A 118,561-nucleotide genomic window follows, 5' to 3' on the forward strand; every position below is an offset into this window, starting at 1 on the left:
ATGGGAAATCGATGCAGTTACTCTCGGCTTCTTCCAGTTCAGAGTGAGACGTCTGCTTATGTAGGTCGGGCTATTTTTTCCTGGTTCAATCTGTATGTAAGATTTGGGGCCACTATATTTAAAACAATTGATATTACCTTTTAGAAGCTGAAAATATCAATACGTCCTTCGAGTAAAAGGTGAGAACCTTTTCTCTAAACATTCTTTTTTATCTTGGTTTTATCTTATCTTAGAGAAGGTCAAAGAAAATATGTTTTTAAAGTATTTGAGCTTTCAATTGAAGATCATTCCAGAGAGAATGGAGTTACAGTTCGGCTTCATACTACTGGTCAGCGTAGGTTAGCTTTTTTAAGTCGATCTTATTAATTGTGTTGTTTCGTAAGTAAGTATTGGGTTCCTAGTTCGATGATTTTAAATTCTACCCGGTACCACATTATCATTCCTCTGAAATTTGGCTTCAGAATTTCTTTAGACAAAAAAAATATTACATCGTAGCAACCTAGCACAAGCATCCAGGAAGACCGGACGGTATTGAGGCAGGCGGGGTTCTAACTGCCAAATGATGCAGTATTTTCACATGCATTAAACACATTCAACATTAGGCACTGTGGCTGAGCCGTTAAAGCGCTTGGCATCCAAACCGAGGAATTCAGGGTTCGAATCCTGGTGAAGATTGATATTTGTAATTACAGTATCTTTAGTCCACCCAGCTCTAAAGGGTACCCGACGTTATTTGGATCGATTGGTCGTTATGCTGGCCAAATAACACTCTAGTTAACCGTCGACCTATCCGTCATCTGTGCTATAGGCTATATCACAAGGTCTGTAAGGGGAACTTAAAGCACATTTAATTGGGCTACATGAATACGAATTTAATAAATCTATATATTTACAAGAATTATTAATGACAGATGTATTAAAGGAAATAGCAAATTTGGTATCAAAATAATGCTGACGCTTTTGTATTTTTAGGCCATGGTGGCTTATTGATAAAGCTCTGGGTTTTAGGTGGGTTTCAGGCATAATCTTGATAATTTTGAATTTCGAAATTTCTTGGAAGCCCCCGAATCCACCCAAATCTAATGAGTACCTGACATTAGTTTTGGAAATTAACTGCTGGCCACATGACATCGTCTTTAACCATCGGCAGCATAGATATCAAGGTCTGAGAGAGGTACTTTCCCTTTTGTAGATTATCATTACCTCATGGTAATCATATAAAACGTTAATTTAAAACAAAACCTGAGTTAACCTATCGAAGACATCTTTGTACAATACCTCTATTCAAGTCAGAACTTCATGGAACCTGCAAACGCTAATCTGAAAAGCGGCTCTAACTATTTTCCTGTAAATTTAACAGTTGTTGTGGTGTTTTAATAGTAAATGTTAAAATGTAGATTACTTGATATAAAATCACTCACAGTCTGGATGGCGGTTCATTTACCCAACATATATTCGAGTCCAGAAATAATTTGATAAACGATTCTTCAACATTAAAGGGAAACTCCGATAGTTTTGACAATTTTTGAAATGTGTTTTGATCTACAGATAATGGTTATATTATTATTTTGTTTTTATTTGCAATAATAACTTAGTAATTGATATTTTTCGGACGCAATTTTCCTGCGCCTCCAACACGGTCAGACTTTCACCGGGTTTATATGTGACGTCACACATGCCTATTAATTTAATCTATTGACTTATTGTATAACGGAAAACCATTAGAGTAACGTTTACATTCTCGTAAAAGAAATATATTTTCGTCTAAGCAGTTAGATCTAGGATCTTGTAAGCAAAGAAAAAAATGCGTGTTAAAGTAGATTTACATGCTTGACTAACCACGACAGTATGTATCCTCTAGTCTGACCACTCAACACACAAGAAACACTATCGCTTGGTTGTCTTGTCATGACCGACTACACGTAGTCTAGACTAGCCTTACACTGACCAGTTTGTTCGAATCAGTCAGACACAGGATCTATTTACTTTTTTTCTCGAGTTGGTTGTCCTAGTGCTTTTAAATCTATCTATCTATCTATAACTGTACCATAGTTCTGGACCAGGCCGTCACTAAACCTAACAGCTATTGTAGATCTAGACTAGATTTTAACAGTTCTACGTTTAATAGACATACCAATAAATTATAAATATCTTATACAAAATATGCCGCTGACCTAATTTGGAAAGTCGTTTAAACAAGAAGCTGACGAGTCTGATAAAGCTATTAGAGCTAGTTGTTGTTTTTATACTTTTTAAAAATATTTTTTTGAAAGTTGCAGAATGGAGGTATTGTATTTAAAAATGTATTTTTTAAAAATCTTTTCCTTGTTAATTTGATTTGGATCTAGGATTGACCTATGGTGTGGCGCCCTACCATGACCCCCACTGTGGTGGTAAACAGGTCATCGTGCACCTGTTTGAATGGAAGTGGACAGACATTGCCAAGGAATGTGAGAGATTCCTGGGACCCAAAGGTTTCTGTGGTGTACAGGTACTGGAAACGTGTATACGTCCATGCTAGATCTATAGGTCTATAGATCGCTCTGTTTCTATGGTCTCTTATGGGAGATATTATTTATTGATATCTACATAAAGTGGAAGGCTTGTTTAGATTGTGACAAACAAAAATTTGTCGTACTACTAAAAGCAAATATATAAAATGGGAGATGTTGTATGTCATCCACTGGCGGATCCAGGGGGGGGGGGGGGCGGTAGGGGCGATCGCCCCCCCCCCCCCCACTAGGCCGACCCCCCCCCCGAAGGGGGGGACGGACGAATTTTAGTATAGAATTCACACAATTTGTATACAAATTTATTACTTATGTTAATAATATATACTAATTATTTATATTTCAACCTATTTTTTTATTATTTCGCCCCCTCCTCTAGTATGTTGACCGATTTGGTGGTGTCGGGAGGGGGCAATGGTATCAATCCCGCCCCCCCCCCCCATACACTTTCGAGTGGGGGGGCGGTCCAATTTATTTGTAGAAATCACAGCTTGCTAACAGAATCAATTAAATATCTATATGATTAAAACTTGTTATTGATATTTTAACCGATCTTTATATTATGTCGTTCCCTGTTTACCGTTTGGGGGGGGGGGGCGAATACCTCTACTGCCCTTCCCACCTAAACCATTTGAGTGGGGGGGGCGGTCCTACTTTTATGGAGAAATCATAGTTTGTGAACAAAATTAGTTGAATTAATCTATAAATTGTATATTATGTCGCTCCCTTTCTGGTATCTTGGTCGATTCGGTGGGGTTGGGGGGAGGGCGATTGCATGTACTGCCCTTCCCACTCTAGCCCTCTGAGAGGGGGGGGCGGTCCTATTTTTATGGAGAATCATAGTTTGTGAACAAAATTAGTTGAATATCTATATAATATAAACTACGTATTGATATGTGAACCAATTGTATATTATGTCGTACCATACTCTAATCTCAAATTTTATCATTAGTAAATTTAAATGAAAAAAAGGTTGCATCAGGTGGGAAGGGCGATATATGCAATTACATTTCCCCTATCGGACAAACCAATACTTTTTCTTTTAGTATTATAGTTTAGAAATCACAAAATGTAAAAAATCTCCCACTAATATAATTTATATATACTATAAATTAAATTCTTATATCGAGTCGCCCTACTTTTTTTTCAAATTCTTTAATGCCAAATGCAATCTTTAGCAGAAATTATTAAAGGAGCGAGGATTAATCGTTTTCATTCTACCGCCCCTCCCATTTCCAGAGTTTATGTAATTTCACATGAGATGAGTTCTAAACCGAAAATGATACATTTATAGTCGCCTTTTCCAAACCTTTACTCAATCGGATATTTTTCTAGTTTAATAAATTTGGGACTATAACTCACAACTTATACTACAATGTTATTGAATATTATTTATCGAATAATTTTTTTTCGGCGGCGATCCTCAAAGCAAAAATCTAAATATGTGGGGTATCTTATCTTTTCAAGGAACAAATCGGTTTTATTTGCAATGTATTAAGGGCCTATAAATTCATATTAGAATATCTTTCAAGTACAATATTATTCAAATGGTCCTTTTTTTTAATAGTATGAATAATGAGCTTTAGGTCAGGAGAATGCGTTTCTGCAGTGAAAAATGCCAGAAAACGCTTTTGGCGTCGGGGCTTCGCCCCGATCTCCATTGATGAATAATGAGCTGTAGATGTCAGGAAAATGCGTTTCTGCAGTGAAGAATGTAAGAAAACGCTTTTGTCCTTTCGGGCTTCGCCCCGAACTCCATTGATGAATAATGAGCTGTAGATGTCAGGAAAATGCGTTTCTGTAGTGAAGAATAGAAGAAAATGCTTTTGTCGTTGGGGCTTCGCCCCGAACTCCATTGATGAATAGTAAGCTTAAGATGTCAGGAGAATGCATTTCTGCAGTGAAGAATTCAAGAAAACGCTTTTGTCGTCGGGGCTTCGCCCCGAACTCCATTGATGAATAATAAGCTTTAGATGTCAGGAGAATGCGTTTCTGTAGTGAAGAATGCAAGAAAACGCTTTTGTCGTCGTGGCTTCGCCCCGAACTCCATTGATGAATAATAAGCTTTAGATGTCATGTGAATACAAGAAAATGCCTTTGTCGTCGGGGCTTCGCCCCGAACTCCATTGATGAATAATAAGCTTTAGATGTCAGGAGAATGCGTTTCTGTAGTGAAGAATGCAAGAAAACGCTTTTGTCGTCGTGGCTTCGCCCCGAACTCCATTGATGAATAATAAGCTTTAGATGTCAGGAGAATGCGTTTCTGTAGTGAAGAATGCAAGAAAACGCTTTTGTCGTCGTGGCTTCGCCCCGAACTCCATTGATGAATAATAAGCTTTAGATGTCAGGGGAATGCGTTTCTGTAGTGAAGAATGCAAGAAAACGCTTTTGTCGTCGTGGCTTCGCCCCGAACTCCATTGATGAATAATAAGCTTTAGATGTCATGTGAATACAAGAAAATGCCTTTGTCGTCGGGGCTTCGCCCCGAACTCCATTGATGAATAATAAGCTTTAGATGTCAGGAGAATGCGTTTCTGTAGTGAAGAATGCAAGAAAACGCTTTTGTCGTCGTGGCTTCGCCCCGAACTCCATTGATGAATAATAAGCTTTAGATGTCATGTGAATACAAGAAAATGCCTTTGTCTTCGGGGCTTCGCCCCGAACTCCATTGATGAATAATAAGCTTTAGATGTCAGGAGAATGCGTTTCTGTAGTGAAGAATGCAAGAAAACGCTTTTGTCGTCGTGGCTTCGCCCGGAACTCCATTGATGAATAATAAGCTTTAGATGTCAGGAGAATGCGTTTCTGTAGTGAAGAATGCAAGAAAACGCTTTTGTCGTCGTGGCTTCGCCCCGAACTCCATTGATGAATAATAAGCTTTAGATGTCATGTGAATACAAGAAAATGCTTTTGTCGTCGGGGCTTCGCCCCGAACTTCATTGATGAAGAATGCAAGAAAACGCTTTTGTCGTCGGGGCTTTGCCCCAAACCCCACTAGGGAACCTTTTAGCGTTGCCCCACTTTTTCGCCGAAGGTTGAGAAAGGCTGCTTTTTAAAATTCTCATATATATATATATATATGTGTGTGTGTATGTGTGTGTGTATGTGTGTGTGTGTTCTGTACACACGTTTATGCATAGGGTTAGGGTTTACTGGGCGTTAGGGTTAGGGTTTGGAAAAAAATCGCCCCCCCCCCACTCCAAAGTTCTGGATCCGCTAGTGATGTCATCTCTATTTTATTAGCCAACTTTCAACTCTGACTTAGGGCAAACAATTGGCATATATTTTCTTTGATCACATTCACTTTGTAGGTGTCGCCGCCCATGGAGCACGCCATGATAACAACAGACGGAGACCGCCCCTGGTGGGAGCGCTACCAGCCCATCAGTTATAAGCTGACCAGTCGTAGCGGAAACGAGGCACAGTTAAAGGACATGGTCCAGAGATGCAAGGCTGTAGGAGTTAGGTAGGAGGTTTATTTCTTTAACAGCCTTAATAGTCAGCTGTATATTTTGAGCTTTGTTTTAAACCTGGTCCTGTAAGATTTAAGACTGTTTGAAGACTGCACGTTATTATTGCTGGAACGACACTTCTGCTGCATACATACATCTTGTTTGTGTTTTATTAGTTTAAAAAAAATGCGCTATAAGTCACTAAAGTCATAATTTAATGTTGAAAATTTATTACGGATAACAAATTAATTGTATTCTCTTATCATTTCACTTCTCTCACACATTGTGGATTTGTGGTTGACATAAATGATGTTTACCATAAATGGTGTTTACCAAAAATGATGTTTACCATAAATGATGTTTACCATAAATGATATTTACCATAAATGATGTTTACCGTTACAGTAAATGATATTTACCGTAAATAATGTTTACCGTAAATGAACGTAAATGATAATTACCGTAAATTATATTTACCGTAAATTATGCGAAAATTTTAATAAACACTATCACACTTCTGTGTGTAAACCGGAAGAGAAAGAGCGGGATAGTCAAATGTTATTGGGTCATAGAGAGTGTGCGTGGGAAAATAAAGCAGACCCTTCTGGATGACCTTGATTTGCATTAACATGATATGGGGTTATGGTAGAAGCCTCTAGAACTTACTATCAGTGACGTAAACGGTCAACAATTATCTTTATATTGTAATCGTTTAGGAGTGTCGAGCCGATTACCAGAATTGATAATTAGTGTTTACGATTGATTTGTCACAGTTAGTGGCGTAGCAAGGGATTGGGCTTTTTAAGGCCCCCCCCCCCTTTCCCCTGCAATTTGACACTAGACATCATGAAATAATATAATGTACTTAATAAATATATAAGTCTAATGTGTGGAATACATGCAACATGGTCTCTGGTCTACAAAACAATAAGAACAGAAAGATAACATGGCATTGGCTTAATATTTAAGTTAAAAAAATTTGTGGACACTCATGGTGGGGGGGGGGGTCTTTTATTTTATTACAAATAAATGCATTAGCATGGTTGTCCTCCATTTCATTTAATTAAAACGAATTAAACTTTGATATTCTATATTAATGTCATCTTCATATACTGTAACGCAAACACTGCACCGCAAGACACTGTCAACTAAAAGAACTCGAAAACGCAGGCTTCCAATAACGAAACTCTAAGGATATAACAAAATCAACAGCCAATACAGCACAGTTGACAACTCGATAAACTTTACAAATGTCTCGCCGTGGGTAACCGTAATGCCTTATAAACTCTGCACTACAGTACCAAACCCTACTGGTCTCTCCGCCTCGTGCTGGACACGTACTGGACACGTAGTAGACTCTATTTTTCCCGAACCGACATCACTCTGGGCTCATTTTACCGAACTGAATCTTGAATCGTAAATCGTCATGACTCTGACAACCTCACTCTTTATATAGGGTCCCCGAATGCCTAATCAAAAATGATCGAACTTTGCCTGTTCCTTCTTGATTATCACATGACCATATCACGTGTGAATAGCCTGAGTAGTGTTCAGACTACAGTAGTATCCTGAAGTGTCACTCGTCAAGTGTAAGCTGAATACACACAAGATTGCCCCTACTCTCGTCGCTTCCATAGTTATAACACCTTATTTACATAAACTTTGCTAAATATATGCTAATTAAAGTATCTATTCACCCTAGAGTGTACGTTGACGCTGTGGTCAACCACATGGCTGGCCTTGGCAGGAAAGGAGTGGGAACTGCAGGTAGCACTTTTGATTCAGACGCTCGAGATTTCCCTGGAGTTCCTTACACCAAGGACAACTTCAATGACAGGAGTGACTGCCCTTCACATGACGGTAATGTTAACAAGTAAGTTATGCCTTGGTATATTCTTTATCTTTTAATTGGATTTCGTAGCTGTAATAGACTTATGTGGACTATTGATTTATATACATATTTATAGATTTTGATTTTTTTTTATAACGAGAATCGTGATGGTTAAACAAAATGTTAAATGTTCGTCACTACAGTCTAGACATAGTTGACTGATTACAAAAAGCAATGGCGTCGCAAGTAGGGTACTGAATCAGTCGTGCCACAGGAAAAACACTAACTGGGGTGTAGGAAATCGCACCTTTTTAGAAAAAAATAAAAATACAATTTTTCAATAACCAGATACCAGAACATGTGTGTGGGTGCATGTTTCCTAGGTTATATAGAATAATAAATAAAGAAATGTTTTATGAGTTCTACATTCTACACATTTACATGGTACTAAAACACTTCTAGTTGAAAACTTTGAAATATTGATACAAACTCTAATCTCATTCTACTTCCATCATTTAACAGTAAATAGATCGAACATTTTTCTCGTCTTCAAATAGTGAAGTCAGTAATCAGTGCATCTATTTCTAAATTTTTGGCTGTTTCTCGCTCTTTGGAAAGAACACAAAGTGAAGAAAACTAAATTTTGAAAATGACGCTAAACTAGACGAATAGATACAGACAAAAGTGAGAAATAAGATGCATGCTGTGAAAATGTTTGGAAAACTTTATGATCAAATGTAATTGTCTATGTTAAAAACAGACAAATTGTAGCTGTTTATGATTAAAAAAAAAAAAACAGCAAATCTCGGACAGACTTGATGTGTTGTTATGAATAGCTTCTTTAAAGGATTGCATCCCTGAACAATATCCTATGGCAATATCATCTGGGTCAAATACGACTAGGAGAATGGTGGCATCATATATTATTTGTTTTTTGTTTTTGTTTTTTTGTGTCATTATTTGTGGTTTGCACTTGAAATGAAACTTGCCATTAACGACTCAAACATGATGACAATTTTTTCATGTCCATGAAATCTGTCAAGTAATTGTGAAACAATGACAATACGTTGATTTTGAAAGTTGATTTTGAAAGTCTTCTCTTAAATCTTGAATTTGAATTATTTAATCACAGTAATTAACTGTAGGCTCATCCAATTCCCTTATAACTTTCCGCAATGGTGTAGAGCAAAACAAAAACTGTATCAATACCCCAAGATCGAGCTACTTCAGCAGCCTCCTTTATTACTCTCTAAAAGTCATTTCTCCAATAATTTACTTCAATCTAGATCTTCTTCAGTTGACTTTCTGCTTTATGTTTAGGTCTTGCTGTTCACTTTCAAACATTTTAGACACAACTCTGACTGCGCTCACCACTAAACCATAAGCACAATTTCATTATCGAATGCTTTTAATTTTCTTCTAAGTGCTGCAGTTTCCAGGCATTCTTTTTTCATTTGTGGAATACAAAGTCATCTATGTTAACAGGTTTAGGACATCAAACTATCTGAATCTCATTGGTGTTAGAGAATCATTCCTTGAGGACCAGCTTATGGGCTACAGTTTTTGAGTGTCCAAGGCTCTCCCTATTGTATTCAAGACGCGCCTTTCTTGAGATGTTGTGAGCAAAAAAAAAAAAACATACACATTTCGAACCAAGTCTTAGAAATCTGTAACGTATTTAACACAGCTGACGGAATCAGTTCAGACCAAGTTTATGTTGTGGTTAGCACAGTGAGCAATACCTGAGGGCCAATGTACCATCCACTCTTACTGGAGACACCAGTATAGCTTTAGACTCGCAGTTTATTTAAGAATAAATGGGGATCATTCATTACTTAGGGCTTTTGTTCAGCCAATTCTGCAAACGTCTGGTTCTCACAAATATAAAAACCTAGAAATGACTCTCTAATTGCTATTTCTTTGGGTATTCCCACATCGGAGATCACACAACAAAAAGATCATGCTAATTTGATCCACTTTTGGTATGTCTTGAGTCCTCTCACTTATGAAGAGAAAAATGGCGCGAATTGCACCTCATGACATACAGTAACGGTATTTGTGTCAGATCTGCATCGCCCACCAGGTCTATTATCTCGTTTTCAATCTGTGGGGCTTTGTTTTCCTGTCAAATTTCAATATTCGTAGCAATTTTAAATAAAGCCTGGTTAGAAGTTTTTGTATAAATATAATGGTGTTAACTTTCTTTAAGAACTATGAACCAAATACTAAGCATTGGTCAGAGAATGACACTATTCCATGATCAATGTAGACATCTCTCTAGCTTCTATATCCTCGTTGTAAACCTGATCCCCAATTCGGTTTCACCATTCATTGTAATAACACAAGCAAGATACCTATGGAACATACTATGTTTCTTTAAAAGGTAAAGTAAAGTTCCCCTTTCAGATCTTGTGATCTAAGGGGGCAGATGATGTGAAGGTCATCTGTTTGAAAGGCCTACGGTTAACGAGGGTGTTATGTGGCCAGCATAACGACCAACCGCCTTTACTTTTCCCCAACTAATGTCAGGTACCCATCAGGGGCGCCCAAATATCCCGAAGTTAAAAATCCCAGTCTTCACCAGGATTCGAACCTTTGACCTCGGTTCGGAAGCCAAGCGCTTTACCGCTCAGCCGCCTTTTGCTTGCTTAATATTTAATGTTCTTTGTTTGTTTGTTTAAATTTCATCACCTTTTTTTTTATTCTTTTGTAAAATTTTAACACAATACAGAAGACAAAACGATGTGATGAGGGTTTACACTATGTCACAAGATCTACTTTGTCGAATCGGATAAAATGTTTTTAAAATGACAATTGTTTAGTTAGCTTAGATCTCCAACTCTTTTTGTGTTCTAATTCGGATTTTACTTCCATTTACAAGAACACAAATGACAAAGAAGTTAACATTAAAGACTTTTTTGTTAAAACATTCAAGCTTGTATTACACTAGAAACACCTATTTAATGTTAATTTGTATGATTTAAGGCTTGTTGAAACACTGTTACATGTAAAAAATTGATGTACTCAAAACAAGACACGCTGAAATTAAGTATTTTTAATACGCAAAATAAAAGAAACAAATACAGCTTTGAGAAAATTGAATAATTAGCAGATGTGTTGAAATATCAATTCGTGACCACCGGGGCTATCCTTATAGACCTTGTAGTATGTTACTTCGCCCCTTTACTTATTTTCTGTACAACACATTAATATTTTCTAAACCAAACTCTCTCTCTCTCTCTCTCTCTCTCTCTCTCTCTCTCTCCCCTTCCCCCTCCTACTAATAATAATATTATCAGTCAAAAGTACAGTAAGGGCTAGCCACCTTTACAATAAACCTGATGGAGAGCAGATATTTACATTCAAGTAATCCATGACTTTGGTTCTGTAACTCTAGCTTAAAACACGAGTTATTGTTTTTAAACTAATATAAAGTTTCGTGCAGCGTTTAAGATATTTTGAAGGAGCTTTTCAGATGTATATATCCCAACCATATTTTTCCATTAGTGTCATCCCTAAGTTCTTGCGTGGGCCTCAACTGGTCAAGAGTCATGGGCCCTAGTGCAATCAATTCCTTTGCGCCATTGCTGCTACGCCACAGGCTGTGAGCTCCCCTAATGGTCTTGGGCCCGGGTTCATTGAACCTCCTTCGTGCTACGCCACTATTAGTAGTGGAGAGTAAGAGCATTTATCTAATGTTAGTCTTGTAGTGTGATGCAAGTTAAGTTGCGCTGTCGTAAGCTGTGTTACGTACGTCAAATGAATCCAGGATGCCAGAGTGTAAAGACGTGTTTTTATAGAGGGTTAAATTTGTTTAAAATATAATTTCATTTCATCTCAAGTTAAATTTGTCTACATTGTAATAAAAGTTTTATTTACTCAATAATATGCAGGTTAAATGTATGCCTACGATGTCTTTCTATATATATAAATCGCTGCATTTAATTGTGGTTGAAACTCCATCAAAGTGTCCCTAACATTACACTTAACTTTCTATTAAAATTATTTATATGCCGCTGGGAGCTAAACAAACCTCTCAGTAAGTCTTCAACTGTTTATTACAATTTGCTTGTCTGTAGCGTCATATAAAATTGGAGCTAATTAAAGAACTATTTCCGATCGACACTGGGACACGATAACCTGGATCAGATGTCCGAATGGTTTGAGGCAAGCAAGCCCCTTTTATGAACCATGTGACCCGAGAAAGGCTTTTATCTCGTGGCCAGGATGAGAAATTGGCTCTTCACCGATCTCTCTGTCTGGAGGCCCCCGTCGACTAAGTGATTCATTTATTCACACCCGTCTTGTGGCTCTTCACCGATCTCTCTGTCTGGAGGCCCCCGTCGACTACGTGATTCATTTATTCACACCCGTCTTGTGGCTCTTCACCGATCTCTATGTCAGGAGGCCCCCGTCGACTAAGTGATTCATTTCTTCACACCCGTCTTGGCATGTTGCACGTTCTTCCGAACCTCTGCATGAATTCCTCCTTTCATGTGTGGCTGGAAGCTCAAGCCCCACGTGGGGGCCATCCTTATGCCTATGCTGTCCCATCGTACCCGTGGGGGGACCATCACCACTTGTATGTGCCTCTTTGGTAAACGGGCTGATGGGGGTATCGGACTGGTTTAGCCTTTTTTTTCCATCCCTACCACGTGTAATGTACCCTCGCTAGAGGATACTTGTGGTAGCTCACTGAGAGCTATGTTTGCTACCGTACTTCGCCTATCCACTTTCCCGGGCGGACGTTTCCACCGGAGGGCCAACACTGAGGCGACGGGAGCATTCCTCCGGGGGACAAGATAACCTGAGAGAGAGATGAACTCCAATTGGTGACAAGGCAGGGAGACCTAGGTCTCCCGTAGTGCCCTGGTAAGGAACTCTGCTGTTTGGCGTAGTGCCTCATAGCTTCCATACAAACATAGTGAACCACTGGATACGTCTTCCCGCAGCTCGCGGAGCTGGGGACACGATAACTAGAGCTGGCGATCAATTCTGTCTTTAAATGTCGGTGAAGTATGATTTTTTCCCCTGTATTTTAATATTTTCATCTCAACTTTGAAGTGATAGGACTTCTAGAAGCTCTAGGTTCCAAGCTGAAAAATCTTCTAACATTGTTGGTAATAGTTTTAGTTTCAGTTTCCGTTTCATCTAATTTTCAGTTACGGAGATCCCAAAAATGTGAGAAACTGTTACCTTGTGGGCCTGACAGATCTGGACGCGAGCCAGGAATATGTCCAGGACAAGATCAGCGGCTACTTCAATCACTTGATCTCACTTGGTGTGGCTGGATTCCGAGTGGACGCTGCTAAACACATGTGGCCAAAAGACTTAGAGGGTATACTAGCTAAGGTGACAAACTAGATTGTGTTTTTGTTTTTATACAAAACAGGTGTTGAAACATTGTATTTTTTTGTGTGCTTCAGTTTTAGTGGAAACATTAAAGTTTGTAGGGTTTCATTTTAGTTGTAACATCGAAGTTTGTAGGGTTTCATTTTAGTTGTAACATCGAAGTTTGTAGGGTTTCATTTTAGTTGTAACATCGAAGTTTGTAGTGTTTCGTTTTTAGTTGTAACATCAAAGTTTGTAGTGTTTCATTTGTAGTTGTAACATCGAAGTTTGTAGTGTTTCATTTGTAGTTGTAACGTTAAAGCTTCTTTTGGAGTTTTCATTGTTACGTTTGACTAATCAAACTACTGACCAGTGGCTCTAACGTTGTTTTACCTGATTAGAATTGACCCACATTCAAAATCAACATTTTATGATCTTACGCCAACTTATATTTCTATGAATGTTTGTCTTGAGCCCGTAAACAACTAAATGTATCTTTAGATTTCAATTGAGAACCACCAAGTAATATAGTCTGACATCTTCAACCATTGAATATCTATATATATTCAGAATTTTTATATTTATCTTATCTTATCTTATAAGACACATGACCTACCAGAAGGAGGTCGACCTTTCTTCTACCACGAGGTGATTGACAGGAATGATGGCGCCATCAAGGTCAACGAATATTTCCACCTGGGTTACGTCACTGGTGAGCTGATCGTTAAGCGACTAATTAAGCATGCCCATTATAAATTCACCTTTAAAAACATGTTGTCAACTTAAGTTTGTATCATGGTTTTATCCAGAATTCCGCTACATGCAAAAGGTTAGAGAAGGAGCCAGTGACCTAGGGCGCCTGGGCGCTGTCTACGACCCTGGATGGGGAATGGCTCCACCAGACCAGGCCTTTGTCTTTGTAGACAACCACGATACTCAGAGAGGCAACGAGGCCTTGACCTACAAGGTTTGTCTGCCTCTTTTTTCTTTTTTACCAAACTTATATCAACTCACTCTATTAAAAATCTTGTAAACGTTATTTCTCCCATTCGAGGACCAATGGAAACTTTACACACTTATACATAGTCGATGACAATACCTGAATCAATTTAGAAATTACCAAATTATTTAATAAAATAGAGAAAAGTAGCTAAGTAATTTTGTTTTTTACAAAGGGACTTAAGCCTTGCAGCTTTGAAAGATATGGTGGAAGTAGAGCGGTTCTTTCCCTTATTGTTGTTAACTTGTTCTTGTTTTTTTATAACTGTAATGGGCTCATTTTGAATAGGAAAATTAGGATTTATCGTTGGGAATAAATATGTATTTATAAAACTTTTCAAATAGTGAATATATTGTGAAGAATTTTATAACCTAGGCCTATTTTATTTTTAGAACGGCGCTGAATACAAGAGAGCTGTGGCCTTCACCTTGGCCTACAACTACGGCTTCACCAGAGTGATGAGCAGTTACTACTTCACTGACAACAGCGCCGGGCCACCTCGTAACGCGGACATGTCCGCTAAAGATGTCATCATCAAGTCGGACGGCACCTGTGACAACGGATGGGTCTGTGAACACAGGTGAGTCGAAACGACGACGACAATCAGACTCCTATGGCACGTTGGCTAAAGAAAGCATCTAGTTTTAGTCTCATTTGCAAATAATAGTTGGCATGCAGATGGCAATGGCGTTTTCAAAGGACAGTAATTTGTCACATTCTTTCTTATTCTTCAGGACCTGAAAACAACAGGTTATGTGTGATTTTTAATGGATTCAACTAGTTAGTTATTAGTACAGGACGATGTGTACGATGTGCCGCGTCCTTTCCGTCTTTCTTTTCTTTTTCTCTTGTGTCTCCATTGCAAGGAATCAGTGGAAGCAAGGTATCCAGTTTCAGGAGCAGTATCCCCAGCTTCAGGAGCATTATTCCCAGCTTCAGGAGCAGTTTTCCCAGCCTCAGAAGCAGTATTCCCAGCTTCAGGAGCAGTATTCCCAGCTTCAGAAGCAGTATTCCCAGCTTCAGGAGTAGTATCCCCAGCTTCAGGAGCATTATTCCCAGCTTCAGGAGCAGTATTCCCAGCTTCAGAAGCATTATTCCCAGCCTCAGAAGCATTATTTCCAGCTTCAGGAGCAGTATTCCCAGCTTCAGGAGCATTATTCCCAGCTTCAGGAGCAGTATTCCCAGCTTCAGGAGCAGTATTCCCAGCCTCAGAAGCATTATTCCCAGCTTCAGGAGCAGTATTCCCAGCTTCAGGAGCAGTATTCCCAGCCTCAGAAGCATTATTCCCAGCTTCAGGAGCAGTATTCCCAGCTTCAGAAGCATTATTCCCAGCTTCAGGAGCAGTATTCCCAGCCTCAGAAGCAGTATTCCCAGCTCCAGTAGCAGTATTCCCAGCTTCAGAATCAGGGCTCATAGCTTTAGGAACAATGCTTCATGAGAAAGGTCCCCGGCATCAGGAGCAGCATCCGCTGCTTAAGAAAAGCGATGCCAGATTCAGGAACAATGGCCTCAACTTCAAGAGCGTGGGCCATCAAAGAGGTTAACCCCCCCAGTCCCCCAAATGATGGCGAATTCCTAGTTTCGCCACTGTTTTTTTCCATGTTTCGCTTCTATGTACAAAAAAAAAGTATCATTGCTCATAGTCCTACGACTACTTGCATATCAAGACTGTTGTTAATTTAATTTGAACGTCTTCAACAAGGACCTGTTTAAGATCTTGAGTTTTAATTTAAAAAGATGTTGGCTAGATGATTCAGTTTTAAATATTGCCTTTATTTTCCTATGTCTGACACTTGTGGTAAGTACTGTGCGAGCAAAGTGTTTTCAGACTCATTACTTGATGGCAATTAGCGCTGAAAAAAATTTGCGACTCACTAATTTGGCAATTGTTGGGGAAAAAATAGATTTCAATTTTGACAGCAAGAAAGCAGCCAAGATTTTTTGTAGTATCTTGTTAAATTGATTTTTTTTTTTCAATATAGCAAAACTTTAACAATAATTAAATACAAGAACATTTGGTCGGAAAAAAAGTCATTTGGCTGTTTTATTTGGTTTTGTTTTTTTAGAAAAAAAAAAAGGAGGGGGGGACATCAGGAGGAGCTGCCGCACTGGGCATCATATACCCTATCTACGCCACTGGTTGACGACCATCAAAAACTCAAATCTCGATTGGAGTCTTTAATCTATACCAATTCTCAAACAACTCACCATCCACCTGCCCTATCACATATGACAACTTTCCCTATTTTGTTAATAAATCGCTTAGATCGACATACTTCTGGTATATATGAAATGAACTAGCTTAGCAGCTTTGATGTTATTTCCAGATGGAAGTCTATCGGTAACATGGCGATGTTCAGAAACGCTGTGGCCGGAACCAGTGTTGACAACTTCAAGTATGAGAACGGAGTTTTGTCCTTCAACAGAGGCAACAAAGGATTCTTTGCCATGGGCTCTAACCCATTTAGCATCTCGGTCAATACAGGTACTTTTTCAATTAGCATACTTTACCGTAGATTAACAATCGTCCATTAATTGCTCCAAGTCTTTGATCGCTTGGGTCATTAATAGAAATATGTGTGGCTGAGGGACGTGTATCTCCTTAACTGAGAGGGGCTAGAGATAGAATCTACAATGATGAACAGGAATAAAAGTAAAAGTTTCCCTTTCAGACCTTGTGGTCTATAGGGCAGATGATGTAAAGGTCATCTGATTATGTGGCCTACGGTTAATGAGGGTGTCATGTGGCCAGCACAACGACCAACCGCCTTTACTTTTCCCCAACTGATTTCAGGTACCCATTAGATCTGGGTAGACTCTTAGGCGCCCAAAGTTCCCGAAATAAAAATCCCAGTCTTCACCAGGATTCGAACCCGTGACCCCCGGTTCAGAAGCCAAGCGCTTTACCGCTGATTGGAAATTCAGCTAAAGGTACATTCTGTTTGACGCCGGCATCTCGAAAACCTTCAGGCCAAAGTCAACTCTTCCAGCCATGATGTCTGACCACAGCGCACTGAGTATGCGAGATAACAAGCAAAAAAAAAAAAAACAATTACAATATAAACAAGCAAAATGTATAAAATTCTATGAAATACAACAACAAAGCTTATCTGAGGTGAAGAACTCCTCATGCCCATATATTATATATATTATAGTTAATTGACTAATTGGTTAATTTTATAATTGATTCATTTCTTGGTGTTAAAATATGAGGAACATTTTTTTTTCAAGTTTCACGTTGATGCGAGAATGGGTGTGAGAGAAATAACATGTACAAACATCCAAGGGGAAAAAACCTAGTTAGTCACATCTGTGAATGCTTAAAAAATTAATGCCCTTGTTGGTATCAAACAAAATAATTTAACTACCTGTAATTAATTGATACATTTGTTTTCGTGTATTGTCTTTGCTCATGAATACTTCTGTAAGGTTTCAACTTGATCAGAGAACGGGTGTGGGAGAAATAACGTGTCCTAAATTATTACCAGACAGTCAGACAGACAGAAAGATTTGATAAAAGCGTTGTAATAACATATCAGACAGCGGAAATCTTTTAGGCCCAGAAACTGTTGTGAACAGTCATAGAACGCTGCAGCTGGTGATATGTCACATTATTGAAACATTTCTCAATGGACACTGTTGAGGGGCTACCAGGAGTTGTTTTTCCCTTTGAAAAAAATTGTCAGAATATGAAAGTTAATCATTCACCAGCTGCAGATAATTAACATGGTGTCTGGCAGCACATGCGTCACCCAGATAGCGACAATCCATGGTGGCGACTGAGGAGGTCAGAGCAGACAATTATTGCGCAGTGTAGGACGGGGCATATCAGAATGAAGAAAAAACAAAAACTGGTGAATTAACCATTATTTATAACATTTAGTTGTACTATAATATAAACCGAATTAAGAATCTAAATGACGGGTCATAGCCCATTTATTTTTTTTTTTTTTTTTTTTTTTTTTTTTTTTTAAAAAAAGGAAACCTCAGAATTTGCGCTATTCAGTTTTAGCTTTATCATCATAGGAATCCTTGGGCTTTATGCCTCTTTTCTTTGCCTCTTTTTTGGGCTTTATATGCCTCTTTTATGGGCCATCTTGCCTCTTTTGTGGGCTTTTTTTTTTTTATTTTTTTTTTAATATGTTTTTATTTGTAAGTTACCATAATTCACAAGTATTAAATCATAAACAATTGAAAAGTGATTAACCTAAAAATATAATGACAGTAATAGAAATATTATTTAATATCAAAGACATACTACCTAACCAATGAACCCCCTAAAGACAGAAAAATGATACAAGTATACTCTACTCCAGAACAATCAACACAATATCAGATATCCCTGACCCCCAACACCCTATTTCTGAAAAACTACATGAGCATTATACAGGTATATGAAAATCAAACTAGATAATTCTCTACCCTAAAGTCCATTATTTTTCTAAACGTTAATTCCAAGTGATTAGGATCAAACACCTTATTTTATGTAGACATTTGAGCCAGGTAGCCCATTTATTAATTAAGTTACAAGACCCATTATGAATTAAAGAAAGATACTTTTTTTTTTTCTTTATACATAATTCTAAACTATGATTTATACTTGGTTAAATTAAAATGAATAATAAGTCTTATTCCTAATTTAACCATTTCTAAATTATTACAATATTACCAATGCATTTTCTTCGTGTCATTTGGAAGTGACGTGAAGAGAAATCATTGGTTACTTTCTTTTTCACCACTAGAAATTTTAAGGATTTTTTTCTTAAAATTTGCCACAATGCAAGGAACGCGGTTACGTATATTTCACGGTTATATACATACATATAATTATAGCGTCCAATCGTTTTTACTATAAGCTAATCAAAAAAGAAAAACTGACTAGGTGCATATGTTTAGGTCTTCCTGCTGGCGAGTACTGCGACCTCATAAGTGAATGCGCCCAGAAGATCAGAGTGGACGGAAGTGGACACGCCCAGGTCAGCCCTAAAGACCCATCAGACCCGTTTGTGGCTATCATAACACGTAAGTGTATTCGTTATGTAGGGTTTGTAGACGTTTTTGAAGTTTCGGCTGATGCCAAACACCAGGCAGGTCAAACTCATTAAGGTGTATATGCCACAAAAACAAAACTTACTATGGCCTGAAGGGCCGCAGCCAAAACTCAGTTGGAAAACATAGCCAACTAGTTTTATTTAAATTAGAAACAATACAATAGATTACAATAATTAAGTTGTCTTCCCCCCCGTGAAACCCCGTCAGGGCCGGCTTTAGGTAATTGGAGGCCCTAGGTAAAGGGAATTTGGTGAGGCCCCAAATGAAAACTAAAAATAAACTACGGAAAACTAAAATCAGGCAATGGATTACAAACATATCTGTATCTATCTCGAAATCATTACATGATTTAGACACGTTCTTTATTGTTAATTTATTGGCAATTAAAAGTGATCATAAGACTAGGTCTTTACAATCGAAGCTGATAAGCTGTCTCTCGTCAGCATCGCCTGAACCTGCAGTACCCATGACGATACTCATGACCTATCCCTCAGCATCGCCTGAACCTGCAGTACCCATGACGATACTCATGACCTATCCCTCAGCATCGCTTGAACCTGCAGTACCCATGACGATGCTCATGACCTATCCCTCAGCATCGCTTGAACCTGCAGTACCCATGACGATACTCATGACCTATCCCTCAGCATCGCTTGAACCTGCAGTACCCATGACGATGCTCATGACCTATCCCTCAGCATCGCTTGAACCTGCAGTACCCATGACGATGCTCATGACCTATCCCTCAGCATCGCTTGAACCTGCAGTACCCATGACGATGCTCATGACCTATCCCTCAGCATCGCTTGAACCTGCAGTACCCATGACGATGCTCATGACCTATCCCTCAGCATCGCTTGAACCTGCAGTACCCATGACGATGCTCATGACCTATCCCTCAGCATCGCTTGAACCTGCAGTACCCATGACGATGCTCATGACCTATCCCTCAGCATCGCTTGAACCTGCAGTACCCATGACGATGCTCATGACCTATCCCTCAGCATCGCTTGAACCTGCAGTACCCATGACGATGCTCATGACCTATCCCTCAGCATCGCTTGAACCTGCAGTACCCATGACGATGCTCATGACCTATCCCTCAGCATCGCTTGAACCTGCAGTACCCATGACGATGCTCATGACCTATCCCTCAGCATCGCTTGAACCTGCAGTACCCATGACGATGCTCATGACCTATCCCTCAGCATCGCTTGAACCTGCAGTACCCATGACGATGCTCATGACCTATATCCCATGTAATGAGCTAATCCGTTTCTTCTGTCCTACCGCTTTTCGTTGACCTTTTAACGCACCAGACTCAAAATTACGTCTCGACGTGTTCACAAAAAGGTCTTATCTTATCTTACTTCGAAAAAGAAGATGATTACGTCCAACGCGTCATGCATTTGGTCATGCATACTAACCAATGACTTAAATTCTGCTAAGTCACTAGTTTTCCTGGCTTGCTCAGGCAACCCATTTTATGCTCTATTAGCACTAGGGAAGAAGGAGTATTTGTACAAATTTGTCCTAGCATATGGGACGAGGAATGTGCCTTTATCTTCTAACATAAAGGCAGTCTATCACTTAACCCTTAAAACGCGTGTGGTAGTTTAGCCTCTAAATATCAGAATTGTGTATGCACTCATTGTAAAACAGTTCAGCACTTGAAGGGTTAAATCTAAACTTTTGATAATAAACTTTGAGTCATTGTCAAAACTTAGAGCAAGTCTAACAGACAGAGAGAAATAGAGCTTTGCTGTGTTTGTGATTTGATCCAAATTTCGCTGTGTTTTTTCCGTAAACATTTTTTATTTGGTTCTATGCGAGGCCCCCACCGATCGAAGCCCCTAAGCGGCTGCCTAGTTTACATATGGCTAAGGCCGGGCCTGTCCTCATGCACCACCAGTTAGTAGCCAATGTTGTAAAAGTGAATTAGGTTCAAAACGAGAATGCAGAAAGACGACCTATCAACGGTGAAGAACCAAACTTTAAATGTACAAGGCGCACTCATAAAATAATGTTTATTTTAATGTTAAATTTTTTTCAAATCTAAGTTGCAATGTTAGAAAAATATACAGTTTGACTCCATAATGTTTTGTTTTGTTGTGATGTTTTTGGTCATCATCACAGAAGGAGGAAACCATATAGCAGTGTCCAACAATCCTGACGTAGGCAACCCAACCACTGGTCACGTGGTGGCCAATACCCTCCCCCCTTACACACCCAGCGGGTCTCAAAACTTCAAGAGGACGGTCATCATGATTGAAAAGCAGACAAACCCCGGACAAGATCTCTTCATCAGGGGTGGTATCGACTACGCCCATAGAGCAGGTACGTTGTGCACGATCCCTTCATCACGGGTAACATCGACTACGCCCACAGAGCAGGTACGTAGTGCAAGATCCCTTCATCAGGGGTGGTATCGACTACGCCCGCAGAGCAGGTACGTAGTGCAAGATCCCTTTATCAGGGGTGGTATCGACTACGCCCACAGAGCAGGTACGTTGTGCAAGATCCCTTCATCAGGGGTGGTATCGACTACGCCCACAGAGCAGGTAAGTAGTGCAAGATCCCTTCATCAGGGGTGGTATCGACTACGCCCATAGAGCAGGTAAGTAGTGCAAGATCCCTTCATTAGAATGGATAATATTTATACTACAAAATTGTGTAGACTTTGAACAAATCTTTGTAATGCTCATACATCCACCAGGTTGTTCTGCCTCAGCTGCTTTATCTTCTAACCCCTGCGCCATTCCAATCAGACACATCAACCCAGGCTCCAGCAATCATTTCGACAAGGTCTGTACAACGTTTTATTCTATGTTATACCAAAGAGGTCTTTTTTTCCATAGTGTGAATTCGAGCTTTGTGAATATAAAAACACTTTAAACAAAAAAAAAATTTAAACAGAGCAGGGGCGTATTTAGACTTGAAAAGGCCCTAAACATTCTGAAATAATTCCAGATATTAAATGTCAGTTCTAAATATTTCTTTAAGGTCCTAAGTTTTAGATTGTGCTGCCGATTGGCAAATTCTCTCTCTCTCTCTCTTTCATCTCTCACTTTTTTGTTCTCTTTTCTTTCATTCTATCTCACTCTCGTGCTCTCTTTTTTTCTCTTTTTCTCTCTCTATTTTATTCTAATATTTTTTTGGCTAATATATGATGGCATGTAAATTTTGCTCACTCCATTTGAAAGCAATAAATGATAAATAATTCTCTGCCAGGAGAGACAGAGGGGATTGGCACTCCTAATCAGTGCAGAGGATATATGTAATATATATGTTGCAGTAAAATATACATTTGAGACCAAATAAAAATCTTTCGCAGAAACTTGAAGACAACAAAAAAAAAAAAAAAATTCAAAAGCAAAAGAAAATTTGTATCTTCGTCATTTATGACAAAATATGTAGGTCATAGTTGGGTCTGCGAAACCAAGAACAAAATATTACAAAAGCCCCAAAATCCCTGTACTCTAAGATATTTATTTTCTTATTATCAAATAGTAATGACACCTTGTTGATACGCCCTCGTACGTCCGTAGCTCCTAACAGTACAATTCAACCGATGTAGGCGTAACACATTCTTAATATACAATTTAAATAACTTTTGAACAAACTTCTTTCAAAGGCAAAATGAACATAACTTTTATTCATGAATGTACTAACATCTTTTAAAACCAAAATGCTAATAACTTTTAGTCATGATTGTACAAACTACTCTGCATTACAGGTAACGCATAGCACAATACAAAAAAAAAGCTAAGCAAAACAAATAGGACATAATGATAAAAAAAAGAAAACAAAGCAAACCAATAAAAAAGCTTAAAAAAAAGGTCACGAAACAAATAAGTACATAAAAAGTTACATCAAAATGTACGCAGATTCAAATGTAGATCTATATATCATACATCATACCAACATGGCTACTATTTTTAATTTACATAAATGATTTACCAAATTGCATTAGTTCAGGAACAAAAGTCAGATTATTTGCAGTCGATTGTATAATATATAGAACAATAAAAACAACACAAGACACAGAAATTTTACAAAGAGAATTAGATGAATTACAGAAATGAGAATCGAATTGGAGCATGTCTTTCCACCCAGAAAAATGTCAGTTGTTAAGAGTAACAAAAAAAACTAAAACAAATAAATTCCACTTATCTTATTCATGGCAAACCAGTGACACAGACTAAAAACGCAAAATACCTAGGTGTTATAATAAATGAAAAACTGTCATGGAATCCACATATTGATGAAACTATTAAAAGATCAAACAATGCATTAGGGTTTATTAAAAGAAATTTCTATAAATCAAATAAGAACATAAAACTAAAATGTTATTTAACCTTGGTTAGGCCAATAATAGAATATGCATCCTCCGTTTGTGACCTCTCATCTCAAGAAAACATTAAGAAACTGGAACAGACACAACATAGAGCAGTGAGATTCATAACAAACGAATATTCACACTTAACCAGAGTAACACCTTTAGTAAAATCACTAAATTTAGAAAGCCTTCAAGACAAAGATTCAAAAGTAAAGTAGCAATTATACATAAAACACGGAACTATAATCTTCAAATACAAAAACAAAATTTAATAAAATACTCTGAAAGACACAAAGATATAAGCACATTGTCCGTCCCATATGCTAGGACAAATTTGTACAAATGCTCCTTCTTCCCTAGTGCTATTAGACCATGGAATGGGTTGCCTGAGGTAGCCAGGAAAACCTGTGACTTGGCAGAATTTAAGTCATTGGTTAATATGCATGACTAAATGCATGACGCGTAGGACGTAATCATCTTCTTTTTTAAAGTATCGTCTGTATCGTATAAGATAAGATCTAGAAACTCATATGAGATGAAAATTAAAACAAAATATAACTCACTCAATATTTACGTCTTTTTTCTGTCTCACGCTTGTCTCCCCCTGTCTTCTGCTTTCACGCCTGTATTTATTTACTAGAACTACCACAGACCAGCTCATGTTTTTTTCTTCAAAATCCATTCAGCGTACACAATTCGCAAATGCACGTGACTATGATTATTTTAGGTGAAGGCCTGGAGTGTCGGTGACAACTTTTTAGACTGGGGAGGGCCCGAGCCTGGACAGGGTTCCTATCAGGGACGACAGCCAGAGGGCACGCCGGCCTACTGGTCAACAAACGACCATTCGAACTCTGGATACAGCACTTTGAACAAGTATGTTTTTGTTTGAAAGGTTTTTATTTATTGATTATGCTTTTGTTTTATTTTCGTTAAATAACAGGATATTGTTAATTAATTAAAGGCGCCAAAATTAAAACACTTTCCTTTATTTATAGTGTTAAAGATATAATCTATTATTTTGGGCACATCTACATCCATCGGTGATATCATTGATGGGGAAGATCTATAATTGTACATACTAGTATTTATCCTTTAAAATACATTTTAATTAAATAATATTTAATTATTAGCATGTATATTAATGTATATTAGATATTAATCACCACAAAGACAAGTTAATGTCTTCGAGAAATTTATATTTTCAAAGTTATTTAAAAGCAAAGGGTGACATTTTTTAATTTGTTTTGCAGCTCTTCATTTATAGGAGCAGATTATACACTTTTGTTTTTCATTTCCATAATTTATTTTAAAGTATGCACATTTTTTTTTTTTTACATTAATTAGTTTAGTGTATTTATTGCTTTCATGGCCAGCCTTTTTCAACAATACGAAATAAGAAATTATTAATAGTTACCCCCCCTGAACATTAAAAAAAAAGTCGAGATTAAAAATAGTTTGGCTCTTGTTAATAAGATGACTCAATTTTCAATCTTCATACTCTCAACTTTTATACAAAAGTTCAGATAAAGAAAATTTTTTATTTCGATGTCACTAAGGGAAAAGGAAAAAAAAGTTGGGAGGTCAGGTGGTTGAGTGGCAAAGCGCTTGGCTTCCGTACCGAAGTGTCCAGGGTTCGAATACTGGTGAAGACTGGGATTTTAGGATCACTATGGCGCCTATGAGTCCATCCAGTTCTACTGGATACCTGACAATACTTGCGCTCGTCATTGTCCTGGCCATATGACATTCTCGTTAATCGTGGGCCACAGAAACATAATCTGCCATATAGATAGCAATGCCTGAAAGGGTACTTTTTATTACATTTGAAACAGTAAAAGATCATGCGTGCTTATAAACAATAAGAAAACACAGAGACTAAAGCCTCCAATGTACAAAGAGTCTTTTTCTTTTGTTCTACCAGCCTAAAACCTTAATACAAACTCCGTCGTGTCTCTCAATGTCCCACAGTTCTTTGGTAGCTCGAAGGACGGCTCTTTAGATCCGGATTCCCATCTCTTTCTAATCACTTCAGCTTTCTCTCCTCGCACATCTGAATAGTCCATCCGGTGTTGAACGGTGTGCTGGTGAGCACCATCAGAGCATTTGGAAGGGCAGCGTTGTTACAGTATTATTAAAGTAATAAACGCCAATGGCGTTCCGCAAGGTTGTCATTGCCGGAAGTGGTAATGGATGTAAGCACTCCACTATCTATAAAATGCTTCCTAATGGCATGCGTCTCAAATAGCCTCTGACAACCAGTCCATCTCCTGGTCTTCACGTGTGACCCAGATATTGAGTCCGGCGGAACTGTTCTCACTACAAAGACAAGGGGCAAAGGCGATTAATTGCGCCTTAACCCATAAGCTTTGGGCAGGAGGGGCTCGTTAGCCATTACTGGCTACCGACCTAGGAGAAGGAAAACTCAATTCAAACCTCTGTTGTCTTGCAGCTATACCCATCATGGGAAAGGCTTCGGGAGTCAACCCTGTTGAAAAATCAGGAGCTGGCGACCCTAAGGCAGTTTACAGCACCCAGTGCTACACCCTGGCAGAACCTGCGACTCCGCTGACCCCAAACTGTATAGGCACTGCCTTTGGATACATCAGCTGCGTGGAGAGAGGAGAACTGATGTGTGGGCGACATCGTTCCGGCCACAGCTAATGCCCAGGCATTCATCTCATTTCCATGAGATGATCCATAGTCGCTTCGCGACTGAAGGAGGCCAAAAAGAGAGAAACGCCTATGGGCTCCGAGACATTACTTTACTTTACAGCTACTACCCAAATGTTATGATAAAGGGCGATAATAAATCGGGGACAATTTTTTTTTTAATAATAGAGATAGATTCTATATTGTCTTTAATAGCAGACTTCTTCGTTTTCATTGTTATGTTGGAGCGTTCAGATGACTAGACCAATACATGAGATGAACTGCGCAATGGTTTTTAAATCAGGCAGCTCTATATATAGTTTTCTTTCTACAGTTTTTTTTTTCGGGGCCATTGTCGATAGAGAATGCAGTTTTGAAGGTCATGGTCAGCATTCTCTGGTGACACTCCACAAGGACAAACTTCACTGGTTCCAATTTTCAGCTTCCGGAACATACATTGTCTCATTCTGTTGTGTCCGGTTCTGAGTCGAAAGATGTCAAATAGCAGAAAAATTCAATTGTTAAAATTTTCTCTGCTGATCGCTCAAAATTTATTTCCAGAATGCATTTAAGATTTTAGTTAGCTTTATTTTTCGGATGGTAATGAAAAGCTATAAGTAATTAATTTGCTAAAAGTGGCGTAGCGAGAGATTTAGTGGGGCCTGACCTTTTTAGAGGCCCATGCATTTTGACATTTGACATAATTTAATGTAAAAAAAACAACAACTTCGGAAATTCATTTGGGGGTCTCCCTCAAGCTAGCGCCCAGGGGGACTTTCGAATTTGGTTTCCCTTCCCCTGTATGCCACTGTTAGCTGAATTTTGCAGTTCCCCTTGCGATATTAACTGTTTAACATCTTTATCATTCGCAGCTACGGCAACCATTACTGGATCGTTGATGTGGAAATGGACTGCTCCAAGACGGAGAACGGCTTCTTCGAGGTCAAGGCCGTCGTCAACGGGGTGTGGGAGAGTGATTCCTCCACATCCGCGCCCTGCTCCGGCCTCGGCTCTCAGAGACTGCCCTACACCACCAAGAATCACTTCGCTAAATGCGGCTATAAGAATGTCTTCCATTTCAACAGCCAAACTTGCCAGATTTCTTCGCTGTAAATTAGGGAATACCAATATCTGTTGATTTCAAACCAAAGTAAATCAAAGTAAATTTTATCAGTAAGAAGATGTTAAATCTTTTTTTTTTCAATATAATCGTGTTCTTCTTCTTATTTTTTTTAATAAATAAAAAATATAAATCTATTTAACTGTGCTCGTTTATTGAGTTTTACTTTATGTAAATATATTTCTGTGCATTCAGAAGTTATAACTGATGACCAGAAAGCAATTGTATAATAGGGATTCTTCACCTCATCTTCGCTTATCTCTTAGTCTATTGAACCGTTGGGGCATCACTCAAGATATGTCGACCGCCTATATCCATTCCTCTCTGTCTTTTGCCTTAGTTAGAGCCTTTTTAAATGTCGGACCGGTTCATTCTTTTATGTTGTCTTCCCATTATTTTCTCTGTCTGCCTCTTCTTTTTTCCTGGTACTGATCCCTGAAGGAAGGTCTTAGCGAGCTCTGAGGACCTTGTGATGTGGCCATAGGGTTGTTTTTTTTTTTACAGTGGTTAGCGAGTCATCGTCGGTTCCAATAGCTGTATATCCTTTATATTTACGCGTCAAGAGGGTTTAAAAAAAAAAAGGTTAAACAGGTGTATAACTATTAATCTCGAACATTGTGACGAAGTCAAAGTATAATGATTTAAGACCTTCACAAAAAATGGAATTTAATACGAATGTCTACAAAAGATTCATTTTATATTCAATACACTACTATTATTTTTGTTAATGATTACTATGCTAACACCAAGGTATTAACCATATTCTCTCAATCAGTAGAGAATAGTGAACTGCTATTAGTTGAGGAATCAAAGATCTTTAACGATGTTTATCAATAATAAACGAATATATGAAGTAAAACAAGTATATCTATTTACGATTAAAAACAAAACAAAGGCTTATGAAACGAACTTTTATTAACGTAGTAGTATCAACAAAGCTTACATAATGCTATAACTGTGGTAGCGGCTCTCCCGTAGGCGTAACCATACGTGTCTCAGTCAAAACAGATGGACCTACGCAAGTGCTATGAGAGAGGTCCACCGTAACGAGGGGAGACCCTTCAAGTATAAAATACTAAGATGCTTAACACTCTGTCAAAGTGGGGGGGGGGGGGGGTTCGTATGTGTGAATGAGGTCAATTTAGTCTCGAAGCCGTTTTCACGGTTCTCCGACAGTCAGGACAGAGGTCAGACTAAATGTAAAACTAGTGACACTTAGGTGTGTAGTTTGCAAGGCGACTCTTTCCACATAGGTCGAGGAAGGCACATAAGATGTATTAGCGTCTAGTTGCTGGGACGGCCCTAACAATTGTGGGGCCCTTTGCGAAACTGATTGTGCTGGGCCCAATCTGTGTATTGATAAGGATAATAAGTGAAAATTAAAATTTTGTGTTCGAAAATAAATTCGTCTTTGCATTTTATTAATTTAGATCTATACTTATAGGCCAGTCACTCTTATAGAAAATAAAGTAATGGAACTTCCGGTTTTGGTTAACATTCGCCATATTGTTGCATTTTTATTAAATGAAAGCTGACTATGCCTTTTTATATCGCGTAGGATTGGCGTTTTCTGTATTGAATGACACCCAAAAACGACAAATTTGTCTATTTTTCTAGAGTTTTCCCGGATATTGGAAAATCAGGTGGCTGCCTGTTATAAGTTATAATGGTAAATTTAATAATTTACAACTAGATTTAGCGCTGGGCATATGAACGTGCGGCCGTATAGGTTGCAGTGGCCTAAAGCCGACCCTGTCTTGTTGTAGTTGTGCCATGCAAGCACTGGGAGCGAATCGTCGTAGTTGGCTTTTAGAGATGTATGTCGTTTGTGAGAAAACAAAATAGTAACATGTAAGAAGTAGTTCTAAGGAGCCAGGCCTAACCAGGGTAAGATAATGTTTCTATTAGTTTTAGTGTTAGAAAGTAGTTGGCTTTTAGATAATTATAAATGTGTTCATTTAGTAGTAGCAAGTTGTTATTGGTATTCTGCTAATGTTTAGATTCACAGTCGGTAGAGATCAGCCGGTAGAGGCATCAGTCGGTAGAGGCATCAGTCGGTAGAGGCATCAGCCGGTAGAGGCATCAGCCACTAGAGAAAGCTTGTAAAGTAATAGCCTGAATCAATTTAGCGTTGGGAGCGTGGTCAAGAGGCCAAGTACGCTTAAACTTGGCTTGGCTACCTTTGAAAGGGACTCAAGTTTCGACACCCGACCCGAGAAGAGTTGTGCTTACTGAGCACTTAAGGGGCGCCTACTCCCAGATACACCCCCCCCCCGGCTGGTCCAGAAATGAGATTCCACCAAAGCTCTCTGAGCATGCTATAAGCATGAAAGTAGCGCTATGTAGAAGCCATAATTTATTTTTAGCGATTATAGCGGCCACATGAACAAATTCAGTAGTTGGCACCAGACGACTTGGACAGCGGTACTGAACTCCAGAGCAGCTTGGGACGCCGGTTTCAGTGCAGGGAGCGGATTTGGTGTTTAAATCAGCATTTCTATTTCATGCGGCCCATAAATTATATATTTACTGATGGACATCCAATTCTAGGTCTACCTGTCCTCGAAATCATTATGTTAAGTTTGATAATGTATCGATAGCTGTACACATGCATAAGAGAATACTGTAAAACCTTTAATATTTAAATTCGTGCGTTAGTGACATTCATGCGGCACTTATCTTATAAAATACAGACGTGATGTCAAATATGAAGATGATTACTGTAGTCCTACCGGCCCATTTGGGTACCGGCCCACCGAGAATTCGCCCGAATGCCCATATAGCCAGTCCGCCCCTGTTACAGTACATAGAGGAGGGTGTAGATGTTGTAAATGTGTTTGAATCGATTAACCCGGTCTTCACAGTAGCTTGGCCCCCATGAAATACTTGACCAATGGGAATGACTTCTTGCATATATCATTAATTAGATGATTATTTAATAACATCTGAACTCAAACTGGACAATATCTTCATAACAAACAGTGCATTGAATAAGTATGAACGTTAGCAATGCACAACTATTAATAATGTCAACCGGTCAGACAATACGACCACGCCTGCAACACCTTTGCCCCGCAGACGTCTATTTGGTCTGGAAGGAAGGTCGTGATAGTTTAAACTTCATGGCTTCTGAAAATTTTGAAAGCTATCTGCTCTCCTTTCCAAACAGATGATCCATGGGAGGGTTTTCGGGGATTGCACAAACTCTCTATGTAATCGTGTGTAATAAATGAAGAAACAAATCATACGCTTGTGAATCACTAATGATCCTACATTTGAACCTAAATCCATTATAAAACCTAGAATCTGACCCTAGGTTTTTAATTTTTATAGTGTATTAACTGTTATCGAAATTGATTTTCGGCTCAAAGCATTTGGCCGATTAATGTGAAATTAGGGAGCATGTTTAGACATTAAAAGATATTATGAGAAAAAAACATAAAAGTGTGTGGTATTAAACTCGAAACGGGTTATGTCTCACGCATAGTGTATAATTAATACACTATAGATCTAGACTTCTGTTTTACAACTCTCAAGATCTAATCTACATCTATATCTACTTCTAGATCTAGATGCAATCTATATTAGATTTACGTAAAAATAATTGCATAATTAACAGTTGCCAACATCTCGTACTATCTCCACCGCAAATAATTATTTTGCTTTTTTTCCTGAACTGATTCCCATGCCAACTGCTCTAGCTGCAGCATCCAATTTTGAGGTAAGATCCTGTACCTGGTCTGCATTTTCTCCAATTTGGTCTTTAACATCTGCAAACCTTAGATTTACGTTCAAGCTAGGAGTAAATCCTTCTAGAGTTTCCATCACACTATGCTCCAGAAATTAGTAAAAAAGAGCTTGAGAGGGAATACACTTCTTGCCACACTCCTAAATATCTAGGCGTCATCATAGATAACGAGCTCTCATGGGAAGACCACCTTGGAACTCTGGCAAAGAAAACAGCCCAGAGACTATTCTTTTCTATACAAACTCAATAGCTTTAAACTAAAAAAAAGGAGATCCTAGATAATTTTTACGGCGCGACTATGCAGAATCTGTCAACATACGGAATAACTTGTTGGCAGGGCAACGCTGCATCTACACTGTTGCTCCGCCTAGAAAACATCATAAAAAGGGCATCAAAAATCACACGCACAGCAATACCATATTTAAATGAACTTTATGATCAAAAATGTCTTAGGAAAATCGGAAAAAATCTTGGAAGAAAACAGCCACCCGCTCCATCATAACTACGTCAAGTCGTCACGAAGTGGGCGACTACTGTCAATCAAGAGCGTTACAAAAACTCGTTCGTACCTCACTCGGTCAGACTATATCAACGCCACTCGGTTGTGTCTGTTCTACTAATGTGTATGTTTATGTTGTGTTGTCTTTATATGAAAGAAGAGTCCTAGTAATGACAACAAATTTCCATAAGGATCAGTAAAGCAGTCTTAGTCTTAGTCTTATGGGAAATAACTACTGTAAACCAACAGTTCAATTTAAACATTATATTATAATAAGAAGATTACATAGAGAGTTTGTGTTATGATAGACAACACACACACACACACACACACAAACACAATATGCAATAATTTGTAACACCTTATTGTACAAATAAATGATCATGCCTAACAAACTGGACAGTATTAAGTATTAACTCCCTCCCCCGCAAAGAGCAACTCAGAACAGGACACACACCTCTTTTAAATCACCATTTTAACAAAATAAATCCCACACATCTACTACTTTGTATGTGCTAACGCATATGCTACGCATAAAACATATCCTCCCTGTATGCCCCTTCCTAATCCACCTTAGGCAGACTACCAGCCCCACTACCACTTCAGCCCAACATAACCAACACCCTGTACGGCAGTGCTGAACAGCTGAAGAAAACAGCACATTATTTTTCCTTGGCACAGTCTGCAAAAGAGATCAGAGCAAATAGCTGGCTAGAAGAAGCAGTAACACCTTATCTGTATTCTGTCATTTCCCATGATACAGAGCTGCCTACAGAGAAGTAGCTTGCCCCCCCCCCCCCTTTTTTTTTATCGATACAGCAAGCGCTTGTAGGATATCAATAGCCAGCCATCCCGTCTGTTGACCGTCTGTTACGACATTTTAGTAGTCAGTAAAGTAAAGCGGGTCACTGGTTCATACTTTAAGGGACAACACTGTTAGAAGGGAGATGATCCCGGCCTTTTCCGATTCAGAGTGAGACATGCTACCTTATCCGTAAACCACATTTTTTTTTAGCATCCACAAAAAGAAAATTGTGATTAGTATTTTGGCCCTAATCTATTTGTTTCTGATCGTCTAGGTACTGAAGAAAAAAAAATTAGGAGTTTTAGGTCTTTTATCTCAATATGACCAAACTCAGACCCAGATTCTTATCTTCGAATCTATTATAGTTTACATAGACTGTGTCTTGAGTTTAGTTTGAAACAACATCATCATGGATGAACTTATTTCTTTTTTCTTAATGCTTCAAATTTGTAAGTATTTGTTTTTCAAAAGAAGAAATAATTAGCCTGAATCTTGTCTCAGACTGATATTAGATGAAGTATAAGATAAATGAGTTAATCATGATTATAAGTATAAACAAAAGAGTGCTACAGGAGTAAAGAAATGTTATACAGTCATTATTGTATTTTTTTTAATTACTGTTATAAAACCGGTTATCAAATTATGCATTACATTGTTTAATGTGTTTAACGAGTGGTTGTTTATATCAGTCATGCCCAACCTAATTCGACCTGCGGACCATTTTAATTTCCGACACTCGAGTCGCTGGCCGAATAACCGAAAATGTACAAAAACGAAATGAAATTGATCTGAAACAATTTAATTAGAAACTTGTGGATCTAGTACATTAATTAATGGGATATTGGAAGTTTATCTATTTTTTACACGTCAGAGAATGGTTTCATTTCTTGTTATACAATGTGAACAACATTGTAGCTAGCTAGCCAACGACTCATTTTCTGGTCTCTTTTTGGTAAACCAAGGATCTTCCCAGGGCTAATCGTTGTTTAACAATCTTGTATTCGCGACTCAAATCAAGAAAGCGTTATATTTGATTTATAATTTGTTTATATGTTTGTTTTTTTTTGTTGTTGTTTTTTTAAACAGCCAGGCTTCACAAAACAAATATGTTGGCTTATTATCATGTTCAGCAAGAAGAGTAAAAATCTATTCACTTTTCCTGATAGATTCTAATTCATAGTCCACTTTTAGTTTCTTCGGGTCTCCCATTTTATAAGACTATACATTTTAAATGTCATTGTACCAATCCATTAAAGAAAAAGTCGGAGCCAAAACATATGTAAAGATACTTTTTCCATTTTTTTATTATTTTTTTTTTAAATTAAAAAAATTAAGATAGGGAATTTTCTACACTTGGTACTAATATTTCGGCGGGCCGGGTAAAACCACATCCCGGGCCGGATCTGAGGGACGTATTTTTGGGCATCAATTGTCTTTACGTATAGCTTAACTCTTTTGCAAAACTCTGCGCCTGAATATCCCAAAGATATGTTGTCATGAAGAGCTGCCGCTAATATTGCTGTCACGGTGGATGTAGGGGTTCATATGTTGTGGTATTTCCAGAACCTAAATCTAATGACCCAGACAGTGTCTGCCGCAGACCTTTGTTTTCCTGAAGAAATATCAGAATATCATTTTATATTTTACGAAATAGCGACAATTTCATCATTCAATTCAAAATCAAAAAAAGTTGAACACACTGCATTAAAACACATTATTAGTTATTTTAATCACATATTTACAAAAGCAGACTGAACATGAAGCTTATTGATTGGTATCATTTATTGTTTTTTTCGTGTATGTTAATTACCTCTTACAACTAGTTTCTCAAAAAGACAATACAGATAGATCTATTAGAAAGATCCTTTTTACACTCTATTGTATATTTTTAGTTCTAACGGAAAATTACTGTTGTTTCTTGAAACGTAAACAGATTGCTCGTTATTAACACAATTAAAACAACCTTGACACTTATTCTTACGTGACAATTGTGTTTCAAGGACATGGGTGAGCGAGATATGCTTTCGAAAGGTCAGAATCTAGAATGTTAAGGCCCTGTGCAGATTGCCAACGGTGTTTTAATTATTATCTTATCTTAAACAACTCTTAAACTTACACAAAGAGAAAATTTCGGACCGGAAGATCAGCATTTCATTGAAGGATCAAGACTGGAGAACTTTCAACCCAACATCCGGTTTGTTTCTATATATTTAAGATTTACTTGTCTATATAATATACTCTATACACACATTTATAAAAATCATCATACACATAATCAAACGCAAATAAACACTTCAGCATCAAACAAAATAGAGACATGGGATCACACGTTTTGCGTGCGTTTTCTTTTTTTCCCTTTGCTGTCTTCAGAAAACGTGACTGTAATTATTTATTTTAACTTTTGTTATATTTTGTTTTCGTGAGTCGGATGCTACTACAGAATTGAACCCTGGCCCAAACATCCAGAAGGACGGCCAGGGATCGAGGCGGTCAGGATTCAAACGAGACGTCAATCCAGAGCGCACACCACAGAACCAGGAAGTCTTTATTTCCGATGACCATAAGTCTCCGTCCGAAAACGCTATAAAGATCTACCCCAATCGCCTTTTCTGGCGTTGAGCAAAGCAGCTGAAATACGATGGTTATAAGAGAGGCAGATGGAGAACTTTCACAAAAACACACATTTGAAGCCTAATGACAAGCCATTGCCGAAGACAGGCGCAGAAAACGTATAAAAACAAACTAATAAGAACCCTATCTGAACCTGAACCCTGTCTGAACCCTGCCTGAACCCTGTCTGAACCATGTCTGAACCATGTCTGAACCCTGTCTGAACCCTGTCTGAACCCTGTCTGAACCCTGTCTGACAACGGCTATGTCTGAATCAAATGGTGCCAAATATTCAGGTCTCACCTGGTTTTGCGTAGACAAGTGAAACACTGCACTCATCCTAAATCCCCAGGATCGACTATAATGCTGAACAGATTAAAGCGTATATAATTCTTTTTTTAAATTTTACCTTGTGTATATTTTAGTGGTAGTTGGTGGTGTGGCGCCCTACCATGACCCTCACTGTGGCGGCAAACAGGTCATCGTCCACCTGTTTGAATGGAAGTGGACAGACATTGCCAAGGAATGTGAGAGATTCCTGGGACCCAAAGGTTACTGTGGTGTACAGGTAAAATACAGAATTTTTTTTTCATAGCTAAGCCCAATGTTCATAGTCATAATAATAATTTATAATTATTTCCTCATTATGGATTCAGGATTTTTTAAAAGAACAAAAAAAAACTGTAATAATAAATGGCTCCAAATCAACACCAATAATATTTAACTCTGGTAGAACTCAAGGAACAGTCTTAGGCCCACTACTGTTTCTAATCTACATAAACGACCTACAAAATTTGCATTGGTTCAGGATCAAGTGTCAGATTATTTGCAGACGATTGCATAATATATAGAACAATTAAAACGAAACAAGATACAGATATTTTACAAAGAGAATCAGAGGAATTACAGAAAAAAAGGGGAATCAAATTGGAGCAAGTCTTTCCACCCTTACAAAATGTCGACTAATAAGAGGAACCCAAAACTAAAACAAATACAATCTACTTCGTTTATTCATGATTAACCAGTCACATAGGCTAAAGACTCAAAATATCTAGGTGTGATAATAAATGAAAAGTTATCATGGAATTCCCACAGTAATGAAATTATTTAAAACAATCAAGCACAACATTAGGGTTTATTGAAAGTTTTATTTTACAAATCAAACAAAAACATAAAATTAACATGCTATTTAACTTTAGTCTGGCCAATATTAGAATTTACATCCTCTGTTTGGGATTCCTCAACTTAAGAAAACATTAGGAAACTAGATTAAAATAGAGCATTGATATTTGTAGTTTTTGAATTTCCACATTCGATTAGACACTTCAGGGCAGAAGAATAAAAAGTAAAGTAACTATAATACATAAAACACTAAACCATAACTTACAAATAGAAAAAAATAAATTTATTAAATACTCAGAAAGATACAAAGATGGCTATATTTCTTCTATCCCATACGCTACAACAAATTCATACAAGCGCTCCTTCTTCCCTAGAGGTCAGGCCCAAAATGAGCTTATAGGTTATTTCCCTAGCGTTGGGCGCAATGATCTTATTATTAAGATATTAGAGAATGGAATGGGTTGCCTGAATCAGCCTAGAAAATTAATAACTTAGCAGAGTTAAAGTCATTGATTAAAACGCATGGCTAGATTAACACATGAATCGCGTATGACGCAATTATCTTCCTTTTTGGAGTAACGTCTGTATATAACGTCTATAACAGGGGTTCTCAAAATGTGGGTCGCGACCCCTTGGAGATCGAATGACTATTTGCCAGGGGTCGCCTAAGACCATCGAAAATTGTCTTCTCTTCTATTGCTGTATGTGTGTGTGTTGGGGGGGGGATGTCGCGGCAGAGTGGGGGATTGTAAAAAGGGGTCGCCGAGCATAAAAGGTTGAGAACCGCTGGTCTATAAGAAGACAGTATTATCAGGGTCTCACGAGACAATCAAAATGAAGGACTATTGGGTATGAAGGGATGACAGTGATAGTTTAGACTCCCTAGTTTCTGAACATTTTGACACTAATCCTTCCACCTGCACTACATTCAAAACAGATAATCCATGGCTGGGACTTTCGGATTCTGAATCTGAACTTGTGTTTTACACGAACTACATACACACTTATGACTAGCACGACAGCTGTAAATACATTCACTCAGATCCTATCTTTCAACCTAAATCAACCTAGATTCTGACCCGGGGCCATTAATGTCGTATGCACCGGACATCGTTTTTTTTTTAAAATTATGTATTAATTGTTAATGGATTTTGTTTATCTCATTAAGCAGAATATATATTATTATTATTGTTTTAATATAATATTCGGGTATATATAATTAATTTTCTTTTTGGGCTTGCCGTTGTTGTTTTTACGTAGTTCAGGATTTCTAAAGTTAAATAAATTGTTATTAAGTCAACATGACACAGTTGTACGTATTTTTTTAAAATAGGAAACCTCAGAATTTGCGCTATTCAATTTTAGCTTTATCATCATAGGAATCCTTGGGCCTTAGGCCTCTTTTTTGCCTCTTTTTGGGGCTTTATATGCTTCTTTTATGGGCCCTCTTGCCTCTTTTGTGGGCTTTTAAAAAAAAAAAATTAATATAGTTTTTTATTTGTAAGTTCTCATAATTCACAAGTATTAAATCATAAAAAATTGAAAAGTGATTAACCTGAAAATGTAATAATAGTAATGATAATAGTATTTAATATCAAAGACTTCAACTATTGATACCACTAAAAATTATATAATTGAAAAGCTAGCCTATGTCAGAATAATAAAAATGACGAAAAAAACATTATGAATGTTTAGTATTAAACTCAAAACAGGTTATCTCTGACACACACACACACACAGAGTCTTAATTAATGATTAATTGAATTCAAAACAAAAAAAAAAAAAAAAGATTTCTTACATGACACGCGAAGCTATGCATCAATAGACTCATTATAGAAATCTAGCGACTTGTTTATGTCCCCTTTCCAGTGAAAGCCAATAAGCTTTCTAGTATTAACTGTTTCAGGTAATATTGATCACATTCTGTTTGTTTTTGTTTTTTTTACACTAAACCATAAATGTGTTATCTAGATCACTTACAAAGGCCGCGGGATAAAAATTTTAGACCTAAAGTAAATCTTCTACTGAGGACAGACGTAGACGCGAAAAAAAAATATCTAAATCGACCGCCGGCGGACAATGATTAAGCATGCGGAAAGTGTGGCAAAATATGTAGGTCACAACTGGGGCTGCGTAGCCGCGGGAACATACTGCGTTCCTCAGCACTCTTCAGACTCGAAGACAAGTCTAATAATGTAAATTCTAGTCTATATATACATAAATGTACAGTTCTTTCGTTTAAACATATCTTTTTTTTTAAGTTTTTGTTTTTCACAGAGCTTAAATCAACTCCCTCTGTTTGTCTGTCTGGTAAAAAGTCAGTACATGTTATTTTTCCCACACGCAATATCGAATTAAGCTCATTATTTGCACACATATTTCTTTTACCTGACAACACAAGAATCAATTAAAAATTAACAATTTAGTTAATTAACTATTGTTAATTAATACTGTTTTTTTTTTTTTTTTTTGGGGGGGGGGGTAAATTAAACAAGGGAAAGAAATAGTACTTGACAGATGTGGTGAGGAATCTTGAGCCCTGAGTGAACATTTTCTTTATGAATTAAAAAAACGAGATACCCCTTTATTCTCTCCCTCTTTCCCAACTGGGTCCAGACAAGTATCAGGATCATTTCACACTGAGAAAGCTAAAATCTAAACAAAAACATTTCTATCATACTGATTATATGTCTAGGTCAGTTTTTCCAAATAATTTTACTTAACGGAACATTTCGCCAATTCTGATTATTTAGCTAAACATTTTTTTTTATTTTTTTTTTTTGTAAAGGTTATTTCACATGGTGGCCTAGGGTTCCGCGAAACACAGTTTGAGAGACACTAGTCTAGGTCAATCATGCATGTAATTATCTGACTAAGCCAAACTAATTGATACAATACACTTAATGTAAGCTATGTTTTTTATAAAAAGTATATTTTATTTTTTTCTTGAAAATAAATAATTTTAAACAATTTTCTTGTTTTATTGTAGAACCATTAAAAGTAAAGTAGCAATTATACATATAACACTGAACCATAATCTTCAAATACAAAATCAAAATTTAATAAAATACTCTGAAAGACACAAAGACAAAGGCACACTCCTCGTCCCATATGCTAGGACAAATGTGTACAAATACTCCTTCTTCCCTAGTGCTATTAGAGCATGGAATGGGTTGCCTGAGCTAGCCAGGAAAACCAGTGACTTGGCAGAAATTAAGTCATTGGTTTATATGCATGACTAAATGCATGACGCGTAGGACGTAATCATCTTCTTTTTTGAAGTAACGTCTGTATTATATAAGATAAGATGTAAGTAAGATTAAATGATAATAAAAAAGCTGTAATATATATAATGATTGCACACAAGCTATACACACTTTCTTTTATTTTCGTAGGTGTCGCCTCCTATGGAGCACGCCATGATTACAACAGACGGAGACCGCCCCTGGTGGGAGCGCTACCAGCCCATCAGTTATAAGCTGACCAGTCGTAGCGGTAACGAGGAACAGTTGAAGGACATGGTCCAGAGATGCAAGGCTGTAGGAGTCAGGTAGGAGGTTGTTTTCTATGATGTATAACTATTCATAAAAATATTCAGAAATATTTATAGTCTTAAGTTCACGACGCAACGTTCCATGAACGCTTCACTGAAGGCAACGAGGCAACTCGAAAGAATCTAATTCACCTGTGTACACCTATAAGTGTTTGCTTACAATACAATTCACATATTCAGAGGAATGTTTGCTTGTTTACCTGACTGACAATCGGCTATTTCTTCCAACTAACTATAATTGCCAGTGGCGTTGCAAGGTACCCGTGGGCGGGGGTTCAAGAATATCATGTTGGACCCCCCTCTCCCAGTAGGGCGAATTCAGTTTGTGAGAAAGCAATGTAGAAACCTGAATGTATCGGTACATTTACCAAAAGACATCCCAATGCAAGTAGTGTGTCTTTTTTCCAAAAAAAAAGTAGTAATGTCATTACATTTGATCCAGTAATAGGGTCGTAAAAGTCAATGTTTTTTACACTTTCAAACAGAATTAGCGACTTCAAGGTATTTCATATGAATAAACAAATTTTTTATTTAGTTCTATTTTTTCATTCTACACATTGACATTAAGAAAACAATTCTAGGTGTAAAACAAATAGTCACCATTACAATAAGGGAGTCGCGGTGATAATTCACCTTGCACCCGAACCGATAGTTCCCTGGCTCGAAATCTGGTGAAGACTGGGATTTTTTTAAATGATGCCTCTGAGTCCATCAAGCCCTAATGTGCACCTGACATTGGTTGGGAAAAAGTGAAGGAGTTTGGCCGTTGTGCTGCCCACGTGTCCTAATCGTTAACCATAATTTTGGAACCATGACAAAGAGGTGAGGGTTAATTTAAAACAAATTCAGATTATGACTGAACATTTTTTATTCTTGTCTGAAAATGTAGAAAAAATAACCTACTAGCACGTGAGAGAGAGAGAGAGTTGTAATTTAGAGGGAGATAATTGTTAATAATTGTTCGTTTAAAATTGACCTGACAAGTCACGGCCCTTTGCATTTTGAGAGAAAAAATAAATTACTATTGAAAATGTTTATACATTAATTTAAGACTAAGACTAAGACTGCTTTAATGATCCTTACGGAAATTTGTTGTGATTACAAGGACTCTTTTGTTATATAAAGACAACACAACAGAAAAATACACATAAATACAACAGACACAACATAAAGAGTTCATACAACTACTACACACAGGCATCTTGGTGCATTTCATGTTCCCTGATCAATGAGTGGCGGTGATAGAGTCTGACCGAGTGAGGTACGAACGAGTTTTTGTACCGCTCCGTTCTTGTTCTGATTGACAGCAGTCGCCCACTTCGCGACGACCTGACATAGTTCTGATGGAGCGGGTGGCCGTTGTCTTCCAAGATTTTTTCGATTTTTCTTAGGCACTTTTGTTCAAAAAGTTCCTTTAAATGTGGTAATGTTGTGAATCTAATTTTTGATGCTTTTTTTAATGATGTTTTCTAGACGTCAAAACATTTTAGACGAGGCGTTGCCTTGCCAACAAGTTATTCCGTATGTTAGCAGATTTTGTATAGTCGCGCCGTAAAAAGTCTCAAGCATCTTCTTGTTTAGTTACCTGTGTCCTCTTGTCTATTATTTGTTTTAATGTAAAATGTCTATGTAAAATAAAGCTCTCGAATTTCTACTAACAGAGTGTACGTTGACGCTGTGGTCAATCACATGGCTGGACTAGGCAGGAAAGGGGTTGGAACAGCAGGAAGCACTTTTGATTCAGACGCCCGAGATTTCCCTGGAGTTCCTTTCACCAAGGACAACTTTAATGACAGGAGTGACTGCCCTTCTGGCGATGGCAATGTTAACAAGTAAGTCATGTCTTTGATAACTGTATTGCTTATCTCTCTGAGACTAGGCTTTCATTTAAGTCATGTGTACATCCATTTTTAAATTGTTTAATTTAATGTCCATGGTGTCAGAAGTGGAATTTAGGAGGTGGCTTTGAGTTGTTCAGTTAAAAATAAGATTTGCTATAGTTACAATTCTGTTTTTGTGGCTTCATGTTGAGATTGACACTGATGATCATATTATTAGATTAAAGTGTTCTTTGTAGTAATATCATATTTAAAAAATATCTAAAAAATGTGTTAACAATCGAAGAATTTTTACAGTTATTTTGTGAAATCAATCCATCTTAACTTCATATAAATCGGCGCTTACAGCAATCTAAAATTTGAGAATCTGATACTTCTGACCCCATGGGATAGTCCCTCTCAATTATCAAGTTTCCCAACACCGCTTCTTAATATAAATCAAATTTCGTTTTTAATTGTTTTTTTATGTGTTGTAATTCACGAGAATATTCTTCATACCCAAATTTCTTTTGTCTATGTCTTTTTGTGTACTCCTTCTTTCCTAGTGCTATTAAAGCATGGAGTGGGTTGCCTGAGTCAGACAGATAAACCAATGACTTGGCAGAATTTAAGTCATTGATTAACATGCATGACTAGATTGACCTAGGAACGCGCGAAGGACGTAATCATCTTTTTTGAAGTAACGCCCGTTTTTCATAAGATATTTCTGGTGTCCATGTTTCTTCTGTCCATGTTTATTCTGTCCATATTTCTTGGGTTCGTGGTTCTCATGTTTTTTACTCTCATGCCCATTTCCTGAAATGCTCATCTTTCAGTTACGGAGATCCCAAGAATGTAAGAAATTGCTACCTTGTTGGCCTGACAGATCTGGACGCGAGCCAGGAATATGTCCAGGACAAGATCAGCGGCTACTTCAATCACTTGATCTCACTTGGTGTGGCTGGATTCCGTGTGGACGCGGCTAAACACATGTGGCCCAAGGATCTGGAGGGTATCCTGGCCAAGGTTTCCTTTTTTTGTTATTTCGTATAAACAAAATAGCACTATTAATACCTAAAGGTAAACATTTTCACTAGTCTACTAAATGACATATAATGGTCCTTATTTTTTATAAATAAACTCGATTTTACAGACTCAATACTTTTTATTTTACAGATTAGAAAATGTATTCTTTTGTATTCTTTGCTAGACCCATGACCTACCAGAAGGAGGTCGACCTTTCTTCTACCACGAGGTGATTGACAGGAATGATGGCGCAATCAAGGTCAACGAATATTTCCACCTGGGCTACGTGACAGGTAAGCTCTATCACCATTATCCAGTATACATCAAGCAACATTTAGAGTATCAGATATCATCTCCTTATTGAAAAAAAAAACGCCAATCAATATTACATTATTTCATTCATTAATCTTGTGTTGGCGTTTATTACAATCAACACACACTATCAACAAACACTGTCAACAAACACTATCAACAAACACTATCAACAGACACTATCAACAAACGCTATTAACAAACACTGTCAACAAACGCTATCAACAAACACTATCAACAAACGCTATCAACAAACGCTATCAACAGACACTATCAACAAACACTATCAACAAACACTATCAACAAACACTATCAACAAACACTATCAACAAACACTATCAACAAACACTATCAACAAAGACTATCAACAAATAGTACTTCAGCAGGAGTGCTTTGATCTTCTATATTTATTCTCTTGCTGTCAAAGTCATTCTTATGCCCATGGCGTCACTCTCCAAGCGGAGTTATTCAGTTACAAGATCCAACATAACAGTTCGAAAGACCTCAAGATTTAACCTCGAATTACTAGGATAGAAAAACATTGAGTTTGTACACATATTAACTCACTCTTTCTGTCTGGCACACAATCTGTACACGTTATTTCCTATTAGCGCATGAAGCTGAAACTTTAAACAACTATTTATTGCTCCTAACAAAATATGGATCTTTTTTAAAAAAATTAAACAACTAGTTAATTAAATAGTACTAATTAATCTTGTATTGAAAAGGTGAAATAAATATTACATCGTTGAGATATATGAATGTAAATATGTTGTTGTTGTTTTTTGAAAGGTTTTTAATTTTTTTTAGTATATTTTATATATTTCTTGTAATTGTATAAACCTGTTGCTTCCATCTCGTTAATTAGAAACAAGAAAAACAAACATCTTGATCTAATTTGTTATCTTCAAATATTCTTAGAGTTTAGATAAACATTCGACATATAAATAAATTATATCTTATATAGCACTACTCTTATATTCATAGCATAGCTCATGATGCCATGGTCCAGTCTCATTTGTGAACCAGTGGGAGGGGGTATCTGGGAGAAGGTTTTTTCGTGCTGCCTTTAGGCGCTCAGTAAACACAACTCTGCTCGAGTCGGGTGCTTCATAGGTAACCAAGCCAAGCGTACTTAGCCTCTCGCCCAAGCATACCACATATGCTATGCGACTGATGCTATAGAACTGATGCATGCAACGTATGATGCATGATCATTTGGATTTTTACAATGAGACTTATACAATGTGACCGATTAAAATTTGAATGATGCAACTGTGACCCGAGAATGCTACTTATACTGGTGTCTCAGTCGTTTCGTGTGTTTTCTAGACAATATATATATATATTACTAACAAGCATGGTTTTATCTATTTTTAAAAATAAACCAAGTTAAGTGTTGTGACACGGTTACTGTGTCTGGTCAACCGTGACACACGGTCAAGTGTTGTGTATCGAGAGTTAGGGGACTTGCGGGAAGTGACGAGTGTGTAAACAAGAAGAGAGGAAGTCATCTAGTGGAGTTGGGTATATGTATGTAACGTTGCCGTGTATATATGTTATGTTGTAATGTTTCACAATTAAAAGGCACTTTAAACGTAAAGGAACTTGTTTCTTCACACTAAGTTACACTTCACATTATTTCACTAAGTATGGCATAACTGTTTATAAAGTCTATTCAACTCATTGAAATCAATTCACAAAATAAATCGATCATTGAAAATGAAGGTATCGTGAAAAAAATAGTTTCATTTTAACACAAGTGTTTTAAAATTGTTCATTATTTTCTTGTAAGTTTTCTTATTTTCTTCTTGAATGTGGAACTTACGCTATTGTTGTGAAATATATTTTTTTCCAGAATTCCGCTACATGCAAAAAGTCAGAGAAGGAGCCAGTGGCGACCTAGGGCGCCTGGGCGCTGTCTACGACCCTGGATGGGGAATGGCTCCACCAGACCAGGCCTTCGTCTTTGTAGACAACCACGACACACAGAGAGGCAACGAGGCCTTGACCTACAAGGTTTGTTTAAAATTAAAACCAGACACGTCATTATTTTAAAACACTATTTTATCCAGTTGTGAAGTGCTGGATTCAATACTAAAATAATCACGTCCGTAATGGAAAGACCCTGGTGAAATACTGAAATAGAATGCGTATTATAGAAAAACCCAGAAAGAATCCAACAAAAGGGAAAACCTCAGATGAAATATTGTAATAGTAGGTGCCTAGGATTGAATGCTTCAAATTTAATGCCCTAGTTGAAATGGAAAGCCCCAGATCAAATATCCCATATGAAATACCTGAAAGAGAAAGCCACGATAGAATGTCCCAGATGGAAATCCAATGGAGTGCAACTGTATCTAGGACAATCTATGACACGCTAAATCCAACCACTCCATCAGTGTAGCTGGGGTGTTTTTTTAGGTGCCGGATTCTTTCCAAAAACTTGGGACCTGAATCTAAAAGCTTAAAGACTTTGTCTAAAAATTTAGGGTCCGTGTCTGAAGTTAGGATATGTGTTTAAAAACCTAGAGTGAGGATCTAAAAACTTAGTGTCTTAGTGTCATTTCCTTAAACGGAAGATTGGAAACTTGCTGACCATTTTCCGAATCACAGACTTTACTAAATTACTACCATCTCGAAGAAAGTAGGTCAAAGATGTTTCTAATTATAGCACGGTGCAGAATACAAGAGAGCTGTGGCCTTCACCTTGGCCTACAACTACGGCTTCACCAGAGTGATGAGCAGTTACTACTTCACGGACAACAGCGCCGGGCCACCTCGTAACGCGGACATGTCCGCTAAAGATGTCATCATCAAGGCGGACGGCACCTGTGACAACGGATGGGTCTGTGAACACAGGTGAACCCGTTCATTAGTCATAAATTAGTCATTCTATGAGTTTTGTCCATCATAGACAGCAAGAATAATAGAATTGGGGGGGGGGGGGGAGCTCTTTCAGTCCATTAACAAGATAAAGAGAAGTTATGGCAGTATTGATTTTTCTTCCTTTTCAAAAGCGTTTTCGTTGGTACTCAACACAAAGTCTACAAACACAAGTCGATCTCTTGTCATTTTACCCACTACTTTTTTAACAAAGCTTACGTCAACTGACACTGTCTGTCTGTCTGTCCGTCTGTCTGTCTGTCTGGTACAACTCTTGTGAACATTATTTCTTCCACTTCCTTTTCTTCGCTAAATTTGACACTTAAAACGATTATAGAGAGACGATTTTGTTGACATTTGTTGCGTTATTCAGATATGCATTGACCAACATTAAGACACACATGTGGAGCACAATTATGACCAAAAAAAAAAGTAATTTGTTATCCGGTATCTTTCATTTGCATGCACCTTTTTAAAAAAAATTTTAATCTTCGCACTTAAGTAATATATTAGGTCTGAATTACAGGTCTACATATGCTCCCATAGTTATGTTATCTCTATCTCAACTCCTTTTGTGTCTGTCTGTCAGGTTAAAAGTTTGTACAGTAATTCCTCCCACACCCATTCTCGGAGCAAGTTGAAACTTTGCACAATTATTCATTGGCGTAGACAAGACATGAATAAATACTAAAATTAAACAATTAATTATTAGTAATTAATTATTTTGTTTAATATTAAATAATTGAAATAACTTTTACTTTATTGAGAGATACAGTTGTAAGTGCGGAGTTCTTACCTTTTGATAAGCTTTATTGTTTTGTTTTTTTAAAAAGGATTTTATGTTCGATTAAAAAAAAACATATTTAATGACTTAGGTTTAAAAATAATAATAATTCCCACCTCCATGCTCACAAACTATCTTCCTATTCTTTGCGTGATCTTGTATTCAGGTGGAAGTCTATCGGTAACATGGCGATGTTCAGGAACGCTGTGGCCGGAACCAGTGTTGACAACTTCAAGTATGAGAACGGGGTATTGTCCTTCAACAGAGGCAACAAAGGATTCTTTGCCATGGGCTCTAACCCATTTAGCATCTCGGTCAATACAGGTAAAGCATTAAGTTATCTTCCCCTGTCTGAATTTAGTTAAACAGTGAGCCCCATGTGTATTTCTCTATCGTATCTAAACAGTTTATACAAGTGAGTTAATTTAATGACAGCCTAACTACTAATATAGTTTTTAAGTCCCAATATAGATCAATTACCCAAAGAGGCAGTGAAAAAAGATTTTTTAAAAAAATATTTGGAGTTTGTATATATTTTCTCCCCCCCCCCCTTTTTTTCTTTCAATCTTTCAATAATGTGGACTTTTCCCCCTAGGCCTTCCGGCTGGAGAGTACTGTGACCTCATTAGTGAATGCGCCCAGAAGATCAGAGTGGACGGAAGTGGACACGCCCAGGTCAGCCCTAAAGATCCAACAGACCCGTTTGTTGCCATCATAACACGTAAGGTTTCATTGTGATTTACTTCTATTTTTTAAACAGTCAAATTATATTCTAGTGTAGCGTGCCGAATAGGAAAGGCAGGGAGCATTTTCCAAAGGCTGCAGCCTATTTGGACAAGCCAAGCCATTGGACTCGAGGCAAAAACACACCTCTCAACACAATCGTCATTCCAACTGCAACATATGCATGTGAGACATGGAAATCATATGTCAAAAATTGTGAAAAGACTAAATGTGGTTAACAAAAATGACCGAGACGGATTTTGGGTGTCAGTTACACAGATCGGGTCTCTAACAAGGAAATCCTTTGCCGAACTGGGAGTCGAACACTTAGTGAGGTTGTGACAGAGCGTCGCATGAGGTTTGCGGGACATGTATTACGACAACATGAACTATGCATACCAAGAGTAGCGATGACAGGAAGGCCAAAACGAGGAAAGCGCAAACAGGGACGTCCTCGTATAACTTGGCGCCACACCTTCATGGAGGAGCTCAGAACAGTGGACACCAGGTGGGAGGAGGCTTCAGACATTGCCAATGACAGATCTTTATGGAGACAGCTTGACGCCCAATGCTCCGAACTGTGTGGGAGGACCTAAGTCTAAGTATTGGCCAAACGTTTTTAAGGAAAAAAAAATGTTAATTACAATTTTATTAATCATTAAGGCTGAAGATATGAAAAGCGTGTGTGTATGAAAGGTGGTGGGGGGGGGGTGAGATGTGTCTAATCCAAGCAAATGTAAATAAAAAGGGTTGCCTGTAGTAAATCCGGCTCTGACTAAACTAACTCTAGACTGTAGAAGCAATATTCTAGTGATATTGATAGATGGGGGGTGACAGTATCACAAAAAGGAAATACCGTTCAGAATTCAAATTAACAATTAAAATATAATCGTTTTGTCCACACACACACACACACACACACACACAAACAGCAACAACCATTTTGATTCGTCAGAGTGCTTAACCCCCCCCTACACCGCCATGTCTATTTGTCTTTTTACTATTACTCAGGGGTGTAGCTAGGGATTGGTGGACCCGGGAAGGGGGGGGGGGCTTGACTTTTTTGGAAGCCCCTGGAATTTGACATTGGACATTATGGCATAAGATAATGACGTGATATTTAATGTCAAAAACACATTTCGGACTCTCATTTGGCCCCCCCCCCCTAAAATGGGGACCGGGTTTTTTTCCAATTTGGTTCCCCCCTTCCCCAACCTAGCTACGCCATTGCTATTACTTGAATGGTTACTTTTTATTATTACATTGTACTATTATTGTTTTACTGTTAATGTTTGACTGTTACAGAAGGGGGAGAGAACATAGTTGTTCCAATCATCCCAGACCAGGGTGTAGACCACAGTGGCGACACCACTGTCCAGACTCAAACCCAGACCAGCCAAGACAATGTTCAGATTACCGTTCCAATCACCACGGCTAAACCTTACGTCCCGACTGGACAGGAAGATTTCCAGAGGACAGTCATCATCATAGAGAGACAGACCAACCCAGGTCAAGATTTGTTCATACGAGGAGGTGTGGACTACGCCAGACGACCAGGTGACCAGCTACCGGTATAGGTGTTATCTTATCTTATAAAATAGAGATGTTACAAAAAAACCGATGATTCTAGGCGTGTTCCTGTGTCAATCCAGTCATGCATGTTAATCAATGCCTTAAATTCTGACAAATTAATTAGTTTTCCTGGCTAACTCAAGCAACCCATTCCATGCTCTAATAGCACTCGTGAAGAAGGAGCTTTTGTGCAAATTTGTTCTAGAATATGGAACGAGGAATGTGCCTTTGTATTCTTTTCACGTCCTCGTATGCAAAGTCAGATTACCAGTTCTTCTACTATTGTTCCGATGCATTTATTTAAACACGATTATCGATTTTCTATCTGCCTCTGCATGAGATTAAATTGATTTAAAGAAATGCATTTTGAAGAAGAGGAAAAAAAAAGACACATTTCCCTTCTAATGATGACCTTAAAGGAATGTCAGAGAACAGAGGAGCAAAGATTGTTCACCGGCAAACTCCAAAAGGCAGGTGCCCCAAAGGCAGACCACGAGCACGGTGGCTTGATGACTTAGGGGCAGATCAAGGAATACTAAAGGTCCAGGCATGGAAACGTATAGCTCGGGATAGATCAGAATGGAGAGATGTGCTAAAGCAGACTATGGGTTGTAGCGCCATTGGGATGGATGGAATGATGACCAATAGTCTCTTATACCAGAGCAATTAAGAAAAAGTTTTCATTTTCATTGTTAAGGATATTCCCATGACCTTATTTGGGATAGGGCAATCAGGGTTACTGCCCCATGACCACCACAAGAGAGGGGGGGGGCTCCAGATTATGCATTTCAGCAAAATCATCAACGAAAAAAGCTCTCAAATTTCTATTTGTTAACGCCTTGTTTTTAATTTATGATTAAATTTAATTTGACTTCTAGAAATTATTTCATTCTTAGTTAAAACATTTTAAATTGTTAGCTATAAATTTTTGAATGACCTGAAGAAAATATTGTTAATTTAATACCGAGTAAAATATAGAAGTTCACATCATATTCCTTTTGTCATTAAATCGAACCTTTAAAATGGACCATAGATATTTCTATTGTTTATAAAATTATAATGGGTGTTAATATTTTTGAATATTACAGTTGTATTCTCCATTAAAGCTAATCAAATTCTATCCATGTCTAATGTGACCAGGTTGTTCAGCAAGTCTTCCAGCAACTTCCAATCCATGCGCCATTCCAATAAAACACATCAACCTCGGGACTACGTCTCATTTCGACAAGGTAACAAGTAGGCCTAGTTCAAACCTTTCAATATATCGTTCTACACATCATGATGTCTGTATATAGGCCTAGTTCAAACCTTTCAATATATTGCTCTATACATCATGATGTCTGTATATAGGCTTAGTTCAAACCTTTCAATATATTGTTGTATACATCATGATGTCTGTATATAGGCCTAGTTCAAAACTTTCAATATATTGTTCTATACATCATGATGTCTGTATATAGGCCTAGTTCAAAACTTTCAATATATTGCTCTATACATCATGATGTCTGTATATAGGCCTAGTTCAAACCTTTCAATATATTGTTCTATACATCATGATTTCTGTATATAGGCCTAGTTCAAAACTTTCAATATATTGCTCTATACATCATGATGTATATAGGCCTAGTTCAAACCTTTCAATATATCGTTCTACACATCATGGTGTCCTAATGTAGGCCTAGTTCAAACCTTTCAATATATGGTTCTTTACATCATGGTGTCTGTATATAGGCCTAGTTCAAACCTTTCAATATATTGCTCTATACATTATGATGTCAGTGTGACTCAGTAGCAAAAGCCACTTAGTTACCTATCAAGGTGCATATAATTCAATAAGTTTAATATCAAAAAACGCTTTTCAGGTCACTGCTTGGTCAGCTGGAGACAATTTCCTGGACTGGAGTGGCCCCGAATCTAGTCAAGGTTCTTATCAAGGCAGGGCCGCTGAAGGCACTCCAGCGGTCTGGTCAACAAACGATAAATCAAATTCAGGCTACAATGATTTGAATACGTAGGTATCAAAGTACAGTTTAACTTAAGCTTTCAATTTGTTTACCATGTAATCTGCAGAGTCTTAACATTAAATATATCAGCATCAAGAGAGACCCGATGTTTTATTTCTTCAGAACATCGATGCACTAGTATTTATATACCGTGATATAAAGGTTGTATAAAATAGTAGAATTTAAATGAGTTTGAGTTTTGAGTTTAGGCACATCGGCACAATTTAGGCCATGTCGTGCCCGTAATCCTTTAAGGATCACTCTCCCTTTATATAACAAGGGCTAAATTCTATTCTAGAAATCTAGAATTTAAATTTCCTTGTGTTAGACATGTGTTAAGTTTGGTAACAATGAAAAAAATTCCAGTAGGCATAATGTTCAATACCACTTTAATTTTAATAAATGTTTTCTAGTGTAGGCTTAGTATATAAAATTTGGCTAAATCCAAACATCAGTACTGTATAGGTGTATTACACTTCAGGAAAAAGGAGAATGCCCTTCTATTCGTAAGCAAGTCCTCCTTACGGCAAGCTTTAGTCATAAAAATGAACATATCCAGATGTTATTCTGTTATTTACAGCAGTGGTATATAAATCAAGGTAGAGAGAGAGAGAGAGAGACCATGCCACATTGGCCACCCATGACCCCTTTATCCCCGGAGATGAAACTCGGGTGTTTCTGCAAAGCGGCTAAAACAACACGGCAGACAACGGTTATGGGCTAACTGTTGCAAACTTTACCGATCCTGAATTAGCTCGACCAGATACTTTCTATTCTGCTTCGGGTCCGGAAGAAATTTAAAAAATTTAAACTAGTAACGGGAGTTATGAATATGTAGTGCTTTCCGAGACAAAATGAGCCCTATACTTATGTATGTATATATAAATGTATATATGTATATATGGCTGTATCGATGAATATTACCAGGAAGAAACAAGTAATAGAAAAAAAGGATACTTAAAAAAAAACAAAGCTTATCAAAGGGAAAGAACCGCAAATTACTGCCATTTATCTGAAAATTACAGGATTTAGCCCCTAATTAATTTAGTTTTAAATGATTAACTACTTGGTTAGTTTTTGGATTGATTAATTTATTGTTATCGACTATGACTAATTGTGTAAAAGTTAAACTTGATCCGAGAACTGGAAATGAGAAAAAAAAAAGATGTCAAAACGCAATAAGGGAATAAATCCATATATAATTTTCCACATCTCTCATTCAGTCCCAGCATTTGTCTCAGAGGTAGAATGTGAGGTAAATGCTTTGTCTAAAATAAAATACGTTAGTGTAATATCAAGTGGGTTGCTTCTTTGGGCGTGTAACCCCAGCGTATATCATGACCTTCTCTGCTTTGACCTAGTAAACTTTGTTTCAGATATGGTCCTCACTACTGGATCATCGACCTTGAGATGGACTGCTCCAGAACGGAGGACAGCTTCTTTGAATTGAAGGCTATCGTCAACGGAGGTTGGGAAAACGACCTCGGGGTGACTCCGGCCTGCACTGGCTTGGGCTCCCAAAGTCCGTCCTTCTCATCCAAGAACCACATTGCAAGATGTGGTTACAAGAATGTGTTTCACTTTAACAACCCAGCCTGTGAGATCACTCCTCTGTAGCCTCTCAATGTTTTGATCTGATTGGAGACTGACTCTGTTTCTTAGACATGTCAATGTCAGACAAGGACACATATGTTAATTCAAACGTATTAAAACAAAATAGATACAACTATTCTGTGTTGTTTTATATACGACGTCAAAATAGATACAACAATTCTTTGTTGTTTTATATACGACGTCATACCATTACTCCTAGAAACTAAGTCGCAATGAGAGTAGCTACATAGATTTCTTCTTCCTTTTCAATTCAACTCCTCTAAAGAAAGTTACAAACTACAAAACGATATATATTAGATTCCGTACAGGTTTTGCATTGACATAGAGAATAAAAGAGGCAATATGAGTGTTTGGAGGAGAGGTCACTGAGTGGTAAAGTGCTTGTCTTCCAAATCGGGGATCCTGGGTTCAATACCTGATGAAGACTTGGCTTCTTTTACTTTCGGAATCTTTCATGAGGCCCCTGAGTTCAGCCACCTTAAATGTTTAGCATTAGTTGAGGAAAAGTAAAGGTGGTTTGGTCGTTGACTTGTTAACCCTGGGACACAGAAACAGATGACTCCTTCACACCATTACTATTATATTATAAATATTACTGTTTGACTAGCACCCCCCTCCCCTCTACAATTTCTTTAGCAATTTATCATCAAGTTTACGATTTTCTTTTATTAAAACTTTATTTTGGTCATTCAAAGAGGGATTCAGCCAGAATGGTTAGTAAATGATTGTTTTTGTGGATTGTTTTCCAGATTATGTTGACCATGTCATTCAAAGCTGCGGACATTATCAATCGATCCAAAACATGATACTGGCCCCAGAACAGCCGTTGAGAATTAAAAAAAAACATATAGAGAGCTGCCTAATAGTGAAACCACGGTGTATTTTATCCTAGATATAGTCTAGGAGGTGTTATCTGAACCCTCCGAAATAACAGAATAATTTAAATTTTGAATAAATTTCGCATCAGATAAAAGCAGCGGTCTAAAATATTCGCCCTTTGATAGATTTAAGACAAATGTAATTATACAGGCTTCGGCATCGGCAAGAATTGGTCAACACATCATCATGTTCGTTAGCCCATTGGTCCTGCTTATTTTTAATGTACTGTGTAGATTACAAACTTAATTTTTTGGGGTCTTAATTCAAACAACTGATACTATTTGTTATACAATCCAAATCCATTACATAAACAAAATATATATCATGGTCACCCTAGAAACGAAATCATAAATACAGAGTACAGCTGAAGTAAAAAAATCTTTATATTTCTTTGTTTCCAACCTAATTCCGATTTTCACCTTCATCTACACCTTAGTCTTTCGGACAGTTGACCTTTCTTCTCCATTCCTCTCTGGCTTTGGCCTTGGACAGGATCTTTCTCAATGGCAGGCCCGTCCATTCCTGTTTGTTTTCTTCCCATTGCTTTCTCTGTCTGCCTCTTCTTTTTCTCCTGGTACTGATCCCTGAAGGAAAGTGTTTGCTAGCCCGTGTAATATGGCCATATAATTTTAGTTTGTGTTTTTGTTTACAGTAGTTGGCAGGTCATCCAATCTGTAATGTATTTAGCGTTGTCCTATCTCTAATTTATTCATTTCTGGTGCGGTCTGTTCCACCTAGGCGCAAGAAAAGAATACATCTTCTTTGCTCTCTAATTGTAAATACCTATATACCAGAAAGCAACTTTGTGTGTTTTCTGTGCTCTAAACCGCCGTCTACCACCAACCATCCCGACAGCTTCCTGTGGGGAGTTTAGGCTAGGATGAAATATCTTCAGTTCTGAAACAACATTCGTTACATGAAGAAACAAACAATACCTTGTCTGTAATAAGTGTCCTGGCTTGAACAAAAGTTATCAAATGTGTACTTCATGAAATATGGCTGGGAAAAAAAAAGTATTTATCGATGTGCTGGTATCCATTTAATTAGCAGGCGAGACTAAGAGGTCATCAGATGTTAACACATGTACAATGACTTAGAAGTGTAATTATTGGATCGATCAGCCCATCAGCAATCAATTTGAACTTTTTCCCCCCTTGACACTGAGAAAGGTATTCTAAGCAGGAATCACAGGTAAGTATATGTCTCTTACACCTGACAATTTGCATCATTTATATTTACCCTTCAATTGAGATTTTGTTTTATGTATTAAAGAAATCATAGCGCATTGATGATCTGCGGTCATGTCATCAACTATTGAGATGCGTGATTCATTCTTTCGATTGGCTTGTCTTCCAATCTTATCTGACGTTTAGTCACAATCTCATTAATTACTCGAGTGCTAGTTCGGCGTAGGATTTCATTGTGTGTTACCCTATATCTGTAATTTACTTTGGCACTTTGGCTAAGACACATTTAGTTTTTTTTCCTCGATCTTAGCTGATGGTCGTGCGGTTTGCGCTCTGGACAGTCATTCGGATTTATCGATGGTCCCGGGCTTAAACCCTGCCCACTCCCGCCCCTAGGAAGTAAATTATCTTTAACTCTGAAGGAACATTCGAAACATATAAAACATTTACAAACAAGCATCGTATACATACGTTTCAGTTTGAGTGACGACAGGTGTTTGTGTGTGTGTGTTTGTGTGTCTCTAGACCAGCGGTTCTCAACCCTTTTTTACAATCCCCCACTCTGCCGCGACCCCCCCCCTCCCCACACACACACATACGGCAATAGAAGAGTAGACAATAACAATCCACATTTTCGATGGTCTTTGGCGACCCCTGGCTAATCGTAAATCGACCCCCAAGGGGGTTGCGACCCACAGGTTGAGAACCCCTGCTCTAGACCAATTGATTGACTTCCCCAAACTAGACGTAATCTTTGGAAAATTCGGCTTGCTATGTTATGATAGGTATCTCTTATTCACTAGGATGCTGCCAAGGTATTTGAAATTATCCATGCGTTCAAGCTTTACCTAGCCAAGTTTTACCAGGGCATCCATTGCCTTATATGCCAATCACGTAATTTTATTTTTTATCCAATTTTATAAGAAAGCCTATTTTGGATGCCTCTTTCTGGCATTTGAAATCCACAGAAATCAATGTGTTTTTTTTGTGTGTGTGTTTTTTTAAACACCTCTCTTGAAGTCAGAACTTCATGGAACCTTCAGAAACTTTGATCCAGGAACCTGGACAGCTTATCTCAAAAACGCATCAAACGATTTTCCAATAAATATAACAATTCATGTATATCGCTGTGCAAAAAAATTACTAGCTCGCTGGCCACACGGGGAAAACTCTAGTTTGACTGTTAGAATGTTTCAAAATAAAAAATAAATGAATGTAAATTTGGCTGTATAACTTATTTCTAAGTCTAGAGCCAACATGACGTAGTCAGCCGTGTTACCATAATTATGCCATTATGCTCCTTTATCGTGTTCATTGCGCTCCAAACAGCCATCTTCCGCCAACATCTCCACAGCTTCCTTATAATTCTAATTATCGAGGTTTTGAATGAGAGATCGTCCCCTTAGAAAACAACAAGATCAATAATATAATCATTCAACAACATCAGTTAGACCAGGTTCACATTTCACTTCACCTTCACCTATCCCTTAGTCTGTTGGACTGGTTGGGGCACCACACAAGATCTGACAACTGTTTATCTCCATTCCTTTCTGTCCTTTTTCTTTGGTAGAATTTTTTTCTCTGACAGGCCTGACCATTCTTAAATGTTGTCTTCCCATCGCTTTCTCTGTCTTCCTCTTCATCATCCTCCTGGTACTGTTCCCTGAATGAATGTCTTTGTGAGCCTTGAGGACCTTGTGATGTGTCCATAGAGTTTGAGTTTACGTTTATTTGACAGTGGTTAGCAGGTCATCGTGTTGTCCTGCTTCTTATCTCTTCATTCGTGATGCGGTCTTTGTAAGTGTCACTTAGGATGTAACTACATCTTCATAACTATCAGTTCATTGAATACACGTGAATATTAACAATATGATAATAATTACGTACATTATAGGCAACACTTTAAACACGAGCACGTCTCTTCTTTTTGTATCGACAAAGATAAGGTTGTAGTAGTTGATAGTTTATAGTTCATAGTTTCTAATATTCTTTCTGGAAATATTTAAACCTGCAAATTTTTACCTTCATTAGCAGACCACTTAGGGGGTCCGATTTTGAGTTTGTGTTTCGACACAAACTTTCTTTGTAACCATGTTTAATTATATGTTTAATATTTGAAGTTTAATAATGGATGTTTTGTCTTTAAAAAAATAGATATTTTTAAAAATGTTTTTCTTGTTTAAATACTATTCCAGTTACAATGCTGTACGTCAGGACGCTGTGTCTGCTGGCTTGTTTACTTCCTTGTGTATCAGGTATTTGACTTTATACGTTGATATGTTTAGTATAGTAGAGACTTTCCTCCATGGAGGTATCAACATTGTTGGTGTATCCGGTGAAAGAGAGGCGGAAGTAGTCAGAGGCAAAGCGTTTGAAATATAAAATATTTTTTGTCAACTTTTCTGGCTATGTAGAATGAAATATAATACAGTTGTTTCCCTTGCATCTCAAAGTAATTTCATTATATGGGTCACTGTTATCTTCTAATAGGGCGTCATTGACATTGCTTTTATCAACTCACTCTGTTTGTCTGTCTATATAACTGTCTGTCTAGTAAAAAGATTTTACATGTTATTTCTCCCACACCCATTATAAGTTGAACATTTGCACAAATATTGAATGTCTAAGCAGCAAAAAGCTGGTTCGAAGAAGAAAGACTTTTATATCATTTTAAGTACACGAACTGAGGGAGAAACATTTGCAGTTTATGTATTATGTTGTTGTAATCTTTAGACAAATTTAAAGAAACTTAATGGATGTTCATATAAGGTTCATTGTTCCATGAATACCTTTTAAGCGTCTAATAGTTATGCTTTGTCAGCACTGGCGGATCCGGGGGGGGGGCGGTAGGGGCGATCGCCCCCCCCCCCCACTCGGCCGACCCCCCCCCCCCCCGAAGGGGGGGGGGGGCGGACGAATTTTAGTATAGAATTCACACAATTTGTATACGAATTTATTACTTATGTTAATAATATATACTAATTATTTATATTTCAACCTATTTTTAGATTATTTCGCCCCCCCCTTTCTAGTATTTTGGCCGATTTGGTAGGGTCGGGAGGGGGCGATGGCATCAATCCGCCCCCCCCCCCACCATAAACTTTCGAGTGGGGGGGGCGGTCCTATTTATCTGTAGATATCACAGCTTGCTAACAGAATCAATTAAATATCTATATGATTAAAACTTTTTATTGGTATTTAACAGGTCTTTATATTATGTCGTTCATCTTTGGCCGATTGGAAGGGGAAGAGCGAATACCTCTACTGCCCTTCCCATCTAAACCCTTTGAGTGGGGGGGGGGCGGTCCTACTTTTATGGAGAAATCATAGTATGTGAACAAAATTAGTCGAATATATATATAATATAAACAGGTGGAAGGGCGATACATGCAATCACCTTCCCCCCCCCCCCCCAATCGGACAAACCAATACTTTTTCTTTTTGTATTATAGTAAGAAATTACAAAATAAAAAAAAATCTGTCACTAATATAATTTATATATGCTATAAAGTAAATTCTTATATCGAGTCGCCCAACCTCTATTCTTTAATGCAATCATTAGCAGAAATTATAAAAAGGAGGGAGGATTAATCATTTTCATTTTACCGCCCTTCCCCTTTCCAGACAGAGTTTGTGTAATTTCACATGAATTTATCATAACTATTTTAAGAAAGACTTTGCTTTGGAAAAGTTATAATTCAAACGAAATTTTTTAATATAACAGTCACGGTTGAGATGAGTTCAAAAGCCAGATAATCTTTTCCTAGTCGACTTTTTCCAACCTTTACTCTATCTCATATTTTTATAGTTAAATAAATCTAGGACTATAACTCACAATTTATGCTTACATTTTATTGAAATATTATTAATCGAATTTTTTTTTTCGGCGGCAATCCTCAAAGCCTTAATCTAAATATGTGGGGTATCTTATCTTTTCAAAGAACAAATCGGTTGTATCTGCAATGTATTAAGGGACTATAAATTCATATTAGAATATTTTTCCACATTATTCAAAAGGTCCTTTATAATAGAATGAATAATGAGCTGTAGGTCAGGAGAATGCGTTACTGCAGTGAAGAATGCCAAAAAACGCTTTTAGCGTTGAGGCTTCGCCCCGAACCCCACTGATAAACAATGAGCTGTAGATGTCAGGAGAATGCGTTTCTGCAGTGAAAAATGCAACAAAACGCTTTTTGCGTCGGGGCTTCGCCCCGAACCCCACTAATAAGTAATGAGCTGTAGATGTCAGGAGAATGCGTTTCTGCGGTGAAAAATGCAAGAAAACGCTTTTTGCGTCGGGGCTTCGCCCCGATCCCCACTAATAAGTAATAAGCTGTAGATGTCAGGAGAATGCGTTTCAGTCGTGAAAAATTGAAGAAAACGCTTTTGGCGTCGGGGCTTCGCCTCGAACCCCACTAATAAATAATGAGCTGTAGATGTCAGGAGAATGCGTTTCAGTCGTGAAAAATTGAAGAAAACGCTTTTGGCGTCGGGGCTTCGCCCCGAACCCCCACTGATAAATAATGAGCTGTAAATGTCAGGAGAATGCGTTTCTGCAGTGAAAAATGCAAGAAAGCCCGAACCCCACCGAGGAAACTTACAGCGCTTTCCCAGACCCCCAAGCGTGCAAGAGAAAGGCCTCAACATGACTGTTTTTTTTCCTGTTTTTTTTTCGCCGAAGATTTGTTTATTCTCATATATCGAATATATATATATATGCTGTACGCACGTTAATGCATAGGGCTAGGATTTACTGGGCGTTAGGGTTAGGGTTTGGAAAAAAATCGCCCCCCCCCCACTCCAAAGCTCTGGATCCGCCAGTGTTTGTCAGGTGGAAGTATGGCGAGAGTGAATGTTAGTTTGATATTTTGGCATGACAATCATATCCCTATATGAATGTGAACAGTCTTGCACGTGTTGTGAACTGAATGGTTAAGTCTTCGTTGAATGTAAGAGAGAGTGTGTTAAGTTAGTGAGGTCTCGTTCCCGGTCCAGGAAGGTTGGACAGTCTCTTCTTGTAAGTAATCAAGTAAACCCCTAAGAAAACCAAGTCAAAGCATATAAATTGAACCCCTGACATGCTTCACTTTGACTCATCTCAATTCCTACTACGAAATCATTTTATGTTAATAGACATGATACTAATAATCGAGTCCAACCGGCAGGAAATACTCCTCCAGACTTCAGAAGAACGGTGATCATGTTTGAAAGCAGGGCATCACCGAAAGAGCCAGTCTTTGTGCGTGGTGGTGTCTTTTATGGAAGGCGAAAAGGTAAGAAATAAAAAAAATTCTAATTACGTACTTAATAATTAAAATGAATGACTAGTTCATTGCCCCCCCTTCCTCCGATTAATTATTGATGAAGTCTATTGTATTTTTAAAAAGAGATTTTCATATATGGCTGATAGCTATGAAGAGCAACACTTTTTTTTTTTTGGTATTTCCTGTGTTCAGGGTCTCCTACGCAATCATTTTTCAACATTCGACATTTTCAATGAGAATATTTTTTTTTTAATTCAAAAAATATTTACTGATATGCATATTTATGTATGTATGTATGTATGTATGTATGTATGTATGCATATCATTTTGAATTTTTGGTTACCACATGTTTATCAAAAAATTAATTAAAAAAATATTTGTTTAGTGTAGTCGAGTTGTTTACAATAGTAGCAGTCGACTAATTTTCATTGGAAACGTTCGAATATTACGTGAAATCATGTTGTTTTTTTTTACCTCCCCCTTCCCATTATAACAAATTGTAACGAAACTAAAAAATACCACCCCCCTTTCCTCGGAGAGAGTAACATAACAAGAAAATTCGAATTTTACAAAAAAAAAACAAAACATTATCATTTTCTTAAATGATATTTTTCATCATGGTATCGATACAAATAGTGGGGAGAGTCGACTTCTATCGGCACTTCGATTTAATCACCCAGTCCTCCCCCCCCCCAAATACTGTACATATACACTGGGAGGCTGCCGGAAAACCCAAAGTGTTAAAAAAAAAAACCGCTGGGTATTTTTTTCCAGTAATATTTTTGAAAACCCGAGGTAATAAAAAGTCGAACCCGACAAAGACCATTGTACATCTTAATGATAATAATTTAAATTTATTACTAAAAATAAGGCTTGTGTTCGTGTCCGAAGATTAATGAGGAATGCAGAATTTTCCGCGTCGAAGCGGCCCCAGCTGTGACCTACATATTTTGCCATAACTACCGCAGGCATAACCATTGTCCGCCGGTGGTCGATTAAGATTTTCTTTTCGCCGTCTGTCATCGGCAGCGGATTTTCTTTTGGTCTTAAATGTCTATCTCGCGGCCTTTGTAAGTGACCTCCAGCGGTCTGAAGCCCACTGCAACTTATAAATCGCTGTTAGCAAACGTTTTGTAGACTCAAGGCGCTATGATAACATAACAAACATAAACACCAGAGCTAACATGACAAAATGATCTAAAACCAACGAGTTAGCAGATTATAAGTCACTGATCAACATGCATTAGTAACACATGAAATGCGTAGGACATAATTATTTACTTTTCTTTAAAAGTAACGTTTGTAATCTATTAGATACTTTTTTGGTGTAGTTACGTAACAATGTTCAAATCCCCTTTCCCCCTTGTAACAAATCGTAATAAATTTTATAGCCCACCCTCCTCTCAAGCCGTTACGCAATATCCGAACGTAGTGACCTGTCATCTCATCCCCGGTCACTTCATCCGCGGTCAAGTAATCCCTAGTCATTTCATCTCCTGGTCACTTTATCCCCTGGTTGTTTCATCTTTGGTCACTTAATCCCCGGTGACTTGATCCCTGGTCATTTCATCTTCTGGTCATTTCATGTCTTGGTCACTTTATCCACTGGTCATTTCATCTTTGGTGACTTAATCCCAGGTAACTTCATCCCCAGTCACTTTATCCCTAGTCATTTCATCTAGTGTTCACTTTATCCCCTGGTCATTTTAATTCTGGTCATTTCATCTCCATTTCATTTCCTTCATTTCATCTGCTGGTCACTTCAAACCTGGTCATTTCATCCCCATTTCATTTCCTAGTCATTTCATCTCCATTTCATTTCCTTCATTTCATCTGCTGGTCACTTCAAACCTGATCATTTCATCTCCTGTTTACTTCCTGGTCATTTCATCCGCTTGTCAGTTCATCCGCTGGTCATTTCATTTCTTAGTCATTTCATTCGCTGGTCATTTCATCCGCTGGTCATTTCAATCCTGGTCATTTCATCTCCATTTCATTTCCTAATCATTTCATCTCCATTTCATTTCCTGGTCATTTCATTCGCTGGTCATTTCATTCGCTGGTCATTTCATCTCCATTTCATTTCCTGGTCACTTCATCACCTGGTCGCTTCATCCCTTCGAAGACTCATCTTTACGAAGCAGAGACTTAACTAGTGTAAGATGAGCAGAAGCGACCGCACAAGAGAGATTCTTTTTTTCTCGTCATTCTATAACTCAGATATAAGTGATCTCCACCATACATTCTTATGTACCGCACCATTCCATAATTAAATCATGCTGCTCACCAACAACTAAAGTCAAAAAAGCTCTTAGCATGCATGGATAAAGTTTAGTCTCTGGGTAAGACTTCCTTTGAAGGTCAAGCGAGCTGCTACGGTCACGGTCGTCTCTGCTTAGAGCTCATAAATCAGACGCTGATATGTTGATATTTCCTTTTCCCAGGCTGTTACACCGCGCCATCCCTAGATGTGAACCCTTGTGCTATTCCCATCAGACACAAGAATTATACCGGCAGTTACATTGAACAACCTGTAAGTATATAAGATAAGATAAAATAAGATATTTTTTATTGGTCCAATTAAATGGAAATTCTGTTTGACTGCTATTGACCACCTCAGCGTAACTACTGTACAATAACAATATCATTAAGGATCAAAGTATGAACAACATTCACACACTGACAATCAGCACTATATTTCACGGTGTCTAATTGGTAGATGTGGTTTTAGACAGCTGCTTCTAGAATGTTCCAAATTCGGATAATTACCAGCTATGTCTTTTTTTGTCCATCCTATTTCCACTTTTTATCTACTATAGGAAAGCTATTAATACACTTGTAAGACACATTTCCTCATGGATAATATTGATTATTATTATTTGAATAATGACTTAATATTTATATCCTGGCACTGCCAGGGTCGAGCATCGTTAGAGAAAAGAAAAAAATGCAGTGTAGTCTCCCTTTAGCAGTGTACACTGAGAAATTGTCTGGTGATGTGGCAGGTCTGCAGCAGTACCGTCCTCTGACAGGCAACGAGAATCTTCTTAGGAATGTTAAGAATGTTACTGTGAGGTCAGTTGTCACTATCCCCTCGGCTGATATAACAACGGGGTATATTGTTATTTCCATAAACGCTTAATCTCCAAGCCTAAGTTCCCATATTTTCGTTGTTTTTCCAGCTCAAGTTTTTCTTAAATTATGAAACAAAGGTACAGCGATGACAATAATGACAGCTTTTTAAAAATATTTTTTAATCAATTAGCAGCAGATCAAGGCGATTAAAATCTACCGTTGTTCAACATCCCAGTCTTCACCGAGATTCAAACTCAAGAACCCTCATTTTGGAAGCCAAGCGCTCTACCGCTCAACCAATATCCACATGAATTCTTTAAAAAGACAGTTAAAAATCTATTGCAAGATTTGATCCCAAAACGGACAGAATGACAGGATAAATGTATAGTTAAAACAAATATTTTTTATTGTTGTTTTAGTACAATGATTGGAGCATTGGCGACAATTATTTGGATTGGATAGGTGCTGAGCCAACTCAGAGCTCATGGCGTGAGATCCTTCCTGAAGGCAGCCCAACCATTTCGACATCTAATATAAAGAAATCAAATAAGTACCATGTACTCAACACGTAAGTAGACTTCACTCTATCTACCTGGGGCCGATGGAGATTTTAAACTTTCTAATAAAGGGAAGGGCATCTAGAGGTATTTAAGAAGGGGGATGGAGTCTTTAGTTATCTGTGATAGGGAATGGAGTCTTTAGTTATCTGTGATAGGGAATGGAGTCTTTAGTTATCTGTAATAGGGAATAGAGTCTTTAGTTATATGTTTATAGGGAATAGAGTCTTTAGTTATCTGTGATAGGGGATGGAGTCTTTAGTTATCTGTAATAGGGAATAGAGATTTAGTTATCTGTGATAGGGGATGGAGTCTTTAGTTATCTGTAATAGGGGATGGAGTCTTTAGTTATCTGTGATAGGGATGGAGTCTTTAGTTATCTGTAATAGGGGATGGAGTCTTTAGTTATCTGTGATAGGGTATGGAGTCTTTAGTTAACTGTGATAGGGGATGGAGTCTTTAGTTTTCTGTGATAGGGAGTGGAGTCTTTAGTTATCTGTGATAGGGAATGGAGTCTTTAGTTATCTGTTTATAGGGAATGGAGTCTTTAGTTATCTTTTTAAAGGGAATGGATTCTTTAGTTATCTGTGATAGGGTATGGAGTCTTTAGTTATGTGTGATAGGGAATAGAATCTTTAGTTATCTGTGATAGGGAATAGAATCTTTAGTTATCTATGATAGGGAATAGAATCTTTAGTTAGCTGTGATAGGGAATGGAGTCTTTAGTTATCTATGATAGGGAATGGAGTCTTTAGTTATCTGTGATAGGGAATAGAATCTTTAGTTATCTATGATAGGGAATAGAATCTTTAGTTAGCTGTGATAGGGAATGGAGTCTTTAGTTATCTGTGATAGGGAATGGAGTCTTTAGTTATCTGTGATAGGGAATAGAATCTTTAGTTATCTGTGATAGGGAATGGAGTCTTTAGTTATCTGTGATAGGGAATGGAGTCTTTAGTTGTCTGTGATATGGAACGGAGTCTTTAGTTTTCTGTGGTAAGGAATGGAGTCTTTAATTATCTGTGATAGGGAATGGAGTCTTTAGTTATCTGTGATAGGGAATGTAGTCTTTAGTTATCTGTGATATGGACTGGAGTCTTTAGTTATCTGTTTATAGGGAATGGAGTCTTTAGTTATCTGTGATAGGGAATGGAGTCTTTAGTTATCTGTTTATAGGGAATGGAGTCTTTAGTTATCTGTGATAGGGAATGGAGTCTTTAGTTATCTGTGATAGGGAATGGAATCTTTAGTTATCTGTTTATAGGGAATGGAGTCTTTAGTTATCTGTGATAGGGAATGGAGTCTTTAGTTATCTGTTTATAGGGAATGGAGTCTTTAGTTATCTGTTTATAGGGAATGGAGTCTTTAGTTATCTGTGATAGGGAATGGAGTCTTTAGTTATCTGTTTATAGGGAATGGAGTCTTTAGTTATCTGTGATAGGGAATGGAGTCTTTAGTTATCTGTGATAGGGAATGGAGTCTTTAGTTATCTGTGATAGGGAATGTAGTCTTTAGTTATCTGTGATAGGGACTGGAGTCTTTAGTTATCTGTTTATAGGGAATGAAGTCTTTAGTTATCTGTTTATAGGGAATGGAGTCTTTAGTTATCTGTGATAGGGAATGGAGTCTTTAGTTATCTGTTTATAGGGAATGGAGTCTTTAGTTATCTGTGATAGGGAATGAAGTCTTTAGTTATCTGTGATAGGTAATAGAATATTTAGTTATCTGTGATAGGGAATGGAGTCTTTAGTTATCTGTGATAGGGAATGAAGTCTTTAGTTATCTGTGATAGGGAATGGAGTCTTTAGTTATCTGTTTATAGGGAATGGAGTCTTTAGTTATCTGTTTATAGGGAATGGAGTCTTTAGTTATCTGTGATAGGGAATGGAGTCTTTAGTTATCTGTTTATAGGGAATGGAGTCTTTAGTTATCTGTGATAGGGAATGGAGTCTTTAGTTATCTGTGATAGGGAATGGAGTCTTTAGTTATCTGTGATAGGGAATGTAGTCTTTAGTTATCTGTGATAGGGACTGGAGTCTTTAGTTATCTGTTTATAGGGAATGAAGTCTTTAGTTATCTGTTTATAGGGAATGGAGTCTTTAGTTATCTGTGATAGGGAATGGAGTCTTTAGTTATCTGTTTATAGGGAATGGAGTCTTTAGTTATCTGTGATAGGGAATGAAGTCTTTAGTTATCTGTGATAGGTAATAGAATATTTAGTTATCTGTGATAGGGAATGGAGTCTTTAGTTATCTGTGATAGGGAATGAAGTCTTTAGTTATCTGTGATATGGAATGGAGTCTTTAGTTATGTGTGATAGTTAATAGAATCTGTAGTTATCTGTGATCGGGGAATCTTTAGTTATCTGTGATAGGGAATAGAATCTTTAGTTATCTGTGATAGGATGGAGTCTTTAGTTATCTGTGATAGGGAATGGAGTCGTTAGTTATCTGTGATAGGGAATGGAGTCTTTAGTTATCTGTGATAGGATGAAGTTTTTTGTTATCTGTGATAGGATGGAGTCTTTAGTTATCTGTGATAGGTTGGAGTCTATAGTTATCTGTGATAGGATGGAGTCTTTAGTTATCTGTGATAGGATTGAGTTTTTTGTTAATTGTGATAGGATGGAGTTTTAAGTTATCTGTAAGTTGGTGAAATTTTTAGTGATCGGCTATCTTTGAGACTGGGATGGAGTACTTATCTATCTGTAAAGAGAATGGGGTTTTTTGCCATCGAAGAGGGGAGAATCGAGTATTAGCGAGAATGGATTGAGACTTGCCTACATGCAAACAAAGACCTTGTCTCCTTACCGTCTTCTCAACTCAACAACCAACCGCCTCACACTTTCCTCAACTTGTCAGCTATTCATTAGAGTTGGCTTCACCCCCATGGGCGCACTAAAACCCCGGAATTCAAAATCCTAGTCTTCACCGAGATTCGAACCCTAGGTTCGGAACCCATGCTCTTCAAGACTCAGCCACTGCGCCTCCGTCTGTTTATGAGGCCCACGGTTAACGAGGGTGTCATGTGGCCAGCACAACGACCAACCGACTTAAGTCTCACCCAACTAATGCTATCCATTATAGAGTTGGCTAAACTCTTGTGAGCCCCTAAAAATTGCGAAATAAAAAAATCCTAGTCTTAACTGAGATTTAAACCCGAGACCTCTCGTTTCGGAAGCCAAGCGATTTACCATGTAACCAGTACGTGATGTCATTATGTTGTAATTATAATTTCTTAATCTAAAGAATTAACGAAAATGTAATACCGCTTTTCTGTTTTGAAAATATGCAACAATTCTACATGATCGTCTGCTAGTCACGATGCTGCGAAATGCCAACTGCTACATTGCGACGCTGCCAAATATCATACGACTACACATCTTAATCTTACATGCCACATTGCTACATGCTAGATCGCAACATCGACGCACTGCTACAGACCAAAGTGCTACGTGCCATATTGCTACAAGCCCCCCCCCCCTCCCATTGTAACATGTCAAATAGCTACACTGCAATATTTTCTACATTGCGCCAAAAAACGGTCGCTCCAAAACGGCTGCGTCAAAACGGTAGCACCAAAACTGTCGAGCCAAAACGGCTGCGCCAAAAACGTCACGCACCGTTCTATACTGCAAGTCATGAAACTACGTGCCATAAATCTGCATTGTCATTCAGCTACATGACATATTACTAAATGACCTAAAGCTACATTGAAGTACTCCTTCATACCATAGTGCCCTAAAGATCCCGAAATTAATAATCCCAGTCCTCACCAGTATTTAAGCCCGGGATGCCCTGTTCGAAAGCCAAGCCCTTTACCACTCAGCCACCGGGCCTCTCATAGTGTTACATGCCATATTGAAGTCGAACATGTAGATTGTCAGTAATTATGCTACAGCCTCCATACCTGTTTCTCATATATATTCATTTGTCATTTAGCTCTATGCCTAATTGCCACATGCATAGTGCTGTATTGCTAAATGCAAAATAATAATTAATATTCTGAAGATTGATGAGGGATGCAGTATTTCAAATACAAAAAAAAAAGCGTACAAAATATATGCATGGTTGAATCTAGCATGTGATATACATGTCATGAATGAGTTTTAAAAAATGTCTTTTTTTTTTCCCTTTTTTTTCCTATTGATCGATGTCCACAGGTGCATATAAGGCCAGGCGTTTTACATTACTTATAGGTGTTTTGTTACCAAGAACGTCTGATTTGGTTTTATCTGGGTTTTAACTGGGTTTTATCTGGGATGCAATGTTTTGGCATCACAATAATATAATATAATATAATATAATATAATATAATATAATATAATATAATATAATATAATATAATATAATATAATATAATATAATATCACAATATATCACATGTAATTGATAATTCCTTATAATAATATTATTATTTTTAACATCATCCGAATCATCATAGTAATTATCAACTTCCTGATCATCACCATCATCGTCATTATCATCAATATCATTATCATTATCATCATCATCATCTGACATTAGACATGGGCTGCATGAGTGCTGTGACAATGCGAATGTTTGAATTTGTTCTACTTTTAACATCGGTCAGTAAGAAGTCATATCTCTGTAACAAAAGGCAGGTGGTCCAATCGGTGCGCTTGAACTTGGCTTGGCTACCTAGAAGGGGGCTCGAGGTTCGATAATCGACTCGGGCAGAGTTGTGTTTACTGAGCGCCTAAAGGCAGCACGGAAAACCAACTCCTAGGTACCCCCCTCCCCCCAAATGAGTATGGACCAAAGCGCTCTGAGCATGCTATAAGCATGAAAGTAGCGCTATATAAAAGCTATAATAATAATAATAATAATAATCATTAATGATTCATAAACATCTAAAACTCACATTGCACAGATTAAGATAATGATAATAATAATAACAATTACTGTTATTATTATATAGAGTTATTAATAAAAATACATAGGGCCCAAGACGGTATAAGAAAATAACTAACATAGAAATAAACCAATCATAATACATTTTTATCGTTTAAAGTACCGATGTTGTTCAGGAATAGTTATCTGGTTATCCTTCACCTCAATGCATGTCCGTGTTTCACACTTTAGGTCTGTGTCTGGTTTCATGAAGTCATGGTGCACCTATAGAAACCATTGGCTAAAATGGTATTATCGAGATAACTCTGATGCCTATTTCTCGATCTGTGACAAATGTCTATAAATGGGTATTATCGAGATAACTCTGACGCCTAGTTCTCGATCTGTGACAAATGTCTATACATGGGTATTATCGAGATAACTCTGACGCCTAGTTCTCGATATGTGACAAATTAATATATGAAATAACTTTGACGCTTATTCCTTGGCCTAAGAAGAAACGACACCCACCTTTTTTTTTATCCCTCCTTCCCTAACAAATAGTGTTAAAAATATTAATTTGTTCTTTGTCTGTACTATTAATTATCTTTTTAACCTAAACTCTATTAAGCACACATAAGCAATGCATTATTCAATTTCACCCATCCCTTAGCCTGTTGAACCGTTGGGGGCACCACACAAGATCTGTTGACTGTCTATCTCCCTTTCTCCATACCTCTCTGTCTTTCACCTTGACTAGAACCTCTTTCAATGGCAGGCCGTCCATTCTTTGATCTTGCCTCTTCTTCTTTTCCTGGTACTGTTCCCTGGTACTATTCCCTGGTACTGTTCCCTGGAACAGTTACCTGGTACTGTTCCCTGGTACAGTTACCTGGTACTGTTCCCTGGTACAGTTCCCTGGTATAATTCCCTGGTACAGTTCCCTGGTACTGTTTTCTGGTTCTGTAATGCATTATATACAGTACAACAATTAACTCTTTCTCTCCTAAATGACGATACCATCGTTGATCTGAACTCATTAAATTAGATTAATGTTTAATTTTATAAACGTTATTTTGTGTCATGTAAAAAGAGCATGCATTCCCCTTTAGTTCTATACCAAATAAAACATTTTCTGATAACAAACAACAAAGCTATTGAAGCCCAATCATAACAGGGGGAGTGAAATAATAATGAGCAAATGAAGAATTCCTTCGAAACGTGGACAAATAATTACGGAGAGAAAGAGTTAAAAAAATATAACATATTTTAATGTAGAATTGCTACTATGTACATTTTCTACGTGAATTTTTTTTTTAAATGCTATTTTTGATTCACGAACAGATACGGAGAAGGTTACTGGTTGTTAGATGTAGAAATGGACTGTTCCAAGACGGTCAATGGATTCTTCGAGGTGAAAGCGTTCCTGAATCACGAGTTCGAGTATGACATAGACCAGGACAAAATGTGCTCGGGGGCGTACGCCATGCGGAAGCCTTTCACTTCAAGAAGTCACGTGGGGATGTGTGGTGCCAAGAATGTATTTTACATCAACTACGGTGCTTGTGAAGTGACTTGGCTCTAAGGAGACTGCAGCAGGCTTGAGACTCTTAAATTTAAACAAATAAAATTAGCTTTTTTTTTTTAGTTGGTTCTTTTCTTTTTTGCCTCCCCTTCTTGTCAAGACTCCACCTCTTTTATTCTTATTTTATTCTTCTTATAAATCTCTAAAACACAAAACGTTTATGTTCGTCACTTTCCGAAATCTAATAATATAAAAGGGAGACAAAATTCATTCCCCTTTACAATATTAGGTAATATATTGTACGTAATGGTAAGTGTGCAGAGGCGCAGCTATACATTTTGGGGGAGAGGCTTGACCTGTTTATGGGCTCTGCATTTTGACATCAGTCGTAATATTTAATGTAAAAACACATTTCGGACACCCATTTGGACCCCCACCCTCAAGTGTGGACCCTGGAGGATTTTCACATTTGGACTCCCACTTGCACTCATTCCAGCTACGCCACCGCAGCAGCATCACGCTATGAATAGTAATGAAAATCTTCCCAGGTATGGTCTGCAAGGTTGCTAATGTCACCTGAGACAGTACATACATTTCTAGTAGTTAGTTTTCTGTACTGAGGAGTCGTTATTGTTACCCGCTGTGATGCGGGTGTGATTTTTAGAAGTAAAATTATATATATATATATATATATATATATATTCCTGAGGACTTGTTATATTGAATATATTTGATACCGCTGTTATGCGGATATAGTTATATTGCAACTGGATATTCTGGTGTAACAACTAGAAGTGCAGTACATTATTATTATTATTGAATAAACGTCATATTGTCAGCTCAGGATAGACTCTGTATACTATTCATGTTTGTTATGTGCTAAATGGATTCACAAACCCAGCATTCTTCAACCATACACAACAAGCGTGTTACACATAGGTGTGATTGGCAAAACTATTGCAGACTCCTTGGCCCACCAGGGAGGGCAAACACCACCCACCGTACAGGCTGCGAGTCTTCATCAAGCTCTGGCAAAAATTCAAAAAACTGAAATGGAAAAGTGGCTTGAGTGCTGGGACAAGTCCCAAAAAAGCCCGTGGAGTCTGGGGAGCGCATGAGGCGCCCTGACTGCACTTCCCCGTGGTGGAGGCTGTCCAGGCCTGAGTAAGCTATAGCAGGAAAGGCCACTGTTCTGTGGGCTTATACTTCTCACGTCTAGGGCCAAATTTTGATTCACAGTGCCCCCGCTGCGGGGAAGAAGAGGAAACCGTGCCTCATATTCTGTTTGACTGCCCCAGACTTGCTGATCTCCGTCTCGACAGGTCCTGGAAACAAAAAATTCTCGACCTGTATGGTGAAATGTATGCACTATGCAAGACAGCAGGGTTTCTGCTCACTAAAATGAGTTTGATGATAATGATAAATCAAATAAGAATATAAAACTAAAATGTTATTTAACCTTGGTTAGGCCAATAATAGAATATGCATCCTCTGTTTGGGACCCCTCAACTCATGAAAACATTAAGAAACTGGAACAGACACAAAATAGAGCAGTGAGATTCTTAAAAAACGAATATTCACATTTGAATAGAGTCTAGAGTAGCACCTAAAGGAAAATCACTAAATTTAGAAAGCCTTTAGGATAGAAGACTTAAAAGTAAAGTAGCAATTATACATAAAACACTGAACCATAATCTTCAAATACAAAAACAATATTTAATAAAATACTCAGAAAGACACAAATATATACTCACAAATTGCACTACATATGCTAGGACAAATTTGTACAAATGCTCCTTCTTTCCTAGCGCTATTAGAGCATGGAATGGGTTGCTTGAGCTAGCCAGGAAAACCAGTGACTTCGTTAACATGCATGACTAAATGAATGACGCGTAGGACATAATCATTTTCTTTTTTCAAGTAACGTCTGTATTTTATAAGATAAGATAAGAATTTGGTATAGTTTTCGCGCACATTTTCGTTTTAATTCGTCAGATTTGAAAGGCGTATGTAAAAGTTAATATTTAAAAATACGCATGACTAATGTTTCTGAACTGGAGCTTTCATAAAAGAAAGTTATACATTAAATGTATCTAGAAATCAACAAAGTAAAAGCTGTCTTCTGGTTGATAAGACATAGCTCTAGTCTTCATGTACTATGCATTTATGTATTCCACGTAGACCAAGACTCCGTTAGTCACCCACAAGGTCAACAAACATATGTGCAGCACTTTTCCCATCACATATGGTGGGCTCATTAGGAAGCATCCTTGTATGACGTCCTATGAGTGGACAGATAGGGGCGTGTCAGATACTTGGAAGAATGTATTAATGAATATATAACGGTTTCGAGAAGGGAAGGGTGAGGCTGCTTCAGGTGGAGGTTCACTCAGAATATGTAAATTCGTTAAGGAAAATAAAATAATTACATGGACATTATGCATAAGGATTGTGTGAAGGGCCAACTTGAGTAATAGCATAGGAGACGTATGTGGGTATGGGTGGAGGGGGGTGAGGATAACATTATATGTTGTTAGACATTTAATTATGTTTTATTTACTAAGATTATATTATTATTATTATTATTATTATTATAGCTTTTATATAGCGCTACTTTCATGCTTATAGCATGCTCAGAGCGCTTTTGGTCCAATCTCATTTGTGGACCGGTGGGGGGGGGGTATCTAGGAGTTGGTTAACTCTGTCTAGTACTAATCTTTCACAATGTTATTTCTCCCATATCCATTTCTTGCATATTGAAATTCCATTTGAAATTTCGAACAATATTGAAATTCAATATCATGATATTTTTGGTTCTTGCAAAGTTTTGGTGCAACGGCTACTTATGTCTTTGCCCAAAAAGAACCGTTTAAATCTAAAATTCAATACCCAAGCATTTTTTTTTTTCTGAACACTTTTGAATGAAAATTTCCAGAAGTGGGAAGTTCTTCTAATAGGGACACATATTTCAATCTTGACTTGAGTAAATTTGTAAAGTCAGAAGGAAACAATTCTATAACCAAAAATATTGCGTTGTATAAAGAAGCCATTGAAATAAAATTACAATACTAACGCACCTAATTTTAAATAAAGTACCCTAGAGATAGATGAAGCGGAGATATTCATTTTTTAAGGTCCAAAATAAGTTACAGGGGTTCATGGAGCGGCGTGCCTTCCTTGTACACTGTGAGCTAACATGTTAGTCCCACAAAACCCTTTAAAAAACGTTATTTTGTTTATAGCGGTCCCCGTAAAATTAAATACGCTATTAGTTTTGTGTTGTCCGTCTGTTGGTCTGTCTCATTTATATTAAAAAGCTAAAAAAATCTATTACAAACTAATTTCTCCTTTTGGCCAGAAAAAAAATAGATATGATATGAGTCAGAGATATCATTATCGATAATAGGTTGTTCTATTTATTTTTAAGTGAAAAACAACGCCACAAAATTTTTTAAAATTACTCTTCTAATTTGTTGTTCAGTTTGTTTTTAAGTTGAAAACAACAAAACCAAAGGATTCTTTGACATTGTATTACTTAAAACATTCAAAAAAGCCCCTTCGTGAATATGGTGGGGTCGCCTCTGAGTTTGTGATAACACAAACTCACTTTTTAATCTGTTAAAGTTAAGTCTGTATTTTTTTTTAATTAGTGCGTCTCTGGAATACTTATGATTTGTAAGGTTTAATGTCATTTTCCTTATAGAAACTTTTTTTCATCAAGAATCGTTTACAAAATGCTTAGGCTAAATTCTAAATGGTCGCACCTTTTTTTTTCAAATCGAGGCATTTTTCATTTGATCCTTGCAGTTGTCTGGGTTGTAATTTTGGCTATGGCTCGTCTGCCCGGGCACCCCTGACAAGTAAAGTAAAAAAAGTAAAGTTCTCTTTTCAGACCTTGTGGTCTATCAGTTTATATATTAAGTAATGATAAGAGAACAGGTATATATATAGTTCGTCCATTGTGATTCAATGATGATCACTTTGTCATCCAAGGGGCTGAGGGCTTTGCACTGGGGTTTTATGCCACCTCATGTGGCTGGTGAGACCTATGTGAGCCCGGAATGTTATCTTCTGCCAGCGTTCTTCTCTTTTCCTCAGCAACCTGTGCGCCAGTTTTCACAGCGCGACGCCATGATGTTCTGTCATGTGCCTTTGTATTTGGAGGAGGGGGGGGGGGAAACGACTAGCGACTTGCTCTGGAATTTGGATTTAAGTGAGGAGGATTCGCGCTACACGTCGACCTCACTCTTTCGCCCTAAAGCCCATCATTCTCCAGAAGGAAGAGAACTAGTAATGGCAATATGTTAACAAATATTAGTTAAACAATAAGAGTTTCTTTCACAAGGCTTGAATGATTTAATTAAAGAATAGGACGTAACTGATGGTTAGACATAATAATAAATACTAGATCAGCGTGCATAAGTATATGAAATTATACAACAAAGAACTAGTTAACAGGCAAGGACACCTTAGTCACAGTGCCAACCGTCCGATCCGGGCTCGCAAAGGCCAACAATCCAATGCCATGGATACTGTCCAAGAAGGGTCCCTGCAACTACTGATCAGGCTTGACTTCAGGAGACTCCCAAGCCTGAGTACCTAAACAAGAAAAATATGCATTCCTTGTGACCGCCAGTTCACTTGATTATACCTATAATGACAACGACCTTAGAGGTACAAAGTAACGAAGAAATTATAATAACCTAATTTAACAATACTGGGGAAAAACATGTCAATCTGCTATCCAAGCAAACAAAAAGTCACAATGACGCCAATATAGCGCGTCTTTAGAGACAGCACACAAACAATTTTGGTGCACAAAAGAAACACGCCTAACAAAGAAGCAACTCCACTTGCGCATGACAGCAGGGACGTTTTTTTTTTCGATTCCTGCAACTCACGTGACACTGCCTGGTCGTGCGGTTTGCGCGCTGGACTGTCGTTCGGATTTATCGATGGTCCAGGGTTCAAACCCTGCCCGCGCCCATCCCCCGTCGTCCTGAGGGAGGTTTGAACAAGGAAGTAATTATTTTCAACTCTAAAGGAACATCCGAAACATGTAAAACATTTTACAAACATTTTACACTGTCATCGTTGCCAATATTCTTTGATGATCAACAGTCTATAAAACAACTACAATAAAAATCTAAACAAAAAAAAAACTAGAAATTTTAGAGTTTTGGCTCGAAGTCTTTTCCCCCAGTCAGTCTCAGTGCCTGAGTTAAGAATATGGAGGCCCTGCGCCGGATCTTTTAGCAGAACATCTCCCTATTTAGCTGTAACCTGGATGCGCTTCTTGCTTTTACTAGATCTAAGAAATGTCATATTTGTGACAAAAAAATAGGCCTTAACTTTTTAATGATATATCTGTTATTTTCTTATATTCAATATGCTTATATAGTTTAAAAAGTATATAATTTAAAAAATGGTGATGCCTCTTTATGGGTGACTCACTGTGAAGCCGTAAATTCGCCACTGGTCTCAAGGCACCACGCTACGCCTCTGAAAGATGTTTTCACAGCAGAAATAAACACTAGGCACACCATGCTCGATTACCAGCAACATCCCGCTACACACCATCACACCATCACCACCACAACATCCGGCTGTTACAACTTAACTAGGAGCATCCGTGTATAAAAGCCATTCAAAGTTAACAGTGCATCTATAAATATGTATGTAAGTATCTAGCAGACGACAGGACGTCAGTTATTCTACTAACTTAGAGTTATTGAAATCAAGCAAGGTAATTAATTTTTTTTCAAATGTTGACCTTCCCAGTAAAACACCTGTACAATATATCTAATAACTTGACTTTTATTACATATTTATTATAAAGCAATTGTTAAAACAATATCAATTACCTATTGAAGGCGATATTCTTTATAAAAGGTTAATGCATGGGCTGATGGAGATAATTTTCTAGACTGGTTGCAGGGCCGGCTTTAGGCATAGGCTAACTAAGCAGCCACCTAGGGCCACGATTGATGGGGGACCTCCCGTAAGATTCATAACAATGTTTTAGAGAAGAAAGAGTGAGACATGTGCCCAATGTTATTGTTGAGGTACATTAGGTTTTAAATAAAATGCGTCATTTTCTTTTTTTTTTCCTGATTATTTTTAAATTTTTCAATTTCATTTTGGGGCCATTGAATTCACTTCACCTAGGGCCTCCAATAATTTAAGGCCGGCCCTGCTAGTTTGGTTGAAATATTCCAGCCACAGGAGTTCCAGCAATTTATGCAACGTGTATCAAGTCTAAAGAATGTATTGATTTGAATTTATAAATTATATAGTAGCTAAGAAAAGTCTTCAGATATGGTCTATATAAATTAAGACTTTCGCTACATTATAATTATCGCTTTTATATAGCGCTACTTTCATGCTTATAGCATGCTCAGAGCGCTATGGTCCAATCTCATTTGTGGACCAGTGGGTGGAGGAGGGGGTATCTGGGAGAACGTTTTCCGTGCTGCCTTTAGGCGCTCAGTAAACACAACTCTGCCCGAGTCGGGTGTCGAACCTATAGCCCCCTTCATAGGGTAGCCAAGACAAGCCAAGTTAAGGACTCTAGACCACGCTTCCCACGCTTCCATGAGACCTAAATATTCTGTCTTCTTTTAAAGGAACGTTATGGATTTATAAGATAAGAAGATAAGATAAATCTAGACTCTGTAGTGTTTGTTGAAAATGCCTACCTTAAAATGCTATTTATCGTTGTAGTTTTTGATTCGTCACATATGGTTAAAGTCCTGCATTTAACAGTGTGAAATGCAATGGCCTTTATTATATAGGGATTTTACCATAAAATCATTTAGAAAAATTTGATTGCAAAACATTTTTAAATAGTATTTTATATAGTATAGTAGGACTTTATAATATGGACATTTCTGTTTACTCCCCAAATATATCCAGTAAAATTAAAATTCATTTAAAGAAAAGTTGTTTAAAACAATATTTTAAATTACACCTTACATTACATGTACAAGATTTTTTTTTTACATATCCCTTCAATGCTGAAATTGGACTTGACTGTCACTTGACCACTTCATGAGGTTGTGACCGAGCGTCGCATGAGGTTGGCGGGACATGTCCACCGAGTTAAATCACACATCCCAAGTGTTGCAATGACATAGATGCTCATACGAGGGAAGCGTAAACAGGGGCGTCCTCGTAGCACGGTGATGACACACTTTGTCATGGAGGACGTTTGAGCAGCGGACACACGCTGCAGACTTTCCAAGCGGCGAGTGGCGACTGGGTGTAAAATCGGCCCGAGCATTTCCATACCATCCGGTCCATAACCTGAATATCATATGATTGACATCCAGTTCTAGATCTACCTGTCCTCAAAATCATTATGTTAAGTTTGATAATGTATCGATAACTTTTGGCATGCATACAGTGAACTCTATATATCTTTGATAAGAAATATAAGCCTTATGCTGCTTTTTGATCGCTAAGCTACAAGGATGAGGCCAACTAGTAGCACTGCCTACGGATTCGGGCTGTTACATAATGTCGAAATAGTGTTAGATTAAATTAGTATTACACTGTAGAGTCTGTAAAAGATTTAAAAAACAAACACGATGCTCAGAGAACCCTTTTAGAAGACGTGAAATAAGTAACGTACTCCGTTACAGTCCTCACGATCTATTGCCAGATGATGTAAAGGTCATTTGTTTCTTTGGCCATCGGTCAAGGAGCGTGATGCCATGTTGCCAGTACAAAGACCAACCTCCTTCTTTTATTTTCCCCAATTAAAGCCAGGTACCCATTTAAAGTTGGGTGGGGAATATATTAGAAACTTTAACGATTTAATACGTGTCATAGAGGCATCAATGTGGTCCTTTAGGTGGCCCTACCGGCCCATTTGGGTACTGGCCAGCCTGGCATTTGCCCGGATTCCAATATAGCCAGTCTGCCTCTGCCAGCGACAGATCTCTATTGATACAGCTTGCAAGCCATTGCAGCGAACGACTCGAAGGATCTAAGTATGTTTAAGTTATTTTTTTTTCTTATGGATCTGGATGGCCAAATGTTAGTGTTTGTATTTAAAATCAAAGGTTTAAAATTTGAATGCCGGTGAATCAGTGGTTTTCAGGCATCCTTTTTGAAACATAAAATTAACAATATTGATCTACTTCTAAATACAGATAAAAGATGTATAACCTGCTCATCCTTGTGGGCTGTCTCCTATGTGTAACTGGTGAGAGATTATTGGCTTGAGTATCTACTTGTATTAATAACTCTCACCTAAAAAACTGCAATATCCAATGGAAAGATGATTTATTACTAAGTTTTATTTATTTCTTATCTTTCATTCTCACTCTATTTCTCTCTCTCTCTCTCTCTCACACTTTGTCTCCCTCTCTTTTTCGTTCTTTCTCGCTCCTTCTCTTTCTCTCTCTATTTCTCTGTCTCTCTCTTCTCTGTCCCTCTCTCTTCTTCTTTGTTTCTTTCTTCCTCTCTCTCTATCACTTTGTCTCTTTCTCGCTCCTTCTCTTTCTCTGTCTCTCTCTTCTCCCCCCACCTCTCTTTTTCTCTGTCTCTCTCTTTCTCTCTCTGCCTCTCTCTTCTCTCTTCCTCTCTTTTTCTTCCTCCATCTTTTCTCTCTCTCTCTCTCTCTCTTTTATTGCTGCATACTGTCTCTATTTTCTTTATATTGTCCTTCATCATTTTCTTCCCAAAATCTTCTCGAACTCAATAGTTTCTACCACCAAAATGTATACGAGTCATTATTACTTTCGGTAAGCAGGATTAAATTTTTGGTTTTAATCAACTTCCTCAAAGGATCACCATACCTCAGGACGGCCATTTTAATAGAGAAGAGAACAGACTTTGGTCAGAACTTGTTTCTCCGAGGTGGACTTGACTATAGTCGAAGACAAGGTACATACTAAGTAACTAATAGATTTAAGTAATCATAGGTGTGTATCCATTAATGTTTGTGCATACACAGCAGAGATGGAAACTATAATCTATGTAATAAACTGGGTAATAACAATATCACTAATATCACATATCAAATACATATATCACACAGAATAGCTAATATCACAAATCAAATACATATATCACACAGAATTGCTAGGAACACATATCAAATACATATATCACACAGAATTGCTAGGACCACATATCAAATACATATATATCACACAGAATTGCTAGCATCACATTTCAAATACATATATCACACAGAATTGCTAGGACCACATATCAAATACATATATCACACAGAATTGCTAGGACCACCTATCATATACATATATCACACAGAATTGCTAGGAACACATATCAAATAAATACATCACACAGAATTGCTAGGAACACATATCAAATACATATATCACACAGAATTGCTAGCATCACATTTCAAATACATATATAACACAGAATTGCTAGGACCACATATCAAATAAATACATCACACAGAATTGCTAGGAACACATATCAAATACATATATCACACAGAATTGCTAGCATCACATTTCAAATACATATATCACACAGAATTGCCAGGAACACATATCAAATAAATACATCACACAGAATTGCTAGGAACACATATCAAATACATATATCACACAGAATTGCTAGCATCACATTTCAAATACATATATCACACAGAAATGCTAGGATCACATATCAAATACATATATAACACAGAATTGCTAGGACCACATATCAAATACATATATCACACAGAATTGCTAATATCACATATCAAATACATATATCACACGGAATTGCTATTATCAAACGAAATAAGAAGCAATTCATACTTGTGGCATTATTACATGAACCATGTCGTAAGGTCTTACTCGAATGAACAGTTATAAAACACTGTAAAATATAACAATCTTTGTTTAGTATCAGTTTCCTTGTCAAATATCTAAAGGTGGCAGCAGAATAAGCGTATCCTCTATTCAGTCTACGTGTCAATGATTTGATAAATACATTCTCTAGTATCACTTTTCATTTAATACTAGGTAGCTGTTTTAAAACATTACCAGCATTATTTTTAATGCCTTAATTCAAAATATATATTTCGTCAGATGGTATTTCACAAATCAGCAGAACGTATTTTCATTCAATATCTATTCTAAAGGTTTATTTTTCTGCTGATTGTATGCAATATTTAAACTTGACTATATAATGACCATTCCAATCAAGGTTATATGTTCTATACAAATAAGCTCCCTTCTCGGGGCAGATGATGCTAAGTCCTTGTTTTTGTGGCCCACGGTTAACTAGGGTGTCATGTGGTCAGCACACGACAAATCGTCTTTACTTTCACTCCATCTAATGTCAGGTACCCATTAGAGCTGGCTAGATTCAGATGTGCCAAAGAGATCCCGAAATTAAAAATCCTAGTATTCAGCAGGATTTGTACCTTGGACACCTCGGTTCGAAAGCCAAACGCTGTACCACTCAGCCATCGCGCCTCCCTACACAAAAAAAAACAGGTCTTAATGTGTTTGTAGTTTTGATTGCTCCTTGAAAGCTATTTAAATATTTATCTTAGGATATATTTGTGTGATGTTGGTTTTTTTTCAGGATGCGATAACGCCACCTCTCTCGACACAAACCCTTGCGCTATCCCCATAGAACATACCATCTACTTGAACGACGTGTATAAGGCCGTAAGTACTTAACATTTAGTTCAAGAGGGTCGTAGGCGTACGGGGTAGGGTATCAATGGTGGGGTAGCTATTGGGAAGGGGGATAAATATGGATCGCTAAAGATAAATTTTCACTCGTAATTGTCAGTTATTTTGCATACATCTTTTTTGTCGAGTTCCTTTTCTATGCTTTGCTTGGCTCATTATGGGTTTACATAATAATTACAATCAAGAACAATTAATGCTACATATACTTCAACTTCAGATCCATGAATAACAAATAATAACTTTAATATCCAATAGAGCACAAATAATACACAATAAATATTAATATTAATAAACAAACACCAGTCCATGAAGCAACCTTCCAACCTTCCTGGACCGGGGACAAGACCTCAATGACTAACACACTCTCTCGCACATCCAAGAAGACTAAGCCATTCAGTTCATAACACTCGCAAGACTATTCACATTCATAATCTGGGAGTACTAAAACAAGGGGATATAACTATCATACCAAAATATCAAAGTAACATATTCACTCTCGCCATACCTCCCCCTGTCGCTTTTATTAAATTATTCAATCGTATTTCAGTCTTCAATTGTTTCGACTTCTGTAATAACAAATCTTCCGATTCTCAAACGTTATCATTAGTACTTCTGTGAGTAAGATGATTAGGCAAATGTCAGAGATGAATTGTGCAATAAATAATGGCAGAAATGAATTGTGCAATAATTACCATTCAGTTTAAGGATAGGGGAGGGAAATAAAGATTTCCGGAATCCAGAGGAGGAGCCAAGACCTGAAATAACAATAATTATGCAATGGCTTGGAGCAAGACTATGTATTTGAGTGTTCTTGATGACATGATGTTCTATTGACGCAGCCCCAACAGTTTGAAAAATGAACTAATACTAATGATACTATAATAATAGTTATCATAAGGTAATATGATAATGATCATGATGTTAAGGTGTGGTATTTTTTATATAAATAAATAAATAAATATATATATATCTGTGTGTGTATGTGTATGTGTGTATGTGTGTGTTTGTGTTTGAAAGCCTTCACTGACTGGCAACATTCTCTCTATGAAAGGCTAATGCATGGGCTGAAGGTGATAATTTTCTAGACTGGTTGGGTGCAGAGCCTGGTCAAGGAAATTGGACGAATATTCCAGCCTCAGGAAGCCCAGCGATTTGGACAACAAATGACCCCAGACAAGAGACATTTAATATATTTAACACGTGAGTGGGTTTCTATCTATCTATCTATCTATCTATCTATCTATCTATCTATCTATCTATCTATCTATCTATCTATCTATCAATCTATCAATCTATCTATCTATCTATCTATCTATCTATCTATCTATCTATCTACCTATCTATCTATCTATCTATCTATCTCTCTCTCTCTCTCTATATATATATATATGTATGTATATATTTATATATCTATATATATATATATACATCATCTATCTATCTATCTATCTATCTATCTATCTATCTATCTATCTATCTATCTATCTATCTATCTATCTATCTATCTATCTATCTATCTATCTATCTATCTGTCTCTCTATTCCAGTTTTAAATGTAGTCCCGCTATTGATGATCTTGACTAATTATGTTAATTTATGTATGACTTGTTAGCTATGGTGATCACTACTGGCTGTTGCATGTGGAATTGGATTGCGGTAAGACGCTTAATGGTTTTTTTGAAGTGAAGGGATTCTTGGACGGCCAATGGGAGAATGATATCAACCAAGACAAGACGTGCTCAGGAACCGAAGCTGTCCAGAAACCCTTCGAGTCCCGGAACCACATCGCCAAGTGCGGGGCTAAAAATGTATTCCACTTTAACGACGGAGCTTGTGAGATTAGTAAATTTGAATGAGACTTTTGTAAACAATGATTTACAGATTTACAGACTAACAATATCGTTGTTATCCTTAAGTTGCATCTATCACTTTTCAGAAGTATTTCCCCGGGTTTGTACAAATCTTCTTCTTTTTGAATGATACATACCATGCTTGCACTTGTAATGTCGCCATGTTACTAAAAACATATTGAAAGTAAAAATTAATTGCGTATTTTAGTTCTTTCCACATTTTCTTGGACAAAAAATAAAGAAAAAGAATCTTTTTATGTCAGTGTTGTGTGTTTATTAAAAAAAAAAATTATTAACACCCTTGATATAGCTCGATAACTAGAATGACAACATATGTTTATAAAAACTAATTTAGTATAATAGTTTGTGCTTATCTTCTTTAGAAACATTCAGAGAATTTAAATTACAAAGAAGTATTTGCCATTATGATTATGTAGTATAATTTTTTAAATTCAAACACCATTTTTAATGCATGAATATTTTATATAAGAATTAGAAAACATTGTCATCTTTATTGCGGATGAAGTTAGCGTAAATCTATACGACAACCTAATTTATAAGTTTGGACATTATTGAACAATGTGAATCTTAATTGTTGTAAAATATTTAAACTTACGGTTTTGTCTTATTTAACCATTGTAATCTTCTATTTAAAAAAAAAGAATTAAATAAACAACTTTAGGACTCTAGAACTACTGAAAATGAAATTAGTTTGATAGCCACTGTTCTTATCTCCTTTATGGTGGGAAATTACTGACAGTTTAGACCAAGAGATTCTAAGGCCCTGTCAAAATCCACACATTTACAAACTGAAAAGACAACAAAATGTGTATGTAAAAATAGTTTTATTATTAATAACGGGTACACCATTATATCTAGACCAGTTCAAGTCCTGTTTAGTGAGATCGCAAAATATATATATATATATATATATATATGTATTTAATTTAACCATACATTGGGGCTGAGTGGTTAAGCGCTTGGCTAAAGAGCCTGGGGTCCTGGGTTCGAATCTCTGTGAAGACTGAGATTTTGAACTTCGGGATTTGTATTTTGTATTTCGCCCCTGAGTCCACCCAACTGTAATGGGCACTTGTCTTTATTTGGTGGAAAGTAAAGGCGGTTGGTCGTTGTGCTGGCCACATTACACCCTGCTGGTTAAACGTTGGCTCTCAGAAACAGATGACCTTAACATCCTCCGCCCTAATGACCGCATGGTTTGAAAGGGGAATTTTACTACCATACATAGCCTCAAAGTATCTAGCCAGAGCATTACTGAGTCATATCATACTAACTAAATGTCTTAGATAGCTAAAAGAATACCCTTAGTTTTGGTATTACTGATTTACTGGCAAAGTTTAACTTCACCTTTTTTTTAAAATCAAAAGTAGAGTGTGAAAATGGGTTTACCCGATTTGTTAAAAGTTTCCTATATTAAATAGAGATACAATTAGATACCTTTTGTCTTCGTTAGGGCCTTCCAGTAGTGGTAGGGACATTAAACATTCACTACGGTCTCCGCCATGATCTAAGGAACATTTATGTCAAGTTTTATCAAGATTGGTCTAACGGTTTTGATTTCTATGCGGGACATACACTCATACATACATATATACACACATACATACATACATGCATACATACATACATACATACACACATACGCCTTACTTTCTGCTTTATATATTAGATATACATACTCAGAATAATATTATAAAAAAATAAAACAATTAATTGGCTAATACCATTAACTTATCCGAAGTCCTTCGAAGAGCGGGCCAGCAAAGCATCCACACAATCCTGATGCATTCCCAGCTGCAATGGGCTGGATACAACTGAACAACCCTGCATACCTAAGCGACAACTGTATGGCCAATTAAGGGAAGGAAAGCGCTCACAGGGCGGGCAAAGAAAACGCTTCAGGGACACCCTTAAAGCTTCTCTGAAAGCTCAGCATTAACCCAGCCGCCTGGGAGACAGAGCCACGTGACAGGGCATCATGGGGTCACGCTATGAAAACTGGCGTACAAATTGCTGAGGAAAAGAGAACAGCGCTGGTAGAAGAAAAGCGCCACAGAAGAAAAGCAAGGCAAAAGAAAAGACACAAGTTCCAGCTGGAGTAGCCTGCCCAGTGTGCAGCCGAACATTCCGGGCTCACATAGGTCTCACCTGCCACATGAGGAGTCACATAACCTCTATGCAAAGCCCCCAGCCCCATCGATGACAAAAGTGGTAATCATCGAACCACGATGGACGAACTACATGTATATATATATATGTGTATTGATAATATCTATAGTATAGACATCTGTATAGATAATAACAGTTGATTGACAGATAAGATTAAAGAATAAGCAAATATATAACCTACATGTGACGGAAATTGTTGGCTTACTTCAGTCATAGTAACGTCTGTATTATATAAGATAAGAAGATAGAAAAAGAGATAAAAGCCTGGACATTATTTAACGAGGTCGCCCACACAGCAGTTCCTCCCCTCTCCGTGCAGCTAATCTGTCCAGAGAAGGGATTCATTTTGGGATCAGTAGTGTCGTAGGTTCGAGGAAGTGTAGCACTGTGTGCCGCAAGCTACAATTGGGGGCCATCAGCTCCTGATTTTTTCTCAGGGGTGTCTCCCGAAGCCTTTCCCATGTTTGGGTACAACCGCAAGATTAAGAGTTTTCCTTCTCCTAAGTAGAAATCCAACTAAGGCTGTCAATGGTGCTGGTACCCCACTCAAGACCATGCACTATAGAAGGCCTGATAGAAGGCCTGAACACTGTCTGTCTGGTAAAAAGTTTGTGCACGTTATTTCTCCCACACCCAATCTAAAGTATTTCTTTTACCTGACAACACAAGAATTAAAAAAAAAAAAGAAAAAAATTAACCAATTATTTTATTAATTATTGGTTATTATTACTTTGTGTTTGGTATCTCAAACAAGGGAAGGAAATTATACTGGACTGAAGTGGTGGTATTAGCTGAATATGTCCCCTTTAAAGGTCGTTGTCTAAGGCTCAGTGAACACAAACATGAAATAGAAACAATAAATGACTACACAGTCTTGCATGTTCATACGCCTTCCCAACTGGTCCAGACCAGAGATAGGATCATAGCGTAATGAGAAACCAGGAATCATGAAATTGCGCTAAACAAAAAAGGTTGTTTAAAATATTTTCATCGCACAGATTTATTGTTGTTAGTCTAGAATAGTCTAGATCCATTACAAATTGAATGAGATGACTGGTCCTAACTTTTTGATACACCTAATATAAGCTTTTTTTTTTTTTTTTTTTTTTAAATATTTTTTTATTTTATTTTGCATGTTATATATTTTACATGTTCTTCAAGATTTAACTCTGGGCTGAAAAGTATCGTATGAACTTATGGCATTAGGAAATGGCCTCTTTTGTTTTCCTCTCGTCTTCTAAAAGTATTCGACCAGCACACACGTGGTTTACCAGACTAGCGTACAGACCAAAGCGCATCGAGTCAACTATAGCAGTATTGAGTCCAGAGGCCAGTGATTAAGCTTATACTAACATAGAGAGCTGAGTCCTTAGTAATAAGGCGATTGAGTGCAGGGGTCATTGACCTGTGATAAAGCAAAAGTAACAGAGAGCAGAGGCCTTAGTCATTAAGCGATTGAATGTAGGGGTCATTGGCATGTGATAAAGCAAAAGTAACAGAGAGCAGAGCCCTTAGTCATAAAGTGACTGAGTGCAGGGGTCATTGGCTTCGCTGATTCGATTAGTGTATTCCAGTGTTTCCCAAACAATTTCCCTTAACGGAACACTTCGCGCATTCTGAGTATTTATCGGAACACTTTGCTTGTTTTTAGAGACATTAATTCACCTGGTGGCCTACTAAATAATTGTTCCAGTAGTTCGGGGAACACCTATTCAGGCCTAGAGGAACACTAGGGTTTCGCGGAACACAGTTTGGGAACCACTGGTGTAATGTATTCAATGTTTTTTTTAAATGAATAATCATATTATTGTTTACATTTTTGGTCCCGGATAAATGATGTCATAAATAGCAGTAGTAGAAAGAAGGGTGACAGTACAACGGTGCCTGGTGATTACAGATGCCCAACCTGTGACCGTGTATCAAGAATTGGCTTCTTTAGTCACACAAAAAGTTGCAAAAAGACTTTCTAATGATAAACAGAGTAAAAAGCAATATATATATATATACAGAGAGAGAGAGAGAGAAAGAGAGAGAGATAGAGAGTTAACTTACCGCTTTAAGGAGACCTCACTATAAGCTACTTGAAATCAAAACTTCGGGGTCTGTATATACTATGTAACAAAAAAAAGGAAAGTTTCCCTTTTCAGAACTTGTGGCCTATGGGTAGATGTGAAGTATATCTGCCTCTTTGGCCCACGGTTAACGAGGGTGTCATGTGGCCAGCACAAAGACTAACCGCCTTTACTTTTCCCCAACTAATGCCAGGTACCCATTAGAGTTTGATAGACTCAGAAAGGCCCTAAAAATACCAGTCTTCATCAGGATTAGTATATCTAAATCAGGACTTTAAGAAAGTTCTTTTTGTGATTAACGGAGGGGTGTCCACGATATTTTCAAAATGTCTTCAGTGGAGTCTATCCTTATATAGATCAAACTTGTCATTCAGCTGGTACAGTAAAAACAAACATAAAATAAATAACCGTTGAGTAGAAAAAGTCATCATGACCTGGCTCTAAACTTTAGCCCCTTGTCAGCCTTGTCAGGCCCTCTTTTGGCGAACCTCGGCACGCCCCCCACCCCTCCGAAAATTTATTTTTTTTTAATCAAAAAGATAAACAGCCCGAGGCACAGCATGCTCAGCAAACAGCCGCATCTCGACACTTAACATCAGGCTGTTACGAGTATAATAGGACCATCCGTGTATAAAACGGGCTCAGACCGAAGAGTGTATCAATAAGTAATTAGTTTCTAGACCACGTGAACTTGTAGCTGTACCAACAGTCACTTAGTCACATCAATAGTCAAGGTAATTAAACACCTACTTTCTCTTTTTGCTTGCCTTAGTTATTTATTTAATGTTATACTTATTTATTTAATGTTATACTTAGTTATTTATTTAATGTTATACTTAGTTATTTCTTTAATGTTATACTTAGTTATTTCTTTAATGTTTTACTTAGTTTTTTTCTTTGATATTATATCTGTTTTTAAATTTTTTGTTAACACAATTAAATACTATATAGTAAGTTTTTTGTTTTATAACAATAGTTTATGAGAAAGGGTTTATATAACAAGCTTTTGTTTGTGTTAGCGGAACGTGAGTTGGAAGATTAACCAGTCAGTAGCTATTTAAATAAATGCTAATGTACCAAAGACTGCCTTTGGCATACGTTCTTCTCCCATACGGGATACGTGCCATGCCCAGCGTAACGTCGGACCATAAAAAGTCCCTCTATACTGTCTATACCGGCGTTCGCAAGGACATCGCTGTTTGTATTGCTGTCTTGCCACCGTATGTCCATGATGGAGCGCTAAAAGGTAGTCGACGTAACAGAGGCGCACCACTGAAACTCTTCAAAGACCAGCTTAGGCGTCAACTTTCATAAGCTGACATAGAAGAGAGCACCTAGTTGCATGCGGCCTCAGAACGAGACAGCTGGAGGTCAATTACAAAGGCCGCGGTATACATATTTGAGACCAAAACAAATCCGCTGCCGAGGACAAGTTAGAACCTACGCGGTGCAGGATATAGAATGTTGGCAGCCTCTTTTGAAGACTTTAATTAAATTGCGTTTAATTGATGTTAGGAAAACGACTCATTGTATATTTCATCTTGTTGTCACAATTATTTTTCTAGGTTTAATAGGAATATAATTTTACAAATCTTATATAAAAATAAATCAATAAAATGTAACCAATTAAATAATTCGATATTTATCTCCCTTTTGCTATTCTCGGATCAAGTTGGGATTGTGCATAGTACTCATACCCTAAGACTGTTAATTAAATCAATTACAAAATACTAACCCTTTAGTATATATAATTAGTGGCAAATAATTCATTTTGTTTCACATAGAAAAGGCACGGGTGCTAGGGCGGTTGCCACATCTGCTTCAGGTCTGAAATAACTAAGGAACGAGATTTGTGGTTGATTTAAAGACGACCAATAGCCTTCACCGATCTTTTAGTGATAATTGTAATATACATGCTTAAACAAAAAGTTTTTTTTTTTTTTGTTCTTTTCAATCGATATCTATGTATGCTTGTTAGCTATTTTGAAATATAATTTTAAAAATATTTATATATATATTATAGATAAAAGATGTATAGCTTGCTCATTCTGACGTGTGGTTTCCTGTGTGTAACTGGTAAGTCTGTCTTTTAAGTCAAAACAAAAAAAAAAAAAAAAAAAAAATCTAGTTTCTAAGTTTTCTTTCAAAATGCTACACAAGTCTTCTGAGTCTTATATTAAGTAACACTACGGATTTTTGTGGTTAAATGTTCGACCCTTATCTATCCAATCACCATCCATTTTTGCATACAAGTTTAATTTCGATGATAACACTTGAATCAATTAAAGAAAAGGATCAACTAATGAGTTAAAAAATAATGAATATATTGTATTTTAAAAGAGAAAATGTACTATACTAAGGGGATGTAAGCCTTTGGGTTATTTTGATTGTAGATAGAAAATGTTCTAGGCCAGTGATGCCCAACCTTATTAGACCTGCGGGCCATTTTAATTTCCGACACTCATGTCGCGGGCCACGTGAACGAAAATATACATAAGTGAAATGAAATGGACCTGAAACTATCTTAGTAGTGACCCTTGGAACAAGTGCTTATCTTGATTGATGGGATATTCGAAGTGAATCTTTTTTTTCTAACATTTCAGAAAATGGTTTCACCTCGTTATTAAAATGTTGGTAACATTGTAGCTAGTTTTACAACCAACTCATTTTATTATTTTTTTTTTTTGGTAAATATTCTCATAAATTCTCCAATCTCTAAGCGTAGTTTAACCATGGTTAACAATCTTTTATTCGTGGCTAAAATCAAGAAAGCCACCATATTGGTTTCAAAATGCCGTCTATTCTTTTTGGCTTATTGTCGTTCCACAAAAAAAGTAAAGATCCGTTCACTTTTCTGGCAGATTCTACATTCAGAGTCACATTTCATAAACACACAAATATTAAAGTCATAGTACCAATCCATCCTAGAAAATGTGAGGGTCCCAATGTAGGCCCTAATGTAGGTAAAGAGATACATTTTTTCACACTTTTTTTTTTTATGTTTTGGAAGGGGTAGGGATTTTCTACACTTTGTGCCGGCCGGATGAAACTACCGGATCTGGCCCGCGGCCGTATTTTGGGCATCACTGTTCTAGGCTAAGGAGAAACAAGCCTTGGGTAGAGAATTAGTAGACTGGGAAAGTAAGAAAACAATAAACGAAGAACAATGAGAAAGAGAATTCATCGAATATCTATCTATGTATCTATGTATCTATGTATCTATTTATTTATCTATCTATCTATCTATCTATATATATATATATATATATATATATATATATATATATATATATATATATATATCTACCTTCCTACCTACCCACCTACCTACTTGTCTGTCTCTCTGTCTGTCTGTCTGTCTATCTATCTATCTATCTATCTATCTATCTATCTATCTATCTATCTATCTATCTATCTATCTATCTATCTTTATACTTATTTCTTTTTTTATCTCTCTTTCTTTCTACCTCTCTTTCTCTCTCTCTCTCTTTCTCTCTGTCTCTAACTCTCTTTCTCTGTCTCTTTCTCTCTTTCTCTCTCTCTCTCTTTCTCTCTCTCTCTAACTCTCTTTCTCTCTCTCTCTCTATTGCTATTGATTTCATTTCTCCAAAGGATCTCCCAATCTTAGGACGGCCATTTTAATAGAGAAGAGAACAGAGTTTGGTCAGAATCTCTTCTTCCGAGGTGGCCTAGATTACAGTCGAAAAGAAGGTATGCGCTTAATAGTTTACTGTTTCAACTTTACATTATGATATAGTATCTTTTTATAGTATCATCCTCATGAAATAAACCTTTCCCACCAGTGGCGTAGCTGTGGTGAGGGATAGGGTGAGAATTTGAAAATTCCCCGGCCTCTCACTTGAGGGTGGACCCGCAAATTAGTGTTCGAATTTTTTTTTTTTACATTTAATATTATGCCATTATATTATGACGTGATGTCGAATGTCAAAATGCAGGGGCCCCTAAAGAGGTCAAGCCCACCCGGGCCCCCCAAATGATGTTGAGGTCCTAGTTACGCCACTGTTGCCCGCATAGATTTTAATATGTCTTGCCCCGTAACAGCAACATTTTAAAAATATTTAACGGTTTAGTTTAAATTTGTTTTCAGGATGTGACAGCGCCACCTCTCTGGAATCAAACCCTTGCGTTATCCCAATTCAACACAACATTTCTTCTATCGATGCATACAAAGCCGTAAGTATATGATCTTATTGTTTTGTGTTTCCTGGGTTATAATACTAATTAATATAAATAGTTTAATCTATTTAACGCTAATAGCAAATGTAACATAGGCTCAAGGTGCTTTGAGAATATTACAAATAAAAACACGAGAGTTAACAAGGCCAACTAATCTGAACAAGTTTTAAACATGTCTTAATGTTCTTCTTGATTGTAGCGAGGCATGTGGCTGTCTGAGCTCTATGGAAACGAGTTCAAATCTTTTGGTACATTCTCAGAAAAAAAAAACGTCCGCAAACGGTTGAGGGAGAAACATGTTACAATAAGAAACGTAGAGTCAATGGAGAGCCAGGCTCTCTGATAGCATAATATAGCATGAATGCGAATCACCTAATTGTCAAGGGTGTAAATCGGACCATGAAATGTATTCCTCCATGTATGTTTCTTAATTTTGTGTTTCCTTAAAATCATCCTCACATATCTCTTAGTTTGTTGCACTATTGGGGCACCACATGTGACCTGTCGATCGTCTTTGTCTTTTTTTCCATGACTAGAATCTCTTTCGATGACAGACTGTTCAATCTTTGATTTGTCTTTTCCTTGCTTTCTCTGTCTCCTCTTCTTTTTCCTGGTACTGTTCCCTGCAGGAATGTATTTGCGATCCATAAAAGCCTCTTGATATTGCCTTACAGTGTGCGTTTTTTTGCCATCGTGTGGCGTAATTATTATTGTCATCCTGTTTCGAATTTCTTAATTTATGACGCGCTCTTTGTAAGTGATATCTAGGAACCTTTAAAGCATCATAATTCTATGGCTAGAATCCTCTCTCTCTCTGGTTCTGCAGTTGGCGTCAAAGATTCGCAAGAATTCAAGAAAGTAGCCACAACTAAAATGAGCGCACAAACAACAGAAACATTTACATAAATACAACAGACACTACATAAAGAGTTCATTCAGCGACTACACACAGGCAAGATTGTCATTTTCATGTTTACTGATCAACGAGCGGCGTTAATATAGTCTGACCGAGGAAGGGACGAGTTTTGTACCGCTCAGTTCTAGTCTTGATTGACAGTAGTCGCCCACTTCACGATGACTTGACGTAGTTATGATAGAGCGGCTGGCTGCTGTCTTCCAGGATTTTTTCCGATTTTTCTTATTGGTGTTAGAGATATTTTTTGCAGGCTATTTGTTGAGATTTTAGGATTTGTTCCGTTGTGTTACTTAAAAATTACATATTTTATAGTTATAGTTCTATAGTTATAATTTTTAGTCGTCTCCCATATTTGTAAATAAAACTGTCTCAATGACTAAGCCGAGAATTGTATATTTTAAAGGCCAAAGCGTGGTCTGAGGGAGACAATTATCTCGACTGGTCCGGCGCAGAGCCTGAACAAGGAGACTGGACAAATATTCCGGCCTCTGGAAGTCCAGCTATCTGGACAACCAATGATCCATCTAAAGAGACATTCAATATCTTAAATACGTAAGTGGGCATCTATCTATCTATCTATCTATCTATCTATCTATCTATCTATCTATCTATCTATCTATCTATCTATCTATCTATCTATCTATCTATCTATCTATCTATCTATCTATCTATCTATCTATCTATTTATCTATTTATCTATTTATCTATCTATCCATCCATCTATCCATCCATTATGTATCTATTTATGTATCTATTTATTCAAATTTAAAATTATTTTTTTAAATCCCTCTTGGATTTGCCATTCAATATTGTATTAAAATAATATTGTATGTTTGTTTCAAGGTCTTTGTTTATGAAAGTTATTTTAAAATGATAGAACCACGAAACTCTTTAAAAATATTTTCACTTCATTCACAAAGCTCTTAATCCTTCAAGGCTCTAGTGTCTCTCTTAGGTCACTTATATTTTCTTCACGAAAGGAACTTAAATGAAAACTTTTACATCAACACACACACACACACACACACGCACACACATACACAGAGACACACATTGTGGTAGTCAGATCATTAAATAAGCGATTCAACACTCTGATATAAACTTTCACGTGTAAATTATGAGAGAGTCTGCTGTGAATGTATATTATGGTTTTCTATACTTATAATGTTTTGTTTTGTGTAATACATAAATTGTAAGACGAATTTCTTATAAATTATAAAGATTATTATTATTATTATTATTATAAAAGAGCGAGTATTCATTCTCTGGCGAAGCCAGGGTCGAGTTTCGCTAAAGGGAAACAAAATTCATCGTAGTCCCTTTATCAGTTTCCACCGAGGAATTTTCTGGTGATGTGGCAGGTCTGCAGAAGTACCGCCCTCTGACAGGCAACGAGAATGTTCCTAGGAATGCCAAGGGCTTTGAAGGTATCTGTGAGGCCAGTTGTTATTATTCCCTCGGTTGATATGACAATGGGGTATATTGTTATTTTAGATAATTTCCATAAACGCTTAATCTCCAAACCAAGGTTTCCATATTTTCGTTGTTTTTCCAGCTCAGTTTTTTTTTAAATTATGAGATGGTGGTACGGCAATGTCAATAATGGTAGCGGCCTTTTCTTTTCTATCGATGAGCAGCAAATCAGGGCGATTAAAATCTACCGTTTTGTCAGTCAAAATAAGCCTATCCCAGTACAGTTGATGATCCGTAGACTCGAGAACCTCTTGTGGTGAGTATTTATAATATGGAGGAGTATCTTTACCGATCAAATTGTGGGTCAAAGCCAAGTGCTGGTGTATTAGCTTTGCAACTTGGTTATGGTGACCTAGGTAGGCAGATTCTGTAAGGGCTGAACATCCCGCCATTATGTGTTCAATTGACTCACCCACATTTTCGCATTTTCGGCATTTGTCAACAATATTGAGTTTTAGGATATGTTTCTCGTAATTTTTTGTTCTAATTACTCTGTCCTGTATTGCTGTGACAAAGCCTTCAGTTTCAGGGTAAAGATGACCTGCTTATTATTATTACTACTACTATTACTAGTCTTGAATTTCTTGACTGATGTTGTTTTATGTATGTTTTGTTAGCTACGGTGACCACTACTGGCTGTTGGACGTAGAAATGGACTGCGGTAAGACACTCAATGGTTTCTTTGAAGTGAAGGGATTCTTGGACGGCCAATGGGAGAATGATATCAAACAAGCCAGGAAGTGCTCAGGAACTGAAGCCGTTCGACGGCCATTCGAGTCCAAGAACCACATCGCCAAGTGCGGGGCTAAGAATGTATTTCACTTTAACGACGGAGCTTGTGAGATTAGTAAATTTGATTGAGGCTTTTGTAAAGAGCTGAGTTAAAGCAATGCCTGTACAAGAGTTACCCTTTAGCTGCTTCTACCACTTCTATTAAACCTTACTTACCTCACAGAGGTACCCTTTAGTTGTTTCTGTGTTTTTCTATTTTCAAGCTATCTATTTGTATCAAACTGAACAGAGATGCCCATGTACTTATCAATGTGGGATTTATCTTCAATTAAAACTACTTTTAAATAAAAAAAGATATTTTCCATGATGACTTGTTTACGTTTTTTGGTTGTGAAATTTACAAACACCTTATTTACGTACATTAATTTTAATAAAACCTTTAGCCTATATATATATAACATTTGGCGTGTCAATATGGCACTTCCTTTTTGACTAGTTTACTTATTTTCACAATTAATTAGTTTATATTATTTGGTAATGGAGGCCAACACCAGGAAAACGCAAACAGGGACGTCCTCGTATTACTTGGCGCCACACTTTCATGGACGACCTCAGAGCAGTGGACACCAGGTGGGAGGAGGCTTCAGACATTGCCAGTGACAGATCTTTGTGGAGACAGCTGGACGCTCAATGCGTCGCACGGCGCGAGAGGATCTAGTCTAAGTCTTAGTCTATATCATTGGAATTAATTTTTCTTTAAGTTGTTTATTAAATTTAAAGTTGTTGTAGGACTTTTGATATTTAATCTTAGCTTTGTTTATATTTTTTAAGTGGGCGTGGCGCAAAGTTATACGAGCTGGTCCCGGTTTGAGCTTTCCTTGTATTGGCCTACATATCCAGTGCATACGCATACCAAGAGTTGCGATGACATGGAGGCCAATACAATGATATAGATCTAGGCTTAAGTCTTTTAATCTAAACTTAGAAGACGATGCGCAAACATTTCCTGAAAAATTAACATTTTTTTTTATTAAACTAGAGATTCAATAATGCCTTACATTTGGATATTCCAAAACGCGATAGTCCTTTCAAAACCGATGTTGGCCCTAGATCTTAATACTCAAGCCAAATTCACATTTATTTTTTTTTTACTTTAAAAATTAAAAAGGTCAAACCAGAGTTTTCCCCGTGTGACAAACGACCACGTCATTCTTTTCTCAGTGATAGACATCAACTGTTAAATCTTTACGAAAATCGTTAGACCCTTTTTTTTAGATCCATTTTGAGTTCCATGCAGCTTCCAACTTTTTGGTTACAAGTTACATGAAGTTCTGACATTAAAAAATATTAAAAAAAAAAAAAGATAATACCTCTATCACACAGCTTCTCTAAGGGTCAGGGACTAGTGACGCTATTCCGAAATACGTTAACATTCCGAGTTGTGGAATCCAGCGATCCTTCGGGGCCCGGTAAGACGGGCACTTTGACGCCTAAAATATGAGAGGCTTTCGTATTTCTATACCAAGAATAAAATTTCAAAAAATAATTTTGGTATCCACATAATACTATTTTCAGATATAATTTAAGCTAGTGACAATTTAAGGGACACAACTGTCAGTATAACTTTACGAAGTAAATTATTAGCGCATTACGCCCCTTTAAGTTACTAGATTATGTTGCCCAGTGCATATTTTATTTTATTAATATGACCTACAAAACCCGCTAGCCCACCGCATGATGACAGAAGGAACTTTTTGCATTTCTAAATGTGAAACCTGTTTTTTATATCGGTGCACCCTAAAAAAGAAGTCGTTAGACTAGGGATCACTGAAGAATCAAAACCAAGAGATGCTTGTAAGACAGTGTTGCTCAACCTAATTCGACCTGCGGGCCATTTTAACTTTAGACATGCGTGTTGCGGGCCACATCAACAAAAAGGTACAAAAAGCGAAATCAAAATTCTCCTGAAACTAGTTGAAACTATTGGATCTAGTACTTACATTAGTTAATGAGATATTAAAAGTCTATCTTATTTTACGCGTCTAAAAATGGCTTAATGTCTCTACTTAAAATGTGAGCAACATTTATCATCAACTTTTTTTCTTGTCTCTTTTTGGTAAATATTGCCATCGATCATCCAATCTTTTGGGCGTAGTTGAACCAATCTTTTATAGGCCTACGTGGCACTCACCAAGAAGACCTTCACATTTGTTTAATAATGCCGCTGTATACGTTGTTGTTTTTGAAACAGCCAGGTTTTCTTTACAAAACAAATATGTTGGCTTATTATCATGTTCCACAAAAAAAGATCCATTCACTTTTCCTGGTAGATTCTACATTCAGAGCTCCATTTCATAAACTCTTAAACGCGCAATCATTAAAGGTCATGGTACCAATCCATCAAAGAAAATGTGAGGGCCCTAAAGAAGAAAAAGATACATTTTCAACTTTTTTGAAAAAAAAGGGAGGGGGGAGGATTTTCTACTTTTTTGTGCCGACGTTTCAGCGGGCCGGATGGAACCAAGTCACGGGCCGGTTCTGGCCCGCGGGCCGTACTTTGGGCATCGCTGTTGTAAGACATACACACGGCTCTACTTGTGCGACATTCTCAGTCATTCTCGCCCACTCTAAGCACATCTTTTTTTGCAAAGATGCTACGCTCCTTTATTGAAATAGTCATTGACTTTCTCTAATTCTATTGGATTCTCATCATTGGTTCGGAAGTCTTACCCCCCCCCCTTTCGTATAATCACACTCGGTCATAGTGGTGAGCCTTTGTTGTCTTTGTTATCTCAGCACTTCCGAATTGAGCTCAATGAACTATATGAACCGCCCTGTTGGTATCATAAAAGGACAAATGTTTACCAATAGAAGAGGATTTTATAACGGAATATAATTTAAAATGTTTCTAAGAAGAAAAAAGCAATAACAATAATTACGCCACTATGGAAGCTACCTATAGTAGCAATACATCCTGTAGTTATATCAACAGAGGGGATAATGACAAGTGACCCCGCAGACTTATTCGAAGCTATAAACTTTCCTCAAAGAATCCTCATGACCTGTCAGACGGCAGTTCTGTTGCTGGTCTGCCACTTCATCGGAAAATGTCGTAATTGACATTGTTAAATGAACTACAACGATTTGTGTTTCCCTTCAGCAATGTCGTAACCCTAGAAGTGCAAGAGAATACACATTAATTCATTTATATTGTTACGATCTTCCCTTTCCAGGCCTTCTGCAAACACTGCCCAACAACACAAAACATCTAATACAAGAACTTGACAACAAGAGCTTCAAGAAACAATGTGGTGGTTTATTTACAATTACATCAACAACAGCCAATAAACACGATTGGCTACAGTAACTTCAAATGCTTTGCTACACAACAGAACTGCCTAACTAATCACTACAAGTCTCTCTAGCTCGTACAGCTACATTTTCGAGGACTCACTTCTTAGCACACAGTCCTTACTGCTTGCTGTCCTGGACTCTACTGTCCTTTCCAACACACTGTCTCTCGTCTGTAAAGGCTTTTTGGTCACATGACCATAACATTGGTCATATTGCGTGCATTAGCAGTAATGTCCCTTGTTCAACAGCCCTTGACCTGTGTGATTGGCCTGAGTCATGTGTGTCAGTAGGCCGCACACACATTAACCCTTTCAGTCCGCCACTAGGGTTATAACAATATGATAAGTAATAATAATATGGAGCCTCAGGAGGTTATCTAAAAATATACCCCATTGTTATATCAACAGAGGGGATAATAACAACGGACCTCAAAGATACATTCAAGGCCCTTAACATTCCTAGGAATATTCTCGTCGCCTGTCAGATGGCGGTACTCAGCAGACCTTCCACATCACCAGAATGTTCGTACGTGGAAATTGATTAAGGTACTTTATTAAATTTTGTTTCTCTTTAACGAAACTCGACCCTGGCGGTGCCAGAAAATGAATACTCGTCCGTTTCTAACAAAATAATAATAATAATAATATTTTTATTATCTTAGAATAAATATGTTTTACAATAGTGCATTAGAGATTAATAACAAATAAAAAAAAAAAAAACATTAAGTGTGATATTTATAGCATATGGTACTTTAACTGATGTGAACATAATTTGACAAAAGTTTTAAATCTGGCTTTGTATGTTATTTGTATACACTTCTGCGTGGCCCGTAGACAGACATACGCATTACCTCCCTTATAAATTTGTATCGTCTGCTGACACTCTGGGATTAAAAGAAATGAAGAATCTCAATCCGTGCTTTGTTTTTATGCTATCGGAAAAGTAAATCTTTTAATAGCCCCATTGTGTTTGTGAAGCATAAGTTCTAAAATTATGAATACCCTGAGATCAATCACTTCAATATTAACAATATGTAAAATATGGGGGTCTTCTTTTTAAGTTTACGAATACTAATAAACTTGTCCTGAAGACAGTTTCCTCTCTGGTCCAGCACGTAGAGCACCTCAAATTGTGCCTATTCTTGGCAAACTATCCAGCCCACATCAGATGACATGAAAGCACCGGCATTTTATAGTTGGAAGGTTGTCACCCATGTCCGCCTTTGTTTTTTAAACAACTATTAATTCCAAATTTTAAAAACAATATATAACCAATTCAGTTTTGAACCAGCAGCGTTGTAGTTTTTGTCTAAAGAGCACTGGATTCATGAAAAGTCAACTAACTAGATAATAATATTTTCCTTTAAAGCGGGGCCCCCTCAGGCGTGAAGCCTGGGCTTATCGCCCCAAGCGCAACTTCCCTATGCCCGCCTCTGCTCCAAAAGAAGGCCGTTTAGAAAACAGATTGCATGGAGAGCTTCCTGATCTGGAAACTACAGCTTAGTTTATCATAGCGCAGTAAAGCCCAACCTAGTTCGACCTGAGGGCCAATTTAATCTCCGATACTCCTGTCGAGGGTCACATGACCGAAAATGTACTAAAACGAAATGAAACTGACCGGCAACAATTTTTGTTGAAATGTTGATCTAGTACTTAATTAATGAAACATCTGAAACATCTTTTTTAATGCTTCGGAAAATGACTTCATTTCTCTTTTAAGATGTGATCAACATTGTATCTAACTTTACCATCGACTTATTTTCTGGTCTCTTTTAGGTAAATATTTCCATCGATCCTCCTATCTCTTAATTTAACAATCTTTGATTTACGGCTCAACCCAAGAATACCGGCATACATGTTTAATAATGCTGTTTTATTTATAGACTTTTCTAATTACAAAATATTTTGACCCATTATCATGTTCTTCAAGAAAGTACAGATCCGTTCACTTTTTAGATTCTACATTCTACATCCACTTGCAGTTTCTTCGGCTCTCCAATTTCGTAAACGTACAAATGTCAAAGGTCATGGACCAATCCATCAGAGAAAAAAAAAAGGCCATCATTAGGTAAGCTACATTTTTTCAACCTTATGTTATTTGGGACGCTTCGGCCGGACGGATGGATCCACGTTGAGGGCCGGATCTGGCCCGCAGGCCGTATTTTGGGGGATCACTGTCTTATTCTCACTTGATAATAACAAAGATGTTAAACCTAATAAGTAGACAGCGTGTCAACAACATCACCAACAACAAGGCCGTGAAGGTATACAAGTTTTTCCTAAGGCTTAACAGGCAATGTTGAAATTTCAATTTGGCCACAAAATAGTAAACGACAATTATTGTTTCAGCAGGTGCAAGTGTGATAGAGCAACATGTATCCATTTCTCAGAGAAAGAATTTGTATTTGGCATTAATACTCTATTTGTATCAGTGGCGTGGCTTGGGTATATGATGCCAAGTACGGCAACTCGTGAAGATGCTACACCCCCCACCCCCCACCGCCCCGAAAAACGAAATAAAAAAAGAGAAAAGTATTTTTTACCAACTAATGCGTATTCATTGTTTAAGTATTACTATTTCGATTAAAAAAAAAACACAAAAAAACACAATTTAACAAAAAAAGATACTACAAATAAATCTATCGTGCTTTCTTGCTCGCAAAACTATCGATAATTTTATCGACATCTAGATTTTGTTTATTGCCAAATTAGTGAGTTGCATATATTTCAGTGTTGATCGCAATTAATTAAATCTGAGGATTCAATATTTGGGATTGTGACAAAAATTCATGCTTACATACCACATTATGATAGTGCTCATATCGGGGAATTTCTTGAATTATCCCGTCCAAGGAAGAATACATTTCCATCTTGTGTGTTACTACAGAATCTTCACCTTTTTCACTTATGGCCAATACATGACTGAGGTCTGCTAATCTCTAGATCTGTGCACATGATTACGGCAAAGGTAACTCTGGCTTTAGCGATGTTGTCCCGACTATTAGCTCATAATGTTTTTAATGGTTTCCGTTGAAGTGCCCAGTCTCGAATGGACAATCTCTTGTTTTTGAAGGTGTCCATTAGTTTAGTTAATACAGCGACCAGAACCCCAAGGTGAGAAACTAAATGTAGGCTTCATAGTGACTAACAAACTGCCTGCTTCAGATATGGTAGAAGATTTTTCACCTGTACTAGTCAATGTCTCTAGAGTTTCTATAACTTTTCAAAATTAAACGATAACCATCTTGACGGCTTCTCCTCTGGCTCTCCAGTGGGTTTTAGCCAAGCGCTTGAGGCTAGCTCCAGTTATTTTGGCGTCAACGTCCTAGCGGCGTGTTGAAGTTGATAAAAAGGTGTGTAAACGGTCCAGTGTACGTAAAAATGGTATTGAATTGATTTCAGACTCAGCAACCCGAATTACTGCCCAACTCGGAGAATGGTTCAAGCAGACAAGGAAATAAGATGATGTCAATGAAAGTTTTAGTGTAACGTCATTAGCCAAGACAACGTAGCCTTAACATTTGAGAAATTATCTAGAAATATCTGGCTCGTTATCACAAAATATTACCATAAGTTCGTTTAGCTTTTGAGGGGACATTTAGATATTCGGTCTGAAATTATCTTAATTCGGATTACATGTTTACATAATAGTGGATTTTACTTGGATAGTAATTTCACAAACTCCTAGAAATCCCCTAGATTTTGTCTTTGCAATTTTTCTTCCACTTGTTCGCGATGTCCATTAAGTGTCAGATTTTGCTTTGAGAGAAAATCAATTATATCCAAGAGGTTTAAGCTGTAAATCTAGACGAAAAAAGTACCGGGCAATGAAGTAATAACATACGCCATGTAACCTAGAAGAAAAAGTGCGTCGCCTAAGAGATGTGATAGTGCTAGATAGTGCTAGATAGTGCTAGATTTTGATACAACCTGGTCTACAGCTTAGATTTAATTTAAGAAAGACCATAGGAGATGCACAAATTAGCAAAATAAATACAGTAGTTTGTGTTTTTTTCATATAGATCTATGTACAATGTGTTGGTTTACTGAGAAGTTTATCATTAGTTTAAAGCCCCTCACCACTTGATACCCTGTGCAAAGCCCGCACATTGCTAGCTACGCCACTGGTTTATATACTTGGCGTGCAGATGTCTTATTGCCGCAGAATGCTGTTCATATTAATTAAAACACGATCGAGCTAGGATTGGAAGAGATTTTTTTTATTTTTTTTTAATGATGTCAAAATTTTTTTTAAATAGTTGTAGTAAACGTTTGAAAATTATTTCAAACTCTACCGAAATACACGAAATAAGGGCTTCCACTACCTATATTTCATCATCCGGAAATTACCTGCGGCCAGCGGGCCTTAGTTTGGGTATTACTATCAAGTGCATTGGATTTAGATCTATACAAAATATTACGAATCTTCGTTTCACAATTTTCATACAAATAAAAGTAGAATGCAACAAGATTACAAAGACAGTTTGTGTGGAAACACAAACTCAAAATCGGCCCCTGAAGTGGTCCGCCCAGGCAGGTAAAGCGGCAGGTTTCAATATTTTATGAAATTCTATTAAAGGCAAATGACAGAAAAGAATGGGAAATAAAAAAGTTTACCGATCTTGTGTGGTACCCCAACGGACTAACAGACCAAGGGATAGGTGAAAGTGAAGGTCAAGTTAGAAGTGAACCAGGCCTAATTGATGTCATATAACGATTAGCTAATTAATCTAATTGTTATTCAAAGCCTTAAGGAAAACAAATCCTTTAGTTTAGTGTCTCAGTTGTGTGCAGCTGCGCAGCAGTTCACGCGATATGAACATCTACTTATTAATTGCTGTTTTAAATTATGTTTCAGTTATATGCATATTAAATAGATTTTTTCTCTTTTTTTTAAAAGTAAACAATTTTGGGAGAGATATTAAACGTACAATACGGTCTCCATTATAGCAAACTGAGATGGCTGCCTAGTCGTGTCTTAACTGTCATTCGGACTTATCGATGGTCCAGGGTTCAAATCCTGACCGATCCCATCCCCCGTCGTCGGGAGGTTTAAACTAGGAAGTAAATTATTCTCAACTCTGAAGAAACATCCGAAATATGTAAAACATTTTTTTTTTATCTAAGGAACATATATGCAAAGTTTTGTCAAGATCGGTTAAAAGGTTTTGATTTCTATGCGGGACATACATACAAACATTCATTCACCCTACATTCTATTATATCTATTAGATAACCATGTAAATTATAATACATGTTTTTACCTGTCATCTGAAAATACAGACGTTACTTCAAAAAAGAAGATGATTACATCCTACGCTTCATGCATTCAGCCATGCATATTAACCAATGACTTAAATTCTGCCAAGTCACTGGTTTTCCTGGCTAGCTAAGGCAACCCATTCCATGCTCTAATAGCACTAGGGAAGAAGGAGTATTTGTACAAATTTGTCCTAGCATATGGGATGAGAAATGTGCCTTTAACTTTGTGTCTTTCTGAGTGTTTTATTAGTTGTTTTTTTGTTTGTATTTGAAGATTATGGTTCAGTGTTTATGTATAATTGCTACTTTACTTTTGAGTTTTCTATCCTGAAGGCTTTCTAAATTTAGTGATTTTACTAAAGGCGCTAAATGTGAGTATTAGTTTGTAATGAATATCACTGCTCTATTTTGTGTCTGTTCCAGTTTCATAATTTTTTTTTGAGTTTTAATGGACCTCATTAACCAATCGTAAACAAACACCATTTAGCCACGTGATTGTCTATCTCCTCTATACAAATTAAGGCTGTCACGTGATACGTTTTTTTCTTTGTTTTATCAATATTATCACGTGGCTAAATGTTGTTTGTTTACGATTGGCGAATGAGGTCCATTTATTTATGTGTATGACCTGTAGCGAATGAAATCGCACTAAGGAGTATCCTACTGTAAGAGACACGAACGGAAACAGTAGAGCTTACATGCCTCGAAAAAAAGGAAATACAGCCTCGTATTCTGCACTTTTCCCTAATCTTCAGACTATCAGACAAAATCAGCCATTACTACAACTCGTGTAACTAAGTCTATTGCTAATCCCCCATGGCGTCTCTCTCATTAGAATGCGTGAGCGGCACCTTATCACCGACATTTCTTTTTTTCACACTAAGACTGGTTTTCCTTCAATGGTTACGCAGGGGGATTAACTCCGACAGAATCACGAAGAATACAAAGAAATTATCTTCTCCTTAGTGGTTAAAAAAAAAAAATCGAGATACTACGTAATGCTGTGACGTGAAGTGACTCTGTTCTGAACTAAACAGTTATGAAGATCTAGCCAGTAATATGTTTCGCTAAATGGTGTGTGTGTGTTTATCTGTGCATCTGTTCGGGCGTAGGAGTAAACCTTCACTAAGTGCACGTGAGTTCGACAGTACAATCATATTACAAGATGGAGTTAGGCCTACTCAAACAGCAGTCAGCTAACACATCACAAACAATATAATGAATGTTTGTATTCCTCCAGAAATTTGATTGTTGCTTCATATCGTTGGGAAGAGAATTACTTGCTCATTGGCCACACTTTGAAAAATCTAGTATGACCGCTAATATTTTTCAAAGTATAAAATAAAATGTAATTTGGCAAGAGAAAGAGAAGATATTTATCTTGATCGGACTAGACGTCTTTGGGTATTTCCATATGCGTGCATTATACTATTCAAGACTTTGCCCAGCATATAACTCTTCCCAGCATATAACTCTGCCCAGCATATAACTCTGCCCAGCATATAACTCTGCCCAGCATATAACTCTGCCTAGCATATAACTCTGCCTAGCATATAACTCTGCCCAGCATATAACTCTTCCCAGCATATAACTCTTCCCAGCATATAACTCTGCCCAGCATATAACTCTGCCCAGTATATAACTCTGCCCAGCATATAACTCTGCCCAGCATATAACTCTGTTTGTCGTTTGGAAAACAATTACCAGCCCTTTGGATACACTGGAAAAAAAAACTCTAGTTAGACCGTTATTATTTTTTTTTTTTCAGAGAACGAGTAAATCTTTATCTTGAACGGACCAGACGTCTTTGGGTATTTCCGCAGTCATCGAAGAGTTTCATAAACGCGCAGCGTCTTCTCAGTCTAGATCTAAAGAATATTATAAAGTGTAGTAGATATATATTTTAACTTAACCAGGATTCTTACTTTCGGAGAGTATTGGGCCGTGAAAAAAATGTTCCATTGCTTTTTAATCTAACATTAATTAGTTATTAAGAGAGAAAAAAATTCGCTCTATATATAAAAAGGAGGTAATGTCTTTTTAAAAATTATTTTCATTGTTTAACTTGTTTATGGGCTAAATCTTATCGTATTCTCAGTTCTTGTTTTCTTTTCATGTCCTGAGTAAACACATCAATTGAGTCAATCAGTTCAGTGCTTTCCATACATTTTCTATGAATCAATATGTAAAATGTCGTTGTAAGGTTAGATGCACCACGAGACTAATCCTATCTTATAAAATACAGACGTTACTACACAAAAAAGATGATTTCGTCCTGCGCGTGTCGCTAGGTCAACCGTTTCACGCATGCTACTTTAGCTATGTCAAGTCATTGTTTTTCTTGTCTGATTCAGGCAACCCGTTCCATGCTCTGATTGCACTAGGGAAGTAGACTACCAGGTCGAGACTCACTGGAATACGCCAAATATGGAAAGTCGAATGTAACGTAATACGGTCCAACTCAACTCGACCATCGGGGGGAGCGAATGGGGGGAGGGGTGTCTAAAAATAAACATTTAATGGTGCTTCCCGGCGTGTGGGTGGAGAGATAGCTCCAATGACCTGGCGTCATCTGTCTTCCAGGCAATAATTTGATCTCATTTCTGCGTCTTGCTTCTGGCCACGTCTCTCTGCAAAGATCAGATAACTTCTTAATGATTCAGGACCAAACGAAATAGAAGCGAAAGGCTAAAGAAAGAAAACAATGGTGGAGCAGAGAAAACGAAGAGAATCAAAAGTAAGACCAAAATAAAATTAATAAAAAAAAACAACAATAAAAAGAATAAAAAACAAGGCCAAAATAAAAAAAAAACAAAATAAAAAGTAAGGCCGAAATAAAATAAACAAAATGAAAAGTAAGACCACAATAAAATTAATAAAAAAACAACAATAAACAGAATAAAAAAGCAAGGCCAAAATGAAACAAACAAAATAAAAAAAAAGGCCAAAATAAACAAACAAAATTAAAAGTAAGGTCAAAATAAAACAAACAAAATTAAAATTAAGGCCAAAATAAAATAAAAAAAAAAAAAGTAAGGCCAAAACAAACAAATAAAAAATCAAAAGTAAGGCCAAAATAAAACAAAGAATATCAAATGTGGCAAAAACATGGCTCCAAAGAAATCAAAGGTGAGGTAAATTAAACAACTTCCTTCAATGTGTTATTAAAATAACATGTTAGAAAATTGAGTTCTAAACAGCTTTTGAATTTAAAAAACAAACAAAAAACAAAACAGAAATTGGACGCTATAAAAGCGAAATTAGATTGAGAGAAAACATAGGAGGTAGCGAAAAAAAAAAGGAGGTAGCGAAAACAAATTTAAATATTAACAGCATGAGTAGGAAGTAAAGGAAAAAGTTATTGACATTCTCCCACATACACACATCCCACACCATCACATACACACATTCCACACACACATCCCACACTATCACACACACACACACAGATGTGAAGGGCTGAGTTCTTAATGTTGCCTGCGCGCTGCTCACCACGAGCCAGTCGACGAAGCTAATAAAACACCTAGTGTGACAACCTCTTTGATAGATAAGCACGCCCTGCTGAAGTACACTCTTAGAAAGATAGCCTCATGTCCTTGTGTTTTTTTTTTTTTCATGCTGCCAACTCTTAGTTTGACTAGTCTGGTTAGCGGCGACTAGCTGATTAGACATGACGCAAGAGTACAACAGGTGGCTGCTTTGAAACAAGGTTGTTGGACTTGTCTCTGTGGTGTGCAAATAGCTGAACTATTCTCCTTTAACCAACCTGTCTTCTCTGAGCCTATTGACTTATTTTAATTCTCTTGGCTGGATGCATGAATGCCTCGCTATATCTGTATAAATCCTAATACAATTTTAATCTATCTATCTATCTATCTATCTATCTATCTATCTATCTATCTATCTATCTATCTATCTATCTGTCTATCTATCTATCTATCTATCTATCTATCTATCTATCTATCTGTCTGTCTGTCTGTCTGTCTGTCTGTCTGTCTGTCTGTCTATCTATCTATCTATCTATCTATCTATCTATCTATCTATCTATCTATCTATCTATCTACCTATCTATCTATCTATCTATCAAATATTTATCAAATTCCTTTAGAAAAAACAACAAAGCTTAACTAAGTGGAGAGCTCCGCACTTAGAACTATATTTCTTAATAATGTAGAAGATATTTCTATTATTCGATACAAAATAATTAGTTACTAAAAAATTAAGCAACTAACTGGTTAAATTGTAAAAAATTGATTCATGCTTTGTCAGGTATAATAAATAATTGTACCTAATTTCAACTTGATCCGAGAATGGGTGTGTGAGAAATAATGTGTACACAGACCATACAGACTGAGTGAATTGATATAAGCTTTGTAAAATAAACCCTAATCCCCGAAAAAGCTGGTTTTATGTTATTTTGAGTAAGAAGCTAAACAAAAGAAGGTCAGAACATGATTTTTAAAAAAGCCAGAAGCAAAAAAAAAAAAAAAAATGAGCTATGGGAAAATGAATGTTTCTTGTTTACTAGTCCTTCTCTGTTATGGAGTGTGTGTGTGTGTGTGTGTCTGTGTGTGTTTCTATGATGACTTTGGGAAGAAGTGTTAGCGATTGGTTGTGAACGATGCATTGTTTTCAACGTTCTTGCGTAAGACAGACGACTCCAGAACGCCAGACTAAAAAGACGTGTTTTTACAAAAGAATGGCAGCTTTGCGGGGTATACAAAGGTGCCCCCCCCCGGGGGGTATACAAAGGTAAAGGGTTTACAAAAAGTATTTTACTCACAGACATATCATATCAAAAACAATGAACACACTGGTGGGTCTTTATACCTCGTATAGTTCCATGTGTGGTTGCGAAATGTACATTGGAAAGCTTTATAAACATCTTCTAAACCTCATCAAAAAACAAATAGTACCGATGATAGTACTGTATGTACCGGTAGTTTACGACAAGTGAGGCTGTACACGTGCGGGGTACATAAGCGTGTGTATTGCGTTTGTGGTGCTGTGTATCCGGCGCAGTATTGCGGGTATAGTCGCGAAAAAACGGTAATAATAATAAATTAATGCTATTGGAAATATTTCTATTAATTGTTTTTGTCAAGCAATGCCAAAATTAGAGAACTTCTTTGAATAAAGAGATTTCTTTGCATAACAAGCAATTTAAATTTAAAAAAAAAAGATTACACGGTAGAAGTAAGTATATAGTATAAACTAGTTTAGCTAATGACTATGTTTCCGTAGAATATAATTATCTCCCCTTAACTTACTACATTTCTATATTTTAAAAAGTCAATTAATTACGACTAATGGATTAGCTAATTGGTTGATTCCTTTGTTGTCATTGACAACGGATAAATGTCCAAAGTTTTGAACTTGACCCGAGGATGGGAGGCGGGAGAATGAAGGTGGACAAGATTCGACCTGGACAGAGTGTGTTGATATAAGCTTTCTAAATAAGAGAAGAACTCTCGTTGATAAATTAAAAAAAAAGCTTTTGAACGTTTAACATTGTTTGAAGCATTGTCTTTCTCCGTGAAACCTTGTCAAATTTCTATGAAAATCGATAGAGCCCTTTTCGAGAATCGTAAGGGATTTTCCCAACACATCCAGAAGTTTCCACGATGACACAAGCTGAATAGAAGTAAACAAAACAAAGCTCATATTAAGTGTATTTGTATAATCAATAGTGTAATTAATTTCTAATAGATCTAGACTCTGGAGTAATCTTGACTACCAAAAATACATTTTTGCGGTCGGAAATATTTTTACACATTGTTTTTTGTTTAGCGCAATTTCTAGCTTTTAGCTTACTTATTCGCTAGTTATATAGACTAGCTTGGGGGGAGGGGGGGAGGAGGGGGTATCAGGGAGAAGGTTTCGTACTTTTAAAAGTATTTTAACGGTATTTTAAATAAAAATACTGTAATAAATAATAAATATATAAATTTTGGCTTTTATATAGCGCTACTTTCATGTTTGTTGCATGCTCAGAGCGCTATGGTCCAATCTCATTTGGGAGAAGGTTTTCCATGCTGCCTTTATGCGATCAGTCAACACAGCTCTGCTCGAGTCGAGTGTCCATTCTCTAGACCCCATTATAACCAAGCCAAGCCAATTTTAAGCGTACTTAGCCTCTCGACAAGGCTTCCCACACCAAAAAAAACAAAAAGTAGTTCGTCTTCATTTAAAAAATGACGGCTCAAGCCTCCTCAAGTGGACACGTTATCACTTGGCCATCTAAATGCTTATAAAAATAGAAGGTTCTTATACTTATCTATTGTTATTTTCAAATTTTTAGGCGACAACCTGATTCTTTATGAACAGCATATCTTCCCTTAGCTAGTACTGACTCTATATATTTACATAAAACGTAACTATGTAATTATGACTAATAAAAAAAAGTCTATTTTTCGATTGATTCATGTTTTCATACGGGCAATGAATAATCGTGCAAAGTTTCAACTTGACCCAAGAATGGGAATTGAGAGAAATTACGTGTACAAAATTTGGACTAGACATCGAGACAGAGTTGATATAAGCTTTTTAGAAAAAAAATAGACGTTGCATCAAAATTTTGCAAGATCTAAAATATGATATCAGATTCTCAGTATCCGTTCTAGATGTTACGATTTAAATAATTCGGACACACGGATAAAGAAAGGACAAAAAAACAGACAACACAAAAATCAGAGCGTCTTTTCTCCATTTCGGGGGCCACTAACATTTTTGATCCTGTTTTTAGTACTTTTTAAAAAAAAAACAATCAGAAGACAATCAAATAGATATCCGACAAAGTGATATATGTATACACGTTTGAACTGGCCAGCAAACTGCATAAGAACAATGCTGACGGTGTCGCCATACTGTGACCTCGAGACAAGCACAGCCCTGGCATTTTGTTGTGTTTTTGTTTTTTCTCTGTTCGCTTTTGTTTTGCCTGCTTGTTATTCAGGGGCGTATTACCAGGTTGATGAAGAGATTTGTGTGGCAGGCCAAGAATCTCTGATTCTAATCCTACAATTTTAATCAGACTTGTATGGAGAGAGTGGAACAAAGAAATAAAAGTGTATCACTTTGATCACTCCTTTTGTGCTTTTCTTTTCTTTTTCATTTTACTAGTATGGAGTAAAACATGTTTTTTTTTGTTTTTGTTGTTTTTATTTATTTTTTTTTGATGTAAAAGAGGGAAAGAATAATAGTTCCAGAACAAAGAAAGAATAAGAAGAGAGTCAGTGAGAGAAGGAGAGGGGAGGAGAGAGAGAGAGTAAGGGAGACAGACAGAGACATAGGAAGAGAGACATAGAGAGAGATAGAGAAAGAGGAAGAGACAGGGGAGGAGAGACAGACAGACAGAGACACAGAAAGAGAAACAGAGAAAGAGAGACAGAGAGAAAGAGGAAGAGACAGAGGAAGAGAGAGAGGGGGAGAGATAGGGAGAAATATTGGGAGAGAGAGAGAGACAAAGAGAGATAGAGGAAGACAGACAGAGAGAGACAGAGAGGAGGATAGAGATAGGAAGATGGATAGAGAGAGAGACAGAGAGAGAGAGACAGAGAGAGAGACAGAGGAATAGACTGACGAAAAGAGATAGAGAGAGACAGAGGAAGAGACAGAAGGTTTAAGAGGTAGAGAGAGAGTGAGTTTGTGAATAATTTGAGTGTGTGAGAGAGAGAGAAAGTTAGTGTGTGAACGAAAGAGTGAGAGACACATAATGAGAGAAATAGTAAGCAATTGGGTGAGCAGAAGAGTGAGATATAGAGACATATCCAGAGTTAAAGAGAGAGACACGGACACGCAGTAAGAGAGAGAGAGAGTGAAAGATTAAGTGAGGAAGTTTTAGTAGGAGAGAGAGACGGAATAAGTAAGTGAAAGAGAGACACACAGAGACCAAGAAAAAGGTGAATGATTGAGAGAGTTTGTGAATGAAAACAATGATCGAAAAAATGGTAAGAGCGCAAGAGAAAGAGAAGATGAATGAGAGAGAGAGAGAGAGAGGGAGAAAGTAGATATATAGAGAAAGTGAGAGACTGACAGGAGAGGAAAATGGGACTTGGTGAGAGATATATAATGTGAATGAGATAAGGAAATGGTGTCAATGGTATAAAAGGTGTAAATGGTGTCAATGGTTGCAAGTTAACAAATTAATAACGAAAGAGAAAACATATCTATTATGTGTGTGTGTGTGTGTGCGTGTTTGTGTTTTGAAAAGAAAGAAAAATGAGAGAGAGAGAGAGGGAGAGGAGTGACATGCTTGGATATTGAGACATTAATCAGATAAAGAAACACAAACGTATAAAACAAAAAGAAATTCAAACAAAAATATGCAAAGAAACGAAAGTTGAAGAAATAAGATAAAGATTGGGATAAGGCTTTAAAACCAAAGAAAAACATAGAGGCCTACACCACACACTTATTACACGTTTAATCTTAAAATTACTAGACATAGGCCAATGATTACACGTTCAATCTCAAAATTACTAGACATAGGCCAATGATTACACGTTTAATCTTACAATTACTAGACATAAGTCAATGTTATGATCATGAATAGTCGTTTGTTACCGGGTAATGGTGTACTATGCTGTTCGTATCCGATTCATTTCTTAATGTGATACTACTGTTTACATAATAAATAAATCTGCACCCCTAAGCTGTCAGAAGTTAAATTATTGCCTTAATAATTAAAAATTTGTTCAAATTATGAATACATTTATAATATATTTAGTCTTATTAAGACTGTCAAATGTAGGCCCCTATAATTAGGATATGTCCAAACTGCGCGCTATAAAAGTAGTTTGTTAATTTTGAAACTTATAACCAAAACGAAGTTCGTGGCAAAACTATTTGTTAAAAACAACATTTGAATCAGTCTTTTCAATGAGTTAATAAATGGAAAAAAAATTATAATGATCCATTGACACTTTTACCATTGTAAATTTAGATGCAATTTTTTTGTACCTATTCGCGAACCTATGAATAAAACTTGAGATATTAATGAAGAAGTCCATGACCTTTTATAAAAAATTACCTTTCCTGAAGTTTTACATTGTAAAGTGGTGTAATGTTTTGAAAAATCTGCTTGCATTTATAATTTGAAAAATTAAAGAGTTCACTTTCGGAAAAGAAAAAAAAATAGCCGTTGCATCAAAACTTTGAATTATCTAAAATATCATATGTTTGATTTTCATTTTCTCTTCAAGTTACTGAGATCTAAACGTAAGATACAGACAGACGGACGGACAGACAGGTCACACAAAACTAATAGCGTCTTTTCGCCATTTGGGGGCAGCCAAAAATTATGAATTCGTTATTTTTTGCCATTTGAGAAAAGTCTATTTTAGGACATGTCTGTTACTCCGATCAAAATATTTTCGGCCTCACACGGAAATGGAAGTTACTTCCCTTGCATCTGATAAGGAATATGTTTAGGCCAATATGGCATCGCAGCTTGTCAGGGTTGACATGGGAAAGGCTCTCCGGGCGGCTGTCGATCACATTCCATTAGAAACATGCAGAAGACATCGAGAGAGAAGTCATGGGGGCATGTCGTTGTAGTGTCTCTTGCTGCGGTCCTCAATGCGCGGATACGAGGACCAGTAGAGTTGATCTATAGGTTTAAGTGTTGTTATTTTTTTCTGTCTCAAAATAGTCAAGACTTCCGCAGCATAAGAAATGCAAACCAATATCTAAAAATAATCTCTTCTATCTCTCTTTTCCCCCTCTCTTTATGATCTCTTCTATCTCTCTCTCTCTCTCCCCTCTCTCTTTATGATCTCTTCGATCTCTTTCTCTCCCCTCTCTCTTTATGATCTCTTCTATCTCTCTCTCTTTATGCTCTGTTGTCCCTGTCCCTCTCTTCTCTCTCCATTCTTCTCTTCTACCCATCACTCTACTTCTCTCTATCCTCTATCCGAATTATTTCAAAAATTCATATCTAGTGATAGACTTTTTGACATTATAATTCACTACATGCTTCTCAATCATCTGCCATACATAACCTGATTATCATCAAGATCAGCTACCAAGCTTCAATGCTATGAGTCTGTACCAGCAGCCTATCGTATGTACTTGATGCGTCATAAGTATTATAAATCGATACCTAAAAATAAGGAACATAAAATATTAAAACAAAAAAAACAAAGCTTATCGTATGTAAATAACGCAACTATTACTGCTCTATATCTAAATACTGTCTTAATATGCAATTATTTTTAAATTTAAAACCAAATTATCAATTACCACTAATTGATTAACTAATTATTTATTTTATTGATTCATGTATTATCATTGGCAATATATACATAGACAAACTACATGACCCGAGAATGGGAATCGGGAGGAAAAAAAACGTGTAGAAACGTAACAAGGGGAATAACGTTATAAATACAGTCACACGTCTCAATAAGTAGCCTTTATTTCCTCTATTAGATATGAAACAAAATAATTAATTAACTAATTGGTTAGTTTTTTGTAATTGATTCATGTTTTGTTAGGTACAACAACAATTAAAAAAAAATTCAATTTGATTTGAGACTGGAAAGTGGGAAAAACAAACGTGCACAAGAAATGTCTCAGACAGACAGACAGACAGACAGACAGACAGACAGACAGACAGACAGATAGACAGACAGATAGACAGACAGATAGACAGACAGATAGACAGATAGACAGACGGACGGACGAACGGACAGACAGACGGACAGAGAGACAGACAGACAGAGTGAGTTCATATAAGCTATTTAAAAATACAATTTAACTGCAAGTCATTACTCGACCTTCACCTTTCAGATGTCAGCTGACAAAAAAAATAAATTCCTCTATTTATGGCCGTGCACGCTTTAAATCTCTCAAACAGGCACACGCTCTCGTAAGCATACACCCACACAAACGTACGCCTACACTTAAAACGTCTTACGCCCACGCGTCATATTTACTCCACGTATTACTGTTATTGCTTATTGATTGACAGCGACTTGAACCAAAAAAATTGTTGCCTATTTTCCTAATAACAACCAAACTTGCTTGCGCCAACAATTCAAATTATGCGGCAATCGTCTGTCTCTAGGAACAAACAGAAGACTTAATAGCTTTTGATTGTTTCTCTTCAAATTCAAAACTGTGCAGTGAGTTTGTAGAGTCATGGCTTTATCGTACTAGTGTAGTTCTCAGTTATAATGTTATTTGTTTCAGGGACGGTAGAAAGGGAGGGAAGTTGGGGGCTATTGACTCGGGGTCGAAAGAAGCGCCCCTCCCCCCCCCCCCCCCAAAATAAAAAATTAAAAAATCTGAATTTCGAGAAGTCAGAAACATTTTTTTGTATTCATGATCCTGTTCACCTATTTAACGAAAATGCTTTGAATGTTAAGGAAAGCAATAGCAATATAGACATGACCGCTAATGTGCTAATAAAATAGCCTGTACTATATCAATGCAGCTATGGATTTACTGCAGTGCGTCAACCCATGGCCTTACACGCAGAAAACTCAAAATATATATTTTTCAAAACTAAAATATTAAAATTAAATATGTTATGTAAATGAGATTCAATTAAAAAAGTACTATTAACTAAAAATATATCGTGCTTTTTTTAAATATAAGTATAATCAATAAAAGTAGATTTTTATTAAAGGTCCGGAAAAAAGAATAGGTGCCCGCACCAAAATTCTTCCCGAGGCCCTCACTTACCTAAATCCGGCCCTGGTTCTATCCATGCTTTAAGACATTGTCATAATGTTAACTTTTATGGATTAGACATAACAGCCTACAATTGCCTATTTGTATGAATAAATGATACCCATTTGAAAAGGTCCATTGGTATGTATAAATAGATTGCTGCCTAGAAAAAAAAGATTTGCGCTTGGAAATGTGGTCACGTTGAATCCGAGTTCCATTCTTCGCCAGCCTCCACCCCCTGTTATCGTGCAATTTTAAACGATTGACCTACAGAAAACAATAACACTTTAAGTACAATACGAAATGTCATCTCAGCCAGCGGCTGGATTCCAGTCTATAAGGAAACAATGGATGGCTGCCTGGTCGTGCGGTTTGCGCTCTGGACTGTCGTTTGCACGATTATTTCTTTTACCTGACAGTACAAGAATCAATAAAATAAAATAACCAATTAGTTAATTAGATAATGACATTTTTTTTTTGTATCTTGAACAAGGGAAATAATTCGTACTTGATATAAGTGATGGTAAAAGCTGAATTAGTCCCCTTTATTGGTTGCCGCTTGAAAATAGCCTTATGCAAGCATTAAATAACTATACAATTTTCTCTAGTTATAAGTACCCTACTAGCAGAGAGGTTGGCACATCAGCCCAAAGATGTGTTATCCACGAATTTGAGTTTAGGTCGTTTCCCTGTGTTGTTTTTCCTTGTAAATATTTTTAAAATCGAATTACGTTAAAATCGATTTAGATACCCTTTTATTCCTCCCCCCCCCCTTTTTTAAATTTTCCTAACTGGTCCAGATAAGTAATAGGATTATAGCGTATTTTAGTGATGGGCCAAAGTTAATTAAAAAGTTTGAAACTTTGAGTTTAACTGAAAAATTTAATTAAGGCCAAAGTTTAACTAGAAAATAAAATGATTAGTTGAAATCGTAGTTTAATTGCTTTTTTGTTTATGTCACAAATTAAAATGTTCAATTAAAATGAGTAAAACGTTTCAACGTGTTGTTGCGGTTGAAGCGCACATCCTTGTTTAGTGATCATGTACATCATATCAACAGCGTTGATTTAAAAAAAAAATGATGCAATTAACAACTATTTAGTCACTGCATTTTGAAGAGGGTCAAGTAAGATGGTCAGGGAAGTTGTGGAGCCAATCTCTGCACTTAAACGTAGCAGCACTATAAATGTTGTTAAACATTTTTTGTGCCAAAAGCTTCTATGCAATATTATAAATTGGGTAGTTCAGAATTATTATTTTTTTGAGTCCCCTGGTGGCGTTTTATTTCGGGTAGCTTATACAGGGCGTTTGATAAGCGTGACATGTCAATATTTAGCGATTTTGATGAATTCATTTACGGTAAACCATAATTTATTAACTGCATGTATACCCTTTTTATAACTAAAATCTCAGATATTACATAAAGGTGTAATTGATAATAGTCATATATGGGATGGCACTAGAAATCTAGGTTTAAACATAAAGTTAAGCCTATGTAGATAAGAACATTAGGATAACCCACTCTAGAACCAAAAAATTAATCCACACCCTCCCTGCCCAAAAAGCAATTAGACGGTATGTCCGACTGATTTTAACAGCCTGTTCAGAAAGGCTTACACGTGTAGGCCTTATCTTATACTCTTATCTTATATAATTCCGACGTTACTCCAGAAAAGAAGATGATTACGTCCTACGCGTCGTGCATTTAGTCATGCATATTAACCAATGACTTAAATTCTGCCAGGTCACTGGTTTTCCTGGCTAGCTCAGGCAACCCATTCCATGATCTAATAGCATTAGGGAAGAAGGAGTATTTGTACAAATTTGTCCTAGCATATGGTATGTGCCACGTATCTTTATCTTTGTGTCTTTCAGAATATTTTATTAAATTTTGTTTTTGTATTTGAAGATTATGGTTTAGTGTTTTATGTATAATTGCTACTTTAATTTTGAGTCTTCTGTCCTAAAGGCTTTCTAAATTTAGTGATTTTACTAAGGGTGTAACTTTAGTCAAATGTGAATATTCGTTTGTTATGAATCTCACTGCTTGTTTTCTTGAGTTGAGGGGGCCCAAATGGAGGATGCATATTCTATTATAGGCCTTACCAAGGCCTAGAGTGCACTTGAGTGTATAGTCCAAGATTGCACTGTTTGCATTCTCGCGCGTTATGTGTATAGTGTATGTTGAGTGGTCAGATAAGAAAATAACACATAGGCATGGCAAGCAAATGAATATAGATCTACATTTACCCTAAAATAGTAACTCTGGTCAAATGTTTCTTAAAACTCAATAAATTTTGTTGTTTATTTTTATAACAAAAATGATGGATCAATAATTGTGAACTTCTACATTTATCTATTTTATGAGATATAAAACTTTAGCGATATTGTAAGATTGTCCGTTGTATAATAAATAGATTAAATTAAAAAAATAAAAATAAAAGTACCTTTCTTTTTTAAAGGTTTTAATTCAAGGCAAAAATACAAACACACATATTTATTTAGACAACTTTCTTTTTTTTTTTTAATTTTGTTGTGCGTTTATGAAGAAACATCTTCCTTGACCGACCTCTTTACGGAGAAAGATTTCTACAATGTCGAATGATTAGTTAGGTCTAGATCAAACAATCCCCCTTCAGAAAAAAAAGTAATTAAAGTTTAATAGTGTAACTATCTTATGAAATTGGTGATAAACTTTTAGTTTGACTACTTTATTTTAGTTGAAACTTAGTTTCAGTTTAACTTTTTAAATTTAAATTAGTTCCCATCACTAGCGTATTGAAAGGGCTAAAAGCATGAAATTGGTGATAAACTTTTAGTTTGACTACTTTATTTTAGTTGAAACTTAGTTTCAGTTTAACTTTTTAAATTTAAATTAGTTCCCATCACTAGCGTATTGAAAGGGCTAAAAGCATGAAAAAACGCTAAACAAAAACGAATGGTAAAAAATATTTCTAATCGCACAGATTTATTATTGTTGGTCTAGATATCTTAAAATTTGATTACATGGTTGATCCAAACTAACTGATACAACCACACTTCGTATTAGCTGTTTTTTTTACAAAGTATATATTTCATGTTTCTCATGTCTTTACATTATATACTATCAGTGATATTTCTTGTTTCTCAAGTCTGCTCATACTAAGATCATCTTCAGGGCCGGTCCTAACAGTTGCGGGGCCCTATGCGAAACTGATTGCGCGGGGCCTAGTCTGGGTGGGAATAAGGGTAATAAGTGAAAATTAAGATTTTGTATTAGAAAAAAGACCGTACAAAATTGCGATCAAATTAACTTTACTTAACGAACCTTGCAACCTATGACATATTTATATGCCAGTGACTATAAAAGTAAATAAAGTATTGGAACTTCCGATTAAGGTGAAAATTTGCCAGATATTACATTTTATTAAACGAAAGCTGACAATGGCTTTTTTCTTTTATCGCGCGTAGGATTGGCATTTTCCGCAATGAATGACACCCACAAATGACAATTTAGTCTATTTTCAGGAGATTTTTATGAGTTTTCAGAATAAATTCAGGAGATTTCCAGGAATTTTTCGTAAATATTTTGCAATTTATTGATTACACCTAGAATTAGCGCGGGGCCTAAGACCGGCCCTGATCATCTTCACCACTTGAATTGCAATACTATTATGATATGAAAACTTCCCTAAGACAATATAAACATAACTCAAAGCCAGTATGAAAAAAAAAAAAGCATTTAAATAAAAAAAAAAATGGACCTCATTCACCAATCGTAAACAAACAACATTGAGTCGCGTGCTTCTCTTTCTCTTCTATACAAATTACGGTCTAATTGTAATCAACAATGGCACGTGAAATTTGTGTTTCTCTGTTATATCAATATTATCACGTGACCGTTGGTATTGGTGAATGAGGTCCATCGATGAAAGTAGAATTTGTCTTACACCCTTCCTCATTGGGCTGAAGCCTGTCTCCGTAGGAATTGGTATCTACCAAAGTTTGTAAAATCTTTTACATGTTCCAATTGTTTCTTCGGAGTTAAACAAAATTTATTCCCAGCCCAGACCTCCCGAAGGACGATGGTTAATGGCTGCGCCGAAGGACGATGGTTGATGGCTGCGCCTAAGGACGATGGTTGATGGCTGCGCCGAAGGACGATGGTTGATGGCTGCGGCAGAGTCCTAGTCAGAGACCAACGAGAAAACCAAACGACAGTCCAGAGCGCTTACCACACAAGCTGGTATATGTGAGCAGCCACATGCCAACTCATGTCCACGCCCAGGTGTTTTCCTCATTTCCTTAGTGTTATTGCTGCCCTTAGGGCTCTATGATGAAACAAGAGGGATGGGGGTGAGCTTGAGGTTAACAACTTCCTCATGTAAGAACATCAAACATAGAGCTTAATAGTTTTTAAAAATATAGGTCAGACAAAGGGAAGAACACATAATCTGCATTTATAGTCTGAAATCTCTTCCAGAC

General features: G+C 37.1%; 5 protein-coding genes across 7 annotated transcripts; all 5 read left to right on the forward strand.

Moving 5' to 3' along the window:
* The first annotated feature begins 258 nt into the window (after positions 1–258).
* Positions 259–27,424, forward strand: LOC106077278 (alpha-amylase-like). Its single transcript, XM_056037885.1, has 14 exons — positions 259–338; positions 2,349–2,491; positions 5,822–5,976; positions 7,665–7,835; positions 12,956–13,145; positions 13,728–13,836; positions 13,934–14,091; positions 14,517–14,704; positions 16,452–16,609; positions 19,021–19,146; positions 21,313–21,513; positions 21,893–21,981; positions 24,243–24,391; positions 27,040–27,424. The coding sequence occupies exons 1-14, from the start codon at positions 299–301 to the stop codon at positions 27,278–27,280; spliced, it is 2,118 nt and encodes a 705-aa protein (XP_055893860.1). The 5' UTR covers positions 259–298; the 3' UTR covers positions 27,281–27,424.
* Positions 27,425–32,583: 5,159 nt separating this feature from the next.
* Positions 32,584–52,473, forward strand: LOC106078065 (alpha-amylase-like). The gene is made up of 14 exons (XM_056037884.1): positions 32,584–32,788; positions 35,375–35,517; positions 39,467–39,621; positions 41,286–41,456; positions 42,278–42,467; positions 42,652–42,760; positions 44,638–44,798; positions 45,454–45,641; positions 46,616–46,773; positions 47,045–47,170; positions 48,478–48,729; positions 49,885–49,973; positions 50,607–50,755; positions 52,124–52,473. The coding sequence occupies exons 1-14, from the start codon at positions 32,749–32,751 to the stop codon at positions 52,362–52,364; spliced, it is 2,172 nt and encodes a 723-aa protein (XP_055893859.1). The 5' UTR covers positions 32,584–32,748; the 3' UTR covers positions 52,365–52,473.
* A 1,821-nt stretch (positions 52,474–54,294) lies between these two features.
* LOC129927895 (alpha-amylase-like) lies at positions 54,295–69,823 on the forward strand. Of its 3 annotated transcripts, none has more exons than XM_056039660.1 (6): positions 54,295–54,431; positions 56,623–56,682; positions 59,608–59,700; positions 62,136–62,224; positions 63,186–63,334; positions 69,521–69,823. In XM_056039660.1, exons 2-6 carry the CDS (start codon positions 56,628–56,630, stop codon positions 69,759–69,761), a joined length of 627 nt encoding a protein of 208 aa, XP_055895635.1. In that variant the 5' UTR covers positions 54,295–54,431; positions 56,623–56,627; the 3' UTR covers positions 69,762–69,823. The 3 variants fall into 3 exon arrangements, with proteins under 3 accessions (XP_055895635.1, XP_055895633.1, XP_055895634.1); XM_056039658.1 differs by having other exon boundaries at positions 54,298–54,431; positions 59,593–59,700; XM_056039659.1 differs by having other exon boundaries at positions 54,395–54,431; positions 56,616–56,682; positions 59,593–59,700.
* A 5,462-nt stretch (positions 69,824–75,285) lies between these two features.
* On the forward strand, positions 75,286–82,481 carry LOC129927792 (alpha-amylase-like). The gene is made up of 6 exons (XM_056039050.1): positions 75,286–75,447; positions 77,858–77,910; positions 78,495–78,593; positions 80,265–80,350; positions 81,429–81,577; positions 81,989–82,481. Exons 2-6 carry the CDS (start codon positions 77,865–77,867, stop codon positions 82,230–82,232), a joined length of 624 nt encoding a protein of 207 aa, XP_055895025.1. The 5' UTR covers positions 75,286–75,447; positions 77,858–77,864; the 3' UTR covers positions 82,233–82,481.
* A 4,584-nt stretch (positions 82,482–87,065) lies between these two features.
* On the forward strand, positions 87,066–94,168 carry LOC106051451 (alpha-amylase-like). Its single transcript, XM_056039049.1, has 6 exons — positions 87,066–87,222; positions 88,512–88,564; positions 90,101–90,199; positions 90,597–90,682; positions 92,005–92,153; positions 93,692–94,168. Exons 2-6 carry the CDS (start codon positions 88,519–88,521, stop codon positions 93,933–93,935), a joined length of 624 nt encoding a protein of 207 aa, XP_055895024.1. The 5' UTR covers positions 87,066–87,222; positions 88,512–88,518; the 3' UTR covers positions 93,936–94,168.
* Positions 94,169–118,561: the final 24,393 nt, after the last annotated feature.

The sequence above is a fragment of the Biomphalaria glabrata genome, chromosome 8 (assembly GCF_947242115.1).
Source record: "Biomphalaria glabrata chromosome 8, xgBioGlab47.1, whole genome shotgun sequence".
Classification (NCBI taxonomy): Eukaryota; Metazoa; Mollusca; class Gastropoda; family Planorbidae; genus Biomphalaria; species Biomphalaria glabrata.

Coding starts and splice junctions, on each gene's coding strand:
- LOC106078065 (XM_056037884.1), top strand. CDS start 32,749: ATGGATGAACTTATTTCTTTTTTCTTAATGCTTCAAATTT. Junction 35,518..39,466: donor AAGGTTACTGTGGTGTACAG/GTAAAATACAGA, acceptor TTATTTTCGTAG/GTGTCGCCTCCTATGGAGCA. Junction 48,730..49,884: donor GGACTACGCCAGACGACCAG/GTGACCAGCTAC, acceptor TAATGTGACCAG/GTTGTTCAGCAAGTCTTCCA.
- LOC129927895 (XM_056039658.1), top strand. CDS start 56,628: ATGCTGTACGTCAGGACGCTGTGTCTGCTGGCTTGTTTACTTCCTTGT. Junction 59,701..62,135: donor CTTTTATGGAAGGCGAAAAG/GTAAGAAATAAA, acceptor TCCTTTTCCCAG/GCTGTTACACCGCGCCATCC. Junction 63,335..69,520: donor AAGTACCATGTACTCAACAC/GTAAGTAGACTT, acceptor ATTCACGAACAG/ATACGGAGAAGGTTACTGGT.
- LOC106051451 (XM_056039049.1), top strand. CDS start 88,519: ATGTATAGCTTGCTCATTCTGACGTGTGGTTTCCTGTGTGTAACTG. Junction 90,683..92,004: donor CTATCGATGCATACAAAGCC/GTAAGTATATGA, acceptor TATATTTTAAAG/GCCAAAGCGTGGTCTGAGGG. Junction 92,154..93,691: donor ACATTCAATATCTTAAATAC/GTAAGTGGGCAT, acceptor ATGTTTTGTTAG/CTACGGTGACCACTACTGGC.
- LOC129927792 (XM_056039050.1), top strand. CDS start 77,865: ATGTATAACCTGCTCATCCTTGTGGGCTGTCTCCTATGTGTAACTG. Junction 78,594..80,264: donor TGACTATAGTCGAAGACAAG/GTACATACTAAG, acceptor GTTTTTTTTCAG/GATGCGATAACGCCACCTCT. Junction 81,578..81,988: donor ACATTTAATATATTTAACAC/GTGAGTGGGTTT, acceptor ATGACTTGTTAG/CTATGGTGATCACTACTGGC.
- LOC106077278 (XM_056037885.1), top strand. CDS start 299: ATGGAGTTACAGTTCGGCTTCATACTACTGGTCAGCGTAG. Junction 7,836..12,955: donor CATGACGGTAATGTTAACAA/GTAAGTTATGCC, acceptor TCTAATTTTCAG/TTACGGAGATCCCAAAAATG. Junction 21,982..24,242: donor CCAGCAATCATTTCGACAAG/GTCTGTACAACG, acceptor TGATTATTTTAG/GTGAAGGCCTGGAGTGTCGG.